This window comes from Catharus ustulatus, chromosome 5 (assembly GCF_009819885.2).
Source record: "Catharus ustulatus isolate bCatUst1 chromosome 5, bCatUst1.pri.v2, whole genome shotgun sequence".
Taxonomy (NCBI): Eukaryota; Metazoa; Chordata; class Aves; order Passeriformes; family Turdidae; genus Catharus; species Catharus ustulatus.
This window is the reverse complement of record NC_046225.1, coordinates 66,565,563-66,709,741: the sequence shown is the minus strand read 5'-3', so window position 1 is coordinate 66,709,741 and position 144,179 is coordinate 66,565,563. Positions and strand designations below refer to the sequence as shown.

Sequence of the window (144,179 nt, the reverse complement as noted above, 5' to 3'; positions counted from 1 at the left end):
GACACAGCAAGTAAGAGATTCAGGTGGCTGAATTCAAGAGTGGCTTTTGTCCCTTACTTAAAAGCTTTTTTGGTTTCATCAGCTGTCTCTAATATTTAATGCCTTGTTGTGTTTCTGGAGAGCATCCCTCTCCCTCTGAGATGCTCAGCTTTCTGTTTGCTGGTAAACTCAGAACAAATCCTCACTTTCATGCAGTCCTTCAAAGTGTCTCTATGCACATAAAGAGTCTCACAGGAGTCACACACAAAATATTTTATGAAGATACTGGCTGTGAATTCACAGCTAGCAGCTAAATAACCTCCATACAATTTAAAAACTCTGAATTAGTTTGTTTTATTTCTGTGCTGTTAGTGTTGTTTTACATCCTCTGTTATCTTAGATCACCTCTCACCATTCAGAAACTGAGTATTATTGAATTTCTGAGTCACAAGCTCAGTGGCATCACCAGTGCTTCGTCACATTATTGACATGATGGTAAAAGAGATCTGATAAATTTGTGTTTAAATGGCATGAAAATTATGCGAGTTTGCACCTTCATTTTGGAGTATATTACATGAGAATTACTTTATTGGGGGGATAAATTTTATTCAAAGGTTAAAAGTATTCTCAGACTATAAATGAAATTATATGATCATTAAAAAGTGGTGGTTTTTTGTTCGAAAATCAGCCCTTTTTGTACAAATCAAGGTATGAATACAAAGATTTGGAGAATATTTTGGTTTTTGTTTGAGTTTCTTAGAAGACAGATAGAATCCATTGACATCTTATGACAAAGAGATTAAAATGTGTTTCAAATGGCTTTTACCTTTTAATGGGGGTATTTATTAGTCTTGTTCAGTGGGATGAAGCAAGCAGGGCTAACACAATAGTTTTCATTGAAAGATACTTTGATGGGTTTTTTCATTCGGCATTTTCCGAAATACTTTAACATCTCTCCAAACACAGAATAAAAAGACACTTTATTCCCTCAACAATTCAATATTCAAATAATTCCAAAATTCTCAGCAGAACCTGAAACCCCTGTAGCCTTTCAACCTGCTGACTGGAAGGTTGGGTGTTTCAGCAGCAATGCAGCTCTGGTCCCGTGTGTGATGCCACAGGAGCCACTTCAGCTCATCAGTAAGGTCATTAATGCAAAACAGCAATATTGCCTTTGGAAGCAGTGTTACAGAAACCTCACAGAAGTGCACAATCCATAAGAGCACAGCTCAGCTGTCTGCAGCAGCTGCTGTGTCTCACCTGAACCTTTTCCTCAAACGTGTCCATCCCCTGAAGGCACTCAGTGGCCTAATGACTCAGCTGGTGGCCCTGTGGTTTGCAGAAAGAGGTCTGAAAGCTTTCCTAGTCATATTGACAGAAATACTTAATAGGTAATGTGAGCAGATTTTAGGAAGAGGGGAAACACAGTTATTCCTCTACCAAAGTAAAAATCAGGGTTTTCAGCTTCCAGGGAGTGCCTGCCACCCCTGGGCTCAGGTCAGGGGCTCTCTTGTCCCAGGCTGGCACTCAGGCACGTGTGGGCTGTGGCTCCAAGGAGGTGGCTGCTTTAGGGGCAGACACAACACCTGCCTGCAGCTGCTGATCACCTGGGAGAAGCACACCATGAGCAATGTGAGATAAAGATGCTGATGGCTGCAGGTCTTCTGCCTTCTGCTGCTGGACGTCATCTCAAGGCTGGCTGCAGCTCCCTTGTGCATGGTGAGAGCCACACAAGGCATTTCCCAAAGGCTGTGTGCTGCTTGCAGCCTCAATGCCAGAGTCTTGCTGAGCTGGATTCACACCTTTGGCTTAATTTATCTCGAGCCCCTCCAGATACTGAAAAGTTTTACCATGAGAATGGGGTTTCTTCATCAGTGCATGCACCAGGCTGCTCTCCTCATGGGCCATCCATCCTCGTGGACACCCAGCAGAGCCCTGCTCTCCCTGTAGCAGCCTGTCCTCTTTGGGAGACAAACACAATGTATTTTTCATTTACTATCCTTATTGATTAAAAAAACAGAAGAAAATTTAGAAAATACAGCTACTTCCCCCAACACGGCAGGCTTTTATTTGTGAGTGTGAAATATTGGCAATTGTGCATTTGTCCTGGACCAACTGAGCATTTGTCTGAAATCTAGGTAAAGCTGAGGATCATCTCACCTACTTTATGATGTTTCCCCAAGTACCACCTAGCAATGAGCCCCTCTTTGTGCTGGCTGGTGGCACTGCTATCCCCAAGAGATCAATGATGAAGGTTTGGAGTTGGGGTTATATCAGCCTGCCCACATCAGCTGTGAGCTCTGCCCAGGCCTAAGGGAGATGCTGCTTTGGGAGTCACCACGATCCAGCCCAGATGGGAAAACACATTTTTTAGGAAACAAGTAACCTTTAAATGCTGCATCCTTATATGTGCAATAAATGTGTGCGTGATTCACTTAGAGGGAAAAAAAAAGACCATTTTGGCAAGTTTACATACTGCATAATTAAGAACAAAAATACAGTGTTAGCAACAACAGATCAAAGAGCTAGTGCCAGTGCAAATGGTAAAGAATGTCCACTCTGAGATTTTCCAAGAATTAATACAAGAATAATACATTCAGCATTATTTCTTAAGTTCATTGACAGTACAGTATAATAAATGTAACATAGTCACTGACCTGGTAATACATGTAAGAAAAAGGGTGGGATTGTTTAACCCATCAGAGAAAGAAAAATGCCTACTTTGGTAAGCTCGTCTGTGGGCAATCCACTGAGCACTCAAGGTGCTTCTTCCTTCACTTCACATGCAGCGAAGTAATGCTCTGTTAGAGGGGCACTACTGTACAAGGATGTGAACTCAGTAATTTGGGGGGGTATTTTTTGCAGATATTTATAATTTTAACTCACTGAGTTCAGAGTTTTTGGATCATCGTGTCATTTCATGATTACTAAGCTCCTAAGAGGAGCATTGAGATAATACTCACATCTTTCTTACAGAAAGCCACCAGCACCAGGGCTGGGTAAACATGGATCCAGCCAGGGTCAGGTGAGACAAAGCGTGCAGAAATGCTGCTATACCATCCCATGCCTGGATGCCTATGAGAATTTAGCAGATAGTTTGTTTTCTACTAGCAACCTTTCTGTTGAAGAAAGATACCAAGGCAGGAAGAAAATTCTAGCCCTGGATTCAGGGATTTTTTTTTATTCCAGTGGATGCTGTTGACAGCATTCTTGGTTTTGTGTTGTGTCACCAATCTCTGTAACTTTTCTCATGAGATTTCTTGATGGCATGGTATTAAGCAAGATTCAAATAATACTTCTTAGATTTCTGTGCATAATATTTTACTTCAGTCAAAAAGGGATTTGGGGTTTTTTTTTATTTTTTCCCAACCTTGCCTCAATTTGCTGTCCAAAATGTATAGGAAAATTCAAGGGCCAGATTTGTGTCCACATTTTTCTCAAGCAGGTGGGCTCTGTGCTCCACACTAGGGAGAGCTGGGGCTTGATCAGGGACACCAGTGCAGGTGATTGCCCTGAAAGAAAACCCTCCTGTTTATCAACTGACTTATGTCAAGGAAGTGTTAAAAGGAATTTTCCAGCTGTTGCTCATGAACGCCAAAACTCACTGAGCTGAATTTATTCCTCTACCTGACTATATGTGAGAGCAAAACCGATCTGTCATGTCTGATCTCGCCTTTGCATATGATCCACACATCAGGACCATGGGTCAGGGAAAGAAAAGCCAAATGAGCAACATTTTTCTGAACCAGTTTCCCTGCTGAGAAAGTTGTGGAAGAATGATGCCTTAGGCAGGCTACCTACTTCTCTGGGTGAGCAGCTGAAAATTGCGTTTGGGGTCCCTCACCTTTGTTCTGCATTTGTTCCTTCACTGCCTCGTGCTGAGCAGGAGACCCAGGGCCTGGTGCCCTCTTTAAAATGCAGCTGATTTCTGACAAGCCCATAATGGAGCTGTCAGCTTCCTCCTGTGACCAAACTAAGTGGTTTCTCATCAGAGAAGCTTATATACTCCTGTAGTCTTCAGCTCGTGACGAATCGATGATAGGTGTTTGGGAAGTGTTTAGGAAAAATTCAAAATAAATTGAAAGCCAGCTTCAGTACTGACATAAAGCTGAAACTCAGTCTTCTTAAACTGTGCATCAAGAAAAAAACTCAAAGAGTGTTTACAAAGAAAGTACAAGGGATTGCTAAGATCAGTAGCAATATGTTTGACTATGTTATTTATCCAACAAGGCGTTCTTCCTGCAAGACAATGCAGTACTCACCTCTGGGTGAAGTGTTCAGAATCCAAAGACCAAATTCTCTCTTAAATTGGCAGCAAAATGCTTTGGCTTTAATGGGAGCAGGTGAGACTTGCTGTATTTTCCTTTTAAAGAACCCCAAATGCTACAATGGTTACTTTATGGCAACAATAAAATGAGTCACTTGTCTCAGTCTATCAATCAAGTTCCTAATGGACACGTGTCCACATATAAAAAAAAAAAATCCCAATTAGCGTTAATTGGCATCCTTGCCTGCAGTTTTTGTGGAGAATTCAGTAATAGGCATGGGAGCAGAACTCCCTCCATTTCACCCCAAGAAAGGTCTCCCCAGCAGACCAAAAGGCTCTTGGTGTTGGCACTAGGCAGCTTCGTTACCACTACAGGGGCCATGTACAGGACCTTGGCTCTTTGGGCTGGCACTGGGGTCCCATGAGAATGAAAAACCCCTTGTGCTGCTGGCTGTTCACAGGCTGGTCTTTCTAGTTGGCCCTGGAGAGCTGGGGACGTTTGGGGACAGTGCTGGAGGTAGCTGTCTGGGGCACGGCATGCCGCCCTAAAACAACCTATGGCAGGAGAAAGTGTTTCTTCCCTGAAATAGGGAGGTGAACTGCAGAACAAGAATTAGCTGGTCTGGAGATCACCTCTATCTGCCAGCCCTTCACCAGGTATTGTCCCATAGGAGTCAAAAAGACTGTATTATTGCTAAAATCACACAGTGCTTTTTTAATGTGTTTGATTGGCTGTTTGCTTCCTTTCAAAGGTGCCTGTCCTCTTGACAGGACGAGTTTAAGACCATGGTTTGCACACCAAGCAGTGCAACAGACACTGACCCAGCAGGAGAGCAGGCTCAAAGCATCTTCCTCTGGGAAAAAGGCTGTGGAGCAACAATCAGCCCATGTCCACTGCTGAAAAACCATTTTCTTGATTGTCACAGTGATTGGAGGATGCCCTTGGGTAACCTCTGAAAGTCAAGAGAAATGGTGCTCTTCCATCATTTGGATGGCTTTAGATTTTCAAAAGCTTTATAAAGTAGTAGAGCAGAGAAAACTGCTGTGGATAATTTTCCATGGAGTCAAACACCATTGCTTTTAGATACTTTCCAGGCCTGATTTAAGGCCAGGTTGGGTGGGATTCTGAGCAACCTGTTCTAGTAGCAGGTGCCCCTGTCAACAGCAGGGGCTGGGAACAAGATGATCTTTAAGGTCCCTTCCAGCCCAAACCATCCTATGATTCCTTAACCACTTTAAGCACATGATAAAGTGAAACAATGGGTGAGACCTAGAAGCAGACCCTCACACCACACCTGCTGTTCCCCCTTTGCTTTCTGGCTGCCACTTTACTCTGATCCCCCCACACTCAGAAGTCAGCAATGACACAGAAAGGGAAGTTGAAAGAAGTGATTTCCCTTCTTGGCTTTGGCTGCTTCCTGATAACAGCCATGATCTTTGCTTTTCTCTGGTCTTTTTTTTTTTTGTTGGTGGTTTTTCAGTTTGTTGGTTTTTGTTGGATTTTTTTTACTTCCAGGTGTTATATATTTTGGGTTTTTCGTTTGGTTTTTGCCTGGGTTTTTTTATATGTTGTTACCTTTCAGTCTTGTTCTCTCAGCTGTCACTGGTTCGTGTCTGCCAGTGGCACTGCTGGTGCAGTCCAGCCACACAAGATAAACTGGCACACATGTGGCAGGACTGGACTGTCCAGTCAGGTTATTGGGTTGGACTCATTTCTCCACCAGTGACTGATGAGGAAAAGATGCACTGAGAGGCAGAAACTGAAATTTTATTCAGTTTCCTCCATCTTGGTACTTGCATTTGCTTGTCTTGCAAGAAACAGAAATCTGGTTTCAGTAGCAACATAAGGTCTCAGGCAGTTTTCTTCTTCCTGCCCCTAAATTGGAGTTAATCTTGATTTAACAGGACAGCAGCAATCTGTGAAACTGGACCAAAGAGGGTGAGATTAACATAAATGTCACTTAAATTTTAAGTAATTTTTTTCCTGTTTTTTATTTGTATTTCCTGAAAAAGACCATCTTACACTGCCTTATTTGCCACAGTGAAATTTATACAGTTTTATCTGTCCTCCTGCTCTAAGAAAACAATAGTTTTGAAGTGCCAGTTAAACAGAGTTGTTGCAATGTGTTTGTAAGTACCTTGTTGTACATTGATACATTTATAGCTATATCAGAACTACTACCCAGATACACAAATTAACACATATAAAGCAATAAAACTGGAAGATATTTATAATTAATTCAGTAAAATAGAAAATGGAGTTAATTTCCCCTCACATATTCTGCCGAATAATTTACATCAGCGACTATAAAAACAAATTACTACGTTAAAATAATTTAGAAATAACCATAATTCACCTTAGTTTTCTGAACTTCTGTGACTGTGAGTCAAAGTGGGAATTCCAGCAGGCTTGTGGCTTTCCTGTCCTCTGGTTTGCAGCTGGGATGTGCTGGTGTTTCTGACAGTTTTTCCCAAAGCAATGGTTGGTAAGAGCATCACCATATCTCGACATTCTCTACTGATTTTCTTCTTGTTTGCAGGAAGCCTCTGCCCCACGGCTCTGCAAAAGAAGCAGGAAAATCCATTTGGTCCTTGGGACTATTGTGTCACATTGCCAGACTGAGGTTCAACGAGGCATTCCTCTATCTGTGGAATATGATCTTCGTAACAAAACACACATTAATGCTTTTTGTCTGAGGCCAAGAGTAGTGTCTCTGATAATCAGTGTTGTCTATGAATGTCCTGATTCATTAATTCTTATCTCTTATCTCTTATTAATTCTTTATCTCTTATCAGTGGTAAAAGTAAGATTAAATTTGGGCTCAGAAAATATTCCATTGATGCAGCTGCAATCAATGTCATAGCAATGGCAATAATAAGAAACATACAAAACACATATTTATATTAAAAATACTGAACAAGTGTTTATTTAAAATAGAATTCCAGAGGAAGAAATATGAATTTAAAAGCACAAATCTCGTCTAACTGGATCTAGTTGAAAAAGTGTTGGTAGTATTCCTTCTTATGAGGATTTTAAAGTCTCTGAAAAATTAGTTTGACCTAAATTAGAATATGTATTACATATATATTAGAATATATAATATTATATATGCAGATAATATATTAGAATATATTTTTTAACAGAAATCTTCCCAGACGAGTCTAGGTCAAAGAAAATATTTTTGAGTAGTTTAGAACGATATAATTATTAACCTTTACTATGTAAAATAAAAATTTAATATTAACTGGAATAGGAAAATAAAAATTAATACATAAGAAAACCCAAACTTTTTCAATCCTATGGAGAGAAAAATGGAGATTCTCCTGCATAATAATAATAATAAAAATTAAAAAAAGTTGAATTCATGTTTTTGACTGGTTAAGTTTTTCATTAGGTGACTTGGACAGCTTTTGGCTGAGCATTAATCCGATTAAGACATGCTAAAAATTAAAATTCTTGATTTATGGGATAGAGACTAAGTAACATGTGCTCAGATGCACTTTGAATTACTGGATTAATTCTTTGTGTGTAGATAGGCTTACAGTAACGGCCCTTCTGTCTTTAAAATTTATTGACCACATCACCTCATGTAAAATCACTTTGTACTTTCTATGCTGAATTGCAATAGATAGAAGGCTCCAGCTCCAAATCAAACACTTGAATAAATAACTGAAAGTGCTCAGAAGGTTTTATTTGTTCACAGAGGGAGCACTGAGCAATCAGGATTTCTAAGAAACTTTGGAAAATTGATAAAAGAAGCTAAATGCATTGGAACAAATGTGATAGTGCAGATTTCCCGTGGCTTACCCACAAGGGTGGAGCACCCAGGGGTAGCTCGGTGTCCTGGAACACGGTGGGTGCACTGATGTGCTGGGCTTACACCCATCAAAGTCCACTTGTCTGAAGTAAATTTTCACTATATTCCTGCAGCATCACTCTACTCTTTTTCCTTGGTTTCCTCTCAGGCTTTATCTCCACTATTATTTCCCAGATCTTCTCATTTTTTGATTGTTTCGAGGCTCGTGTCCTTCTCTTTTGTTTTCTAGTTGAGGCACACACCAGCATTTACTGAGATTTTAAGTGTTGCAGTCCCTGTATCTGGGAAAAAGAGAGAAGAAATACATAATGTTCAGCAACAAAAGAGGAGACAGCATTTATCTCCCTCAGTTTTCTCACCAGTGCACAACATCTAGATTTTTCAAGGTTATGTCGGTTTTGGGGCATATATTAATACTGCCCACATGAATTATTTTTCCCACATTCTGGAGTTTAAACAGATCTAAACAGTTTTACATTCACCTCAGCTGATTCAAGAGCCACAAATAGTCTCTTCCACAAAAGCAGATCCTCTTTTTCCATTTTCCTTCCTGAAATTCTCTTCCCCTGTGTGTCCTTCCTCTCGGCATTTTGTGATTTCTTTTCCTTATCTTTTCTGACTTTGAAATTCCAATCCCCACTGACAAACTTGCCTTTTGCTAGTGAGGAACACCACGATCCACAAATGCTCCTCCTTGTGTGTGATTAGCAGTCCTCTGCTGCTCCTGGTCACAGACATATGCAGTATGGGTCTGCCAGCATCTGCTGGGTCTCAGTTATGCAGGAGTGTTATGAGTACTCGTAATAAAGCAGATCCAGAAATTCTCTGAATTCATAAATCAGACATTGATTACTTAAATTTTAGAGTCATCTTTTTTTCCTTGGGAAGCAGTACATAGAAGTTTGTCTTGGATTCTAATCATGAGAAAAAGGAAAAAAAAAAAAGGAATTTACGAGTTTAAAAGTTCTAATGTTGTACCAGATGGTCCTGGAGGTCCCTTTTAATCTGGTGTTCTATAACTTCTTTTTCTTCAACTAATTGCCATTGTATCAAAATTCCTCAAAGCAAATTCTTCCCTTTTTCCTTCCTGAAGCATGGGGAAGTCTTCTCTAGGACTTGAAATATCCAGTGTCAGACTTGATAAACTACCATAATGATAGGGGAGGTTATATATAATATTTCTTCCTCTGCTGGCGTCCCCTTATAGTCCTTACAAAACAGGGTAGAATCTCACTCTCTCCAGCGTGTCTCTTGAGGTTTTTCTTTCATTTACAGCCTAAAAAACATGAAAGTGTTTTCTAACTGGAAATCAGGAAAAGGAGTGGGACATATTGTCAGGAAATTTTGTCTCATAAAGTGTTGTAGAATTGCAGAGTGTTCCTGACCCCACATAGTGCCAGGCATAGAAATAAAATTTGCACTGACTTCGCCTGCTGTTAACTAGACCAAAACTTCTCCAGTGGAAACATGCACATAATTCATGAAAATATTGTTTGTCTTTGCTCTGTTGTATAGCCATGCTCATGTTCTTTTCTTTTTCAGGGATATCAGAGATGACAGATGCAAACAAACTGACAGTGCTCTGCAATTCTCTGCTGGCTTCACGGTCTCCAATTCGGGCACATTCAACACAGAAGTAGAGGTAACAAACGTATGGGCAACCACTGTATGGGTCACAGTGCAGTAAAAAATATAAGATTGTGTTTTCTGCTACTGTCATTTCAGTCTGAGAGATGAACTACAGGTTGGTGAGAAACTAGTCACATTTTCTAAAAAGCAGTGGTGGCTATGTTACAATCTAAATCCTACTCAAACTCATGAGAGAGGTATTATCCCCTCTCACCAACGAGCAGGGAATAAAAATCAATGTGTGTTTTGTATCTGAACATAGGGTGCTGAAATTTGTGTTCAGAATTGGATTTTACACTATAAAGGTTTTTGAAAAGGAGGCAGTAGGAAACAGAGGAATTGAAAAAGAATGTGAAAAGAATAATTTACAGGCGGGGATGGGGTGGGGGGGGGAAGGCAACAGAGAATTAAGCCAGACAAACCCAAATTGCAAAGAAAACAGGTTTTAACCACCATGGTTACTCAGCAGGGGAATGTCCTACCAAAGTCAGCCGTGTGAGGTCCATCGTTTTTGTCCTGATGGAAGCCAGCCTGCTTTTCGACAGGAAGCAATTCTGCCCCACAGAAATGGTGCCTCAGCCCAGCTCCAGCCGGTCAGTTCAGCAGCACAGAAAGCAAACAAGTGCATTTGCAGAGGTATGCCAGACCAAGCAGAGCCCCTGACCCAAACCTCCTCATATTTCTGCTTTTAAAAGCTAATAGAAACCACCACCCACCTCCAACTGGAAAAAAAATAAATCACAGTTATCCTTGGCTGTTGGTCACTGTTGGCAAATGGGGCAGATTTCCCTGTACAGAAATTCCAGTCTCTGCTGGTTTCATCCAAGAGTTTTCCTGTTCTGGCAGAATAACGTGTCTTACTTTGAATGAGTTTTTGCCACTTAGATCAACAGAGAATAGTCTTTGGATCTTAAGGCAAGGAAGGAAAAAAAAAAAAAAAAGAAAAATAAACAGTTCTTTTTATTCATGGAAACCAAGGAGCAAAGTTGCCCTTGTAAAACGGAGGACCAGAGACTGCAATAACTGTGTATTTTTCAAGAGCATTTGGCAGGTTAGCTGGTGCTGAATAGTGATGACAAAATGTTCAACAAACCAAAAATATTCCATCTGTTCACTAAAAGATGGGATTCTGTGAAGCAAGACAAATAACAGGAAATCCAGAATTCTCTCCCTCCTCAAGACATTTCGACACTAGCATCCCAACCCATTCACTTAACTAGCATTAAAAAGCATTAAACCCGGCCTTTGAGAGCAATCACACGTAGCCCCATCTCGGCAGAGAGGGGAGGGGAGCCCGGAGCCCCAGGCCGGGTTTTGGAGGAGCAGCGCGGTGCGAAGGGCGGGCGGGTCCCGGAGGATGCGGGGCTGGTCCCAGCGCTGCCGCGGGGCATCTGCGCTCCCGGGAGCCCAGGGAGCTGCTCCTGGGGACAAACCCAAGCTGTTGGAGCTCCGAGCTGGCTGTGTGGGCTCTGCCGAGCTTTTCCTCCCCGCGCTGGCTCAGCCGGAGCTGTGCGGAGGGACAGTGTGCGACAGCGCAGGAAATGGGCTGTTTACTCAACAATGCCATTTCAGGGCTGCTTTTGACAGCAACACTTGCAAAAGCTGTGAAAAATTCTCTCCAGGGAATCAATCTGGGACTCCCTTGGAGAAAAGTTGGGTAAAGCAGACCTTTCTGAGATGCCTGTCACCTCCAGCCCTGTGAGCTCCCGACATGTCAAAACTGGGGACAAGTGTTAGCTGTCTTTCTGGCAGAAATGCCCAGACTTTGAGCTGTTTGTGCTGCTAGATTATTTTACCAGGCAAATGTTTCACAAGCCTAGTTTGGGTAAATTAAGTGACTGTCTTTGGAGTACATTTCCTTTGGAGCACAATGTGTGCCTCTGAGGAAAAGGGCCACGGACTCCAGTTAATGTTTCTGTCCCACCACTCTTTTTTTTTTTTTCTTTCTTTTTTTTTAACCCCCTCAGGTAGGCCTTACTTTGGCTGTTTTCTCATCTTCAAGCCCTTCAGCTGCTCCTGGAGCAGACACACAAACACCTTTCTGCTTTATCCTTACTCTGCCTCTCCCTGTATGGGTATTTGGACAAGACTTTAGGCTATTTCAAAGTAAAGCTGATGAGGATTATCTTCTCTAAGCAGTGCAAGAGAGCACTGCTTCATATCACTACATCTGCATATTCATTACAAATACATATAAAATTTGCACTGTTTGATAAGAATTCCTGTAAGTCTAATTTGAAAATTGTTTTATAGAAATAGAACATCAGGAAACAGTCTTCCCTGCTTTGATTTCACATCTCTGCTTGTGTTTCTGCTCCTCTGGTAGTAAAGCATGCACATCCAAATGCACATCTTCCAAAACCTCCCTTGCCTCTAGCCCTGATCCCGTCTCATACTGCTTCTCAGCAAAGACAGTTCCAATTTATACCCGTTTCCAACCATTTCAAACTGACACTTTTAATTCATCTCACTCTAGTTACCATGGGCTTAGCACAGAGCAAAGAAAAAAGGAAGTAAAGGAGATACTGCAGTCTCCAAATTATCTGTATCTCATGACTGCTTTGAGCTGTGTAACCCCACCGTGGCACTGTTTGTATTTCTAGGTAAAACGATTTCCTTTCTCCCAAAAAGTCTGAAGATTCATTTTCTGCAGTACTTGAGGATTTATTCGATTGTAGTAACCAGCTTGCAGCCCATTTTCAGTGGCAGCAGAGGGGACCCAACCAAGGAAGCAGAGCCACAGCAGTTCCTGGTGTCCAGGTTTTCTGATGGTGGGATCAGCTGTCTCCTGACACTGAATACTACACAGCTGCACACAGCAAAGCTGGCAGCTCACTGAAAAAAAAACAAGTTCAGACATTAAGGCTTTGAAAGATGTACAGAGATGTTAAAATTGAGTGGCTTTACGGTAATGATTTTAAGGATAAAATTTTAATTGTAACAATTGACCCTATCCCTCTGGTAGGTAGTTTTTCCTTGGGGTGGGACACCAAATGTCTCCTGAGCCATTTCCACCCAGCTTCAGGACCCCGAAAACTTGTGCCTAAGTAGGACATCATCTCCCAGGTGCTGCATCAGCCCTCAGCAGGATGTGATGATGTCAGATTTATACCCTGTTAGCCAGAGCTCTCCAGGTAGCAAGAGCTGGTTCGAAATCACAACAGGGCTCCTTTCTCTTTATCATTTTTTTTTTCTGTTTCCTTTTAGATTCAGAAAGGAGTGCCAGAAAAGGAAATTGTGGGGGAAACTCAGCCTCTCTCTGAATGGAAATTAAACTGAAGTTTATGAGAAATCATTAGAAGATAATTCTATGATGTTTCCAATTATTTGTTCACATTGTGAATCACTCAGAAAAATACACTGAGATGCTGCATGCAAACAAAACCGGAATTCTAGCAAGAATAAATGCATTTTTCTCAATGAAACCATGCTATTTTTTTTCTTGACAAAGCATAATGTATTTTTAAGGAGAGGTTATTGTTTAAGCAGAGTACTTTCCCCTAACATCTGCAGAGAGGTGTCTTTTTTGGGATAAGATCTTGTTTATAAATGGGGCAGGCATTCTTAGCAGTCAGGAACAAAGAAAAGCGTTTTTATTAGCAGCAGGAACCACATGAACAGCTTTGACCTCAATTTAGGATTTAGCTTATCATTTCACACAGAGGCTTGCATCAAGAATTTGACACTGGTGCCCTTTTCTAATTTGTAAAGCAAACTAAAGGGAAAATAATGGAGTACGGATAAGTGCTGTTCATGAACCACTGAGCAGGCTCTATTCCATTCTGTCCGAATTACTCCACAATCAGTCAGAAATCTCACGACAGACTAGGTTGTCTTTTTGTTGTTTTTATTCCTCTAGGAAAAAAAAAAAAAAAAAAAAAAAAAAAAGAAAAGGCAAATTAAAGCGCCAGGGCTGTCTGTCCCTATCCTGCTGGCGATGAGGAGTATTGTGGATTCGGCATTCCTTGCACTCATTGCTGCATTCGCGGAGGGAAGCGCTGCCGGGGCGCGGGGACAATGTCCTGCCAACACTGGAGCCGTGGTCGTGTGATCGCAGAGCAGCCCAGGGTTAGGTCTTAAGCGTGGTAAAGCCCTGACAGCTTTGCTCCAATTGGCTCCATGACATTCCCTGCTCGCCCGTGATCCTAATGGCTTGAGACTGCCTGAATTCTTCTAACCCCAGCAATTAGTTTTCATATTCTAGAACTCGGCTCACTTGAAGTGTTATTCTTTGCATGCAGAGGGCGTGTTGGAGCTGGGGCTTAACCAGCCTGTTGTGTGAATTGTCTCTCAGCAAAGCCACAGTGCCCGACGCCCCCCGTGCTGACTCAGCCGGGTTTTTGTCCCTGACGGCAACACAAAAAGGCTTCACAAATTTCATTAGGTTTTCCTGATCAAAAGAGCTGTGTAATAACAAAATCGTACGAATTATCTTAGCAGATATGTCATGTGTTGGCATTTCAGCCAGAGAGAATTTCAGTCTTTCTCTTCTCTTCATCTGAAACACAGCACAAGGCAAGCTCTGTGTTATCTGATTCCCCCACCCAGAGATTATACCAGCAAGATCCCATTCCTATGTGCCAGAGCACCATCACAAAAAAAAATTTCTTTCCAGTTACATTTACATGGGCAGCCCTTCCCCAGTCCTGTACTCTTCTGGCACTGGAAGCTGAAATGAGGATGATTTTTCTAAACACAGACATACATCTGCATTGCTCAAAATAATATATAGATACATAAAATATGGGAACTGCTGAGTGGCTTTTCCTCACACTACTGAGAAGCACGTATTTCCTCCATATATTTCATAACACCAGGCATATGGCCCCAATCCAGTGAGTTATAGAAGGTTTTGCTATGTGTGATTTTATGGAGAACAGCAGGAATAAAGACTCCTCAGGAGCTTTGCTTTCAGTCTGTGTTTCCCTGGTAGGAGGGAAGAGCAAAGGGTGCACAACGCATCTCTTTGAATCAATTTGTGTATGTATGAAAAACACATGAAAACACACAAACCACCATCTGTTGACATTGTTTTGTATCATCCCTGAGAAGAGGAAGCATAAGGACAGAGGTTTAGGCTGAGACTCTTATTAGGGAAAGCTGGATATAGGACAGAAGGAGAAAGTCAAGATGAAGAAAAAAGCCAAAGCAGAGTAGGGCACAGACCTAGAAGAGAGAGAAATATAATTGAGCTAATAAAGAGAAAAATTAATGTATCACTGTTTCTTGGCTGTCTCTGCCTCTCTGTTTCCTGTCAAGCTCTGTTGGGCTACTTGGTGCTCAACACCCTTGTAGATCTTAAACTTCCCTGTCCCACTGTCTTGGAAAGGATCTGGAAACATGAGTGCAACAGACCCTTCATGCTCCGCCTCATCACTCGCCTGCCTCCAAGCAGGATATGCAGGGTATGTTGCCTGTGATAACTGATCATAAACACTGCTTTTGAAAGGTGCTTTGGAGCACAAGGAGAATAAGGTTCTGACCAAGCTGAAATGAAGCTACTGGCAACAGCTTAAAGCACCTTTTGAAGGTAAAGCAATACATTCTAAATTAAGTTACATAGTGTTAAAACTAGCCCTTGTCCTTGGCTGAACATTAGCATTAGGAAGGTTTGCTCTGGGAATTCTTCACAAGCTAGAGATCACTGATTCAGGAGAATAAGGAATCATTTGCAGGGAATCCTTAGCTCACAGACAGCAGCCACGAGTGCAGAAACAGAAGCTATGATTGGACAGTGACCAAAACTTGACAATTTCAAAAAGCTCTCTTCCTAATTTAGTAGGTAAACAGCACACAGGCAAATAGATAAAATAAACATGGTTTTCACAGGTACAGCATCCATGTCCTGAGTGTGGCTGAGGAATGCTGTGTAATGGGAATCCGGGACGATGGGAAAAGCTGAGTCCTTGGCCAGCCAGGCAGGTCTCAGAGCAGTGAGTATTTGCATGGTGTGGTGCTGCAGGGCTGTGATAAGAAGTTGTGGCTGCAGTGAAACGTGACCCGTGTGGTTCCAACCTCAGCAGTAGCTGAAACACCATTTGTGTTTCCAGGCCCTTTCACAGCCCTTCTCCAAGGTTAGCTTAAACACACTCAGCAAAGATAACTCATCCTGCAGTTAGAGAGGGGAAGGATCAGAAAATGCTCCCAGCCATTTTGGTGTGTCCGTGAAATGACCCTCTTGATCTGATTGCTCTTGACTCATCGCTTTCCTGCTATCGTCTCTGTCGACAAAATCCAGGAGACAGGACTGAGTCTCACTGCAGAAAAACAGGCAAAAAACCATGGCTCAGCAAGTTTGGTCTGGAACGGTAAAATCAAGTTATAATTTAATTCACTGCAAGCAGTGCAAGTCTGTGCTTAGCAAATTGCCCCTTTCTGAAGCCAGAAAACTCCTGGTGCCTCTGCTTTCTTCTCCACCAGTACTGTGGATGGAGAGGTGATTCTCCTGTGGTGATAGATCTTTCCCAATGACTCCCCAGATTTAACCTCCTTTCTGCAGCAGGTAAAAGTTAATTTTACAATTGGGCAAGACAGTAAAAACAATAGAGGTTATTTTTTTAATATCCTTATTGGGAATGGAGGAGTGGGGAATCAGATGTGTTTGCAGCCTGTGGCCAGGACAGGGAAATTTGGAGAGTAGAGAGCCATATGCTCACAGCTCACCTGGGGCATGATGTCAAGGGGATACATCTTGTAGGCTGTAGAATCAGGCATTTCCAGAGGATAACTGGAGTACCACTGCCTGTAGGGTCTTAAATCTTGCTGTCTACCCATGGGGAGAATTACTTCCAACACAGAAACCTAAATACAAAACCCAGACATAGCATGAATACCCCTCTTTATCACCCTTGGATTTGAGTGGTTTTAAATGGAAAACAAACCAAAACAATCTCATTTTTATTTTTGTAAATACACAGTGTTTTATTTGTATTGCTCTGAGGTGAGATAGCTACCCAAATGTTCCCAAAAGAACATCTGTTGGGAAAAATGCAGCAATATCCTGGCAAAATGGAGGGTATAAGCAGTTATCTTTTTAAAATAGGTAAATATCTTTCTTACTTTTTTCCTGTGCAATCCCACTGTTGAATTGCTGGTGCAGTTGAAAATAACAGTGGTTCTCTAAATCCTTATTCCTGTCACATCAAAAGAAATTATAAAAAAAATTTTGCTGAGACAATTCAGGACTGTGTGAGACTAGGAGTGATTCTTCATAGAGGGCACCTCTCATTCCACTCTGACCTTGATAGGCTACAGAAACACCTGAGTAGCATCTTTTCTGGCTCAGCACATTTTTAAAAAAACATCAGCTGTGCTTTCTTTTAAAAATCTGCATTAGCTTTAAAAACCTTACTGGATGGCCTAGTTTCCTGTCGAATTATAAAAAAACCAAAATTGCGCCTTGGGCAGAATGACCTCATTCTTTGCATTCTTATTCCCTGCAGCTCTTCCTTATGCTTTTTACTGCTGGGATGTGTTGGATTGTGCTGTGCATCCGTCAGTGGATAAAGTAAGGCACTGAGTGTGAAAGCAGTAGCCATGTGAGACTGTAAAGCTTCCTAAGACACAAGCCCCCATCAGTGGGCACATGGTCTGTGCCACCCATCACACTTGGTCTGTTTGGCTTTCTCAGCTTGAGCAGAAGCAGGAGTTTGTGCCCTGGCAGCTGCAGTCTGCTGGGACGTGCAGGTTCTGTCTGACTCTTCTCCTCCCCAGGTGACTGCTTTAAATTGTTAGGCAAATACATCAAAGGTGGCCTTCAACACCATCACCTGTTAAATAAAATCTGTAGGGGGGTGCGTGTTATGGATGGGAAAGGTGAGAAGACAGAACTCACCCCCCACCATCTCAGACTCTGCTAGAGGACAGCATCCAGTCAGCACTGTGCCCTCTCCCACACACTGAGGACTTTTGTCCTTGAGAGTCAAACTCTGGTGGAAAAAAGAAGGACCATGGAGCTACAGAGTTTTTGTGCTTGTATTTCTCTCCCACCCATTGGAGCTGCTTCACTTTGAATAGGCAATTAAATATTCATTGGGCCAGGGAGAGAAGAGCAAGAGATTGAGTCTATTGCCCAGTTGTTCTGGTGCTCACCTGGGATGAGAGAGATGCAGGGTCAAGTCCTTCTCCAAAGATGATTTAATTATTCATACAAAGTGGAACAGCTCCAGCAAGAAGGACGTACATGCCAGCAAGACTGACAGCCCTCTCCTGCGCTGCATAAAACATCTTCCCTTTTAACTCTGGGGTGGTTTCATGCATGTTTTCTTCTTGCCAAGAAAATGTTTCCTGTTTTCATTGTAATTTGATAATTTATTGACCCTGCTCCCCAAAGCAGGGCTGGCTTGGGCACCGTGCTCCATGGCAGGATTCACAATTGAGGCACAGCCCCTTGCCCACCAGTGACTCATTTGTCATTGGGGTCAAGAATCAACCTTTTGCTGTGCCTTACTCCCTGGAACCTCACCTATCTTCCACATCTGTGCTGAGAAGGAGACCCCAGCAGCTGCAGTGAGGGCCAAGCTCTGAGAGGGAGCAGGAAACGTGAATTTCTGCAGGGTTTTCCAGGGCTCACAGGAGCTGCTGTGAGCAGGGGGCAGTGAAAATAAGGAGCTCCTCTACAAGAAGGAAACCTGTAACCTCTCATCCTGTTTGTTTCTCCTGAAATGTTTCAATGTGTATATTTTACACCTCCTAGGTCAGTGCCACTACAGTTTTTTTTTTCTCCCATTTTCTAAAATTCACTGAGACGGAAAACTAATGTTTGCTCCTACAAGGGCAAATGGATATGGTCTGTGTTGTGTTATCCTCAACACACAAGCAGTCTTAATTTCAGTAGCATCTCACAAACTTTAAAAGTATCAGGATTAAGGCAGAAATTAAATATCTTAGTGTGCTTTACAGGAAGGATCTTTATTTAATCACTTGGCCACTAATAGCTAGATTTCATTGGACCTCTAAACTGAGCATGCCATCCTCAGCACACTGAGTTGTATCTGTTGCAGTGAATGTCATTAGGCAAAAACACAAAATACCAGTGTGGTGTTCAAATTTACACACACAGTTGTAACAGAAATGTGAAGTTATCCAGTTCCTCATTTCATACATTTAGTTTGTTCTGTTATTTGTTCAGTATTCACAAAAGAAAAGTTACAGAGCACAATAAAACACAATTCTGTACAACTATTATTTCTTTTAAAATCGAAGCCAAACAAAACAAGACTTAAAAAATAGCTGTTATAAAATATTTTGTGCTTATACTTGCTATCAAAATCTGGTTCTGTTGATTTTGACTAATGGCTTACACACTCAACAGAGATGGCATTGTTTACTTTCTTACCCAAGTTTACATTTATTATTACTGCTAAGTTTTGTGTTAGCACATGCTGTTTTAAATTAAATGAATATCCAAATTCTGTTTTGAAGTTGCTAATGGCACCATATGTACTGCATTTTCTTGCATGCTATTTAAAGAAAAACTCCTAATTGTACTACCATCGCCTGAGGATGTTTTTGTGGTAAGCAATTAAGATTCATTTTCCTGTTCATGAAGAAAATCACTTCATGAAAACACTGGAATATAATAACTTTTGTCCAATTTATGCATTCTTGCTTTGATAATTTGTATTAAGGGAAAAGAGAACTATTGTTTAAAATCGGAGAATCTCAATAAGCTTTTAACTCTTATTTCCAACTGAACAGTTCCTTCCCTATCCATAAAACAAGCATTGTAACAAAATTAAAATATTTACTTCTCAACTTAACCAGAGAGTCAATTTGTCCTCTGGTTTCACTGCAGAGAGGTCCCCAAAAAGTGTAAAACAAGCAATAGAAACCCAAAAGTTGCTCAAAGGATTTAACATCAGGAAAAAGATGAACAATCCCCTAAGTTCATCCAATATTCAGAAAAAGCTGGAGGCAAGAAGCCGTGCTGTTAGCAGGGAGGTGAGAAGCAGGCTGGCCTGGCAGTGTCACATCTGTGTCCCCAGCACAGACACCCTCCTCTGCTGGGGTCAGCACTGGCAGCTGCTGCTCACAGGGCTGCGGGAGGCAGAGCAGGGTCCTGGCTGCTCACAGGGCTGCAGGAGGCAGAGCAGGGTCCTGGCTGCTCACAGGGGGGCTGCAGGAGGCAGAGCAGGGTCCTGGCTGCTCACAGGGCTGCAGGAGGCAGAGCAGGGTCCTGGCTGCTCACAGGGGGGCTGCAGGAGGCAGAGCAGGTTCCTGGCTGCTCACAGGGCTGCGGGAGGCAGAGCAGGGTCCTGGCTGCTCACAGGGCGGCTGCGGGAGGCAGAGCAGGTTCCTGGCTGCTCACAGGGCTGCGGGAGGCAGAGCAGGGTCCTGGCTGCTCACAGGGGGCTGCAGGAGGCAGAGCAGGGTCCTGGCTGCTCACAGGGGGGCTGCAGGAGGCAGAGCAGGGTCCTGGCTGCTCACAGGGGGGCTGCAGGAGGCAGAGCAGGGTCCTGGCTGCTCACAGGGCTGCAGGAGGCAGAGCAGGGTCCTGGCTGCTCACAGGGGGGCTGCGGGAGGCAGAGCAGGGTCCTGGCTGCTCACAGGGGAGCTGCAGGAGGCAGAGCAGGGTCCTGGCTGCTCACAGAGGGGCTGCAGGAGGCAGAGCAGGGTCCTGGCTGCTCACAGGGCTGTGGGAAGCAGAGCAGGGTCCTGGCTGCTCACAGGGCTGCGCTCAGCCCCAGCTCTGCAGAGGAAGAGCTGCGAGCAACTCCGTCAGTCCCACACTTCAACTTTGTTTCGGAGTGATTTGTTCTTCATGACAGGGTCAAGCTGCTGTGAAAAGGTTAAACAAACGGGCTTTGTAAGCTCCTTTTAGGGGAAAGCTGGTCAGAAGGCCCCTTTAATCAGCGATCCCCTTTAGCCCTGGGAAAAGGCACCAGCCAGACTCACTCGCACGGCTGGGGGAGCCGGGGCGGGCATGGGCTGAGGCTCCTTCCCTCCTGCAGCTGCAGAAACAGGGATCCTGCCAGGGAAGGTGATGGACTGGAAGGGCTGCCGTGCCTCCCCCTGCGCTGAGATGCTGCCGCAGAGGAGGAGGAGGAGAAGGAGGTGGAGGAGGAGGAGGAGGACATTCCTCTGGGGCCAGTGTCTAGCCCAGCATCCCTAATGCTGTCTGCACCCATCCTGTCAGGAGGGTAATGAGGGGAAGTTCCCAGACTGAAATTAAAAGCACCTCGGTCTGTAATAGCAGCCTGCAGCTCCCCTCTGCTGTGTCTGCTGGGAGAGGATCCCTCGTGGGTTAATCCCTGCAGATGGGCAGGTTTCAGTTCAGTTTTTCCTGACCCATTTTGAAGTGGGTACCCAGTGCAGTACACATGCGAACTGCAACTTCTTGGAGATGCCCAAGGGCAGGGATGGTTCCTCCTGACGCTTTATTCAAAGGGCAGATTAATAATAGTCCTGGCTCTGCCACCCTCCCAGGGAGAGCAGCAGCCGAGGGTGGCTCTGTTTCTGCTGTTGTGAGTGGTGGAGGCAGGAGGAGGTGGCACCGAGGCTCCTCGGCCCCATGTGTGACATGGAAAGGGTGGGACGATGCGTGGCAAGGGCTGAGCGGGGCAGGAAGGGTCCTGTGGCACTGCTCTCTCTGTCCTCAGGCTCCCCTGCCCTTCACAGCTGAGCCATTTGTTAACCTGGGCCCTTGTCTCCTTCTGCTTATCCCCATTAAGCGTGCTCCTTGCCCACCCTCCATCCCCAAGGCTCAGCTCTGAAGTGCCCAAAATCCACACACAGACCTGGGCTGTGACTCCTGGAGCAACATTTGCAGGGAAGCCCAGGGGCTGCTATGAGCAAACCCTGCCAATTCCTGGGCTAGTTCCAGCCTTGCCCCTGCCAGTCCATGTCTCTGCCTGCTTCCTCTCTTGCTTAGATCCTTCATCCCTCACCTTGTTGTTTTCAGCTACTTTCTACTTACCACAAGATAATACAGTACCAATTTTCTACAATGACTCCAAGCTTGTTTGATTCCTGCACTTCATCCTGCCATTGTTTTGTCCTTCTCTCCTTATTACAATCTACCATCCTAATTTTCTTTTCCTCTCTCTGTCTCACTATCCGCCCCTTCCACCATCTTCTGCAGAAAAAGTTCCCACCTCCCTCCTGTTTATTGGCATGCCCCATCAGAGGTGCCGTAATTGCCTGCATGAGCACCCCTAATCCATTGCAAAACATAATAAAACAAATAAATACAGTCAAATAGTGAAGCTGATCCCCTCACTCTATTTCTACGAAAAGGATCTCTGTGACCAGAATTTAGAAAAACAGTACTGGGCTTCCGACTTTGAGTTCTTTTCCCAGTAATTATGTTGATTGAAAAGAACCCTAAGGACTCCTTCTTATTTGTTGGTTCATTTTACATCCTTTTTTCGCCACTGAGACCATTTCTTGGGCAGTAATTTCAATATCCAAAACCTGGGTAACAATTACTCAAATGAAACAACAAAGGGGAGAATAAAAAGCGTAATACTTTTATTTATTAACCTAGTGAACTTAATATCCTAATCACTTTCTGTGCCACTCTGCTCTCTGACTACCATACAGCTCATACTGAAATAGCCATAATAGAGGTGGAATGGATTTGGTAAGAGGCCAATCTTGTGATACTTCTTCAAAACACAGCAAAATGGACAAGTTGGTGCCTGCCAGATAAGAGCTTGGTACTGAGCTACTGAAGCCAGCAGTGGTTTGGGTGTGAATTAAGAGCCTGAATTCCACATGAATCAACATATTTCTACCACCGTAGTCAATCTTGAGCTGAGTTTAATCTCCATCCTGCATCAGCTGTCAGCCAGCTGAAGAGTTGCCTTGCCTCCGGGGGTGAGAGAGCTTTGTAGCAATGAAGCACTGAAAGAGAAGCCAAGAAGTCACCCAGTCACCCGGGCCACTCTCCCACCATTCCACCCTCCACATCAAAGTTAAACAAATCACTTTAGATATTCTCTTGTAGCCTTTTTTTCTGATTTGTGTTTCTGTAGCAAAAGTCCTGGGATTTCTATCAAACGCTTTCCTTGGATACCCTCTTAAAAAACATACTCTGTTTCAAATATTTATCCTAGTTTCCTTTGCTTCAAATTTAATTGATTTCTCATTCTTTTTCAGTTGCTCATAAGTGATTAGTTTGTAGCCACATTTTATATACAGGACACTGCTGTCCCCTGTCTTCCTACTTTTCTTTTCTTTTCTTTTCTTTTCTTTTCTTTTCTTTTCTTTTCTTTTCTTTTCTTTTCTTTTCTTTTCTTTTCTTTTCTTTTCTTTTCTTTTCTTTTCTTTTCTTTTCTTTTCTTTTTTCTTTTCTTTTCTTTTTTCTTTTCTTTTTTCTTTTCTTTGTTTAAACAAAGGCACATCTTTCACCCCTCATGTTTTCCAGATTTCCTTTATCCTGTAGACTCTTTCCTGTTGATCATTGTGAGGGCAGCCAAGCTTCCCAACTCTGCAAGCAGCATGTCCAAATGCCATCAGGCTGGGGGCTGTGAGGCACGTACCTTGGAAAGATGAGCAGGGAGGGAAATGAGATGCAGCACTAAAGGATGTGGCTCCTGTGAACAACGCTCATGAAGAAAAAATGGAATCTCTACAAAAATCTGAAAATCTGGGGCAGCTATTCCCCAGAGTGACTCAGTGAGTGTGATCACACCACAGCTCAAGACACCTTGTTTTCTTTGTATTGGAAATTTGGATTATTCAGCAGCCCCCGGGCAAGTAAAGACTGATGTGATATGGCCACGGGAGGAGAGAGGCACTTGGACCCTGCTGAGCATCTGCATGCCAAATCTCTTAAAAGAGGGAGAAAGTCTCTTAAAAGACAGAGAAATTACTTCATTACCAGAAATTATGTTGCCACACACATCATGCATATACTTTCAAACAGATGAGTGATACAAATGTTTTTGCATTATATTTAATTTTCTTTTCCTCCTCAAAAAGATTCAGACACCACAAACATACAGCTCTACTAGTGGGGCATGGAATTGGTCCTGTAAATTATCCATAACTGCGTGTAGGATCAGATCTGAATTAACTCAGCTTGATGTTCAGACCTAGACCCCAAAGACATGTGGTTTGTGTTTTGGAGAACCAAAGTCTGGGCAATGACTTTCAGTATTCTCTAATTTTTTCATGTGTTCTTAATACTAATTGCTTGTAGGTCTGACTTTCCCAAAACATGATCATAGAGAACAAATTTGCAAAGTTAGTTCCAGCATTTTCTCATGCTGAAGAACGAAGGTAAAATTTCACAGTGATATTAATGAGTTTCCAAGCAACCAAAATTGATTTCAGAGACTTGAATATCTTACAGAACTGGAAAAGCTCTGAAAAGGAAAACCTCCAAGATGTTCAGTGTATGAACAGATTTGCATCTCCCCAGTATTAAGGTCCATTAACAACCAACCACACTGCCAGGAAACAACCAGAGGTTACAGGCTACCTGAAAAGTGACCCTTGGTATGTATCTCACAAAGTTGCACAGGTACTAACAATGTCTTTGACAATAATGATATTCTAGATTTGGCACAGAAGAAACAGATTAGCATCTCTGTTGCTGCAGAAATTATAGTTAGGTGCTTGTTTTTTATGAAGCAGGAAATTCTATCAGCAATATACTGATATTCTGTCTGATCAAAGTCAACTCATAATTACATCTTACCGACTTCAGAAAACTCCAAAAGGGGCAAAAGACACCCTACCTTCAAGAATGGAAGGATCTGATGTGTATTTTATTCTGGTTATCCTTTATCTATTTTATTTGAACCTGTCTCTTTTAAAAAATATTGTTTCTGTTGGCAATACTATGTGAAAGAGCAGAGCTCAGGCACAGACACCATCACTGCTGGGTATGAAGAAAACAAAAATTCAGAGTGATTTGAAGGGCAGTAATAGCAAAGTAAGTAAGGTAAGTCCAAAATATGGATAGTAACAAATATGCTTAGCTGGAGAAGTGCTCCCCAGAGTCCCATTGATGAGGAAAAGAGAAGGAATGTGTAAGTGCAGAAGTGAGAGGAGAAAACCTCCTGCAAACGGTGTCAGCTGTGACTGGCATTTATGGAGAGTTCAGTGCCCAGGCTCAGGTGCTGTCTCATGGCTCACAGGGAGCTCCTCTGTGGGGTTTTTCTCAGAGAAATATACTTGTTCTGCTATTGATTTTTGGCACAACAATAACAAAAGCAGATAGAAGTTTCTTTGATCTGAGCAAGGCTCTAGAACATAGAAATGACAGAGGATATACATGTTAGAGAAGGATCAAAATTTACTTTAAAATACCTTCACCTGTGTAAAGACAAACCTGGAAAAGAGTAGGGAACACATGGATGCAAGGCCTTCCTACGTGACACCTCTGCAACTAGGAATTTATCTTTCATCTTGGATAGCCACCTATTTTTTATGACTTAATTTAAAACCATTCCATGTTTGGTCCTGTCCCAGGGAATGTTAGAAAAAAAAAAAAAATTGAACAAAATTATTTGAATACTGTGGAATTTTTCTGAACAGCCACTGAAGACAGAGACACCTCTAAAAATAACTTCAAAGAAAAAATAGGTGAGCAAACAAACAAATAAACAAACAAAACCCCTCTCCTGTGGGATAAAGCTAAAGGAGGGAAGAAGAAAAAATTTTCCTGAAGAAAAATTATTCCTTCCTTCAGGAGGGCTCTGTGAGGATGCCCTCACCCCGCATCTGTGTTCTCCTGTAGGAATGATCATTTTCCTGGGCCGAGGGGAAGCGATGGAATGCAGAGCCCCGAGCTCCGGCTCCGCACCCGCGGGCTCTGGGACCGCCGGGCCGAGGGCGCTGGGACTGATCCAATTCACCCCCCAGCTGGGAAGGGAAGCTGCTTTTGGGTGGAGGAAAATTCAGCCCCAGGTTTTCCATCCCTCCTGCCCCTCCGCTGAGCTCCCGGCTGCGCTGGCCCCGTTTGGTGAAGCAGGCGAGCCGGGCTCTGCTCGCGAAGTGTCGGGAGAGGAGCGAACACTCACTGCGCTCACTGCTGCTTCCCAAGGCAGGCCTGGAGCCTCGGATCCCGGCCGAGACCGTCCGGCAAAACGAAATGAACTCGGAAAACGAGTTTATCTCAAAAAGTAAAATATTCAGAGTAAAAAAGAGACAAAACCAGACGAAAAAATGAGCTAAAATAAAGAAGGGAAAAGAAAGGAAAGAAAATGAGAAAGAGAAAGAAAAAAAAGGAAAAAGAGAAAAAGGGAAAAAATAAAATGGGAGAGAGGAGAGGAGAGGAGAGGAGAGGAGAGGAGAGGAGAGGAGAGGAGAGGAGAGGAGAGGAGAGGAGAGGAGAGGAGAGGAGAGGAGAGGAGAGGAGAGGAGAGGAGAGGAGAGGAGAGGAGAGGAGAGGAGAGGAGAGGAGAGGAGAGGAGAGGAGAGGAGAGGAGAGGAGAGGAGAGGAGAGGAGAGGAGAGGAGAGGAGAGGAGAGGAGAGGAGAGGAGAGGAGAGGAGAGGAGAGGAGAGGAGAGGAGAGGAGAGGAGAGGAGAGGAGAGGAGAGGAGAGGAGAGGAGAAAAAAAAAGATAAAAAGAAAAAAAAGGGAAAAGAAAGGAAAGGAAAGGAAAGGAAAGGAAAGGAAAGGAAAGGAAAGGAAAGGAAAGGAAAGGAAAGGAAAGGAAAGGAAAGGAAAGGAAAGGAAAGGAAAGGAAAGGAAAGGAAAGGAAAGGAAAGGAAAGGAAAGGAAAGGAAAGGAAAGGAAAGGAAAGGAAAGGAAAGGAAAGGAAAGGAAAGGAAAGGAAAGGAAAGGAAAGGAAAGGAAAGGAAAGGAAAGGAAAGGAAAGGAAAGGAAAGGAAAGGAAAGGAAAGGAAAGGAAAGGAAAGGAAAGGAAAGGAAAGGAAAGGAAAGGAAAGGAAAGGAAAGGAAAGGAAAGGAAAGGGAAAAAGGAAAGGAAATCCTGTGTCCATGTTTATTCTCAGGGGTGGAAAGGGCCGCCGGGAGAAGCCCCCCAAGCCCCGGTGCCATTGGAGGAGCGAGGAGGAGTCACAGGCACTCTGGGACCTGTTAGAGGACCCCACTGCCAGGGGGACCTTGGGGACCTGCCCTGCCCTCCCGGGCCCAGGGAAGGGCTCCCCCCGTGGGGGAAAGACCCGACACGTCGGGTTGCAGCCCTGGGGATCCCTGCTCTCCCCCGGAGTGAGCCCAGGCCTGCGGACGGGACTGCAGGAGCAGCCGAACGGGCCGGACACACAGCCCCGCCTGTGGCCTCTGGGCACGGCTGAGCATCAGCCCGGGGCCGTGCGGGTCCCTGCTTGTCCCCCTGCCCTCGGCCGGCCCCTCCAGCGTGGCCTTGGTCCTTTCCCACCCTTCCCCTTCCTCACGGCCAGTACCACCATCTCCTTAAATTAACCCACAGAGGCGATCTGTCGCCCAGAAGTGGGACACAAGAATTTTGTTGTAAGACATCGCAAAGTATCTTTATTATGGACAGCCGAGTTCCTATCCAGGGTGGGGCCAAGTTTCATCCCTCCGCTCAGCCCTTTGCCCAGGCTCGCCCCGGGGCCGAGGGACTGAGACTCGGCGGTACCCTGCCTTCCAGGGATGGCTCAGCCAGCTCTGAGGGACAGACTCGGCGGTACCCTGCCTTCCTGGGATGGCTCAGCCAGCCCCGAGGGACAGGCTCGGCGGTACCCTGCCTTCCTGGGATGGCTCAGCCAACCCTGAGGGACAGACTCGGCGGTACCCTGCCTTCCTGGGATGGCTCAGCCAACCCTGAGGGACAGACTCGGCGGTACCCTGCCTTCCTGGGATGGCTCAGCCAGCCCCGAGGGGCCGAGACCCTTCCCCTTCTCCCTCCCGCTTCCCCGGGGAGAGCAGCGCCCGCCCGAGCCCCGTGTGCCCGTCCCGGCTCTGGGCTCGGGAGCGGCTCTGCGGGCAGGGGAGGCCGAGCAGGGGTGAGGAACAGCCCCTGTTTCTCCAGAGAAATGCAGTGTCTGGAGAGCTGCACACCCAATCCAATCCAATCCAATCCAATCCAATCCAATCCAATCCAATCCAATCCAATCCAATCCAATCCAATCCAATCCAATCCAATCCATGCAATGTCCGGATCACACACCCGCCGCTTACGGACCCCGGGACAGCCCCGACACATCTGCTCTCTCCTTTCACTGAACCTGGCGATGCTGCCGCTGCAGCATTTCCTGTTCACCGTAATTACCGCGTGAAAACTTCGACAAAATTATCTCTCGCAGTGAAACTGAAAATCGGCAAATCCAGCAGTTTTAATACTGAGGAATTTTCTTTCCCAAGTAAAGACTAACGAAAACCTCGTGTCACAGCGTTGTTGGTCTCTATCTAATAAAGCAAAGGCAGGAGAACCTGTGCTTTCTCTATCAGCGCTGCAAGACAATACCCGCATTGGAGAGATCCCAGGGAAGCTCAGGGGAGGCAGTGCTGGATGAGAACACCCTCCTTGAAGTTAAACACGATCCTCGTCTTCGCAAGGAGAGGGCAGGAAGGAGGGACAGCATCTCCCCATGGTTTGCTAGCTGTCAAGGAAAGGGCAGGAGCAGTTACTGCTTAGTTACTGCTTTTCTTAGAGGCCAAACATTGCCATGAAGAACTACATCAGTCTCTGCGATCCGCCTTGCACTGAGACCGTGGGTGGGCACAGGGATGGAGGGGATGAGGCTCTGTCTCTGCTTCATCTTCCAACAGCTCCAGAAAACTGCACAGTACTGAACACAGACCTACTGTGTCGATTTTTTTTTCTGTTTGTTTGCCTTTGGACTATTAAAAAAAATCGAGGAATAAACAAACCATGAAAATGACATTTTGTTGGGGGAAATAACAGTAGGTGGTTACCATGGCATTATAGCTGTACTGAGTATTTCTCGTTGCATGTTCCTGTGGTTTTAATACTCACCAAACTGAGATTTGCTTTGTTTATATATGAAATAAACGTAATTGCCAGAGACTAATAACTCATGGATTTTTTTTTTACTTAACTAGATTTTACTTGTGTTAAAAATATATGTTCAAGATAAGTAGATAACAAAACAGAGCTAATCTGGAAATCTCTTTGTCTCTTTCAAGGGTGCAAACAGAAAGTGGAAATATGTTGTTTGAACATACCAATGAAAATAGATTTGTTCTTTCCAAGGAGGAGATTGGGGGGGGGGGAATCACAGTAAATGATAGAAATAAACAGCATGAAACAGGCATGATGGTGAAATTCTTTAAAGAAAATTTAAGTGTCCATCTGAGAAAAGTTTCCATCATACAGACAAAATGGGTGCAACTGGAAGGGGGCTGGCAGCTGCATCTTGGGGTGATAGAATAATTTTGACAAGTGTCAAGACTTAAAGATGGGGCCCAGGGAAAAGCCAGGAGGAGGAAATGTGCAATTTCAGCACCAGAAAAAGAGCATTCCCAGTACGAGGAACAGCTAGGTCAGTGCTGGGTAATGGATAGGTTTTAAATGTGCCTGAAGATGGTGCTGTTTAGATGGCAGAAGGAAGGACTCGGACAGTTGCAGAAAAGAAACACACTGTGAAACTAATTAAATAATAAATGGTTCACCTAAATTTCTGTAACTCTCCAGATTATCCCAGCAATAATTCCAAAATCTAAGTTGGAGAGATTAATTGAGAAAAGACTTAACAGCCAACATAGATCTTGAATAATTTCACTGTGATAAAACAGTTTCTGGTGAGTGAAATTTCAGTCCCTGATGCCTATAAGCAGATGCCACTCTCTCACTCCAACACAGCCAAGGTTCTTCTGCTCCCCTTCCAACACCCCACCCTGAGTACAGCCTTTAAAAACTTGTGTCTGTGCACTGATCATTCTAAGGAAAGGAGAAATGGAAGGGAAATGGTCATGGCTGACTTGTCAGCAACAGATGGTGAAGGAATTTAAAGTGGAATTTCCCACCACGTAAAAGCTTTAATGTTATTAAACTTGATTTTAATGTGACTGCAAAGTGATCTGCTACAGTTTATGACAGTCAATTCTACTGTCTTTGCCAGACTGGAAACCAGATTTTTTTCTGATGGTTTTTATAAGGTGATTTTTTAAAATGCACCAGGATCTGGACTAGCAGATTCAAAAAGAAACTCACTGACACATGTAAGACACTTCCCTGCAATTAGCAATAAATAATCAGAAGGGAAGGCAAGTTTTCTGGCAAAATGCAGCTCTAGCAAAATTTATGCTTTCCCTCCAATTGCACAACTTTTTTTAACACCATATGCCAATCTGGGAATCTCAAGCCCAGTAATTAGCTCCGAGTTTTTGGAACACTTTGTAAAGCCTGGATTAATCCCAACTGTATTATCTGGTGTCAGTTACTCTGAGTTGGAGGCACAGCATAGGAGTCACCAGCCAGTGAATTGTGCAATAATGAGCAGATGCCATATGCTATTCCTGTATGATATTTTACCTATAACCCTATAGTAACCCAACCTATCACTGGTGTTAGATCCAGTTAAGGTGCAGGGCAGAGTAAGCTGCATTTTTGCATAAAACTGTTTCCCATTTGTCAAGGTTTAAGTCAATCCCATGCTGAGCCATTATACTGAAATACATGTTGCTTTAAAAAAATTTAAATTTACTTCTTTCCAACAAAAATATTCTAGAACTATCTAATGACCTTAACAGCTTGCAAGATCAAAGTCTTGAGTGGAAGCACAACCTTGGCATGGATTAAGGCATAGGAAGCTCTTCCTTGTGCTCTCTCTACAGCAGCTTCACCTTTGTCCCTCCCATCAGAGTGTCTGGTCTGTGCTGCCTTGCATGAGGAGATCCCCAGAGCTGGGTCAGCAGTCTGCATTACTCTTGCAGCGAAATCTCCATTTCAGAGGTGTCAAGAGCACCCCAGTGTCTTCTGCTAATGTCATTATCTTTTTCACTTGTGCCCCAAAAGCAAGTTGAAGGCAGCCTAAGCATCACTGGAGGAACAGTGAATGCAGCTGAGTTGCTCTATGATAGTTGTCTTTTCCTTGCTCCATAGCTGGAGAATTAGCTCTCCTCCAAGGGATCTTCTGACCACAGGGCTTACATCCAGCAGGCCAAATCAAATCCAGTGGGAACAATTGCCCATGGTTTGGCAAGTCACTTTGCTTTTTTAGTGTGTCCTCTGGGGAAAAAACCAAAACAACACAAGAAACCCACAGACCTAGACACTAAGAATGCCATTTGTGTCACGGTCTTTGCAGGTGGGAATCAGTTGCCAGAGAGATGTCTGGTATCACTCAACCCATGTTGCATTAAATGTTCCTGCTCCAGCACCTTGTCTCCCAAAAGTCCTGGGTCATAACTGAAGTCCTGTGTAAATATCTTGGATGACTTTGGGAATATCAAAACACACTGAGCAGATACCTTTAAACAACCTGACAATGTCCTGGACATGCCATGAAGTGTCCTCACAGTTATTAGAATCTATTAGGGCACAGTGCTTCTGGTAAATGTGTCCTGTGGATGAGACAGTGTGCTATATTCATAAGTTTCTGCGCACATTAGGGTGTCTGGGTTAGCTGTAAGTTACTAAATTATAGATTATTTCCACCAGAAATAACCCAGGTTCTCTTTTTCTGTTTTATGCAACAATGAAAGTGGAAGTGATGCTGGTGGACCCAGAACATCTGTGTGTCTCATTTTCCAAAAGCTTCACAGATTGTGGTTGGGAAGAAGAAAATAGCTTTTCCAAAAAAGTCATGAGAAAGCTTCCTAGGAATGAGATGGTATTTCTAAGGCATAAAATTGGGGGGGGGGAAGAAAAAAAAAACAGAAAAAAACCCACCACCAAACCTTAAGGAACAACACAAATTCTTTCAAAAAAAGAACCTTGACAAGCCTGTGTTTATAGACCAGCTTGTTCTGTATTGTGTGGGGTTCTATTTCAGTCCCAAGGCTAAATACCCGGCAAGACCATATCAGAAAGATGGGGACCTAAATTAAGACAGTAGTAAAAGAGGAAAACATATGAGGCTCGGTTTTCAGGCAGTGAAGGAACAAGGCAAGCCAAATATTTATTAGTGCCAGGTCAGAGGTTGTCTTAAGTAGGATCAGAATTGATCACAGGATTGCCCTGTGCTGTTCTGATTTTACAAATTACTTGTCTCATCTTTGTAGAGACACACGGACTTGGCAATTTACTGTGTGGTGTATTTTTTCAGCTAGATGTGAAATTTGAGGCAAGCTTTAAGGGTAATTCTGTAAGGTTTTGCTTGTTTGTTTGGGATTCTTTTTGTTAGGGTTCTTTTTACTTTTTTTCCTCTACTTTTTCTTCTCTTTTCTTTTTTTTCTTTTTTTTTTAATAAGTAGACAAAAGGTCTATGTGACTCATGAAAAAAATTCAACACTTGGAAACTGCTCTTTGAGCTTAGTTATTGACTGCTAAATGATTTTCAAAGAAGGTCTGCTTCCTATTTTTTCCATTTCCAAATATAAATGTGTCACTATTTTGTCTCGTGTGTTAAGACGTTAGATCAATATCTGAATAATTAAATGCAGCAGGACAATGAACAGTTTAATTAGCCTTGAGGTTTTCAGAGTATTAGCTATTAAAACTAAGTAGGAAAATTGGCTTGCTCTGAAGCCTTTTATTTATAAATTGCAACTTGGCAGAAGTACAGATCTGAGTTTGGTATACATTTGGATTGTGCAATACAGAACTGCTAGAAGAAAATCTTAATCCACCTGGACCTCAGCAGTGGTTTTGGTCTCAGATGTGTTACCTGCACTGTGCTCTACAACACCTGTGGGCATCCCAAGGGTCCTGCAGCACCAGAACTGTTCTGGAGTTGTTTTACACCATGGATATCACCTGGGCTTCACTTTGAATAAACCTCTGGTGAGAAATGAGAAGAGCACACCTGCCAGGCTGTGTTGAGAGCACTTTGCACAGGTCTGTGCTTGGTCAGGGGAGGGATGTAACCTCCAGGTGCACTGTGAAAAATTCCATTTTGTCTCCAGTTACAGCAAAACCTGCCCTGGTGTTTAAGCAATTAAAAGGCAACTACACATCATGTCTCCAGCCAAGGATTAACAAAGATGTTCCTCTGTGTTATCTTATTTTCATCTATGTTTTGCTTACATTAATTGAAGCTTCAAGTAAATACAGGCACAAGTTTTGAAAAAAGATTAGAAGAGGAAGCTAAAGCAGTGGGGAGAGAAATATTTTAAATGCTTTTTAAAATTAGTGCAGAATGACCAGACACTTTTCTTACTGACTTAATTTACACAAGGAAAAGATGCAAAATGCTGGTTCCCACTAGCAAATAATCTTTCCCATGCCTTGCCTCACAAGTGTAGTGTTTCATACCAAGGAAGGCTGGCTAAATGTGCACATGGAAAATACATCAGATAAGACTGCAGAATAGAAATTAGTCCAAAACAAAGAACATGTGGCCTATGGTCAAAATCACTGCCCTGAAATAGGTCAGATCCAGAAGATTCCAGCTGAAGGAAAGGCACAGTTTTATAATTTCTTTCCTCAGATTTCATTCAGATCCAAACTATTCTTGTTAAATGGAAGCCATGAAAACTTACATACCAGCTAAAAATGTCCCCATGATATGTTGTGAAAGACAACCTCGAGATTTTTATTATTCTTTTCTTAAACGTGCTGCTTGTGGTAGAATTTTAAATAATCTGCATCTACACATCCTGATTAATATCTGATTAGGTACAAATAAATTGGTAGTAGCAAATTAATCTGGACTATTAATCTGAATTTTAATTTAAACTAAAAAATCTGGAAGTCCTTTTTAAGTGTCAGGAGGGTTCCCAAAGCTCTCTAAATACTGAATGTTAGTTAGAATCAGAAAGATGCAAGTACTGCTAAAATTCTCATTAATCCTTCCCATCCATCACTAGATTTGGTCCTTACGGAAAGAAGAAGTTCAGATTCCTCAGACTCATATTTCTAAAGGATAAACTGCACTTTAATTTATACTTTATAAGGCTAAGGTATCTCTTCTTTGAGTCAGATCTCAGTAGATTTGGGGTTTTTGTTTTGTTTTGTTTTTAAACTGGCATTAGTAGATATATGAAAAGGGAAAACCTGTTTGTAGGAACACTTGGAATTTCAGCACAGGATATAAAGCAACAATCCAGCATCAGGCAAAAAGGTTTGCTCTTTTTGACTCTGAATCATGGTCTCTTTTTAATTCTCTGTTGATCTCAGAGGTGGGTGCCCACAAGACTTCTTGGATCAACACAAAAAAAGTCCAAGGAAATATTTCATTGTCACACCATTTTTTTCTGAATTGAACACATAACCAAATAGAGTTAAGTCAGAATAGTATAGTTGTTGCACTTAATAAAACAATTTAAATTATGGTGGGAATGAAGAGTTCCAGATGAATCAATTGGTTTTATCCCTGTGGACTAAAAGAACAGCAAATCTAAGCAAATTTAGTCTAAACTGTGTTTTATATCTAACTCTGTTTTTTATCCTCAGCTGAACTTCACTTTGACTTCACTGTACCATGTAATAATTTGGTCAAAATCACACAAAACTTGCCTTTTATGCAAGGGAATGGCTGCCATGCAGCTTTGTGGCATAGTTTTGAGGCTATGTGCATACATTTTTAAGTATGAGTTAAAGGTGGTGTGATGAGTCAGGTCCTTGGTCTGCTTCTGCTGTTCTTCACACTAAAAGGCACAAATGGAAGAAGGGGAAAGGGCTATTCTGGCCAAACAAGACAAAAAAAAACCCCAGAAAATTAAGAAATAAAGGTGGGCTTCTTTTCAAGCTGATCAAACAGCTAGAATTTAGGTGTTTGGTTTAAGTCAATGTCCTGTACAGCGATTTTGGCAGCACTTGCAAGAGCCATCAGCCCTGCCAAGCAGGGATGCACAGAGAGGGGAAATAGATGGCCCTCTACAGGTCTCCCTCTTGCCTTTCTGCACAGTAAAACCAAGATAGTCCATCATACCTGACATCTGATTTCTGTCTGGCTCCTGCCCCAAGGCACTGCAGTGATGTGCTTGCTGCTGTGGAGAGCCACCTCCTTCAACACACACATCCTCCATCCCAGGAACCCTGTGGAAACCTGGAGTGGAGACCTGGAGGTGTTCAGGCTTTGGACTGACAAGATCTCTCTAAGTCTGACTGTCATGACTGTCACTGTTCCACTGTGGAACCAAAATCTGTGCTCAGTGTCTTAGCAATTGCAAGCAGCTGGTGGGTTTTTTTCCCTCTTGCTAAATGTAAGAGGACAGCTCCTCAGGCCTGACCAAACCTGGGTGACCCATTTTGGCTGCCAAGGGGATTGAATCTGCCTCAGCCTAAGCAAGAGCAAGGCAGGGTCAGGGGAGCTCTGCCAAAGGTGGAGACAGAGTACATGGGGTTTCAGCAGCTCTGAGAAACACAGAGTGTTTTACCTGCTGACAGCTCCACAGAAGATGGATGCAGAAAGACCCCAAGCTCCTGCTGCCAAAAGCCCCAAGTGCTGGCATCGCTCCAGCTGCTTCCCCTCTGCTCCTTTCCCTGCTGATCTGTGCAGGCAGTGAGAAGGTGCATGGGAATGAGGGGGAGACTCCTCAGCTCATCTGCTTCCCCCTATGACAAGGCAGAGGTATTCCACACATTTTCTGCATGGGGTCATTCAGATCTGTGAGGAAGAACCGTTTGAGATCACCTGGTACAAGCTTCTGGAAAGTTCCTCTTGTGTCCCTCAAAAGCACAGTTGCTGTGAACCTGAAAAGTGGATATTTTTAAAAAGTGGCCCTGGGATAGAGGGGATGTAAATGTCAACCCTTCAACCCCAACTTGTCAAATGTTGTTCTCCTTTACTGCATGGAAGCCCCACTTAAGTACAAGCTTGTTTGCTTATTTATTAAGTACATATGTTTTATGGAGTCTATGATCTGCAGAAAACATTCCAGCTTTTGGACCCAAGGGCAAAATCCTTCTTTCCAATCTGTACAGACGATCTTTATGCTGATATTTTGCTCTTCCTAAGGGATTTCCTTGTATTGAGGGAAAGAGAAATATCAGAGCTCAAATCCACCAGGTGTGTCTGAAAGGAAAAACCTGCTTTGTTGTCCTCCTCATTGCTTCCCTCGGCAAAAGGGGAAATGCAAAATGGAAAATGCAGTGGAAAATATGATGATTGATAGTGCTAATATTTAATAAACTGGCTGTTCTTTACGGAATCTGGTGGCTTTTTGCAACAAAATTATAGTTCTATTAGCATTAACAGGACTTCATAGCTCAACAAAGGAATGGAGATACTTCTCAAACACTTATCTTAGGCATTTTCTGTGAGAAAGCAACATTTGAAAAGGTTTCATTTCCACTCTTTAGATGTGTGTGATCTTGGATCACCCCTCTAGTTTCTCTTCCTTTTTTTTTCACCAAGTGTAGTCATTTCCAATAAGGTTCATGAAGGGTTTCTGCTTTTGAAGGTCCCAAATGGCTTAAATCACTCCTAGCACAAATGCACTCTCTATTGTGGAAACTGAAACCTGCCACACCAGAAGGTGATCTGTATATTAGAACCAGATATCCCTCCACATCTGTATTTCCAAGCAGCAAAGCAGTATGTTTTGAGTTAACCTACTTTTAGAGTGGCTCATCAGATAGAGATATAGCTATAAATACTGCTAAAGGGCTGGTGTTTGCCAGACTTTTGCAAGGATGCTGGCAGGGGAGAGGATAAAGTGTAGGCAAGGAGTACTCTCCTTTGCAAAGTACTTATCCTCTACAAACCACCACACCTGCACACCCTGATAAAAGGAACCTCTTCTTCCCTCTAAGGAAACTGTGGTCCCTTGCCTGATGCACAGCAGGGGTTTGGGGGCTGCAGGTTGGAGCCCTGCTGGCTCCATCCTCTGTGGTGGGACATGGCTTGGCTCTTGCCCACCAAAACGGGTTGGTCTAATCCACCAGGAGCAGTCTATGGAGTTCATTATCCTCTAAATGCCCTGACATGGACTGAAAGGGGACTGATAAACCTGCAGGGAGTAAGTTTACAGTGAAGGCTGTGAACAAACATATACCCAAACTTGTGCCATGATCCTTTTTAACCTGCCCATGCACACTCAGACAAGAAAGCCAAGCCATATGGAGCATTGGGGCAGAACGAGGCAAGACCAAGACACATGTGCCCAGGAGTGGAGAGGCCACACCATCACAGTGTGCTGGCTACAGAGAGCAGTCCCACCTCCAGCTGAGTCCTGTCAGGAAATTCAGCTGACTGCATCTTCTCTGCAGAGCTGCCCTTCGTGCCTCTGCACCGTGGTATCTGTCATGGAGCACCAAGAAATCTTCCCCCAGAGAGACTGCTGGAAGGGACCAGGCAAAGAGATTCACCTGACTTTTCCTGTGTGATGATCTCCCCTAAACATGTGGAAAATGTTGGGTAGATATGCTTTGTATTTAAGAAGAACACAGGATAAAAAGGTTAAACACAGAAATCTCCGCTTAGTTTGATTAGCCCCCTCCAGCAGATGTGGGGGGACAATTTTGCATGGGAGGAGGACATAAAAAAGACATTGGCACCTCTTCCCACTTAGTATGGCAGACAACTAAGCAGCACCTTCAGCTCTCCTCACTCACTTCTCCAGTACTGTCTTCATTGAAATAGAGCTTTAGCTTCCTCTGGGCAAGACATGCATTTACAAAGCCTAATATGGAAATTTTCCTGCAGCAAGGCCACTTATTGCTCCAATTACAGTTAACTGCAGTGTAGATTTTATTATTCATAGCCAGAGGCTTGTGCAAATTTCTGGGTTGACTTCTCATGTCCTGGCAAGGGCAGAATGTGAGCTGAGGTGCTCAGGTTTCATCAGGAATTACTGTGGGAACTGGCTCGCACCATCCCAACACAACTCAAGGAGTTTGGGAAGTCAAAGGGGAATCTCATGAGAAGGAGCTGATATGGTTGGGTTTCCTGGCGAGCCCCACTGAGATCCTGGGGAAGATAGCACAAACAGAGCTTTACCACCGAGTTCACTCTGTGCTTGACCCAGCCTTCCTACTGCTTCAGGGTTTTCCAGGACTAATCAGAATTGATAACAAAATAATTCAGAACAAGAAAGTGAATGCATTTGGGGTTTCCATGGATTTACATTAGGATCTGACTTCATTACAATATTAATTTTGACTAGGTTCAATCCTTTCTGAAAGCATTTCAACACTATTTTCATGCTGTATGAAAATGTAATTTTTGTATACCATAATAAATACATTCATATGTATGTAACTGAATATATCTCCAGATATGTATCTCCACACATGCTGGAGCATTGCAAAACCATTTATAATCTATTACAGAACCATTTGAAAATTACATTCATCCCCAGATTTTAATAACTCACATAAACTCTAACTACTCATGGATTTCAATCAAGATTATTTCTGGACTTACTCAAAAACTTATGGCTTTACATTTGCATATATATCATTGGTGAAAGAGTTTTTGTTTGGAGGGGCAATATGTGTGCTTTACTAAGATATGATTTAGAGAAGTATAATTTTCACATGACAAGGGAAAACGCTTTCCTTGATCTAATGACAGCTTTAAAGGTTGAATAGTTGTCCTTCCATCTGATGAATGACTCAAGAGTCAGTGGAAAGGAGATGCTTTCTGTTTTCTATCCATGCAAAGCACACTTGCATCTCATTTATATAAATCATAAATATATGTGATTTTTAAATATCATAAAGTTTAATGTAATTTTCACAAGTTTTCTTGAACATTAGAATATCCCCATAGTATATACACGGTTTGAAATATTTTACTCTCAAAGTGGAAAAGCTAGTAGGATTTTTACTCCAATATTAATAATATTTGGGGGCTAACTTTGATCCATGCTTCAGTTTTCCTTTTACACAACTGTAAAAGTACAAAGGGTGTTTTGTACTGTAAGTTCTTAATACTTTCTTTGATTGAAATTGGCTCTGTCCTGGAATTAATCTAAAACTCCTGAGTCAATCAGATTTAAGAAGGTATGAGTTTTTACAAAATTCACTAAGCTCCAATGGTTTTTGAAGTTTGATCTAAGAATCCAATCTATCAACACATGTGGACGTTCATTACAGTCCTTGACAAAGTTTAGTGCTCTGCTTAAATAATTCAAGACTGGATAAAGGAAGAGGAACAGCATTTTCATTTTTATTTTAGAATCCTCAGCTTCAAGTTTTGGCAGAAAATCTTCAGATTCAAACAGTGGATACATACAAACTAAAGCCTACCTTGTTATTCAAAAAATAATTTGATTTCTTCTTTGGCATTATACAAAAATCGAATGTTAAACATTATTTCAAATTGAGAGTTATATTCTCTTGTGATGGTGCAAGATTTATTTTTTAGTTCCCTAGCTCTTTTGATTTAGGTAAAATAATGAGTTGTGTGCTTCATTTCAGCAAACCTTAATTTTCTAGAGGAAAATAATTCCAAAAATCTTACTTGATAATAGGTTGATGTTCTGAAAAGCTTTGAAAAGTCAGGGCTTTTTTTTTTTTTTTTTTTTTTACAGTGTCTCTGTATTTTCCAACGTGATTGTTAACAGAACAAAATATCCATGGTTAGGTCTGGTAAGGATCTCTTTCCATAATGCTCTTTTGTCTGTATAACAATAATAAAAGCTTTATTGGCACCTATTTCACATGACCTCCATAATTCTCCTGCGGCTGACCCTAACCAGTACCAATAAAACCATGCATTTTCTCACTGTACATTAACGAAAAAAAAAAAATTAAAAAACGAAAGAAAAAGAAAAAAAAAAGTTAAAATTGTATAAGGAACTCCATGCCAAAGACCTTTCTAGAAAAACCACTTTAAAACTGGATTGTATTATAATTGTTATCTCATTTTCTGCTGGGACTACTTTTTTATTTTAAGATCTTGTATAATTTGCTGGTGGTTTGTTTTCTCCCTCTCTCCAGTTAAACAATTAAATATTTCTAAAAGGAACCCGGAATTTTAACACAAGGGAATAGATAGACCCTAAAATCATTCTCAAACTCTTTTCTTAGTTTATATATTCAGGTACCCAAGGACATTCTCCAGTTTGATAATTTATCATGGGTTAAAATAGCCCTCACTTAGCAAGAAGCCAGCTCTTAAGCGATGCTATTCATGCTGCGAGTTGTATGGCATCTCTAACGAGCAATAAATAGGCATCGCGGACAGTCAGGACATGCCACAGGCTGGAAGTTTCCATCCAAAGCACTTAGTGACTATCTGTGAATAATGAACACATTCATGGACGCAGCATGGGTTGTGCAGCGCCCTTGAAAGGGGAAAAGTTCTCTTCCAGTATCACTGATGGTGAAGAATTCAGCTGGGCTGGGTTTATAAAGATAATACACTGGAAAGAAAAATCTGTTTTTTCTCTGTTTCCCTATCTTCAGGGACCCGTTAAAATTTACTGCAAATTCAAGAAGGAATCCTCAGAGTGATGCTGTACTCAATTACTATTTAACTCGCATTTAAGGGGCTTTAGGGTTTTCTACCTGCAAGAAAAAGTTTCCCAGTGCCATGTCCTTGGTTCTTTTCGTGTTCCCTGTCGCAGAGGCCACCCAAAAAAGGTTATCCCCATGAGATGCACATGGAACCTCCATCCGAGTCTAGGGGCTGGTAGGGACACCCCCCTGAAAAGTCCCCTCTGCTTGTCCCTGCGAGCCTCAGCGGGGCATAACCCACCAGCCCTGGGTCCTGCTGCACACCTGCCGCTTTTTGAGGACAGAGCCGGAGCAGGGACCCGGCAAACTCTAGAGGGACGAGAGATGCCCGGGCGGGGAAGTTTGGGTGACTCCCCGTGAAGGTGAGCGGGTCCCCCTCTCCAAAAGAGGAGCAGGAGAGGAAGGTGTTACACAGGGGTTTACAGGGGGTGCAGTCATCTTCTGGTTGATCATTGTTTTATGGGCGTTGTTTGTTTGTTATTGTTTTCTTGTTTTCTTATTGCTTCTAAGTAGGTATCTCAACCATCCCACCACCTCTGCTCCTCTGAAGGAGTTTTGGACACGAAAAAGCAACACTGCTTTCTAGGAACTGTATTTGCGTTTTGGTGGCTCTGAAGATGCTAATACAGCCTTTATTTGTTTTATTTTTATTCCTAAACACCTGAACAGAAGGGGGCTGAAACACTCTTTTTAAGCACACGTACACACACACACACACATATATATATATACACATATACGCCGGTTTATGTGTATAGTTATAAATTATAAATATGTCTAATATATCTGTATATAAACATCAACCAGAAGCAGATATTGGCCAAGAATTCCCTTACCCCCAACGACGCCGTCTGATCTCTTAGGAAGGTGTAAAGAACTGAGCGATCTGTTCAGCCCCGCTTTTTGTGACGCGGAGAAGGGAGCGCGATGCCCCTGCCCAAAGCCCCTCTGCCCGCAGCGCCGGGGGTCAGCAATCCCCCGCAAAGATCCGGGCTCCAAACACCGCGGCCCTTTAAAGCAAAGAGGAGCAGAGGTTAGGGGTGCGAGCGATAAAGCCTGCCTTTCATTTCGCTTCTACTTTACGACACATCGAGGCAGTGAAGGGAGAGCGAGGGGAGACATCAAACACCGGGGGATAATTGCATTCACATTGCAGGAAGCCGCTCCGCTCCGTGCGGGAGCACCGTGACTCTGTGCACACTTGTCACACTCACACACGGGTTTTCGGCCCCAAATAAAGCTCCCTGTCTGCTGATTCCCCACGGAGCCCGGCCCCAAATCCCCACTTCTCTCAGCGCGGCGGCCGCTGTCGAGCAAACCCTGAGAGAGGCTCAGGAGCCGTCGGAGATGGTGACGGGGGAATATCCCACGGGCATCCCACGGGCATCCCAGGCCAGAGGTGGGACGAACTGGAAGCCAGGACTGTTCAGCCGAAGAGACCCCGCAGCCCGCGGCCGTCCCGCACCTCGCGGAGCTGCACTGGACCTGGACACCCCGGAGAAAAACGTACCTGGGAAAGAAACAGAGCCAAGGATGGAAAACAATCAGAGCCCCCATCACCTCTAGTCTAAACCCGCACAAACATGTGGTTTTTTTCTCCCTCCTGACCCACGGGAGGCATCAGGACCTGCCCAGGGAAAGTCTCTCCATTCTCCCGCCTGCAAAAAAATAAAGATTTACCGTGCCGCAATGAGATGGCCGTGGAAGAGAAGGCAGTGGGGGAAGGAGAGGCTTCGCTTCACCGCGGTCACACTGAACCCCGGACAGGCGGCCCGGGAGCTGCGGCACGGCCCCGCCTGGTGCGGGAGCCCGGGGCGATGGCAAAGCCCTCGGCTCACGGGGACCCTCCGGCCAGGTGGCTGCGAAGGGCGTAAGGGCAGCACCAAGGATGCCTTTCTGACGTTAAATTAAGAATATCCCGTCATTGGGTGCTTTTCCTGCTTCCCACCCTGATGGATGCTGCAGGAGACTCACGCCTTTTTTTATTCCCGTTATCATATTAAGCACTAAGTATAGGAAGCCTGAAATGTTAATAATGTCACAATAGCAATGCAAAAAGTGTGTAAACATAACTACGAGCTTTAAAAAAACCCAATAACCACGGACATGCATGTACAAGTATTTGCAGGTATAGAATTATGCTCATCCTGATTTTGTGTTTCAGGAATACATCTGACTATACATGATTTTCTCAAGCATATTTCAGCATTATTGCGCACCAAACAGTTATACTAAAGAAATATTGGGGGGTGTGGGGGGGAGGTGGAGAAAGCAGGAGAAAATTTAACCGTGGTGATTTTGTTAAACTATTTATAAGTGGAAAGCAGAAAATATTCCATAAATTGCATGATCACACTGTAGGGACACTTTATAAAATACGGGTATGGGACACAAGCATGTCTTTTATAGATATGCAGATTGTATATGTGATGGATAGAAGCAATCACGGGCCTTTTTTTCCTCTTTATTCCGGAAAACACACATACATTTTCTGAGTCTGGCAGTGAAATAGAGCTGACCGTTTATGAATGCATAAGAACTATCAGCCAAACTCATATTTCCTATGCAAGAACAAGCCAAATGTGCAGAGCATAAAAGTCATATTTGTTAACGTCACTTCTGTGCAACAAGTGACAAACGCTCTGTCGCCCAGTTTACAATTCACTAGACTGCCCACAGTCTCTGCCCAAGTTAAGAGAGAAATCTGAATGTGCCACCGCATATTCCCACTTTTCCAGAGCCCATTTCAGAGCTGCGGCTCTCTGCATCTTTCTGGAGCCGTTGGAAGTAGAATTACTCCCTTAATTTTTTTTTCTTTTTTTTTTCTTTTTTTTTTTTTTTTTTTTGTGTTCTTTCGAAAATAGGCCCTGACCTCAAACGTCCCCACTGCCACTCCGGGAAAGGGAGCGAGGCCACTCGGTGGGGGCAGGCCGGCTCGTTCGCGGCTGTCCCCGGACACTCCCGCGGGGCAGCACCCGGTGTCCCCGTCCCACAGCGGGAGGGGAGGCGGGGCCTGGGGAAGGGATACTCGTCCAGGAGTACCGCAAAGGGGAACGGGGAGGGATCCTCCGGCAGTGGAGGAGGAGAGGCTTGACCAGCATATGAGCATCGCAGGGACATCTCTGTACTCACCCAAACCTCCACGGGTCTCCGACGTGCACACCGGACCGAGCTGCCCCGCTACAAACCTGGCTGGCCTGGTCCCAAGGGAAAAGGCAGAGGGTAACCCTGCTCCTCCGGTGCCCCCCAGCGAGGGGGACTTTCGTGGAGTTCCCGGGGTCCATGTCCCAAGGCTGGCTCCAGAGGCTCGGAAAAAGGGGGCACGACTCGGAAAAAGGGAGGACGACTTTAGAGCTTCCCACGAAATGGTATTACAGTAGGATAATGATAAAAAGGAAGAGCTGAAGAGGGATAACGCCAGGGTCGGGCCGGGTCCTGGAAGGGGCAGCTCATCCCCTCTGCCTCCCCGCCTGGGGCGGCGGGAGAGAGTCCCGATGAGCGGGGCTGTGTGTCCTTCCAAATAAACTACACAGACACCGCATGTGCATCTATACAGTATGTCTGTATAGGTATATACACATGTATAAGGTAAACAAAACGGACCTCTGGAGATCCCTTAGAGGACAGTCCTCTCCCCTTCCCCAGCAGGCACCCTCCCCTCCCCCGGCAGGACAGCCACTGCCTGCTCACGGGAGCAGCCGCCCCTCCGCCACTCTCCCAAAACCGATTCCAGCGCCCCAACCAGGGGGCTCCGGGCTGAGGAGAACCTCACCGCTCCGCCGACAGCCCGCGGCGCCGGAGCCGGCTCTCCGGGCGGCGGAGGGCGCATCTCCTCCGTCCATCGCCGCCGCCGCCACATGAAAGCGCTCGGCGGGGGGTGAGCGGGGGCTGATTATTATTAATGATATTAATGATATTAATATAAGCGCGATGTCCGCGGCGCCGATTGGCTGCCGGGGCTGCCCGCTGAGCCCGCTGCAGCCAATGGAAGGCCCGGGACGTGGAGCGGCCAAGCCCCCCCGGCTGCGGCCCGTGTGCCGGGGCCGCCGCCGCCGCCCCCCCGCACCGGGATTTGCTCCCTAATTGACCTAAATAAGGAGCTCGTGAACGGCGGCCCCGGGGCGGCGCGCACACACACACGGACACACAGACACACACACGGACACACAGACACACACATACACACACACACAGAGCCGGCAGCGCCCGGCGCCCGCCGCTCTCCCCGCGCAGATCCCATTGGCGCGGCGCTCCGCCCACCGCAGGATCCCCCGCTCCTGCCCGCCGTTTAACTCGCATGACATTTTTATTTCGTTATTAGCGTTTTCGCGCAGAATCTGGCGCCTCCGATGGGTTGTCGGGCTGGCTTTTTTTTTTTTTCCTTCCCCGTTCCCTTCTTCTCCTCCTCCTCCCCCCTCCCCTCCTAGCTTGCAGGAAATGATGGCAAACCGCGATCTGAAATGATTACTCCGGAAAAAAACGCTTTTATACCAGGAGAGCATCCACGGGGCTAGGCAGAGGCGAGAGGCGGCCGCGGGGCAGCGGGGAGCCGAGGAGCCAGCCGCCGGCGGAGCCGGGACCCCCTCCCGCAGTTCTCTCCGACGATGCCGGACGAAGCCACGGAAAACGCCGGCTCCACCTCCGCCCGCGTCTCGTCCTTCTTCATCGAGGACCTGCTGGGCACCGAGGGCACGGCGGGCGGCGGGGCGCGGCGGGCGGCGGCGGCGGGCGGCGGGCGCGGAGTTCCGCGCTGCGGGCCGCGCTCCCCGCTGCGCATCGGCGCTCCGGGCTGCCCGCTCCGCGACGCCGCCGTCGGCTGGTACCGCCGGGCGCACGCCGCCTTCCTGGGCTGCCCCAGCCCCGACAGTAAGTGGCCTTTCCCTCCGCACCCTTCACCGCCGGGCCCGGCCGGGGCTGGGGGTGCTCCTGCTCCTGCTCCCCCCGGGGTGGGGGGGTCCGGGTCCCGCCGCGGCGCCCCGGAGCAGGCCGGAGGGGGATGCACGAAGTGCCCCCGCAGCCCCCGCCCTGCCACCCCGTTTTCGGCCGCTCGGGGCAAATCTCCGGAAATGCTCCCTATGTGTCAGGCACCTGGAGCCTCCGCCCCGCCGCCCAAAGTGTAAACAGGGATTCTTGGCTTGCTTGAGGATTTTTTTTTTCTTTCCTTTCTACCCCCTCCCCCATCTCTTTTTTTTCCTCTATTTTTTCTCTCCTTTTATTTTTAATTTTTCTTTAAGAGGCAGGTCCAGTTTTATTTTTTCATTTTTCATTTTTCTTTTTTTTTTTTTTTTTTTATTTTGACTCCCCATCAAGCCTGAAAGCTGGGACAAACGGTCCCTAGCAGAGCAGTAGAGAGTTTGGGAAGCCGGGGAAGCAGCTGGGCTCGGTCCCAGCTGCCCCGGCCGCCGCTTCCTGCAGAGCCAGCCCCGCTGCCCTCTGCCCGCAGCGCGGCCTCTCGCTGCAGGGACCCCATGGAGAGGGTGCTGGAGCAGAAGCCGGGGTTCGGGGCAGAAATTAGCATATGATAGAGTGAATGTGCTGCCATCAGTGGTTATTTTCCATCTACTGATAGAAAAAAACATCGTGCCTCGGCGCACCTCTGTGACCCTATACGAGCCTGCAGAGATCTCACGACTGCTTAACAAGGAAAAGAGGCATGATTTGTAATCCAAATAGTTTCTTTTTGCAGTAACAGGTTTATTCATATTTTTAATTTCTCTCAAAAGTATATATAGAAACAGCAAAGTACTGCAGAAACAACTGAGTTCTTTTTCCTTTATTTTTCTTTTTTCATTTTTTTCTTTTTATTTTCTGGTTTTCTTCTATTCTATAAAGAGTAGGAAATATTTTTTTCCCTTTAAAATTGTAATTGAAATGCACGGTGTTGGAGACTCCATGGAGATATGTCCCGATACCAGAATAATTGTCCCCATCCATTAGCTTTTTGAAGTCCAGAATAATGTGGATTATTTTTTTTTTTGCCTCTCTTTATATACACACGGGTGCACTATTATGCTTATTCCTATGACACAATATACTTACTCACAAATGTACTTTTATGTATGTATGAGTGTGTAAATACAGACATGTATATAAATAAGCGGTCACACGTATTCCTGTGTGTACATACACATATAAAAAGTACATGCATACTTCTGTGTGTACAGTGGTACATTTTATGATTTGAAAACAGCCCGTGTGTGCGTTATATGTGTGCGCACACACGCAGATCCACGAGCATGGCCAGAGATCGGTGTATTTATATACATAAAATGCAGGGCTTGTGTTTCCATGTCAGCGTGTGTGCATGTGTGTGTATACGCTGAGAATTCGGGAGTTTAGCGGAGCAGGCAGAGAACAGGCAGGAGCTTTGCTCGGGCCCCTCGCTCCCCGGCCTTGCTTCTCCCCGCGCTGCTTTCCCCTCGCGGCGGGCGGGCGCTGTCCCCGTTCCCTGGATCCCTGCAGCAGCCTCTGCCTCTCTTTGCAGCCAGCGACCGCGACTCGCCCGAGCTGCCCGAGGAGCCGGCGGAGCGGGCTGGCGGCGGGCGGGCGGCGGCCAGAGGCCCGGCGGGAGGGCGGCCGGGGCCGGGCGGCCGCGACGAGGAGGAGGAGCGCGGCGAGGAGCCGGGCGAGCCGGAGCAGCGCGCCGCCGGCCGCAAGAAGAAGACGCGCACGGTGTTCAGCCGCAGCCAGGTGTTCCAGCTGGAGTCCACCTTCGATGTGAAGCGCTACCTGAGCAGCTCCGAGCGGGCCGGGCTGGCCGCCTCGCTGCACCTCACCGAGACCCAGGTGAAGATCTGGTTCCAGAACCGCCGCAACAAGTGGAAGCGGCAGCTGGCCGCAGACCTGGAAGCGGCCAACCTCTCCCACGCCGCCCAAAGGATAGTGCGGGTCCCTATTTTGTACCACGAGAACTCGCCGGCGAGCGCCTTGGGCTTCACCCTGCCGCACATGTCACCCCCCTTGGTGGGCTTCTCCAGCGGCGTCAGCTACCCCCTGGGCACCTTCCCCGCCGCCTCCCTCCCTTTCCTACGGTCGCAGATGACAGGACTCGTCTGAGCGCCCACCTCGGCCGGGACCGTGGCCCCTTCGCCCCCTCCCTCGGCTTGCAGCTCCACCCCCCTTCCTCCACGGACTTTTTATTTTCAACTTACACGTTTCTTGATTTTCTGCTTTTTTGACTTTTTAATTTTTTTTTTTTAAAACGTGCAATAAACTAACTCTTGGGGTTAACTCGGAGCGACGTGCGGCAGCCGGGGGGAGCCGAAAGGACTTGAAAGACCCCAGCCATGCACCGGGATCAGGGTGGCGGGGCTCCCACTGCCGCGCATCCAAAGAAAATCCAGCCCCGTGGCAGCGGCAAACCCCTCACGGCAGCTCCGGCCCCAGGGTGACACAGACCGGCGTTTTCCGGGGGGAACAGACTCCCCCGACCCCTCCTCCTGCAGCCCGCGGAGCTGCCGAGCGAGACACGAATGTACGGACCTGCCGGCGCTTCCCGGCCGCGCCGCCCCCGCCCCACGGGCGGCCGAGCCTCGGGGCCACCGAGAGACCTTCCCCGGCACCTCCGGTGCTCCGGGCCAGCGCTCCTACCGGGGAAACCTTCGCGTGTCCCCGCTGCCCCAGCAGCTTTCCGTGCAGAGCGGGGGACCCTGCTGATCCCGGCCTCCAGCAGCTTATCCAGGGCCCTTTGTTTTAGCCACTTAATCCGTACATATCCCCCTCCCATCGTTACTCTCATTTCCATACTACCGATATCCAAGCATGTGCTGGTGCCCCCTGGTCCTTCTCGATGCAGAAGTTTTGATTTGAAACAACTTGAAGGCAAATTGTTGGAAAGAATTCGCCCTGCTGAAATCCGAGCTGTGAGGGTTTGGTTTCTTTGTTTTCGTTTTGTTTCCCTGGCAAATTATCGGCTAAAATACACGGGTTTATATATACACATATATATGTAATTCTACATACTGTATTTTGCAAGTGGATTTGCCACTTTTTTTTCGGTCTCCTGAATATGTTGAGGAAAGCTCACCTCGACTTGTCCGTCTCTTACGGGATTGGTTTGTGTAATCGATTAATAATTCACTGGCAATTAAAAAGGAAGGAAAGAAAAATAATCAGATGGGAACAGAGTGGGGAGCTGTATGGCTGGTTATGCAAGCGAACCTGTAACGTGATATTATATGAAGTATTATGCATGCCAAGTTATTGTTTTTCTTTAATAACTGTTTTGTTTTCCCCCTCCTGCCCACTCCTAAAATGAATTTCTGGACTATCATTATTTCTAAAAGTTTGAATTTCTTTTTCCTAATATTAAGGGGGAAATGACCATATAAAACTCGGCCTTGGTGGAAAGTCCAGCTTTGATCGTACATTCTAGGGCATAATCAACTGAACCAACCAGCTCGGAGCACTCGGTGTCCCTGCAGGGAAGGCCAGGTCCTGGATCTGTTGGGGAATGTGCATGCGGACCTGGCTCCTGCGAAGGAAGGGCGATCTAATTCTTACTCTTTCCTACGCTTTGCATTATAATTGGAGCAATCATACTTTTTCTGGTTATGAAATCGATCAGCGAGATGTGGTGGAGCTTCAGCTTTGATACAAAACCCGGAGGTCAGGGCTGGATTATAACCTCGACACAATTTTGGGCTTTCCTCTCCTATATTTTTTTCTTTTTTTTCCTCTCCTTTTTTTTTTTTTTTTTTAACTTATTTTTTTCCTCTGCTTTGGCCTGAAATATGGCTCTGAGCACCAGCCTGCGCAGTTGAAGTCAGGACGTTGCAAGCCTCAAAAACACTCGAAAATTGAGTTTATATGTATACATATATATCAATATATATTTATAGGTTCCTGAGAAAAGTGCTAAATTGCCGGGATACTGTTTTTTCTGGAAGCTATTGTTTGTTGAAGTTTCTTTTTCTTTTTATTTTTCTTTTTTATTTTCTTTTTTTAAATTTTTTTTTTTAGTTTTTTTTTTTTTTTCTCCAACTGCTGCTGATCTCCCCCGAAATCTCCAGACATATTCGCCGGCCGTTTTCTTGGCATATCCGTCAAACACCCGAACTTGAGATAAAACCTTTCAGAGCCTGGTCCCCGAGCGGTGTAAGAAGGACCAGGAAGAGGCGAAGCTGGGGCTGTGGGTGCCCCGGACGGGACTCGCCGGCCTCGGGAAAGCGGCTGGGCTGGGCTTCAGCCTTTTCGTGCCAGAGGAGGTGACTTGGGGCGATGTTTCTTCCTCAGGGCGCAAGCACTTGATTTTGATGCCGTTCAAAGCCTGGCTGTCCCTGGAAGAGAGCGGCTAGACCGTTTTTCTCGTCATATCCAGCTCCCCAGATCTGCCAGTGTTACCTACTGGAGTAAAATCCTGACTCACTGCAGTCATATCAGAGTAGATTGTAATCGAACGAGAAATTTAACACGCCTGCCACTCTCCACATGCCTTTTCTTTGGAGTAACATATGAGATTATTATACTTCTGATTCTACTAAGTATTCTTTCCTTGAAGTTAAGGAACTGGCAGGGCTAAATGATCAATCGGATTTTTAAAATGTGTTTTGACATTAGTATGTTTGTTTTTTAAAGATGTGCTGATTATATCAATAAACAGATTTTTTTCATACACTGTATTTGTAACTTATGATCATGGTAAAATATTAAAAGGTGCAAGACGTGAAATCATCTAAGAAAAAGTGCTTACTTATGCCTTATTCTGTACTTGCAGAAAATGATTTATAGTGGCTTATTAAAAGTATGAAAGTAGGAACATATACACCTTAGGTTTCTTTACCTCGAACTTTTGAAACGATACTTTTCCCTATATCTGATGGCAAGAAATTTTTGCAGAATGCAGAGAAACATCTAGCACCAGATGACAGTCCCTGAGGTATGTGCATTGACTATTTCAAAATAGATAAAATCCCCCAGACCGGAACACCCAAGCCCATCCCTCAAATCAGGACAGCAAATTCCTCACAGTTTTCTTCCTTGTGTGTATATTTTATTAAACAAATAAAAAAGTTAAGATTCACACACTTTGTGCTGCTCCTGCAAACAGAAATCTTTAAGAGAAATGTTGATGGACTGTAAAGCTCAAAGTACTTTTGCCAAGGCTGTTTATGACATATAGAGACATACGTTGCTGCTTTATAGATCAAAGCAACCTCAGAATAGCTTTAAAATAAATCCAGTTATACTACAGCTGTAATATTATTATGCAGCATAAATCCTTGTCTGTTGACATTTATTTAATGAATGTTGCTACAACAGCTTAGCTAGATGGCACTCCAGAGGCGAGGCAAAGGAGAACCTTGCCAGATTACTCACAAAGACAACTTGTGTTTATTGGACGCTAATAAAATAATCAGTGAAAAGATTTTTTTTTTTCAGCAGAGCAAGCGACAATCAAAATAGAGTCTGAACTGCCCTTTTTGAAATAAATTCGTAGTGTAGCTGCAGTAAGACATTATTAATTACACTTTAAATGAAAATGATCGATATGCTGGAAAGCACCTTGTTAAATGGCTGCTTTGCAAATGGTACATTGCTCACCAGTTTAGGATGGCCCATAACTTTTCTCGGAGGCACGAGTCTAAAATATTCATGCAAATCAATACTTGATAAATCTCATAGGTGCGTGCTGGCTCCACTGTCCAACAATATATTTAGATCGATTCTTTTTTTTTTTTCCTTTTCCACTGCATTATCTTGGAATAGTCTGTCTGTGCCCCCTGCCAATGCGTCCTGCGCCCACCATCGATCGGAGAGAGGCTCGCTCCAGACTCCAGCCGACTCGCAGGGCTCAGTGCTGTCAACCTCAAATTAGATCCAGGCAATATTCTTGTATTTCCCTTCCCATTCCAGATGAATGTAACTTTAAGGTGGATGTCTTAATGCTTCCTTTAACTATCCTGAGTTTCTCGACTCTGCTTACGATGTAATTTCTGTGTAGTGAGATACATGAAGGTCAATTCAAAAAGATATAAACGAGAATTTAGATGTACACCTAAAATTTAAAGCCTTTCCTTTCCTTTCCTTTCCTTTCCTTTCCTTTCCTTTCCTTTCCTTTCCTTTCCTTTCCTTTCCTTTCCTTTCCTTTCCTTTCCTTTCCTTTCCTTTCCTTTCCTTTCCTTTCCTTTCCTTTCCTTTCCTTTCCTTTCCTTTCCTTTCCTTTCCTTTCCCTTTCCCTTTCCCTTTCCCTTTCCCTTTCCCTTTCCCTTTCCCTTTCCCTTTCCCTTTCCTTTCCCTTTCCCTTTCCCTTTCCCTTTCCCAGTTGGATATTATGGGCTTTATTCGGAATTCCCCTCCAGATTTTTCCACAAGTATCAGGCACAGTGTCTGGAGGAAGGAGATTTAGCAGAGGACTCTGAATTGACCTAAGAGAGAAGCAGAATTTCGGAAAGGGATGCTCTGTCCCGGGGCACAGCTCGGCCCGACCTGCCCGTGTCCCGGCACCTCTGGGGCCGGAGCATTCCTCTGAGCGTGCCCGGCTCCCCAGGAAAGCCTGTGGCTGTGTGACGCCTTTCTGGGCACCTCCGGGGAGAGGTGCTTTCCCTCTAGTGATAGATACGGTTTTCTCTGCCCTACCTGCCCCGCCCGCTCCCCGGGAGGGGGGAGGATGTCCCCGCTGCCCCGAACCTCTGCCTGCTCCAGGGGGAGGCAGCGGGGCCGTGCCGGGGTGATGGAAAATCTCAACAGCAACCGGTAATTCATGTCCAGCCACGGCTGAGCAGCTAAAGCCAGTTTTATTCAGGGACCAGCAGCACCAAAGTCCCGAACCCGCCTAGCGATTTTAATGAGCTTTTTCGGGCAGCGCTTCTGTTCAAGATCCCCGCGCCGGGCTGTGTCCCGGGAGAGCATCGGAGATGGTTTAAAGCGTTCTGCGAGGTGCTGCTGTGTCCGCAATCACCAGGGACTTACTTGCAAGGGGATGTGAAATCCAGGGAGGGACTTTTACCCTCGAGTACCTCGGGGGATAAATCAAGCTCGATTCCGTAAAACAAGCAAAACCAGACTCTTTGGCGTTTCTGTACCATCTAATCAGATTTCATTTCCATCAGGTTTAGAGCAAGAGACTTCTTGTGCTCTGAGCTAAAATGGAAATACAGATATGTATGACGAGCGATTTCTGGTAAAAAGCTTTCCCAGGTGAAAGGTTTCCACTCTGCACGATGTTAGCTTCTCCTACAGGGTAATATCATTAAAATGAAAAGGTTGGCTCTTCCTGCCCTGCCGCTGTGCGGTACCTGCCTCGGTGTCCTCACACGTCCCAGACAACGAGGTTCTTCACAAATAAAATGCAAATGAAGCGTGGGCTGAAAGAGTACCAGCGTCAGAAAATCGCTGCCTATTGCAGGAAAAGCTGTCGCTCGTAACCCACAGCCCTCCGGAGCCCGGGAGGGACCCGCGGTGCTGAGGAGCGGTGCTGAGGTGGGACAGCCGTGAGGGATCCCCTCTCTGGTCTCTCTGACCCCAGAACCTCTTGGCTGCCTCTGGTTCTCTCGAAATTCGCCGCTGCCCACGGCGGCTGCCACAGGAATCTCTTCCCCGGGCTGCTCCACGTGTCTCGGGAACCTTTCACTGCAAAACGCTTCTGAATTTTGGGAAGGACACTCGTCCCTCCGCCCGGTCGGACACTGTTCCCCTAACTGTGTCAAGTGCGGGGCAGGGCTCGGACTGTGTTGCTGGGGGTCTGCAGGGGACCCGGGGGTTCTGCTGCCTTCCCCCGCCGCAGCCCCGCTCCCTCTCCAGGAGAACTCTTCGCTGCTGGTTGTTCGGTCTGTGCAGGACACGCTCTACCTGTTGGTCTTTATTTTCCTGAAGGTAAGAGTGACCTAGCAGAGGGCATGAGGAGCCCGGTGTGGACCTGCCTTGTAGAACTCGCTGAAGGGGGATCCCGGACCCCCCGGGCCCCTCACATCCTCTTGTGGCCAGTGAATCGTTTCCAACTTGTCCCAGGGGCTGAAGAGACCCAGCTCTGTAGACTGCTCCCTCTGCACCAAGTTTGTCGGGGAAAAGAAACCAATACCAAAACCAAACCAAACCAAACCAAACCAAACCAAACCAAACCAAACCAAACCAAATCAACAAAAACAAAAAAACAAACAAACAAACAAAAAAACCCCACAAAAAACCCCAAAAAACCACCCAAACCAACAAACAAAGCCCCCCTCACTTCCAAAAAAAAACCCCCAAAAAACCAAACCCAAAAAACAAACAAAAAACCCCCCACCCGGTTTTGAAAATTGTCCAAATGGGGCTGGGAAAGGATGACAGATCTTTCCCAGAATGGTTTTACCGGACCTCATCTCCCCGGGCAGGGCTTGGACTGCTCCGGGGGATGGAAAGGGCTGCGCTGAAAAAAAGATTGGTTGGTAAAACTTATGTCTCCTTCTTCACTTAACTTCTTTTTTCTCTTTTTCAACTTATCCCTTTTCTTTCAAGAAAATGTCTTCTAGGAAAATACACTGCTTCAAGGCGTTCACCATGTAGGATTTTTTTTTTCCCTTTTTGGAGCTAGAAGGGAAATGGTTTGCAGCAAGAACAGATGTGAGCACCTGGGACGTGCCTCACCCACAGACAGCGTGAAGGGAGGCCGAGACAGGAGTGCAAAGAGCGACCCGACCTGGCATTCAAGTCTCCCATGCTCCTAATTTTACCATCTCAGACCAAATTTCTCAAATTATGCTTTCAGCTGCTTCTTCGCATATTGTAACTCTTACCCGGGTCCTTGCCTTGGCCCTTCCTTAGCTTTCTCTTAAATGGATATTTTGCTCTGATAAAACTCACAGTTCGTATAAGAGACTGCAAGACAAATGCAACAAGTTTGAGTATTTGACTAATAATCGTGTTGATGGAAATGGGTATATTTATTTTTTTCCGGCTGGTGGAAAATGTGCAGCTCTCCAGCAGAAGCCTTGAGTTAAAATTTGAGCGTGTTCAAAAAGTGAAAAAAAAATCATGAAAAAGAGCTGAAACCCGCTCTTTCAGGTACCACTACGTTAAAGACTAACGCAGTCCAAAGCCTTAAGAAGCCCCTGATTTTAGCTCCTGGAATCTCTAGCATAACAATATTTTAAAGCCTGTTGGGACGTCTATTATCAACTCTTTTTCAAGGACTTATCGCTTTCCCTCTACAGTTTTCGTGGTGGAAACCTCGAGACTCGCACTAAAAGCCTTCCTAAAAGCCGGTTGGAAATCGCAGAGAGGGAGAGGTTTCTCTGTGATGCACAACGGGTGACGGCTCTAAAATCGCTGGACGTCCTGCCTCGAGTAGTGCAAACGGGTTTTAAAACGCTGCAGTGCTGGGAGGTGTGGGAAGCAAAAGTTCTCAAGATAGTAGAGAAGCACATCGATCCTTCTCCAAGTTCCACAGCTCAGGTGAACGTTTCCCCATCTCCCAAAGGCACTCCCAGCGCAGCGGGTCAGCGCTTTCTCATTTGAAAGCTACAGAAGAGCTCTGCCGACCCGCGGGGACCAGCAGGGGATGTAGAGGGGGTGGTGAAGTGTGGGGGGAATGTGTGGCAGTTATGTGTGGATTTTGGGGTGGCCTGACACCATGGGGCTCCTTGGGAGGAATAAAGGGTCCCCTTTGTCCCATGAGTATTCAGTCTCAGTCTGCAGGTGAAAGGACCACAGAGAAGAGACTCTGTATGAATTACTCTTCTGAACAGCAGCGTGGACAATCTGCAGCGAATGCCCTCCGCAGACTGCCTGGGGTCGTGCCAGGTGCTGTACAAACACAGGGAAGGGGTCCCAGCTTCCCCCTTCCTTCCTTCCTTCCTTCCCTCTCTGCCATCCCTGCTTTTCCTCGCCGGACTCCGCCTCATTCCCCCGATTTTATTTCCAGTCTTATCTGACCATTCTTCTCCTTCAATCCAGAGATCTCCGTTCTGCCATCCCACCTCCTCTTCGCCTTTGTCGTGGGCTCGGGCTCTGCCTTCCCTCCGCCCACTTACAGAGAAGGGCCCAGGCAGGAGGGCAGCCAGCCCTGCCCTGCCGCTGTGCCCAGGGCACCTTTCGGGACACCTCGGCGGGCTCCCCGCCCCTCCTTTCCTCCCCGCTTCCCTCCAGTCCCCGCTCCTTTTCCTTCTCCCTCTCCTCTCTGCAGCCTTCCCTCCCCTGCCCTGCTCCCCCCGTCCTCAGTCCTTTGGCTCCCTCTAGCTCCATCCCCTCCCTCCGTCACCCCGACCCCTCCTCCTACGCGGACCCATCCTTCCCTCCGCCCCGGCTGCCGCCGCCGCCCTCCCGCCGCCTCCGCCAGTCCCGCGGCTCGGCTCGGCCCCGCACGGTTCGGCCCGGACACGCTCGGCTCGCCGCGCCATGGTTCAGCTCGGGGGCGGCCGCCGAGCCCCTCCGGCCCCGGCCGCGCCGCCGGCCTTCAGCATCGACAGCATCCTGCAGCCCGGCCCCCGCCGGCCGGCCACGGAGCCGGGCACAGCCCGCTGCGCGCTGCCGGAGGAAGAGGAGGAGGAGGAAGAGGAGGGAGAGGAGCCCGAGGAGCAAGAACCCAGTAAAGGCTCCAGCGACTCGGGTACGGAGCCAGCAGCAGCCTCGGGCTGTCCCGCACGTCGGGTCGCGGTCCGGCCCCCACCCAGGCGGTACCTGGGCATCCCCAGCGCCGCCGGGCCGGGCCGGGCCCGCGGACACACAGACACAGACAGACACACAGGCACAGACACAGACAGACACAGACACAGACAGACACACAGACACAGACACAGACAGACACACAGACACAGACACAGACAGACACACAGACAGACACACAGACACAGACACAGACAGACACAGACACAGACATAGACACAGACACAGACACAGAAACACACACAGACACACAGGCACAGACACACACAGACACACGCACACACAAATACCGACACATGCGAACGCAGTCACAGACACACAGATACGGAGACACGCTCACACAGACACAGACAGACAGACAGGAGGATCAGACACGCACATACAGACACAGACAGACAGGAGGATCAGACACGCACACACAGACACAGACAGACAGACAGGAGGGCACAGACACGCACACACAGACACAGTCAGACAGGAGGATCAGACGCACACTCGCGGACACAGACGCGCACACGCAGGAGGAGGGGAGGCTCCGCGGGAGGACGCGGGGGGATGCCGCACACGCACCAACCTGCTTCCAGGGTGTTGTGCCCGTCTCCCGTCCTCCTGGGGCTGTCTGTCCCGTGCCCAGGAGCCCCTCGCTTTCCTGCCGTACAGCTGGCAGAGGGATTACCTTGGATCCTTACGGAAGCGCCTCACCCTTCTCCCCTCTGGAGGCTGTGGGACCGCGGCCAGCCCTCGGCAGCCCCCTCCCCATCCTGTCCCCCACCCTCTCCCTGCGCTCCGCCGGGCCGTGCGTGCATGCGGGGCGGGGGCGCGGGCTGCGGCGGGGACTGATGCTGTGCTCTGCCCTTGCAGGCAGCGAGCCCCGCCGGCTCGGGGCAGGAGGGACGAGCCGCGGCCTCCGCTCCGAGGGCGGCGATGCGGGGTCCCCGCTCCCCGCGGAGGGGCTGCGCGGTCCCCGGCAGCCGCCGCGAGAGGCCGGGGGCTCGGAGAACGGCAGATCATCGGCGGCGGGCGGCAGGAAGAAGACGCGGACCATCTTCTCCAAGAGCCAGGTGTTCCAGCTGGAGTCCACCTTCGATGTGAAGCGCTACCTGAGCAGCTCCGAGCGGGCTGGGCTGGCCGCCGCGCTGCACCTCACCGAGACCCAGGTGAAGATCTGGTTCCAGAACCGCCGCAACAAGCTCAAGAGACAAATGTCATCCGAGCCCGAGGGCCAGGGCCCGGGGCCGGCCGAGCCCCCCGGGGAGCCGCAGCCCCTTGCTGCCTCCTCGGCTCTCTCCTTCCCGTCCCTCTACAAGGACAGCCCCGTGCTCAGCCGCTGCCTGCTGCCGCTGCCTTTCCCCCTGCTCTGCCCGGGCAGCGCCATCCCCTACCTCTGCTTCCCCGGGCCGGGCAAACACTTCAGCCTGCTGGACGGGGACGTATAGCTCTCCCCTGGCCCCCGACCTTCCCTTGCCGGGGGCCGTCCCGGTTTTATTTATGACCCCGCTGTGCCGGTGGAGTGTCCTTCTTTGCCACAGCCGCCACCCGGCCCGCGGAGGGGCCGCCCGGGCTCCCCCCATGGTGCCCGTGGGCTGCCCGCACGTCGCTAAAGCTCGGCAGGGCGCTGCCAGCCCGCTCTCCCTCTGGCAGCGCTCTTTCTGCGCTCAGGACGGAGGAATTAACACGGAGTCACCAAAGAAACGGGGACGTGCTCTGCCTGCCTCCCTTCCAAATTTCCCCGTCCCGGTGTCACAGGAGCGCCGATGCTGTGCTCCATGGGGACCGTGTCCCCGCGTCTGTCCCGAGTGCCGTGGTGGCCGCTTTACCGTGAACCGAGTCACGTTTCGTACAGATCGGTAATGGCCAAGGCCGCTCTGTGCTTCTCTAGCTCAAACTCTCCAGCTCTAATATCCCTCAGAGCAGCTTCTCCCCATCTTTTACATTATCAAAATTTAGATACCTTTCCTCAGATCTGGTTTTTAAACTGTGACTTTTCTACTTTTTTCCCCCTTCACGGGAAACACCCCAAGATCTCTCTTACATGTTTTGTGCTAACTGATTCTCAGACTAGGGCTCATGTGTTGTTTTTACAGAACAAGACAAGCTGTCTCTTGTGCTAATCCCGCCCCCGAAATCTCGTGGGACGTTTTACCTGCTGTCCTAGGGCAAAGAACTGGGGTTTAATTTTTTTTATATTTATCTACATATAAATTTGCAAACACTTTTGTCGTCCTTTGGTTTCTAAGTTCACATGCTTTATATCCCGAGGTTGGAAATAAACTTTTTCAGAAAGTTGAAACTACTGCCTTTTCAATAGTCACTACTAGGTAGTATCAAAGGAAAGATATTTCCTAGAGTGCATCGATGGTTTTTATTTTACAAATAAAGACTACAACTTTAAAATAAAAACACAGTCGTGGCATTAAAAAATTCACCCTTTCATGTGCGAACGGCAACTCATCGATTTTTCCCCGTGGGGAAAAAAGCGCGATAGTTGTTCCGGCTAGATAAGAAGGGGTTTTCTTTCCTTTTCCCACTCCTCCGTTTGATTTCCGTGGGATGGGCAAGGATCCCCCAGCCCAGCGAGGGGACCCCGGTGAATCCCCGCGGCTCAGGGCGCTGCTGGCATCGCTCCCGGCCGGGGCTCAGCCGCTCCAGCCCAACTCGGGGAAACGCTTTCCCCGGCTCTCTCAAGTTTTCTCTCCGCTGCGGTGATCCAGGAGTGTTGTTTGACCTCTCCTCTCGCTTTTTAATCCGTTTCGAATCAGTGTCAAGTAGCAAGAGGTGTCTCACAGGGTCCCCTTGCTGTGAAAAGAAAACCCAAAAAAACCTCGCGGCTGTGGTGAGGGTGGTGTAAGCAAGTGGACAGGCTCGAGGGGTCCTGCCGGGTGCACTTCAGAGCTCAGGTTCCCCCAGACTGCAGGACTCACGCTTTTTTTCTCTTCTGAATTTATAATGACAGTTAAAGAAATTAAAATCCTCTGAGTCTGCGAGTTGCTCTGCGGCTAAAAAACATATTTCCCAGAGTGATGGTCTATGGTTCCTGTTTGTCTCTATTTAATAACTGATGATCTGCATCGGAACCTACCTTTGGTTGGTTGTTCTAACATTTTCCATATCCATACCCCCTTACTTGAGTACTGTCACCGGGCTAATTAACACCAGTAGGAGCAAACCCACTTTTTTCTAAATCCCTACCAATGGAAGTTTAATCAGATGCAACAGCAATACGCTAGGGTCCCTTCCTTTAGCTCTTTAATATGGAACTAAACTTTATTTAAACACACCGTCCTTCCACACAACTGCAGCCTCGGATGTCTCCGTGTTGAAAAATAACCATATAAGAAATCGTTATTCTGCAATTAATCTACTTTTCACTACATTTATCAAACGATTTTCAGTCTTGTCCCCGTTCTATCATTTTTCCTTTCAAATTGTTGCTGGAGTTATAGAAGCAACTGAAGGAAAATACGAACCCACGAAAACGGGGGGAGGTTTTTTTTCAATAAAAACAACGGGAACAGTAGTTCTGCAAGGCAAGAGTAGTTAGCACGAGGTCAGGTTTCACAGCTTGCTGCCGGCGGACCCCAAAGCTGCGATCACTAGGAGTCAATGAACAACGAACGCACGGAGCGCCCGTGTGGCTCGGCGAAGTAAACAACTACCCCAAAATATTCGTTTCCCATCAAGGTAAAATTAGGGGTTCTGAGAGTATTAGCCATAAGTATCATCCAAACTGTTGCTACACAGGGAACACGGCCAGTGGCAGGGGGATTTCTCTGAACAAAACCAAGTTCAGGATGCATCGGGATTCCCAGCGGAGCAGCCAGTGCTGATCACACTGAATATTACTGACTCTTCTTTTACAGCCCAAAACAATTGTGTTTGCAACTGTGAATTGCTCCTTGCTACAACAGCAGGTTGCTACAAGCCGCTCTACAGCTAACCTGTTGATGGGAGACTTCAAGGAATGAAACAGAGCACAATGGACTAAACAGGAAAACAGGCAAACAAACCCCAAACAACCCCTCCTCCCTCCAAACCAACCAATCAACCAAAAAACTCCAAACCTCAACAAAAAAAAAAAAAAAAACAACTCAAAACCAAAAAACCAAATTAAAACAACAAAAAAACCCCCAACCCTCCAAACCTCCAAATCCCAAAAATCTCTGACAGAGTTAGCAAGCAGTTTGAGAGGAAAAAGAAAAAAAATCCAACAACCAACCAGCCAAACCAAGCCAAATAACCAATCCCAACTCCAAGCAGTGTTAGAGCTGATTAGCTGCTGAAACTGAGATTTAAAAACATGCTGTAAAGGTTTCATGCAATGAAAAAAGGTACTTGAGAACTGTGTGGAAGAGAGTGTTCATCCATATTGTCTATCCAAAGCTCATATAAAGTGATTTTTTAAAAAAATTATTTTCAGAATAACTAGAAACCCTGCCTGTGCTGGGACACCCCCTGTGTTAGGCATAGCACACATGTACCAACAGGCTCCCTTGGAATTCTCTATAAACTGAATAGGAAAGAGGATATGGGTAAGACCTGGTGCTTGGATCTTCCAAAAAAAGATGATAATTAAATATGACATTTATCAACAGGAAAATATATTTTAAAAGCTCTTGGATACATACACAAATACTTTGCATACAAACATAAATACATTGCTCATTGAAAGAGTACAATAAAAGGGCTTTAAAAATCCATTCAATCTCTCTCTCCTCCACCTCTTCATAAAAGCCCCACAAGGCTCATTCAAAGTGCACCACTCCAGAAAATTTGATTTTCATATCACCTCCTATGCTGTAAAATTTCTGGAGTTTATGACAAACAATCACATCACTTTTCTTGTACGAAATTGTGCTGAGAATTAAGAAATTCAAATTTTTCTGCTGGAGAGTAAGCCTTCTCACTTCTCTGCTCTGTTGAAAGGTTTTGGAAAACTCCCCTAGGACTGGTTTCCACTGAAGTCTCCCAGTCAGGAGGCTGGACCAGGTGCTTGTTATAATTTATTCTGTTTTGTTTTGTTTTATTGTTCTCTAATCATCACATACATATACACCTTGATGGAGCAGCACCAGTACACTGTGCCAGCCTTGTCAATCCTCCTGCTGTTTGGATTTCTGCTCCTGGCCAGGCTGGGGCTCGCCTGCACGAGGTGAGTCAGGGTGTGCTACAAACTAGAGAGAGAAAAGTTACTCAGCCTAGCTCTACGGCCTGACTAGGTGTTGATCTGCAATATGAAAACTCTTCTGTTTTTTCTTCCCTTTTCATGGATTCATGTTTTTTTCTTTCTTTTTCTTTTTTTTTTGGTTGGGTTTTTTTTTTTGTTTGTTTAGGGGTTTTTTTGTTTGTTTGTTTTTTGTTTTTTTGCTAACTTGAAATGATAACTTGTCTTTTCTTCTTTTTTTAAAGTAGAGGATTGAACTTACTACACATTCTATATGTCCCTAAAGAAGGGTTTCTTCTGCCAAGAGGAAGGCTTGCAGTGTTACCCCAAAAAGTAGAAATGTTTCATGTTCTGCAAGAATGCCACCAATGACTGACACTAGAGGAATTAGACAAAGAAATAGGAGTCATAGCTTTATCTCCCAGGGAAGACTCATTTGAATCTAGGCAAGATTAATAAAACTTAAAGATAAGAATTCATTGCAGAATCTCAGAAGAAGAACAGCATGGGTGATCCAAAATCATTATGAACAAGAAGAAATAATTTTGGAGACATGCACAGTAAAAATGATCTTAGTGGAGGTCTAACTGCACAATTTTTTGGGAAGCCAGTAGTTTATTTCCTTTTTCTTTTCGTGTGAACGTATGCAGTGGGCTCCTTTTGCAGGTTAAACTTGGGCTTGGCCTGATTTAGCTTTTCCTTACAAACACATGGTGAGAAGGCAAGGATGAGACCTCTAGGATATGTCAGACTCAGAGCAGATTTTTTCAGATTGAGTCCTTAAGATCTTTTTCTTTTTGAAGAATCTGAAGTTATAATATCCTCATAGCTGCAATGTGAAATAGCAACCATATTGAAAAAAATCAGTTATGGATTTACTGGAGAGGCTTGGAAATGCCTCAAACGAAATGTGCATTTACATTTGTCTCAACAATGATGTTGAACATGTTCTTGCATCCTGAGATGTGATTGTCAACCATATCTGTCACTTTCAAGTAGAGATTATATAAATAGCTCAAAACAAAAACCTGTAAAATGTTTATTACCAACAATAGGGTCCATTAAAGAGCATAATTTCAGGAATATTTATTTTTTGTCCCATTCTTTGTTGCATTACCTGGGAAGTGTTCTGTTCCTAAAAGGAGAAAGCCTTTTATTCCAGAGGAGAGTTTAACTCTAGAGAAAAGCACTGAGTTCTGGAATGGGAAATGGTGATTGCAATGTAATCAGTGCACAGAGGGGACAATCATATCTGCCTCTTCTCTGCTCTCCCCACATTAATTACATTGGTCCTGGTCTTTATATAAAATCCAGAGGTGATCCGAAAACACTACCAGACATTCTAGTAAAAAAAAAAAAGAACAAAAAATCCCCCCAAAAATAAAGGAATGTCCAGTGTGAACACAGCATAGCATTCCCAGCTGTATCATCAAAATCCAGTTATTTAGCACAATAAACAATTGAGACTGTACAAGCAGAGAACATCTGCAAGATCAGAAAATCTGCAGTTAATTAAAAGGAGCAGGAGAGGAAGACATGGACATGCCTGAAGGTGGCTCCAAGCAGGGCAGAAGCCCAGCAGCAGGTAAGAGATTCTCATGCAGAATTTTGTTGTGCTCAGCTGTGAGACTTTTAGGTCCTAGTGGGCAATGGAGGCTGCTATTATGAGCAACTCTGTGATCAGAGTATCCAGAGCTGTATCTGGAGTCAGGAACCCAATAAGGCAGTTGAAAATCATGAGTCTATCAGGACAATTGGGTATTGTGCCAGACCAGAAATGATGGGGGACTTTGAGGACAAATGTGGTGCAGAACACTCTGTAAAACCTCCTTTGAATTTTGGTTCCTCAGTCTGCTGCAGTCATGTGTGTCCTTTGGGACAGGGATTTCTGAGGTGTTCTGGTTGGAGCAGAGGCCACCCTGGTCTGCTCAAAGGTTTTTCATCAGTTTGTGAATTGTTATACAGAAAGAAGTGGCACTTTGGTAAACAACAGATCCTCTCCCACAGTTTTGATTTTTTCATTACTTTTACACTTAGATATAGAGAACAGAAGTATAACCTTTATAGAGGATGCATCATATGAGAAACCAGCTGGGGAAGATACTTTTCATGCCTGTCTCCTATTTAGAATTAAATTATTGAACCAGAGTTGCTCTTATCAAGTGGGGATATCATTTAATAATTGATGAAGATTAGCACTTGATTGAATCTGGATTAGCTTTCATCCTGGCTGTTCTCCCCAAATCTGCCAGATCCAGCTCCTCATTTCTTTTAACAACTGTCTACAGGGCAGCTCCAAGAACCTCTGTTCTGCCTTTAGATTTTATCTGGGAACACTCAAAGTTTATTTTGTGACCACTAATGAGAAAAGCAGAGTTACACACAGTGCCAACAAGACGGTGAGATTGGTGTAAACTCTGAGTTCTTTCTAAAAGTCATGAAGAAAAATATTTTACTAAAAATAATCACTATATGCAGTTATTATATCTTTCTAAATTCTCAAATCAGAAAGGAGATTTGTCTGCCAGTTAATCAGAATGTTGTCTGCATTCCAGTCCTCTGGGAGATGTAGATCAGCCTACACATGTATAGACTATACTCACTGTGAGATTTATGCACTTCCTTAAACTACTCCTGACAACGTAAATATTCCCTTTTCCTCATTTTTGTAAATAAATGACAGGTTTAGATCTATTTTGCAAATAAATAACTGGGACCCATGGATAAATATCTTTCACTCTTTCCTTGTAATGGTTGCAATGTCTACTGAATCTGTCACTGTCTTACTGAGTTTTAGTGAATCCTTTGTGTGAACTGATAAAGAGCTGAACATCCCCACATTCTTTCATGCAAACAGATTTATATCTTTACCCTGATCCCAGTTATCAGCTGGGTAAATACCTGGTGCTCCTGTATTTTCAGGTATGTTTGTATGTGGTTTAGCATATAATAAAACACTGAAAAACTCTGCATGTAAAGTTTTGTTTTAAGCAGTCTCCCATGTTTTGTACGTGTAGGATTGTTTGATGACTTCTGTGTCCCATACAGTGGCAGAGCTCTGCCTCTTTGTGCAGCACAAGGGAAGCAGTCTGGAGCTGTTATGGTATATTACTGTGTAATTTCAATGTTTGCTTAGAGAGACATTAATGTGAAATTATAAATGCAAAGAACCCTAATTACTCTGTAGGAAATGTTATGTGGTAGGATGTACATGTGTTTTTAAAACACTCTGCAATTTGTGGATTTGTAACTAAATATCTGCATTCAATTTCCATTATTAAATAATCGCTTCACATATGTGTTTGCTTCCCTAGACTACCAAACCTGACATTTAAGTGGGTAAGGAAAATGCAATAGTTTGTATATCCTTGTGTTAACAAGCTTTTAATAACCATGTGGTAAAACTGTAAAATTAGGATGAAGGCAAAAATAAATGAAAAGATAACAGCTAAATTAAAAAAGAAGTATGCTTAGCCTTTTAGACTTACAGATTGCAACATAAAACCTGTGAAAACTTATCAGGAAAATTCAATTATATTTTCATATTAAGAACTAAAAATATATCAAGCAACAGGTTGTTTTCCTGGTGTTATTTTGTGTTGTAGAATATTGCAATAAAATAACAGCTTTTTTGAAAAGAAATCTGATTTAGAAATGCAAAATATTCTGAAAATAGGTATTAAAACCAGCAACTCATTAAGACAAATGTCACCTTTAATGGACCTCAATCTCTCAGTCATTTGCCTGTCTCAAGGGAGACAGGGTGTCTATAAGCATTGCTATCAGAAATAGCAGATGACTGATACAGTTAAGGCATCAGTCCCCTTTGTCATGTCACTGGACTCTGATCTAAATCAATGGGGAAATGTCCCCTAATATGCCTACTTGTCCCTTTATTGAAAAATCTTTTGCCTTGGGTCAGATGCCAGGATCAATGAATCCTGATGTTTCTGTTGAATTCTCTGAGTTCACGTGTGGAAGGGGTTACTCAGGATGGTGACAGCAGTGGCAGGGGACAGCCCTTGAACTGAAAGCACCTTCCACAGGAAACAAACCCAGAAACATTTTGAGTGAAAGCAATTTGGGGAGCGACTCTGGCAACTTCTGAAAGGCATGCATACATGTGGCTCTTCACTCCACAGCTGTGTTTTGAAGAAGTGCTATTGTCAGGCTAGACTTGATTACTCTGACCCTCACAGATCTGCTTGGGGGCTGAGTAACACATCTTGCAAACTCATTAGGGTATTGATACCAAAGTAAGACAAGTGGCTTCAAATGACTGGTTTATTTTTATTTTTATTTTTTTCCCCTGAAAATAATATGAGTCCTTCTCTCAATAAAAATGCTGAGAAACCCATGGCTTAATTTCCTGTGCACAGGACCTGAGATGTTTGGTACACCATGCTCTTAGAAATGGGTGAAGAAAAAGAGAAGCTCTTGCATCTTGTGAAAAGCTGTGTGATAATTTTCCAGTGCTGTTTCTGCTTTCTGCTACAAGGATCTGAGGAATACATGGTTTATCTTTTCAGACTGTTTTATATACTCAGATTACTCCAAACCATCTTTCATAAATATAAAAAACTACAACGAAATGTCAGATTCACAAATCAAACATAACACACTTTCTACATGAATGAAATGAGATGAAGGAGCAGAGACATCTTCAACAGACTTTGCAGGTCAAATTTTTCTCAGTGTCACACAGCACCAGCTTTGCAAAAATTAAAATTAACATAATAATGTATGCATCTGTGAAACAGGGTTGAATTTCATTCCTAAATAGATTATATATGGCTTTTGGCTATGTTTGAGAGCATGTACATTCCAGTTTAGTTTTTAATAAAATTAATGCTTGCACCTGGCACCACTCTTTTCTAGTGGCGGTGGAACAGATCTATAATTGCAATTATTCTCCTCCTGGGTGATTTAGTTCAAGTCCCTGTGCCATGCAGGATATCCCCCTACAATATTTCTACTACTTATCTAATCTATTATTGAATAGTTCTGGTGATGGTGCCTCAATTACCTCCATTACCTCTCTCCCAGCGCTTAACGCTCTGTCTGATATGATTCCCTCCTGCCCCACAATGAGCAGCTGGGATTGTGTGACATAGTTTTAGGCTATATTTGTTGGTTTGATCCCTTTCACATTCCTAGAATCCCCCAATTTGAGAAGGTTTACAGTGTCATCAGGACTTGTGTAGTTCCTTCCATCCTCAGGCTTATGAGCTGGGATCCTGTCCAATCCTTCTACCATTGATGTGGCTTTTCTTTACCTGAAGCATTTCCTGTGTGTGTTCTGCCTTGTTGTCTTCCCAAATGCACAGACAGAAATGCTCATACTGCAGTGAAGTAGTACCTAAGCTGGTGATGCACAAAGTTTAATAAAAGTTTTCTATATCCCCTTTTCTTCATATTCCAGTGACACAATGCACTGCAAAATGTTGATAACACCATTATTTTTGTTCAAATCTGTGTTTTGCCATGTTGCTTTGATTTATTTACAGAGCAGAATAGAATAGAATAGATCTTTTTATCAACCCACCTACTCCCCTATCTCTACACCTATCCACCTCTTGTCTCCCTCAATATATCTCTCACTCTCACTCCTGCTGTGCAGTCTCTGCACAGCAGATTGATATCTCCATGGATTTTGCTCACAGAAGCAGATCTATGGCTCCAACCCTTAATTTCAAGTAAGCAGCACTTCTCTCAAGAGCATCTCCCAGTGATGCCACTGTCCTAAATATTATGTCCAAGGGAAAATGCTGAAGAAGAATTATGGTTTATTATGTATTTAGCAAAGCAAAATGGGACCCATTTTGTGACAAACACAAATGTATCACACATCAGTGGTGGTGCTGATGGTGTGGTTAGGGATCTTCTGCTGGGAAAGCATGAAGTAACTTGAAGACTATTCCAGTTTTCTCACCGTGTGTGCTGGAGAGCAAAGCCCAGTTAGGAGGTCCTGGATGTCACCACACACAGATGTGCAAACCAAAACCTTCTTCTATCCATGAAGATTCCCAAGATTTCCATGGTTACATAGGTAATCTCTATCACATCTGCATGCAAAACACATTTTGCTGTGCTTCTTGATTACCTGGGAGCAGATGAGAATGAAAGGAAGAGCAGCATAATTCCTTGGGGCAGAAGGTTGAAGATAGATGTGAGGGAAGCACTCACACCATTAGGGCTGGTTGATCTCTAGGAGGGGTGAAGTGTGGACTCAGATTTGTGTCACTGCTGTGGGAGAAAAGGGGTGTCAAATCTAAGGTGCATAACCTGCTCACCACTCAGGGCTGGTGCCCTCCCACTGCTTCTGCCCAGCAGATCTAACTCTGCCAGGGTGTCAGGGCACTTGAGGGGTTAATATCATATAGCATTTATAATATGAATCATATAATATATACTGCCTTGCCATGCATTTAGTTGGCAGTATTTAACCAGGGTTGAAAAAACAGAGAGGGGAGAATTAAAGAAGAGAAATAACTTGCCAAGCTGCTCAGGGTTATGTGGGAAATCTATGACAGAGTGAAGATGAGATCCCAGACCTACAGAAATTTGATATCCTGAAAGGTGGAAGACAATGTCTGGAATATCAAATTTCATGTTTTCTTTTTATTATTTCTCCTCAGGAAAGGAATACTGGCTATGGATCTGGTGAGAATTCTTTCAGCAAAATATTTCTTTAAATGTAAATGTTGATTAGTCTGAAATCTATCATGGGAAAGGAAGTATTTGGCTGAAATTATTGGCTCTTGGTCATTCTGGAAACACTGCAAAATCATCAGTGTTTTTAGATGCAAGATTTTCAAAATGACAGGTGTTAATTTTGGGATTTGAAACAAGGCTCTTTTTTTTTTTTTTTTTTTTTTTTTTTTCTGAAACAGGAAAGATAATTACTGAATGAAACTTTAAATTTCTGAAGTAGAAACAAAATGTTGACAGATTTGAGAAACTAGTTTTCAAATATTTGTGATTATTTTTCCATTTTTGACAGATGTATTTGGAAGGCAAATATTCTAAAGATCGCTATTTTTGTGCACATGTAAAATGTCTTCATTAACAGATTAAATAAATCAGTAAGGATTAAAGAGGAGCAAAATTCAGATCCTTCTGAGCATTCTTCTCTAATTTCACCATTCAAAACTGTGTTTGTCCTTGGATTTAAGGCTGTATTGTCTTGTTAGGGGCTAACCCAACCCAAAGTCATGCTTTGGGCTCTCAAGTTATCTAGTTACCCACAAAACCCAGACCCCAGAGCCACATTTTACTGCACAAGTAAATGCATGAAGACTGTTCCAGCAGTATTTCCAGTGGTAGCGTGGTGAAATCAATGTTGATTTTAATTATGCTTTGGAAGTACTCCATGGATTAGCTCACAAGAAAAAAATTGAGGAGGAGTTCAACATTATGTGTACAAGTGTAAGAAATGGAGTCTGACACAACCAGCAAGAAATAGCTCTGCACAGCCCAGCTTTGTGCACTTTGAAAGAACTCCATGACCACCCTCTGGAGCATGAAATAAAGGTCTTAAGTGTGACTGCAGCTCTGCTAAGAGTGTTCATGTTTCACCATACTTTGGTTATTGTTCCCTGAAGAGAGTGAGAAATCATGCCCCTTCTCCATGGCTTAAGCAACCCTGCTGAAGAAGCAGCACACACTCACATTTTTAATGAAAGTTGAAATAATGTAAACCCAAGAGAGCTCTGAATGCAGAACCTGAACAGAGCAGTTTTCATGCTCCTGGGGAGGAGACTGAAACCTGTTTTGAAATATTTTAAAATCTATAAATATCAGATTTAGTGTCATCAAAATTCAAATCGTAGATCCCGAGAGGACAGCAAGTTGTCATAGGAAACTATATTCCTTTAATAGTTAAGGGCTCAGTTCTGCAAGCCCTCCAGATGGAAAAAACTCCTGTTGGAGTAATTCTGAGAAAAATCTTACAGAATTGGGACTCTACTTGCCTGTAAAGCAAAATGAGTACCAATGGCATGAAAATTAACAACTAATAGTGAAGTATTATGCCAGGAACCAAATAAATGAGTTCTGAAAGAAAAAGTCAGTAATTCACAGTTTTAATTGGCTCTGTATGAATGGAAAGAGAACTCAAAAGGAGGGAAGGGAACAGCACATTCTTACAACATTTGGAGAAAGGTTCAGTGAAAGTTACCAGTCTGCATAACTACCAGTGACACTTCTTTCCTGATAGATTAAAATGTGTTTTATTTACATTATAACTTATATATTGGATATTATGAAGATATTCTGGTTTTAAATTAATGTGGTCAAAATGAGTTCAATAAACCACCCTCAAAATAGATGTTTGTATAGAAAATACAGAGAAGTCACACTGGCTGAAAATGTGTGATGTGGATTGGAGCTGATCTCAGAGTAGTGGATGGCCACTCATGACCAGGTGCAAGGATTTAAAGCTGTGGTAACTTTAGTTAAGCAATGTGTCTGTTCCTGAGTTATGACAGAGGATTCACACCACAGTCTGGAGCTGCAGAGGATTCAAACTTCATTTCTTCAGGCTCCATGAACAAATGACAGAGTTATGAACTAGATCCTATGTAAATAATTAAGCTTAAGTGATTAGAACATTTGTGACATTAGTTATAGATAATTTAGCGTCTATAATCTAATCTGATTTACTAATGAACTCTTGATTTAACATCTCTTGTTATCTGACACGCCTGGCTGAGTATTTTTAAGATTTCTGCTGAAGGAGGGACCAATAAAATTCATACAGTTGTTCATACTCGTGCTTGTTTCACAGACTAATGATTGATATAATCAGCCACTATACTCAGATCTTTTTTTTTCCTGTGGAGAAGAGACCTGAAAGATAATTTCACTGTCTGTCTGAAGACTTTCTGGTGAAAGATGTAGTGTGACTTTGCCCTTCAACATGCTCCACCTGTTTGAAGTCTGAACTCAATAGTAAATCTTGAGGCTTCTTTAAGTAACAGCACTGCAGAACTGGTCCTTGGTCACATCTTGACTTAGTGAGGACACAAGATTGACTAACAAAGGTTCTGTACAGGACATGTCCAAAAATCTAGTTCTGTGAAAATATATCTAGTAAGATTTCTAGCTGAACATAGCATTTGCCCAAATTATTCATAAATCAACCAAGGAATCCACATATTCTTCCAATCCATCCTTATAAAAGTGTTCAGTAAGTACTTACAGGGAAGAAAACCCTGCTGAGCTGGTTAATCATTATTTTGAGAGCAAAGAAAAAGGAGAGCTAAACTATAATTATAACCTTGGTGATAATGTATGTAGGAATCTTTCTTAATCCAGGCTAATCTTGTTCCATGTTCTTGCCTACTATAAAAATCTGAACGATTTTTGACAAGATCCAAAGTTTTGTCAGTTGTTAAGAATTAATTGAAAAAATTACTAGAGCACAGCAGCCATTTCAAAGGGACTGACCCAGAACCAATTAGAATTTTGTAACAATTGACCATTCACCACAAAACAGTTATCATGAGCTTTGGCCTCTGAAGTGTGGTGTTGGGGGTGGGGGAGAATCAGATTAAAGAAACTTTAATTTTTCCCCCTCTAACTAAAATATCGTTAGCAGCAGCTTTCTCAACACAACTATCAATCAACTTATCTGGGTTTTAAAGGCTGTGCTCAGCTTGCAGGAACAGCAGTACAGAGTATAATGGATGCTTATCCCCTGGCTTTAGATGATACACAATATAGGTTACTATCTTGAAAAAACAGGTCAGACATAGGAACATTCTTTATCAAATTGCTGTTGACAGCCCAAACAAGAGATTGAAGAACACCACAAAAAGGTTCTTTCATCTAAAGACAACAGAGTTTATAATTGGTCATTCTTTCGTCCTTCATCCTCTCCTCAGCAGGAAAAAGAAAATTCCTAGTGCAGTTTCTTGAACATGGTCAGCACGAGGGTAGGCTGGTGTACACTGAGAAATAGGTTCAGTGTTCAGTCTTTTCTCTTCATGTTCCAGCTACTGACTGGGCAGGAAAAGCCAACAGTGGTCTTAAATTTTAAAAAGGAATGAGAACAAGCTACAACTTTGCACAGGATAATCAATATTTTGGGACAACAAATTTGTGGTTGCTTTGGAAAAAGAAATAAAAGCAAAGGCATAAGTATTTGCCAGATTATTCTATAGTATGTGTAATATTCTGTTTCCTGCCTTCAGTCCAAAAGAAATATATGTAGTAGGCATACAACATAGAAATACCTTGTATACATGGACAGAAATTAAATACATGGAAATATGTGTGTGATCACATAATGCATTTTACTATATACATCATATCTGTACATATATGAGTAAAACATAAAAATATTAGATTCAAAAGGATGTGAGAGTCAAATGTTCAGTGTTGAAATTTTTTCCAGAGGATTCCACTACACTTACGATGAGAAAGAAACCTTTATTCTGATTTTCTGCCTGTTTCAGTCTGTTAAATTTTACCCAGTTAACTCTCATTAAAGTTACCTTGAACTGATGATACATATTTCCAGGAGATGTTTGCAAACTTCAGTTGAAAATACCAGAGACTGAAACTTCTCTGTCCCCTTTGGTGTTTCCCTCTAGCAGTCAATCCTTTATGAAGAACAGCTATAAAAACATGAGATCAGAGCAATTAAATCACTGTCCTACAAACACTTACACTTTTGCTTACCCTGACACATGTGAGTAGCTCCACTGAACTCAATATAAAGAGAAATCAATAGAACTGGTCACGTGTAACAAGTTAAATATATGAATAAGTGGGTTTAGATTTAAAGCCTGAAATCAGCATGGAAAAGTCTACAATAATATTTTTACGTATTTTATAAGTGAAATTCATCCTTAAGGATATTCATCCAAGAGACTCATAGAGTGCATGAATAGATCCAACCATTACCCTATGAAAAATCCCAGCTCTGACCATGTTTCTTTAGCTCTGGATCAGTGTTCTGACTGGCAATAACAAAAAAAGCCCAAACTGCACAAGATAAAACCCATAGGGATGTGTAAACACACTTCCCAAAAGGAGCAGTAACCATAATGGCTGAATGGCAGCTAGAAAAGCAAAGCCCCTCCACTTGGTTGCACACCTACATAAAATACCTGTCCAGGAACTGAGTTTCATTTGCAGCAGCCATAGAATAAAAACACTTATTAAGAGATTTAGAGAGAGAGGAAAAGGCTGTTGTGTGCTTTTTAAGAATATATAAAGACCTTTGCTGACAGGGGGACCTCTGTAGGGAAACTTCCTGGGTTGGAAGCCCAGGACTGCACAGCCTCTTCTGGTAAGCAAACCAAGTCCTGGATGATGGGAAGTTTGCTGATGGAGAGTCCTTTTAAAGACGACTTATATTATATTATGAGGTCTTCCCATCTTTCAGCTGGAGGATGATATTGATAGTTGCTACATGGGAATAGCTAAAGAGAGAAAGTTTGTGACAAACCAAGGAGTCTAAAGGTGCTTTACTTGTTTGGGTTTCTTGCATACAACTTGGAAAATTTGCATAATCTCTTCAATACTGCTTTACTGTACATGGCTTTGAGTAAAACCATTGTAAGACAGTAATGAATCCTGTAATCTCCTTCCTATGAAATTCAGGGTGTTTAAAGGCAGGAGAGGGGATGAAATTTCATTGGAAGTAAAGCTTTGACTGTTCTTACTGGAACAGCACTGCCCAAACACCCTGATGGAGCAGGGGAAAAGGAGATCTGCAGAACAAGGACCTCTTGGCTTCCTGGCTTATGCAAAGAAACAATGTGGGAGTCTCAGTCGAGCTTGCTTTCTAGATGAGCACAATTCCAGACACTTCAGTGGATTTCTTTCCAATCCATTTAACGTCATTGTGAAAAGAAACAGACACAAAGTTTGCTTTGGCTCTGCACATTGTGTTGCGTCACTGTCTAGCAAGCTTCCCATTGCACGTTTTTTCAGAAGGATGCATCTGCCAGCCCAATACAAACAAAAATAACTTGCATGTGTCTTATGTTAAAGCTGAATGAGAAACATGATGCCACATCAGTGTTGTCCATTCAGGACTTAAAGCCCTGTTGCCTCATAAAAGATATCAGAGACACTGTATGAATATTATTCCCTTTCCATATTAAACCATAAAGTTTGGGATCAAGTCCTAAAAATCTTTCATTCAGATAATTTTTATTTTTGCCTGGCATCGAGATCCTTTTGTGCCATTTTGCCATACTCCTCTGCATAGCATAATCAATCATTTCTGACCTTATTTTAATGGTCATAACTTGTTGGTAGTTTATTAGACAAATCCTGGAAATCTGGGTTTGCATGCAGCCTGGAAAATCTGTGATGCTGCAAAGGTTGTGCAGACTCCCTATAGATCTTCTATGACTTAAATGTATATTTCTTTTTCTTTCTATTTGATCTGCTTAACACATCTATCCACTAAGTCTTTGGGTTTGCATTGCTCTACTCATTCTTAAGTCTTAAAGCCTTTGGATGCTTTCAATCAAGCTTTCTAGAAAAAGTTCTATTTTATGCCTGTGCTGGGAGCAGAGTGCAGTTTGCAGGATTCCCTGATTTTGCTCTCAGACTGTTCAGTGCTGCTGTGTTAGTCCTGCCTTGAGCTCACCCTCCCTCTGTGTGAACTGGACTGTGAGCTCTGAGACAGGCCAGTAGCTGCTTCCATGCAAGTGTTTCAACTGGAAAATTGATTCAAAACTCAACCTGCCACAACAAAGTGTGTTTTGTTTGGCTAATTTGTCATCTGTGACGATATCAATGAAGTGATAGCTTGGTGGCATTCTAAAACAGATTTTGCTGTTCATCACCAAACTGTTGATCTGAATAAGCGAGACAAATAGTGTGTTTTCCTTCATGTGTGAAGAGATGGAGAACAAACCAAATTTCTATCAAAACTAAGAGCTGAAACAAGCTCAGTAAATAAGTTCAGTCTTAATTCCCAGCCCACTCTCACCCTTACAACTCTCACTTGTAGGTAACTTGTTGCTTTTCATGACTGCAGGAATAGACTCCTAATTTTGATTCCCATCTGGCCTTATGTCCCTTTTTCTGTGATTTATTATTCATCAGAAAGCTGAGACGCTGTGAGGATTCATGACAAGTTGCTGCTGTTGTGACTTCATGTCAGAGTCCAGATAAGAACATGAGGAAACATGGAACAAACAAACAAACAAACAAACAAACAAACACCACCAAAGAAACCCCCCCAAAACAAAAACACCTCCCCAAACCATGAAACAATTTATTCACTACTCAAAAGTTACAGTCTATATTTTATACTATGATTTCCTTATCCTCCTAGCAGCTTTTCTTAGTGCTAGTTTTTTCTCATGTTTGCTAGCCAAAATTGATGTTTTACAGCTTTCATCAGCTTCTTTCAATGACCTCCTGTCTGTAATTCTGACTGTAATGGCCATAGTAGCAGTGAGTGAAACATATATTCCTTATTCTGTTATTCTAAGGAAGGGATAAAATAGACAGGCTGTGAGGGTTGATGCAAGTTGTAGCTGCCATTGTTGTATTTCCTCTTTTCCTTTTATTGTGTTTAATACCAAGTTTATATTATTTAGCACTGCGTGATAGAATTTTTTTCCCATCTGACTGTTTCTGCAGGTTTGAATTATGGGATGGAGTTGTAATGTACATTTACCACAATGTCTTCTTTATGTACCTCCAGTTGTAGCAGAGAGCAACTCACAAATAGCTCATAAGAGTTTGCCATCTCTTTTCTATAAGAGCAAAGTCTAGGAAGAGACCATGATTGTCCCAATATTCATTGAGAGAAATCAGGTATTCCCATGTAAATAAACAGCGTTTGGAAGTTTTCAGTTCATGCATCGTGTTCAGCCCACATGCACACAGAACTCTCCACACAAGAACTCTCCACACAAGAATTCTCCATGGGAGTTGCTGATCAGTGGAAATTGCTCAGGTAAATAATGTATTATTGAGTTCCTGGCTGTGTATGCCAGTGAAGATTTATGAATGCAAACAGGGAATGTGGCTCTTGTGAGCACTCATGGTGAGTCTCAGCATTTGTTTTTTTCCGGAGTGTCTCTGCTTATGAAACATGAGTACATAGTTAAATCCTGAAATACCTGGATATAAACACATATGAATTTCCTGCAGCACAAGTAAATCAGTGCAGTGACTGGAGCAATGTAGCTTCACCTTGGATGGTCAGCTGCAGGGTAAACATTGCTGCTGGAGAGATGATAACTAGATGAAAATCTTGTGGTCATACTCTGGACTTAAGGCTTGCTCAGAACCAAAGGAAACAGCAGTAGAAAGCAGAAAGGAAGCTAACATCAACACACTCTTACCCAGAATATAAAACATTCTGCAAATAACTGTAAAGCTGTGGTGTGAAGAATGAATGCTGCTAAGAATAATTAGAAATATCTAAAGGTGGAAATTAAAAATGAGATTTTTAAAATTTTGCAGCATGCTAAGACCCCTGCCAAGGTGCTGAGCACTCTTAGCTCTTAACTTGACTTACTCAAGTTGTCCTAGGGGTATTTGCAGCTTCACTGCCTCAGATTCCCACAATGCCCATACTCAGCTCATTGTCAGGCCTGCAGTAGAGGTGTAGACAGCAGAACAAACAGCAAGTTTGGATGTAAGGGGCTTTCCTTCCAGTTGACTTTTTTATCCATGCTAAATACAAACACAGAATACTCTGAAGATTTTCTCTGCCACTGGGAAGAAAGGTGTGACTTGGCAGATGTCAGAGAGCTCTGCAGGTAGGAGGCTGGAGAAAGATCTGTTTTTGCTGCTGACTCTGCCTGCTATGGGGAAAGAGGATGAGCTGCTCAGGTCCTCACCTGGCTGTCCACAGCTGAGCAGGCTCCCCATGGCAGCTCTCTGAAGCACCTCTCTGACACTGAGGACAAGCTTTCCAAAGAACTTGGACCTCTGCCCATCCTACCTTCCTGACTTCAGAATGAATGCCTGGTGTAAAATACCCCTCACATGCATTATGGCTGGACTACAATTGCACAGATGTGTCAAAAAAGTAAATGTTTGCCTCAAACTGCCTTTAATCCAAATTTAAATTGGGGGCCATGATGGCAAACAGATTAGAGAGATGAACCAAAAGGCAGCTTTGAACAGTTAAGATAGAGCAAATATCACATATTTTGGTTGCTTGGAGCAAAAACAGCAGCAGACTGTTTGTCCCTGAGTGCAGGATGAGGTAACATTCACCCCAGAGCTCAGCTGTGTCTCCATGGCCACCCACACAAACACATTCAGCACGTGGGGTGCAGTTACGGAGCTGCGTGGGACAAGAAAAGGCAGGAGCACATGTGGGCAACCTGGAGGTTAGAAAGTGAGGTCACAGTGTTGAATGGAGAAGATAGAAATAGATTCCCTTCAATGACACAGTGCTTTCCAGGTGAAAATAGCAGACAGTTTGAAACTGTTGTTCCTTGTATTTTCCCCACAAAAAAGGTGAAATTTCTATCAGAAGCGAATTATTTATCAGAAGATAGATCTGTTACTCCTTTTTAATTTTGATCCAAATAAAGTGAGGAAGTTTGGGTTGAATATGAACAAGAAAAGTATTTTTCCATTCAGTCTGGATATCTGCAGAAAGCAAATTTAAATAAAATAGCACTTTGTTTTCCCCTGAAAATGTTTCAGTCAAAATAATTGAGATAAAAAATTTGGTGCATCACTGACATAAGCCAAGAAATGTTTGTCTTAGAAACCCAGAAGATGACTCAGCTGTATTTTCCTCATCCAAATTAAAATCTGTTGCACTGGGTTTCTTCCTTTACTTGGCACAAAAGGCATAGTTGTAAGCACTTTGACAATATAAATGAAATGAATTATGGATTTGTCATGTCAGAGTGAGGAAATCTACTTATAGGTACACTTGGGTCACCTGGCATCAAGTCTGGGCTGAAGGGTTTGATGAGAATTAGGAGGCTCTTTAAAAGGTTCAGTCACCTTGCATGATGCATCAGTTAAAGCAAGTAAAACTCTTTGTCAATACGTAAGGAAAAAAAATAAAGAAGTTGATCCTTCAGCAATTATTTTTTTGCATAAAGGAGTAAAGAATACTTGTGTAGCTGCAGTTCAGCCTGTCCTTGGGCAGCTCCCTGGTGGGATGTGGTGGTGGGAACACCTTTCACACCCCTTGTTTCAAGAAGAGCAGGTGAAACAAACTTGCTGGGTGTCTGCCTTGCACTCAAATGATGGACAATTATAAATATCTTTGATGTGCTTCTATGAGTCCTTTGGATCTTGTGTCATTCTGGAAGCTCACACGACCCTGTCCCTGGAGCTGCACCAGCACTGAAAGGGCCAGGACTCTGCTCCAGAGGAGTGCCCATTGCTGCTCTGCGTCTTTCAACAGCTCTAGAAACCTGCCATTGGGGTGCTCTGGGATTAAAGAAGTCTTTTTCACTGTACTGCAGCTAGTTTCTCTGGTTTCTCCTTCAACAGGAATATGTTAAAAGGCATTCATGGAGAACAACTTGGAAAAAGCCCTTGAAGAAACACAACTGCCTGTTAGGAACATTTTTACAGAACGTGAACTTGTACATTTTTGAGTAGTCTGGTCAGCACATGGATGGCAAAAAATGCAGACTTGCTCCCATATTTTCTCACTGTGTCTTGACCAGGCAACATAATTTACTCAAATGAAGTTTCCCATCCTTTCCCAGCTCTGATTTATCTGCTGGTGTTTCCTTTTACACATTTTTTTTCTGTTTAGCTGGTATATGGTCAAGCTGGATGTGCTCAAACACAGGAGAAGGCAATGCAAAGCACCCAGTTATATGGTTGCATGATATTACCAGTTTCTAGATTTCTTGAATGTGTAAGAGCTGTGAAGGGTTTGAACCCTAAAACTGCCCTGCCAGTGGGTACCAGATGAGAGGGCTTCAATAAAAAATGCCCCCCTTCTATACTGTGGTTTGAACTAACATCCCTATACACTGGATTATAATTGTTTTCTAAATAAAACAGTTAAAATCCAAGAAATTTTAATGTAAACTTTAAAAAATTAAAAATTCAGATACATTTTTCATGTGGATGAAATATTTGGGTTCTTCATGTTAGGAAAATAGCAGATTAAGTTTACTTCCCCTTTTACCTTAATTAGCACAAAAAGTCATCTGATACTTGAATCTGCCAACTTTGGCTGTTATTTACTTTTCTGGTGGAATTAGTGAGCACCTCAGAGATCTGAGAAAGGATTCAGTGAAATCAGCAGAATTAAATATCCTCTGGTATTTTAATCTAGCTCTGGTGACCACTCTGTGGATTTCAAACTCCATATTCTGCTTCTTGGAGGCGACTGAGTTAAGTACCTCTTGTCTGAACCAGGGGGAGAATGAGGTCCTGGTGCACTCTCACCTTTCAAAGAGAATCCTTCCCATCAGCTTCACTCCTGCTCAAAGCTTGCAAAGCAGGTGAGTATTCATGACCTATTTCTTATCTTCCTGCTGTTCCCAAAGGAAAGAGGAAAAGAGCTCTGGATGTGCTTTATTTTCTTATCTTCTTGCTTTCTGAAGCCCTGAACCATCAGGCTTCCCTGTATTTTCCAGGGAAACACTCTCCATAAAGCTGCACAGGCTGTGAGCCCAGAGCAACGCTCGGAGGTGAAGGGAGACAAAAATGGTGCCTTTCCTAATGAGCTTCCATTAATGGATAATTTATAGTGTGGATAATGAAAATATTAATTTGGGCTCTTTAACTTTGAAATATTACGTTTAGCTTGAGGCAATAGTGAAGTTAGCTTGTTTGCTATAGTGAGGATAATGACACTGTGGAAGCAGCAATGCTTTCTGTCATCTATGGGTTTCCACACAAAATAGGTAAAAAGTATTTTCAAAAGTCATGAAGTTCTGAAGGGCAAGGGATTGATTTTTATAGGAGAGAAATGATGATATTTCTAGCAAAATCCCTTACTCAATGACATTTAAGAATAGGAATGGTGTGTCAAAGGCAGGGCAGCCCCAAGCATCAAGGCCATAGGTGGTGGTACAGATATCCTCTGGTGGAGGCTGGCCTCTCATTTGGAAGAATCATTTCCATTTGTAGAGATCCTGATTTGGAAATGAGTGTTAGGAACTGAGGAATCTCCAGAGTCTCAGCCTTGTGCCTACAAGCTGACAGATGGCTTTGCCAGGCACTTCACTGTCTGACTGTACAAAAATGGGGTGTGCCATAAGCTCAAATGCAGGCTGTTGTCCTTGGAAAAGTGGATCCTTCTGCTTCTGTTTGCCAAAGAGCTGAGATTGTGTCTCTCATTTATCTCAAAAGGCTGCTGGGGAAGAGCATCCAGTGGTGTTTGTAAAATGATATTACTGAAGCAGCTACAGTTTGCATTGAAGAGAAATGCTTCTATGAATCTTACTGATATTTTCAGAAGAGGAATCTAAGTTCTCAGTATTCTCTCTACATGGCATATAACTTACTGATCAGTCTTTTCCTGCATTCAACAGCTTGTAATGGCCTGTGAAGTGCTGCAGCATTTGACACTGCTATGGTCCCACACTGGTGCAGAGTGCTGAAGCAGACTGTACACTGATAGAAAAAGTGGTGGCTATTAAATGGGAATGGCTAGGTCTATTCCCATCATTCAGTCTCCTAAAGTTTTGACAGCTTGATCAAACTAATGAACACAAAAGTGACAGACTTATTGGTTCACTAATATTAGGTTACCAATCTTTGCCTTAAACCCCCATTAATGCTTCTTCCCTTGCCTGCTAATGCGAGGATAACAGATAGCAGCCAGACTTTCTGGCTCTACCCATGTGCAAAACTTCCAAACATTGGGCCATTTTTGTCTCCCACTGCACTTTGCTATAAAACCACAAGGTTAACACGACCTTCTGGCCCGTTCCACTTTGTGTCTTGTTTCGAGTCGAGCTTTGTTAGGGACAAAAATCTATGTTATATTCCATCTGATCAAAGTGCTTCATGCCATCTGTGTTCATTTAGCAATATCTAAGACCAGAGAGCATTACAGTGGTATTTTGTACATAGTATTGATTGCCTTCATTTGTAGCTCTTACAGACACCAGACACTATTCAGTTTTAAAGTTGAGCGTCAGATTTCCCATCTGCAATCTCCAGGTGCTTTCTTTCCCACCCTCCTTCTTACACAGAAGCTTTCAAAGACTCCGTTTGAACTATCTCCCTTTAAAATGATTGCATATTGTACATTGCAGTTACCTTTTCATAATTTCATCTGTTGTTGGTTAGTTTCCTAATGTCCACAGTGAAGAAATGTGTTTAAATCTATGATTTTGTTCATGTCTCCAGATGTACCTCTTTGTGCCTGGTTGCTATTTTTAGCAGTAGCTGTACATTTTGCACCACTGGAGAGTGTTATGAAGGAGATCTCTATCAGTTTAGCTCTGTGTTTTTGTTCTGCTTGTGTTCAGCTCATGCTTCAGAGCTGGCAGCATGGTCACAGACCTGTCTAGTTGTATCTTGGTATGAGTAGGTGCTCAAAGCCAGCCTAACTGACAAGTAATTAGATGAGTTCTGGCCATGGAAATACATGTCAGTGGTAAAGGAAAAGATTACTGAAGCATGGAGTATTTTCAGCAAACATGGATTTTGCACTTCAGGGTATCAGGTGAAAATGGAAAGTGTTTTCCTGGTTAAGCCTACGAAGATGAAACCAACTGGTTTTGTTAGCAATAGTTCAAAAGGAAAAAAATGTAATATCATTGAAAAGATATCAATTAGCGTTATTGCTTCTGCCTGGTACTGTTTAGCAGAAACTTCTGCAAGAGTTAATCAGATTGTGGCTCAGCAAAGCATTTAAGCACAAAATCAGGTTTAGACCTGCAGATAGATACATTTATCTTCTGAAAAGCAGACCATCACTCACACCAAGAGAAAACATGTTTGATCCATTAATATCAGTCTAAAGTTACAAAATATCCTGATAAATCCATCATGAAAGATTGGAATGGCAGCATCCACAGACACATTGACAGGAGTTCTATCACTGACGCTGGGGGTGATTTTCTGAGCCAGCAAAGACTTGGAAAGTGCTACTGTGAGAGCTACTCTACAAAACCAGGGGAAAACAAACAATTCCCAATAGGAATAGGAGCAAGTGGATGTCCTCAAAGTGCTTCAGATTATTAACAGCTCTGTTCTTCCAAACCTATGAAAGGAAAACACTTTGGGGTAACGGCTTTTTATTCATAAAATTGTATCATAGAACCATAGAAAGACCTGGGTTAGAAGGAACACTAAGGATTGTGAAGTCCTAATGCCCTGCCATGGACAGGATACCATCCTCTAGAACAGTTTGCTCAAGGCTCCATCCTACCTGGCCTTGAACACTTCCAGGGATGGAGAACCCACAACTTTTCTGGGAAATGTGTTTGAGAGCCTCACCATGCTCTGAATAAAGAATTTCTTTCTGACATCTAATACAAACCTCTCCTCTTTTAATTGTAAACCATAGTCTCTTGTAGTGCTGGTGTACCTGCATGCACCTTGCAAGCTGCTCTATCTCTGGGGTGAGAGCAGAAATGGAAGGTGCCTGTTGTTGTCTCCATGTGTTTGGCAGATGTGAGAGGGTAACCATGTCTGTAAATCTGCTGCCTCTAATGTGACTCTGGGGAGTCTCCTCTGGAGCATCTGCAGAAGACCCCATCCAAAAATGAACCGTGGATGTTGTGCAGAGTCTGCTCCTATCCCTGGCTCCTCACTGCCATTCATGGCTGATTAAAAACCTGCTGGAGTAAGAAGCAGAAATGGCTAGATCTCTATTTTTAATGTCTTGAATGAACTTCAGACTTAAACAGCATAATTTTCAGAAAAAGATGAAAAATCAACTGAAAGATTTAGTGAAGATTTGATTTATTAATTATCAGACACCTGGCCTGTAAAATGAAATGTAATGCAGGCAGCACTCAGCTGGATGAGCTGTTTGGGTAAAAGCTATATCTGGATAATAGCAGATTTGTTTTCTTTGCTGCTCTTTAAAATATTTTGGATGGTAGAAGAGCAACTTTGCATCAATAAGTCATTGCTACCAGTATTATGTGTTTTAATAACCTTTAATATAATAATGACAAATGCAAGGAATAGATCTTCGAATGCCAGTGAAAGATTGATTATTTCCATAGGGGTGTTGGATCATTCTGTAAAGGCTAAAAATGCATAGGAAAGATTTGGAAGAGACTATTCCCTGCAAACAGACAAAATTTATCAAGGAATGTCTAATGATAATCAAGCAACTATTTTGATATAATTGATTCCAATAAAATGTAAGTCATTGCAGAAATGTAAATGCCTTCCCTTTTATTCCCTGTTTCTTCCTGAATAAATGAGTGCACATTTCCCTAATAAAATCCTTCACAACCACAGTTTCCATATGTAGGGCAGTACTGAAATAGTGATATGATTGCTCATCACTTGGATTGCTCACACTTCCCCTCTGCTGAACACCAGGAATAGACTACTCTAAAAAGCATTAAAAACAAATGGCTGCCCCAATTCTAGGGCAGGTTCATTCAGTGAAAGAGAGGCATTGAACATGTTTAGAAAGTTATCTTTAAAGAAAAAATTCTCTAAACCATCTCACAAGTGTTGCTGCTTTGCTGAACATAAGTCTTTGGCTTAGAATCATCATCCCTGGAAGTGTTCAAGAAATGACTGGATGTGGCAATTAGTGCTATGGTCTAGTTGACAAGGGGGATGATCAGCCAAAAGATGGACTGATCACCCCTAATGATTCTGTGACATTGCAGCAGAATTGCTCAGTTTTATCTTAAGAAGGGTGCACTGGTTGGCTCATCCATGAGAAGCAAAATCTGGGCAGGGTCATGGGGCAAGAGAATGAAAGGAAACCTCAGTGCTGCAAGTGAGACAGCAAAACAAAGTGTCTATGCTCATCTGCCAACTTCCACAATACCAGGTTGTCTGTTAAAGGACTTTGTGACTGCTGGAAAACATGAAAGATAACATTACAAAACTTTTTTGTTTTGTTTTGGTTTTTTAACATGGAAGTATTAAGGTGAAAATTACGAAGCAGCTTGTGAACAACTTGCAAAATGTTCAAAATACAGACATTACATGGAAAAGCTTCCTGTGGAACAATTTGTATGCAATTCTAGGTAGTTAGGACCCTGGGATAGAACAAAGTGCAGTTTGTGGTCAGGAGTGAAGAAATGTGTCTCCGTGCCAGGGAATTTTGGAGGACGAACACATGCCTTGGTCTGCAGCTTTAAGCAGCAGATTTGCTCAGTACTTTTGCATTCCTCAAACCTCATATTGAAAGGGATAACTGAGATCAAGAATTTCTCATCAAGGAACTTTCCAGAGGTCTTCTAGTGTAGTGTCACAGTAGTTTAAATGTCCAGAAGAGATGTTTGAAATGTGGAGCCAAGTTCAAGACATCTCCAGACATGGGATGAGCATTTGCAAGGCTTCAAGCACAGGGAACTGGCCATGGCAATACTTTCCACAGTGTAATAAAATGTCAAAAAAATAATGGCTGAAGTAGATATATTGTCTATGTTGTGACTATAAAATACGTGATCTAAAAAAAAAGCACCTGAAAGAATTAGGATTAGAGGAAAAGTGCCATAAATTGTGTAGCTATATTAAAATCTAGAGCTATTCTATACAATTCCATAATTCTGCCACTATCAGCTGAGGGTCTTGGCCTTGGAGTCAGGGCCAAGTCTCCTGGTCCTTGATAGCAAAACCTAATAGCCCAGTTTACACTGAATTTTTCATTGGTCTTAACAGGGACAGAATTGTGCCACCAGTGCCTCATTTATCATGGTAGTTATATTGTTATGGTGAGATGGGGTTTTTTGTTTTTCTGCAGTGTGAGGTGTGTGTGAGCAGATATCAAAAGTGCCAGAAAAATGGCAAAGCTCTGCTTCCTGTATGCTTGTGTAAAACATTTGTGGACAGTGTGAGGGACAATGCAGCACAGACCCTGAACTTTTAGGAGTTTATCACCTCTCAGAACAGAAAAAACAATGGGGAAGGGCAGTTTTTGTCTTACATTCCTTGATTCTGAGTCTTATATTCATCTTTGTCTAGTTCCCACAGCACAACTTCAGTGCTATGATTAAAATCACTCCACATTGACATTAATGTCAAATTAGGGAGGAATTCTTTGTGGTGTGCCCAGAACTGAACATCATGATTGCATGCTTGATCATCCAGACTATGGGAGGGAGTGGCACATTTAAAAATACAGACAGAAAAAATGGTTGGAAGTGGCAGTAACTCTGGCAAGGAAATGGGGGTGCAGGTTAAAGGTACCCTCTGAATTAAACAAGTTGGTTCCATGCTGTTGACCTACATGTAAGTGTAATTGTTCCAAGCATAAGAGAAACAAAAGAAACCACCAAAGAAAATAGCATTCATCTGCCATCTAATACTTTTTAGGACATGGAAAGAGGTCATCTGCTTTCACTTCACTATTATTTGTTTGTAATCATTGAGGGATTTTTAAGGATCTGGCTGAGAGCCAGTTTTCCAACAAAATGAGAAATGAGGGCAATTAAAAAATGGAAGCAGATGATTGCCTGTGTATTAAAAATCAAAGGAAATTGAGAACCTTGTCTTTGAACAACAAGAAATATTTTGGCCCAGAGTGTGGTATTTAGCTTGGTGGAGACAAAAAGCCACTTCATCAATATTAGCTCAGTGCAGTGCTTTTGGCAAAGACCTAATGAGTTATCAGCTGTTATCCTCTGTGGAGCTGGGGGGAAGGAGACATTTCTCTCAGGATACAAATTCATTCCTACATTGCCATAATACAAGTCCTCTGTTTCTGATCTGTTTTCCATCGTTTCTCCTATTGACTGGTTAGAAATTGAGATGTGTGTAATAGGATAAAACATGGCATTGAACTTCAGGCCTTTTCACCAGTTGCTTCAACTATTTGGATTCTAAGACTGGTTCTTAGAGGCACATTTTTGTGCTGACACATGTATATAAATGACCCTTAGCACTGGAGGGAAGGGGGTTGCAAACAGCGCTCTTTAAAAATCTGGCCAGACACTCATTATATTCACTGCACTTGGCATCATGTCACTTGTGATCTAGTGGGCTCCATTCAACTTTCATCCTAAGGCCTCTGCATAAAGAGTCACTGTGATTGTTTTTAATGCTGTGGCAGGAACAGATGGCAAACATATTTTAAAGTGCTAAAAATATGGAAGGGCAGTAGAAATCTACATGGCAGACATCTATTAAGCACCCACAGCTGTGACCAATCTAAAAAAAAAAATAATAATAGATAAAATATATGCTAGCCCAGACCCTAAAAGGAAAATCTCCCTTGAAATCAATTGGCATTTTGGATTTGCCTGGGTTACAGCAAAGGACAGGATAAACTTCCACTTGTAGTTTCCAGTTTGTCTCAGTCATGCTAATGAAAAGGAACAAGTGAGTGTGGAGAGGGACAGCTGAACCCCGAGCCACTGTGGCAGAGCAGCATGCAGAGGGCAGCCCCTATAGATCACTGTCTCACAGGCACTGCGTTTCATCACTCTCCTATCACAGGATTTTTATAGCCCTTGCAGATGGCTCCAGCTTCTGTCTGTCTATCGCACTCTGGGAGGATGATTTCTCTGGGAAGATGCCCTGTGGCTCAAGCAGCAATCTGTACACGTAGCTGTCAGGCTGAAAAGGCTAACGCCCATCCTCTCTGTCACAGGCTGTCATCTTACAAGTGCCAAGACAGAAACACACAGAAAAAATGAAGGATGCTTCTTAATGAGTTGCTCGTCATGGCCTAATGACAAAGCTGAAGGAGGAGCCTCAAGGCCAGAGATTGGTTCTTAAATTTTGCTGAGGAGCTATTTTCTAGGAGCCTAAGGAGGGACATCAAGAAAGTGGAGCACTGTGCCAGTGAGAGAAAGGTTATTCTCAGCAAAGAGAGTGTAGGGGGTGCCACTCCTGTTCTCCCCAGTGCTGCAGCTGGTGGCTGGTGACTCATTTCTGAGTGGCATCATCACCCAGGCCAGCCCATCTACTCTCTTGGTGTGTTCTGCCCTGGAAGTGACAGCCTTTCTGCCCAGGGCAGTGGTGCTGGTGCCAAAGCAGAGCAGCCTGGGACAGGGGGCAGGTCAGCCAGCCCACAGGGCTGTGGGATAGGCAGGCTGCTTCCCACAGGGTGTAGGAGGCAGGCATTGTCTCTTAAAAATCTTAATCCTGGTGAGATGTGAGCTCTCACTGCTCCATAGCACACACAGTGCTCTGCTCGGCTGGCTCAGCCCTTCAAAGTCCTCCCAGAGCAATATTCCCACAGCAATGCCTACTCCTGGTTGTGTGGCAGGCAACATCAAGAGGAGATCTGGCCAAGGATTTCTACTGGCAGCTCATAGTACTCAGGTTATTTGGGGGTTTGAGGAATGGCTGCATCCAAATTCTGTCCTCCCAAAGCAGGAAAGAGGGTTTTGTACCCAAATTCTGTCCTCCCAGTGCAGCTCCCTGGGAAATTCCAGTGAAGGAGGAGTAACACCTCTGTAAGTTTACAGGGTCTATTGCATGAAGGGTTTGATGCAGTTCTAATATGGTCCAATGCATCTCTGTCCTCAGAGAGGCCTGTGCTGGAAAAGGTTTGGGAAATGATCCTGTGGACACCTTTGATTTGATGTGTGCTGTCACCCAGGTCAGCCCCACACTGCCTGAAGGCAGTGACTGCCCCACAAGAGTTGATGCTTAAAACCCCACTGAGCTGAAGGCATCACCTGGGGAAGGGGTGGAAGATGTGGATCCCACCTGTGCTCCCCCAGGGGTACTCAGGACTCTGCTGCAGGCTGCATCACCTGCCCCAGATGTGCCATGGCTGCCTGAGAGTTTGGACCCTTCTAAAGTAAACCCCTTTGTTTTTTATGGGGCAATACTGGATGTGTTTGTGTTAGTACTCTTAAAAAGAGAGGCATAAAAAACTTTTGAAATTCTGGCCTTTTTGGTCTTTAATGTCACATTCAGAGTTTCCCCCACATTTTAACTAATTTTCCCTGTAGGAAATCGTCAGCAATACTTATTTTTGATTTTTTTTTTTTTTTCTGTGCAAGAAGTAAAGAGGACAGGACAAAAAGAGGAGGAGACATTTCAAGGGCAAAATGATCTGAGCTTGGTGTGCCAGACTGGAGCTTTCAGCTGCAGCTGCCTGTTGCTCACACACACACACATACACTCACATATGGCTCAGGTTTGATTTAGTTTGGCTCAGCCAGTAGATCCCATCATGTACTTGAGGAACCCTCCCCAAACAAAAACATGCTCTTATCAAAGCAGAAAGCAGAACGCCTGGCCCTGGAAAACTGTACAGCTATTAACAAGTTATTTATAAGCAGCCTGAGCTAACAGCTAACATGTGGCTGGCTTTGGCCCAGGGATGCTTGCTGGTCTTGGGCAAGGAATAGCATGAGCTAGACCTCATCATCCTCTGTGTCTGGAGGCTCAGTGTGCCTGGTGGCACAGTGGGTGATGTGGGCAGGACAGGCTGACTGCTGGAGTTCCGGGTGGGATGGCTGCAAGGTCGATGGAAGCTGCAGGGCTGTGACTCCCAGCAGGGCCAGCATCAGCCATGCTCAGGAGCACAGAGCAGTGAAGTGATATCATTGATAGGTATGCTACCCTAAATCTCCAAGCATAATTATTATGGGTGCTAGTCTAAGTTTTCAGTGGTATAATGTTAAAATGAAAAAGTAATGATAATAGAGATGCACTAATCTAGCCAAAGGCAAAATATAAACAATTTATGCTACAGCTATTTCCAGTACAAGATTTTCTTCTACCTTTAGGCTCTGTTCTGCAAACACTTGACATAAGTATTTAATTTTGCATAGATGTATAGTTCCACTGAATTTGGGGAGGTGTTTAAAATGAGCAAGTAAGACACTGACTACACTAAGAATGCCTTGCTGTACAGGAAAATAAAATCTTGGGCAGGCAATGCTCTTTTTCTGCTGATACAATTGTGGTGGAATAAACCATTTAGCATCAAAATACCAATAGAGTAAATATACTCCCAAAAGCCAGACAAGCTCAGTCACAAAGGCAACTATTGCTGGCAGAAGTTTATCCAAGCTACAGAGAAAGTCCTAGATATTCTGGTACCCATTGTCTTGTCCTTTTGCTTCAAAATTTAAAGGCAGAAAGATGGGGATATTATCCACTTCTTCTCTTGCCCCCTTGCTATGGCCCTTGCTAAGATATTTCATTGCTGCTCCTCACAGCTCTGACCATACAGCAAAGCAGTCTGGAGTCTGAAATCTTGGCTTTGTAGACATACAGAAGATCCCTTCATCTCACTACACAAAGAAAATAAAAGAATGTGCAGACAATTTTATCTGTATAGCCTTTACTGAAATCTGAGATAGTCACTCTCTGAGTTCAGTTTATCTTTATCACAGATTTTTAGGATGGAAACTTTTGCATCTGATTCTGATCTGTGTAATTCACAGTGTGATGAGCGTTGTAGTTTTCTGCTATGCAGTCACACCAAGACTTTTTACATTTAGAGAGCTATGAAACCCTCATGTAGCATCTTAACATGAGCTTGGTTCCAGTGCCGATGGATTGCGTGCCACTTATCGCTTCAACAATGAAATGGTTTCTGCATCTTAGAAATTTCATAACTGAACTCAGACATATTCTTCAGATTGTGATACTGCCTCTTCTTCAGCTGCAATATTCAGCATTTACATAGTGTTGTTTTTTTTCCTGCCAGTGAACCCATTGGGAACAGCATGTGGGTAGCGTAGCCAAGACAGCGCTCAGAGACTTTAAACAGCATGGCTGAGGTCCAGGCCTGCTGAAGAAATGGCAGCACTCCCACTGACTTCAGCAGAATCAGGATTTCACGGCTATTGTGTGAAAAAGTTTTCCCAACACCCAGTATCTACAGATTTAATTTATGGTACAGTTTGAAAAAAGGCATAAAAATACTGGGATCCTGTGAGTCTTGGCTCAGACAAGGTGCTTAAAAATAAACTTAATTGAAGACAAGATGAATCTCGCTTGTCTCTTCATTCAGGGTCAAAAGGCATGAATTTCATTCACTAAATTATCAACACTTAAAACTTTTTCTGCATGATTAGACTATTACTAAGAGTCAGGACAGCAGAGATCCTCCCACTGCATTGACCTGTGAACTTTGTTAAATCTTTTGACAGGGGTCATTGTCTATACCATGATAGTGAATGACTTTCCAAAATGGAGCCATTCTTTCAGTTGTAACATGAAGCTGGTGCTCTTTTCTTATGGTTTGAAAATGTTAATTTACATTGATGACATTTCTTGTCAATTTATGTGCCATCTGAATTTGCTGATTAGTCACAAATGATGATGTGCTGCTTGCAGACTGTTGTTATTGCACCTTCACAAAAAACTTCAGATGCTTCAAATACTTTCAGAATTAGAAATAACTCATTTTCTTCTGCAAAATCTGTCTGAGATTTTAATCAGAAACTAAAGAATGTGTTTACCAAAAGAATTCTCTGCAGGGTCTGAGTAAGCCAGAAGTAAGTGGTAAGTAAGTTCTAGGAAGAACCTGTTTATACCTTTCCTCAGCAGAGGTTCTCCACATTTATAAATGTCTTGCTACAGCTTACATCTGTTGCATACTTCCTTAATGGACACTTAGTTCTTCAGAATTCCCATGTTATAGTCTCCAAGCCCTCTAATCTGAGCTGACAATTTTAAAGACATGTCCTCATCCTCAAAGTCTTTCCCCACTCGCAGTTTCCTTTCTCCTGTGGTATATGTTTCTAATTTCCTGAAAGCGTCTTGCAACTCTGAGGGCAGTCAAACTTGGAATTGAACTTCTTTGGGATTCAAGAGTCCTTCAGGAAATTTGCCCAGTTACTCTCCTCCACATCAAACTTCCCTTTTGAAGATTTTTCCAGTGGTGCATAGGAGAGAAAAACTGGCATTGATTGGGTGACTGATATGCTGTGGGCCATTTCTTCCCATGATTTTTCATGGTGGTCTCAGTGGTCTCTTTTGTCACTTGTGCCTTGAAGATACTCGTGTTCTTCAAGCATAAGTATAAAACCAATGTGCTTTTAGCACTCATCTTACCTCTCTGATGATTTAAAAGTGTTGCTCTTAAAAGCTGAAAGTTTAAGGCAATCTTAGAAAGCCAAATTCTGCCTTTATATATATAAATATATAAAAAAATATATAAAAATATATATAAATATATATATAAAAATATATACAGTAGTTTCACGAATACAAGCCGCACGGATTATAAGCCGCACCCCCGGTGCCTCGACAATGTTGCTGTCTTTGTCAATAGATAAGCCGCACCCCGAATATTAGCCGCACTTTCGTTCGCAGCGAGAATCCGTGCACAGCTTTCACAAATTGGCCAATTAGTAACAGGATCGCGGCATAGCGGGCTTTACTGGCTCGGGGCAGAGCCAGGCAGGCTCGGCCCGCTCATGGTTGCCGACGGGGCCGGGTGGCCCAGCTCAGCGCCACGGCTCGGCGGGGCTGGCCGGGTGGTGCTGCCGCCGCCGCCGGGCTCGCTGGTCCCCCTCTCCCGTCAGCACCGCCCCGCGCCGCGTTCGCTCGCCCCGCGCCGCGTTCGCCCCGCGCCGCGTTCGCCCCGCGCCGCGTTCGCTCGCGCCGCTTTCGCTCGCGCCGCTTTCGCTCGCGCCACACCTCGCTCGCCCTGCGCCGCGTTCGCTCGCGCCGCTTTCGCTCGCGCCGCTTTCGCTCGCGCCACACCTCGCTCGCCCTGCGCCGCGTTCGCTCGCGCCGCTTTCGCTCGCGCCGCGTTCGCTCACGCCACGTTCGCTCGTGCCGCTTTCGCTCGCGCCGCTTTCGCTCGCCCCGCCGGCAGGGCTGACGCCGCCGCCACCAGGCTCGCCGGCCGCCCCCTCCCGTCTGCACCGCCGCCGCGTTTCCTCGCCCTGGCCGGCACTGCAGGCCCCCGCACCGCCGGGCTCCCCCACGCTGCTGGCCCCGATTCTGCTGGGCTTCCCCCGCTGCCAGGCAGCCCCACCCGCCGGGCTTCCTGCTTCTGCCATGCTCCCCTGCACTGCTAGCCCCAGTTCTCCCGGGCTCCCCCGCCCTGCTGGCCCGGGCTCTGCCGCCCTCCCTGCCCCGCCCTGCTGGCTCAGGCTCTGCCGCCCGCCCCCCACACTGCTGGCCCCGCCTCTGCCAGGCTTTCCCACCTCTGCCGGGGCCGGCCGGGCTCCAGCTTGGCTTGGGGCTGCCGCGGGTTCTCACTTCCGTGTTGGCAGCTTTTAGAATTTTGTTAATGTATTAGCCGCCCCGGAATATTGGCCGCACTTCCGGGTTTCCACCAAAATTTTGGTCAAATTGGTGCGGCTTGTATTCGTGAAATTACTGTATATGTGTGTGTGTGTGTGTGTGTGTGTGTGTGTGTGTGTGTGTGTGTGTGTGTGTGTGTGTGTATATGTATGGCTGAAATGTGAGAAACTTTACAGCTTTCCAAGGTGTGAAGGCTGTTCTAGAGTACTAGCAACTCTCCCCTCAAACAAAAGGATGGGTTACAGCCAACCATGCTTTTTGGATAATTTAGTGAATGTTCATGCTGGTCACTTATCCAGAGACTCCTGGCAGATTTGTAATGAATTACTATGGTCTCTTTCTTTGACAGTTATACAGGACTTACCAGTACTATTTTGTAGATAGCCTAATTTAAATTATGAATGATTGTTATGTATTATTGAAGACTTCTCTGTCTTATGTTGCTATTGCTGACACAAGTAATAACTGAGAATTTTTCTGATTAATGACATCAGGGAAAAGAGGTTGTGGCTGGACTGCACATGGCCTGCTAACAGTTTGCAACAACTTATTTGCCAGAATATATAAAGTGACCCAAACTAAATCAGCCTGGGAGCCTGAGGGTTTGCTCCTGCTCTCCAAGTCTTCACACCTTTGTGGAAATAAGGACTGGGGAGGTAGAAATTTCTTCCTCCTGGTGCACACAGAGACCCAGCATGACCAGAGGGTACTGCTAACACAGCATTGCTGGATAACTCATATCCCTGATAAGGCTGCCAGGCAACACAGCAGTGCCTCAGCCCAGCTACACCCTGTGGTGACAATCGGTCTGCCCTGGATCTCTAACCTATGGGGTGTGTGTTTTATGAAAATATGAACAGTTTTGTGATAGGGTCAAGAAGTTTTTTCCTTGGGGAATAAGAACCTGTGGAGATAAAGTGTGTTAATAAAGCCAAACAAGGGGAAAATCTTCCCTCAGATACCCTGTAAAAGAGGTTCATGCTTGTGAAGCATTATGGAGTTTTAACATTAGTAATCCTATGGATTATAAAATAATGGTCCTGTGCCTTAGCTGTATTTAGCCAAAGCTAGTAAATTTAGGCATGCCCTGGGATGGGCATCTGGGCTCCAAAATGCACATTTTGGTTAGTGAGTAGTTAAAATGGTCCATTCCACTCCTTGGGGGCATACTCTCAGTGCCAGTGTACACATAAGTGTACATTTTTAATTAGGATGATTCCTCAGCTTTCAGCCCTGGGTACAGGACACTGAGGTGTAGGAGAGAGCCTCAAATTTCTCATCAACATTTCCTATATCCTTTTGGGAGTGCTGGGTTACCCTGCACATCCAGCTCCAAGTCCTTTAGCTGTGACTCTGAGTAGTGGATAGGGATTTTTCCCTTCCTGTAGGCACCTGTTCTTCCCAGCTCTGCTTAAATTGGTATCTTGTCATAGAATGACGTGATACCTCAAAACTAAGGGTAATTTATTTGTCCCTGGTGAGGCCAGCAGTGAGCTTGTAGGGCACAAGAGCAGGCACCTGTATGACTCACAAAGTGAAGGGAACAGTCAGTTCACAATTACCTGAGAACCAATGGGACTGTGGCTGAAGCATTTGGGTTCAAGGCCAGAAGTGGGCAAGCAGAAAACAAGAGGATCTTGGCTGAAAGTGATGGAAATTACACCTCCTAGGGAACACATCCTCCACCAATCTGTACTGAACAATCTTTCAAATCTTGATGGTTTTGGATGTGGTTAATAAACTTAGTGCCAAAATCAAAACTGATGAAATCCAGACAAATCTGATGTTAGTTCCCCTTTCTTTTCAATTTTCTCTGTTGTTTCTTAAGTTCCTTTTCAGACTTTTGGACTCAAATAAAACTCCCAAATATGTTTCTTAGTTAAAATTCTCTAGTTTCTGTAGGAGGCTTCTGGGAATGAAAAATTTAAACATGGCTTTAATGTACAATAATTAGTCAGATTAACTTCATTCAGAGTTGAACTGATCATTGTCCAAATTTTCATATGGATATCAGTAACATTTCTGGCAAAGTTGTCCTGAAAATTAGACAAATATTATTTCTCAGAATTTAACAAAGATAATGCTAGGCAGGAGTGACAAGTTGATGCATAACTAGGAATGGAGGAATAGATGTGGAGATTATTGTATTTCACCTATGAAAACAATCTCAGTAAATACACATCAGTAAAAACAATTTCCATTTCAGAATATAGAGGGGACTGGAATATTAAATAACAGATCCAGTAATAGGGATACTAAATTAATCTATCAAGGGGATAACAGGAATACACAAAAAAGTTTAAAAAAGTCAATTTTTGTGTGATTTTGGGAGGTATTTTGAAGACCTGCAGAAGAAGAGGGAAGCCAAATGGAAGGTCATTGAGATGTAACATGAGTTTTCAAATTAGTTGGGTAAATTGACAGGTAACTTAATTTTTAGACAAGATTATATCCATCTACTTAAAATAATGCAATGATTATACATGAAATGATGCAAATTGGAGGCAAACTGACCCTAAAAATAGAAAGAGAAAAACTCCCAAATTTTTTGAAACAGCTGTTTAGAGATAGTCCTATTTAGGTCATAGTTTTCCTTAAACAGTGGTCTTCAAGCAGTCCTTTAATTTAGTTTATTTACTTAAACTAATTAAATTAACTACATGAAAAATTGTTTGCAATTATAGTTTTGGAGTTCTTACCAAAACCAAAGGAGACCAGAATGAATGGAACAAGAATTGTAGCAATAAAAATGAGATTCAATATAATAGCACAAATTATGTAGTCTTAAGCATTTATGAAATTGATTTCTCTATCAGACAGGCACGTACCAGCTGAAAATAGAAGACATGGAGGAAGATTTTTCTCCATTAGCTGATTAGAGAGTGACCTACCAGCTAGGGAGAGGACAAATGTGATCTCAGGGAAGGTGTTTCTAGCAGAAACAAGGGCATTTTACAACATTATTGCAAAGTTTTGTTTGAATACTCCATCTGTCCTGGTGTGCAGTTACCTCTTCCTTCTTTTCCTTCTCATCACATTCACAGAGGGATCCCCAAGGTGCTCGTGGGAGGGACCCCAGGTTTTTCCTCTCGTGGAGCAAAGGCTGACAGAGGATGTGCTTGTTCTGAGCAGAGACAGACAAAGAGGGGCAGAGGAAAAACTGCAGAACAGCCTTGGCACCAGAAGAAATGGGTATAAAATGACTGTGAGTGAGTTCTAGTTGGAAATAGGAGAGGGTTTCGAAGGCCTGGAGGGGTGTGCTGCAGGGCTGCTCTCCAGGAGAAGAGCTGCAGCCAAGACTGATTCATTTCAGTGCAGAACTTCTTGCATCTATTATCTGTACTGTGTAATTTCCTTTAGCAGCAGGGATGAAATTAATGGTGCAGGGTGCTTTTTTTTAGTACAGTAATTTCATGATTATAAGCTGCACCATTTTGACTAAAATTTTGGTCCAAACCCAAAGTGTGGCTTACAAGCAGGTGCGGCTTATATATGGACAAAGAACAAAAAGTTGCTGTTTTAGTTTGGAGGACAGGTGTCTGCTGAGAAAGGCAGGAGCTTCTCTTTGAAATGGAGAATGTAAACCCCCTCCCTCCAAATTATTATAATTTTGAAATCAAGGGGCTCTCAGGCAAAGATATGGGAATTAGAAATAACAGTTCTTTTCTAGGGAAATTAAAATAGAAATACAGTACTACAAAGAAACAAACTACAAAGAAGCAAACTCCAAACCCTGACAAAGTCAGAGTACAACCTGGCACCCTGTCAGGCAGGGTGTTGGTAGCAGTCCCATTCCATGGTGGCTGCATCCTCCTGCAGTGACAGATGTGGCTCAGTTGGAGCAGTGCTCCTGCAGAAGGTGCAGTTTCCCTCCGGAGGTCCAGTGGTGATGTGGAGAAATCCGGTTTTCCTCTGGAGTCCAGTGGAGAAAGGGGCTCCCTTAGTGTCCCAAAACCCTCTGTTTTTTATCTTGGTAAGAAATGTTGGGCCCTTCCCCCTGGCTGGAGCAACTTCCAATGGGATGCAGTAATTTTATCAGTCCCACAGTGGGACTCAATGGCCATTAGCAGAAAATGACTCGCTGGAGGAAGGATGGGTTGTGAAAAGATAAAGAGCAATGCCCTGCCTGGTTTCAATGGATGGCCCATTAGCAGAATATCTGCCGTTGAGATAAGGATCACTGCCCCCACCCTCAACAGATGGTGATAGAATAGATACCTTTTATCACACTCTGTATTCTAACCCAAGACAGTTGCCAACACCTGGACATGAAGCTTATAAACAGGTGCGGCTTATAATTGTGAAATTACTGTATTCTTTCTACACTAAGAGTATACGAGATGTCTCTATTAGAGTATTATTTTAGTCTAAAATTTACTTAAATTCTAATTATTTAAAATACTGTCATTTGACAAAAGGATCAAATTCTGATATTTGGAAAAAGATAATTTTAGCACATATACATTTAGCTCCCAATTCTAATTATCATGTTCCAAAAGAGGTGTTAGATCTCTTCAAAGACGAGGTCATTCAAATATTTTGAAGTAGGACAAATGCTCATTTTGCTGATACCTCTTTTCCCTTAGTCTTCTTACAGACATCCTTACAGATATCTGCTTTGGTTACTTTTTTTTTCCTCAAAATTTTCAGGTTTCTTATGACATCTGACATGGGAAATATTTGCTTTAGGCATTGAAACCTGCTCAAGACATAAAGAAATAAAACCAAACTTGGAATAGGTGATATTAATCATATATGTTATTTCCAAATCCTTCTTCTAATGCACTTACCTATGGCTATGGATATAACTGATGATATTTTTAGAGATATTCTTTATATAAAAATACCAAGAATCCTTGACCAGTGTTCACATAAAGAGAAACACATTAACTACAGGAATGTTGCTTCAGAATTGGAAAGTTATAAAACCACTTTATACCCTAAAACTACTAAGAAGACTTTATAAAGGAATGAGAGTTCACTGGATGATAGATTTTCTTTAGAAATAGCTATATTTAAATAATAGAACATATCCAGGATTTACTTTTAAAAGACCAAAAACTCCAAAAAAACCACCCCAAAAACTCAAAAAAAACCAACAAAAAAAAAGAGTCTTTTTGTCTTGCTCAGATTTTTTTTTTCCAGATCAATATATTCATTGGTTATGTCTGTACTGCGTCCAGGAATTTACAAAAATGTTGGCAAAACATGGTGTTGTACAAACTTCAAAGCTCATGTGAGACCTCATAAGCAAGCAGAGCATGTGAGAAAACTACTATCGATTTCCCAGTGACTAAACTCAAAGTGAACTGGGGAAAATTAAATATAGAGACCATTCTTTCTCTGAAGTGTACAAATAACACAACATTAATTTGAAAACATGAAGTTCTTCGTGCTCTATTTTTCATTATCTTCCTATCCTAGAATTTATTTATGAAGCAGCAACAATAGCATGTGTCTCCTGGATAATCCTAGCTATGGATGTTGGAACATATGGGGCAGGTTAGCTGTCCAAAGGATGAAAAATAGGGCAAATGGAGGAGACCTTTCCTTCTAAATGCATAATCTTTAAAGTTCAGATTTTGCATGGAAACCCTTTAGTAAAGGTCTAGAAGATGTCCTACTTTAGACAATGCTTTAACACTTGCGAAGAGCTGCACTGTCTGATCAGCTCTGTTGTTAAAACGAACAGTTTGACTTTTGAAACCTCAGAAATATTGTTTTAACTTCAGCTTAGATGTGGATACTCATTTGTGTGAAGTGGTTGTTTCCCTGGTGCTGTGTTACCTCACTGGAGGACCTAGAATATTGTTTTTCATCTCATAAAGTTGTTACCACAGATAATATGGCATTATTTTAAATGTATTTTAAAGAGAATGGCATTAGGCAAGTTTTACTTTCAATGTTTGCTTTTTGCCTTGTAGGTAAGGAATAGATTTTTGAGCACAGCCTCTCACAGAGACACGTACCCAGATTCTTAAGTGACCTCATTACTAATAACTTCTAAAGTGGTATATGAAGCCCATTTTGATGCTAAGCAGTAAGCAAAATGTTTACCTTACTCTTGCTCAATATAGAAAAAGAAATTGATAAATTTATTTTATTCTTGTACACCTTTAAACAATAGTAACTGTAAAAGGTCTCTGTAATGTATTTAGTCCTTTGGTGTCATGTATTTTTATTAAATTATTATTAGAATTATTAGAATTATATTGAAATACATTAACTACTGTACAACATAGAGGAAAATGTTTCATATTATGTGAGTAAGTCCAACAAAGCATCAGGTTGCTTAGTTGGCATGTGGGACATTCTGCCTAGATTTCAGAGATACCAAAGCATTTAAACAAAAGTTGTCCCCAAATTCCTTTATCATTTTCTGTGTATATGTGCTCTTAACTAGTGAAGCCAGATGAAGAATGAAAATATTTAATTAGATAAATAAATTCAAAACCAACTCATTATACTTAATTTAATTAGCATAAAAATACTTTTCTTGTCTTGACTGTAATTAGGATTTTATTTAATTGCCACTTGTAAGTTGTCTAGGAAATTATCCGAGGTCTTGCTTTTGCTGTGACTCTGGTTCAAATGTCTTAATGGTTGCATCTTCTGTACAGGTGGAATAGATGCTTTACCAATATAGCTGATGTGACAGTGGTGGAGTGATTTTGTGGGATGAGGTGACTGGCAGCTGGGGAGGATTGGTTCAAGTCCTGATTGACAGCTTTCCTGTGTGACTGAATAAATCATTTACTATGGTCCCCCCACTTGTGCTATTAGTCAGTAATAGCTCTCATCACACTCTGTATGTCCATCAGACCTACTGAGAACACGTATTCCTATTTAGGAAAGGAATAAAAGGCATCCTCATTTCTGGGGCCTCCAAATGAAATCCCAAAGCATGAGATTAAAGGAATCATTAAGGTATGCATAAGAACAATCTCATAAATTCAGGTGAGAAATCATTACACAGACAAAAAATCTGCTGAAAATAATGGGCATGTATAGATTAATTTAATTTTATAGCTCAGTTTTCTATAGTTAAGCTGCTCAGGTGAGTAAGGATTTTTCACATAGATAACCATCTGCCTCCCAGTCCCTCAGTTATACCCCCAGCACAATAATGATATAAAGACAACCCTTCCAGGATGTGTGAATGCCTCCTGTCAAATGAATCTTAAACACCATAATGATGCCCCTTATCTGGAAATGAAAACTAATAATAAATAGCAGAGAGTATTTCAAGAATGCACATTCCACATTACAACTTTGTTTCAATGAAACTTTAGGAGAAAGTTTTACCAACAGTAAAACATGGAAAAGCACACAGACTAGATTTACCCTTACCTGTGCCAAAAATAACAATTTAAAAGTTAATTAGGAAAAGCATTGAACCTTATTCATTAGAAATAACACAATTCTTAAACATGATTAGGAGATCAGTTGATAACTTTTAGTAGAAATAACTCAAAGCAGCTATTTTATGAAAAGTTAATCAATTCCAAACGTTCATATGTGGTCTATGAAAATATGACCATGGCCATCTTTATTCCAAAATGAAGTTTCTATGTCTCATTATTGTATCTGACAAGTTTTGGAAACACATCTTGTGCATTCTCTCACATTTAATGTAAAACAATCACTGCCCTATTTTTCTGTCAGATTCCTTTTTTCATTCCTAATAGCTCATGCACTTATGGGCTCTTCTGACAGCTATTTTTTTCAGTAGAGCTGCTCTCTCCTCTGACCACTGACATTAATTAATCAATTGATCAATAAGTCATTTGAACCCCTCTTGGGAATGCTGAAGTAGCCGTTGTCCCTCTCAGATTGCTGAACTAAATGATTGTGTTGTTGTTGTGTTGTAGTGGGGAGTGTTATGGAGCTCTCCTTACAATCAGAGTAGGAAATCCAAAGCACACTGGAGGGCTATCAGTCGCTTTCCTACTGATGCAGAGCAGGTGATTTGTTCTTGAGAAACTGCTCCTTCTTGCAAATGCATCTGTATGAGCTTAACTTTAGCAAACCAACTGCTCAAGAAACCTCAGACGGTGTGGCACTCACCTGTGGAGGTGTAGGCGCATGAAAATTGCTTTTAAGACTGGCCCCAGAATGAAGCTATGAATTGATTCTATTTCTCCTGGTCCAACTTTTATGATGTAAAAATCCACAAAAGGGCTGCTCAAGAAAAAACAATTTGGGCTGTTTTTTAGTTTGAAGTTTTGGTATGGGCGGCTATTGTGTATAAATTGATTTAACTTCACTGCGGTTCTTGCTTGTCCTGCAATGAATAATTTTGCCCTCATACTTTCTGAAATACAATGTATATTCATTTTCCATTTAAGCAAAAATTCTTCTTCCTATACAGAGAAAACATAATTGCTATTTTCCTGTAAGAAGTGGTGGATGAGAGATAAATTCATATTGTAAAGACCAAAACATAGCCAAGGATATATTTGTGGTAGAAGCTCCAACAGGGACACAGAAACTTTGGAGATTCCAGATGAGAAATTAAATTCAAGCATTATTTGGAATGGTGCTGAGCTACTCTTATGCTTTGAAATATGGTGAGATTAATTTTTTTACTTTTTCCTCCTAAGAACAAACTGTTAGATCTCCAAGCAGGCACAGAACAGGAGAACAGCTCTATCTGGTTTTCTTTGGAAATCTGGTGTAGATTATGAATAGAGAAAAGGCACATTTGAGAGTCTCTGTTTTGTTCCTGGGGAACTTCAGAAATTCATGATATTGTGGCATTGTGCCACCAAGTGCCACCACTGACTTTGGCAGTACCATAAAGAGCAGAACACTGAATACAGAGGGTCTGGAATATCAACAGATTCAGAGAAGACTGATCTTGCACTCAATGACAGCTTCCTGCTGCTTTTAAAGGGAATAGGGATGGAACTGCAGGAAATTTAAAGAAACATTTTCCCATCGACCTACAGATGAAACTGGGCCATGGATAGAAGTGCTCAGGTGGATTAGAGAACCCACTTGTCCTTGGGTAGCTGGTCCCCAGTTAAGTCCCTCCCATCTGTAAATAACAAGTGATTAAGCAACAGCAACTCTAGAAGGAGGGAAAATGAGCATTACAAAAAAAGTAGGAGGAAGAAACCAGCAGTAGGCAGTCCTTAAGGAGATCTGGAGTCTTCCAAGTAGCAAATCTGACCCAGGTAACACCACAAAAAATGTGACACTATTTACTCCCTCTGAATGGCAGAGGTCTCTTGAAGTTGAGATACTAAATATTGGGAGAAATTCCTTCTCTGCCCACTAGAAAGATCTTAGACAGAAAGGTTGTATATCAGGAACAATAAACAATAACATATTGTACCAAAAGGGTAAAAAAATGAGCAAAAGGAGGTGAAGGTTTTTTCACTTTCAGAGAACTTGGTTTTGAATCCTCCCTCCAGGGAACAGTGCAACTACAGCATTGGTGTTTCAGTCACAGGTAAAATCCACCTCTACTGCCTGGTTTCCATCTGACTGAAAAGAAAGAAAAAGAAAAAAGAGTGGGCAGGGTTTATCTTAGTCATGCAAAAGCTCCAATTTTTGTTGTTTTGTCTGTTTGCTTTAAACATAAAGTATGTGCAGGTCTGTGAGGGCTGAAACTCAGACTCTTGCTTTGCTTTCACTGATTTCTGTGTGCCAATTAAGAGTGTTCTGTGTTCCCACAAAGCACAGGAAGCTGAGATGTATGGCAATGACCTCAGGAGAAGCTCAGCCTGAAGAAAAATATTCCTGGACTTGCGGTGCCTCTATTTAGACACATTTTGTAAACAAAACCCCAAAAATGACCCCTTAAAAATTGAGACTTCAAGGACATCTAGTGATCCTTCAGTTTTGATAAGTACTACTTCCACTTGCACAAAATTATCTTTGCCAGGATAGATAATAAATATCATCAGGAACCAATGTCTGGACCTCTTGTAGACATCACATTTGTGTCCTCTGCTGACCTTTGCAAATACATGTGCGCAAATTGACTGTATGTATTCTTTAAAATCAATAGTACTAACTGATAATACAGAAATGTGAGACTAATGGATGAAGAATTAAAATGCCAAACCAAAGGGTTAAAATTCATATTAATATGGACAGCTAAGGCCAAGTCATACTGCAGAACTGGGGGCAGCAGGTCACTTTGACAGCTTGTCCATACTTAATGGAAGTTTATTGACCCAACTGTGTGAAACCACAGTGAATATTGCATACCACTTTGTCACGTGCAAAAGCCGCATTTATGGATTTCTGTGTCATCAGCAGGAGTGAAAAATGTTTTTTCCATCCCTTCTTTTTCATTTTTTCAGATGAACATGGTCCCTTCATAAATTTCTACTGCAAGCATATCAGTTTATTTTCTAGTCTTAGATATCTGGAGTTTTTATCATTTTAAAGAGGCCCAGATCATGAGATCCTCTCTGCAGGACCTTGCAGAAATAAAATCAGCAAGGGGTTGAGTCAGTGCAATACAAGATGTTGCTCCAAGCACTGTCCAGGTAAACTTTCCATTGTCCTATTTCACACCACCAATATATTATTTGGCTGCATTTACTGCTTATACACATAGTAATTTATAATTTTTTTGTGCATTAGCACCCCTGTGCTTGGTGATGCACTAAACACTAATGGTGGTTCATCTCTGCTGGTGAATTTTTATTGTAAATTGAGAACAGGAGCAGATGACATACAGTGGTTTTATATAAATATCACAATCAGCTTCTATAGTTAGTACATGGTGTCCATAGTTTCATATGTTGCATGAATGCAGCATAGGAAAAATTCTTTGGTATCAATAATTATGAAAAAACAGACAGGATTACTTTGACTTTCTGTACAATTTGGATCAAGATTAGTCTATTTTGCACTTTATTACAGAATCAGTCTGAAGTATGGGAACTTATATTTTAACTCTACCAACTTACCTCCTGATTCACGGAAAACTGTTGAAAATCTGGAATTACTGATGTGATCTTCTTTGAACATTTTCAGCTATTAGACCAGCCAAACTAAAAAAAATTCAACAGCTGTAAGGTCTTTTTAAATCTCAAGAGAATGAGTGAAGATTCTTAAATGTTGCATTTAAGTTTTACAGCCCACAAGTTTAGTTTAAATTATTTTGAAATATCTATTTAGAGTAACTTATTAATTTTTGATATATTATAATTCTGAAAGAAAATGAAATGCTTCCACTTTTCTCTGTTTAAAATTGGATTGCATTCCTGAAAATAAAGTCAAAGCAAAGCACTTATTTTTGGTAAAGAACTCTCCCACAGAACATTTTTGCCTCTCTTTATTTGCAAGTTTTATAAAATGCTCTGAATTCCCAGGTTTGGTCGGCAAAGGCTGCACATGTGTGGGGGTGCATGGAACAGAAGCAGTTTTTAATTTGGGGGAATTAGCCTCAGTAGGACAAGGCTCTGCTCACTTTGACAGCTGCAAATACTGGCACACACTGAGGTAAACATGTTTAAATTACATAATTTCCAGACCACTGATTTTTTTGCAACTAACTCCAGGGCAGTTCCCTTGAAAGAAAAAAACTCAAGGACAGATTTGTGATGCAACATTATTGTATCCATTAAAAAATTCCAGAAACATTCTGCTCTGGCTCTGTGTTAAACATATTGTCCTAATATGTGATTCATGCAAGTCTTCTGCTCCCTCCAACTGGACCGAACGGCAGCAGGCACTAATAGCCTGCACTAACAATAGATGCATTTTCTTTGAATTTCACATGTTTGTTTGTGCCTTTTTTTGTCTACCAGAAATTATCTGATCTTTTCTGGGTGGTTTATTTCTCTTTCATTTTCTGGCCTGACACGGAATAAAACCATGAGTCAGTGCAGAAGCCATTAATCTGCTGTATTAACAAGCTCACAAAGTGGCAAAGAAGTTAAAGATTTTTATCAACTTAAAAATAGAGTCAAATCCTGACATTTCCTTGTCTTAAAAGCTGTGCTGATCTACACACGTGCTCTGCTTGCTTCCTTCCCAGCTGTCTCCTCAAAATGGGTGAAGCAGCTGATGAACAAAGGAGGATTATCTCAGGGCCAGCTCCCAGCAGTCTCAGTTTTCTTGGAAGGCTCTTCCTTTTGGGTAGTCCTACAGAAACAAGTCATGTTGATTGAAGAGGAAGCAATATCCTAATTGAGTGAAGGTGTTGGGCTGGTGAGGTATTTGCAAGGAATGCTTCTCAGCTAATTGTTTAGAGTAGCCAATGTAGAAGAAATGTTGGTGGTCAGTGAGGTGGAAAACAGGATAGGAAAGGACAAAAGGATTTTTAAATTCAAAATTTAGGCAGTACAGAAAGACACATTCTCAGGTTGATAGCTGACATTATTATTTCCATTGTACCATACGTTTCTTAAAAAAACAAAGCAGAAATCTAGCACAGAAGCCTCTTCCAACACCACTGTGACCCCTGCCCCAGAAGGTGTTCATAGATAAAATGGGAATTGTGGATATGTTTGTGTTTGATTACCTGTGATATCTTGAAGTTTAAGTGATAGCTCTGCATGTAAAAGACATATATTGATGTGCCAATAAAATGTCAGATCAAAGGGAGGAGAAACACATTAGATTTCCTTAGGTGGTTAAATCTACTTCCAAGTTCAAGTATGGAAACCCAAACAATTTTGGAGTTCATTTCACCTGGAGCATTTTCAGAACATGGCATAGTTGCTTTATTCTCCTTCCAAAGTATTCCACTTTGCCATGGAATGCCATGCACTCATCTTTTAAAAGCATGGATCAGTTGCAGCCTCCTGATTGAAAGAGGAGTAACAGAGGCTGGTGTTGGTGCTAGGCTTGGCAGTGAACATCCAGAAATGAGAGGGACCCCTCCCTCCTGTGCTAGGCCACTGAACAATCTCCTCATGAAAGACATTTTAGGAGGCAGTGAGGCAGGAGTATTTTTGGGGCAGGAACAAGAATCCAGGGCTCTGTTTGTCCTCCATAACTTGTTGAGTTGTGAATGGAGTCAGCATTAGCTCAAGCTGATACAAGGTTAAGAGGTTTGATAGAGCAGTTAATTCTCTAATATGTAGAGAAGGCATTCTTTTGTGACTCACCAGTGCTTTAGTGCAGCAGAAACATCCATGAGATAACAAAAAAGAATTGAAGGAATTGCACCTCTTGCCCTCTAAGAAATTATTCTCATCTGCCAGGAGATCATATTTGCTTCAGAAAGTGAGTACCATAATGAACTTACACTGAGTGACACATTATGGGACTCCTTAAAAAACAGCTTCTCCTTTAAATAACTTCTAATCTCACACTTCTGGTGTTTTACCAATGATTATCTTATTTAAAGACAGATTTAGCAAAAAACTCAGGTGGCATGCTCAGGGCCAAAGAAGAAACGGGGAATAATGGAAAATTTTTTGAGTCCTAAATAAAATGAAACACTAATTCCAGTACTTTTTTCCCCCCTATCATCTCTGTTACTGCTGAAGAGGAAAACACCAATGGCAATAGTTAGACAAAAGCTGCCCTTGTGGAGGCTTATGTTGTCTAATGTTTCTTGCCAAGAGGACATTTCCAGGCCCATTTTCAGTTTGTAGAGCCTGTCAAAACAGTCTGAATAATTCCCCAAAGTCTCATCATTTCCCTGTAAGTGTCATGACAGCTTTGATAGATGCCTTCATTTCCATATAATAGTCAAAAAGGCAAGAACACTTTTTATTTCTTCTCAATAAGATTTTCAAAAGTCTTTGGTGTTCTGAAACTGTTCCAATTAAATTCAATATGTTTTCTGACTAGCTTAAAAGGGAAGAAGAAGTTAGGGCCATGTAGAGTACTTCAGAAAATCCTACACTTCTTTTTCATGTATTATTCAATCCCTTTATGTGCTTATGCAAGCTCAAAGGGTGCAATACAAAATGCTCATATCCGCACCCTTGTCAAAGAGTACTTAACAGCTAACAACCCTCTGCCAAAAAAATCTGAACTATGCCTTAATTTAAGAAGCATTCAATTTTGTCATATTTCCTTATGGTAATTTTTAACAAAAGTGAATCACTACTGACAAACACCCCTTTAACAATGGTATATTAATCGAATTAAGATGGAGAATAAAGGAGGCATTACAGGCAGTTAAGTGTGAGAAAGCATGTTCTACACTGAATAATTAATTTTCATTCCAAGATAAAAATGTTGCCCATTGATTTACAACCCCTTCTGGCTATAAAGCCTTTTGGTGGAAACCTGATTCTTAATTATTGTCACAGGAATGCTAAGCTTGTCAAAAAGCTATTTCCATCATGATGATCAGCCTTAACTGCTTGGAGCAATTTTTGTGCCATACTTAACAGCTGCTTCATCATTTGTTATCTTTTCAATTAAGCACTCTACTCCTGCACAGCTCATAATCTCCACAGAAGAAAGAAACACACATGCAAACACACACGTGCTTACATACAAATACATGCCCTCCTAAGCACAAACCCTCAACAACAGCCTGTCTCTGCTTTTCTTCATTAAGCAAAGAGTTCAAACATTTCTATGAGATGCTAGTGGGATATTTGGACTGTGCACAGATACTCTCAAAATAACACAGAAATCTTCAAAGCATCACATCAGCATTTTCAGTTTACATAGTTCTATTTTCCACTCTATTTTTTGTCTGCTAAATTTACTCCTTTCAGTGACAGAACATGAAAATAGACTGATTACTCCGCTTAAAAAGCAAGCAGAAACATGCCTTTCTTTAAAAACACCATAGTCATGTATTTATTATACTGAAACTAGATGTTAATAAATTAATGTCCCTTCCTTGATACAGATTTTATATTCCTTAAGTAGTTATTTTATGTGGAGATTTTGTAAGATTTAAAGCTTTTAACCTGGATGAGTTTAGCTGAAAGTAAAGAGGGAGGGATGTCAGGTGCTTCTTCCTCCTACAAAATGGGAAGGGAAAACAAATGAGGAAATTGGTCTTCCTCATGCAGTGACCCTAATTGCCAGTATGACAGTATCTCCTGTAAGTATTTTAGTTCTGCACACGGAAACGCACACAAGAAAATTTGCTGGTTCATTGGTTTACGATGTAAATCAATTCAAACTTAATTTGAGATACTTCATTTAGGCTCCTTGTTTGAACCAGTGGTCTGTGGCAAATCTTGTTTGTGCAAAAGCAGAAACACAAGTTAATAGATATAGAGTGCCAAATTATGTTGCCAGACCAACCACTTGAACGAAGTTTTTACCTGCAGGTAAACAAGAATATTTGTAGAAAGTTATCTTGACGTGGTATGTAAATATTATTTGCTGTCAAGTGAAAACATGAATATGTCTTTGTAAATTTGCTTAAGTATGAGTTGGTGCATTTGTGAAATAACTGCTATCCAAGTGCAATTTGGAAGCTTTTCAGGGGATATTTATTTATTACCAGTAGAAAATGGCATTTTATGATAAGATAACATAAACAACTGTTTTTCATTAGAAACCTGATCTATCAATGAAACACATGCTTGGCTCTATTGCTGGAATTATTCAGTTATGTGTTGGTTTGGAATTTAAATAGCTTTTTAGGGAGGATTTTATATTGTACACATACCTTTTAAGGTTAAAATGCAGTCATCAGATTTATTTGGGTAGGGCAAGAGGGAACGGAACAGGAAAATTCAAGTGCTTTTGCATATATTATATATCTGAAGCTCCTTCTTTAGTGTTATAATGATGATAGACTAACCACAAAAGCATTGGTATTGTATTTTTACGTTTTTAGAGCTACAAATGGAAAAATGAGCCTTTTGAGATAGGCAGTTTAAAAACACAGAGCTTCACCAAAATCTGAACTCTACGTCTAACCATGTAGGCACCCTTGTTAATTTTTACTTTGACATCATCAGCCTGTACACAGAAAGAAACATATTTTCTCCAGCCCTTCTGATGATTTACTGTACAGGGATACCAGCTGTGCCTAAAAGCTCTGAGTTTCTCCACTACAAATTCAAACCAGACATATCTAAAGAATTTTCCTTCAGCTTACTTAACCTAAATAATTTATCAGGGAGCACTCTGACTCTGGGACAAGCTAACCAGGTTCCTCTCCCAAATTTTATCTGGGCATATTCTCAGTTCTGCCCTGCCAGCTTGCTGCTCTTCAGACATGCTCTTCTGCTTGCTATACAGAAGAACTTTCCTCATTCTTTAGGATTACTGACAAGAGGTATCTCAAACTGTGGTCTTGCTACTCTGGTCAGAAGAAAATTTTTCCACTGTGACTCCTTTTTTGATGATTTTATATTGATCTCCAGGTCTGAAACTGATTGCTATGATCACCTGTAGTCCTGACCTCAACTTTCAATCTGTTTTTGATTCTTTAAGTACTGGTTTCTTCTTTAAAGAGTTTAGTGTTACTATCCTGCAAAAGATAGCAAGTTGCATGCAAATTACAGTAATTTCACGATTATAAGCCGCACTGAGTATAAGCCGCACTTCCGGGTGTCGGCAACTTTTCATTCTTTGTCCATACATAAGCCCCACCTGATTATAAACCACACGTTACAATACAGAGTGTCATAAAAGGTATCTATTCTATCACCATCTGTTGAGGGTGGGGACACTGATCCTTATCTCAATGGCAGATATTCTGCTAATGGGCCGTCCATTGAAACCAGGCAGGGCATTGTTCTTTATCTTTTCACAACCCATCCTTCCTCCAGCGAGTCATTTTCTGCTAATGGCCCATTGAGTCCCACTGTGGGACTGATAAAATTACTGCATCCCATTGGGAGTTGCTCCAGCCAGGGGGAAGAGCCCAACATTTCTTACCAAGATAAAAACAGAGGTTTTGGGACACTAAGGGAGCCCCTTTCTCCACTGGACTCCAGAGGAAAACCGGATTTCTCCACATCACCACTGGAGCTCCAGAGGGAAACTGCACCTTCTACAGGAGCACTGCTCCAACTGAATCACATCTGTCACTGCAGGAGGATGCAGCCACCATTTAATGGGACTGCTGCCAACACCCTGCCTGATGGGGTGTCAGGTTGTACTCTGACTGTGTCAGGGTTTGGAGTTTGTTTCTTTGTAATACTGTATTTCTATTTTAATTTCCCTAGTAAAGAACTGTTATTTCTAATTCCCATATCTTTGCCTGAGAGCCCCTTGATTTCAAAATTATAATAATTTGGAGGGAGGGGGTTTACATTCTCCATTTCAAAGAGAAGCTCCTGCCTTTCTCAGCAGACACGTGTCCTCCAAACTAAAACAGCAACTTTTTGTTCTTTGTCCATATATAAGCCGCACCTGATTATAAGCCGCACTTTGGGTTCGGACCAAAATTTTAGTCAAAATGGTGCGGCTTATAATTGTGAAATTACTGAATGGGACATAGGGATAAAAAACATTCTTACTGATTTTTTTCAAAGATTAATCTATTCATATTTGGGCCACAGAGGACTCAATCATATAAAGTATTTGTACGTGTGACATGGGCTGCTGTAAGCAATTAAAAAAAAAAAGAAAAGAAAAGATTTTGTTTAGAGGGCTCATCTGACTTAAAGTGTTTCTGTCATCCTTTAAAATGCTGAACCTGAGGCTCATGTGCTGAGTCCAGCTGAGGGTCTGACCCATCATTTGGCATCTGTGGGAGGGAACAGGAAAAGCAGTGAGTGAGAGTCTCCAGCTCTGGAGTGCCCCTGGTCAGACACTGCTGTCAGCTGTTCCACATGTAGCATACTGAAATACATGGATTTACTTGCTAGCCCCAGAGAAGGATAGAGGCATTCAAGTGTCACTGCAGACAGGCAAAATGCACAGCCCACACTCTTAGATACGTGTGTAACCACAGGAATGTGCTCTCTGCTTTTCTCCACAATGCACAGGAAAGTATTTTTCACTTGATATGAAAGTAAAATATAAAATAAAATTTTAGAATATAAATAATTTCTACCCAATGCCATATGAAAAAAAGCTCAAAACAGATTCTTTCTTGAGCAATGTTTCCCTCCTTATTATTTCACAATATCTGAAAAATGAGATTAAGAGCACAAAAAAATTTTAAAAACCATCAAGGAAATCAAACATGAAGTTCTGCAGTGTCAGAACAACAGATGTGCTAAAATAATCTATATCTGTGGAATGATCATGTAAAGGAATTTACCTTGTCTTAAGATATTTGGCATAAAAAGTATTGGATAAAACATATTACCTGGTAGATTACTTTCTGTCAACATAAATGCACATATGTACATGGGGCCAGTGGTAGAGGCAGAGCTAGAGGGTAAGTAGGTGTGACCTCTCTTTATTAGGATTCCTAACAAGATACCAAACAAAAAGTTCAGGAGGATGGGGCTCTTTAAATATCTCTCAGATTCATCCCAAATAGGAAGAAGGTAGAAAGAAAGGTTTTAAACTGTCTAGATGTCTGTCAGGAGAATAATGGAATAATGTGTCAGGATGAATTGAACATCTGCCAGGTTCTTGGAAATCATTTTGCCAATATTTTGATAAGGCAACCAGAGATATGTGAGGAAGAGAGACAAGGCTAATGAGAAGGGAGAAACTTTAAAATGACAAAGATAGCAAGCTGTAGTAAAGGAATATAGCATCAAAAAAATAGAAAAAATAGTGTTAAAGGTGGGAAATGTCAGTGTCACAGAGAATTGGAAGGCTGGCAAAAAGGAAAATAATAATCAAAATATGGAAAACATTTTTGAGAAGACGAATGCAAATCATCTCCTAGCAGAGGAAAAGCAATGAATTTAGTGAGAGGAAGAATGCATTAACATGCTGCCTATGAGATAAAAGTTTAGGCTTTATTGAGGGATATCCCTAAGGAAAACATCTCAGCTCTGTAGGGAGTAAGAAAACTGAAACAATTTCTGAGACTTTTAAAGGTAGAATGCAGTGCTCCTTGTCTAGTCTCTAATCCTGGAAAATAAATAATTGAAGTAAAATCTTAGATTATATAATAGGAAAACTTTTGGCTGAAGGTTATGGCTTTTCCTCGTAGAGCTGCTTGTCTTGACTGACCCAAGCTGACGTTGCCCTTGACATCAAAGACTATTACTTACTGCATCACTTTCAGATCTGTCCCCAGAACACCTTCTTTATCTGATTTCCTCTAATACAAATACAGAACCCCTTAGTTCTGCCCTGGAATGTGTTAGAAGCAGAGAAGTCCCATCTGGAAAGGCATTTTATGTCTATCTAAGGCTGGAGATGCCTGTGAGCAGCCATCCTGCTGTGTCACCTCCACGAAGGCAGCCTGGGCTGGAAAGGGCTGGCTTTACCATGGAGGAACACAAGACTGAGACCTGCAGCAGAATTTTGTCACTGCACCTGGTCATTCCTTTCTTTCTGCTGGAAATATGAGGCAGCAATTTTCTAAAGTTTACCAAACTGAACATTAAAGTGTGCATGTTTTCTCCTTGAGCACAGAATGATGAGGTAGCTGAAGCACTCATAAAAATATTGGTTCACTATCTAATATGCTCCTGGAAGGTGCTTGTATACTGCAGCAAAGAAGAAAGCAGAATTTCTGTTTCTTAGGACTGTATCACATCCTTACTTATTAATTCTTATTTTGGCCTTTTATCAAAGCTTAGTTTGTCTCCCCTTTTTTCCCCCCTCAGAATCTGTTGTCTCTCATTTTCTGTTCTAATTGTTAAGATCTTCATGCAGCTGAGCTATTTCTTTAGAGAGCCTTTGATGTAATGCAACCTGAGAGCTCAGCCACCATGTTCAGGAGTAAGGAATTTTATGCAGCAAAGGTGCCAAGCCATTGCTTCTTTTGGATTTCTCCCTTTCTTTTCTTTATTTAATTGCAGGGTGAAGGACCATACTTGCAGAAATGTAAATAAAAGACTCCCCATTGTACATGGCTTGATTATGTGTCTTTCTCTGCTCTAGAGAGTGTGTCATCTGCTAATACAAAGGGTGATTTTGCCTCAGTAAAAGGAATGTAATTTCTGGGATCTGAACTCAGTTTACTGCTGTCTTTTGGCTCCCATCCAGGGAAGCATTAAGGGATATGCTTAATTGTAATCATGTGAACAAATGAGAAGTCCTATTGATTTGCTTATGGTTTGAGTTGTGCCTAAGAGCTGTGTTTGGACAGTGCTTCAATTCCACTCTTAAAAGGGACAGCTTCTCCTTTCTGCCAGGTAGTAGACACAACTGAGAAAATCCTCAGGACAAAACAAACATTTTTTTTGCCAGGACAGCCATGGAGAGAGTTGATGGGTGCTGAACTGGTCTGGCAGGAAGAACTACAGAGATGGAATGGAGAAAATGATGGAAAAATACAGTGAAGAGCAACAGGGAGTTAGGGAGGTGAGGGAGATGGAGTGATGAACATTCACCTGCTGCCTTACTCTGCACAAACACTCCATCAGCTCTCATTGCAGGGGAATTAAAGAGCAGTGATCACGTATGGCCTGCAAGCCCCTGTGAGCAAGAGCAATAGAAAAGCATTGGCATCCTTTGGAAATGATTTTTTAATGTTTTTAATGTTCACCTTTTCTGCCACAAGGCTGCCTTAAGTACCAGATGGTGGAAGAATTACTTGTGTTCATTATTACATTAAAAACCCTGATAATTTGAGGAGGTTGGGATAAAAGGCCTACAACAAGTATGATTTCACAACATATTTGAACATATTTGAACATATTTTGGGGTCTTAAAGGGGGTTTCCTATACCAGAAGGAGGGAAAGAAGCCTCTGAACAGGCAGTGATGAGCCATCCATACCATGCAGTCCCTGCAGCTCTGCCCAGCTCTGTTCCTCAAAGGGATTGGAGACATTTTGAGAAGATAAATCCAGAGCATCCAAACCAACAGTGAATGCTCATAACTACTGTGTTCTAACTTGGATTGTTCCTCACAAAGCTGATTTAGCTAAGGTTTGGGTGCACAATGTTATTATGGACTACACAGAATAAGCTATTTTGTATGATTGCATTGTGCCTTTAGATAAGTGAAACAGTGTGTAAAGTTGATAGGCATGTTAAAATGGAATAAATAGAGAATTAGAACCAAACCAAGTAATTTTCATATACAAACTTCACAGGAAATTTCCTCTCCATGTCTCACTTCCATTTCATTCTACAAGTCAAACTCAGTTACTCCAACTTTTCAAAGAGTAATGAAATCTTGCAATATTCCAAGGCTTTTCCCCTGCCCCAAAACAAATTATCTTGATCACTGCTGGGTATTTAGTAGCATTTAGTAGCATTCAACATTAGTCTCAGGGAAAACAGTGAAAATGCTGATATGAAATATGATCAATTAATGAATAAGGGAAAGAAGCATTCTGACTTCTGTGGAAATAGGTCCTGAGAGATGTACCATTTTGTCACATTTATATATGTGGGATCAACATCTGTTAAAATGTGTATAATTTTTAAACGTATTTGCTTGTCTGATTCAAGACCAATACTCTACAGAAATTATGAAGTATGACCTAAATGTTCTGTGAAATAACAGGTAACAAAAAAAAAAAAAAAAAAAGTCAATTGAAAACAAGAAACAAGAAGACCAAGTCTCTAAAGCTGGAAGAAAATTTGACTTGGTCTGACATTTCTTCAGGGTAAATATAGATATACAATGATGTTTGAAAATTTTTGTGGGTCATGAAAGGCTTGAAAAAATGGAAGACAAATTAATTAGGGCAGAGAAATATTGCCTGGTAATTTGCCCTGCACTATTTGGCAAAATGTTTCATACAAAAAACCTTCAAATAAAGTGAACAGAACTGGAATGGAAAAGACAGAACAAGAGACTATATCCTAGAAAGGCAGCACTATTTAAATTAGGGGGAAAAGTTAGTCTGAATCAAGAGGTAAGATCCAAAAGTATTGAGCTGTGTGATTCCAGTATGACTACTTCTAGTGAAATACCACATCTTACTCCATGATCTTCACTTTAAAGAAGACACTGAAAAATTTGGGTATAATTATTCTTTAAAAAATTAATATAAAAATTATTCTAGAGCTGAGAAGATTGTTACAATGAAAAGCTTACAAAGTATTGTCAAAATTAAAATTTGGCAGTGATCTCTCTGCAATTTCCAAGAAGTGACATGAATTGATATTGCTTGTTAAGAGATTTTCTTATTTGGTAGCAAGATCAGAAGTAGAGAAAAGTAAGGAATTATTTTTAATACTAAAGGAAAACAATTTTGTAAACTGATAATGGAAAGCAATGACTGTAGCAAAAAGATGGAATGCACAGCTCTGAGTATTCAGGTGGAGATCTGTCTGAAAATGCTCTGTTCTTTAATCAGATGCAAATAATTGGGTACAAATCAAAAATTAGGTAACTAAATGCAAAAAATTGCAGTGAATCGAGCGGTTTATTGGTCACACATGGTCCAAAAGATGTCCTTTTATTGGCTTTGACCTCTGCACTCAGTCCTAGTGCAATGGTGCTGTTTTACTGGAATGTGACCATAGATGTCACTTAAATTCAAAAAGGTAGTAGATTTAGAAGGGAATTTAGAAAAATACTATTTTCCATTTTCAGTGAAATTGAAGCCACTTTGGAACATTTGTGAAATATCCTATTTCAGTATTTATTCTTAACATCAACTTTTCAACCCTTCTATTAGCTGACATTGATAATGTCATTGATATTTATGCTATTTCATTTATGGTTGGGCACTTTAGGCTTTGCATCCAGATTCTTTTGGGTAATATTGCTTTAAGAAGAAATACTTTATTGCTTTAAGAACTACTTTCTCTAGCAGTGACTTCCTTTCAACAGAGCAATCTCTTAAGCAGAGAGACAGACCCCTTTTAAATTGGAGCATCTGCTTTGCAGGGTGAAGTTCCTGTTGTCTGTAGAAGATATGGCAAGTAATCAGTACCTCTATAACTGGCCTGGAGATAGAGCTAATACAATCATTTGCCTTTCTTTGGGCTTTTAAATGATACCTTAATGCTAGCACAGGCACCACAAACACATCCTCTGGGCTTGTGAATACTAGAGGAGTTTTAAAAACCAGATATTTTTCATTCTGAAGAGCTATCAAAGTCTGTTTGCCCAGCTGAAGATTTTGCTTCTTTTATCAGAAGGATAAATCTTGTGTCAGTGTAATGGACTGTGTCAAATATGGTCTGGCACACACTAAGTAAGGAATAATACTCTCCAGGGTTTGCCTCCAGCACCTGAGAAATAGGATATATTGTAGGAAGCATACCCTGAAGTATAGTATTTTAATCACAGACAAAAAATAAATTTTTTGGATGAAAATAAAGGTGAATGAAATGGTTCAGTGTTTTTTAAAATCCTTCCTTGGGATAAATGAAACACCTTTTATCCTTTTCATGAGAGAGGTATATTCGGTTAAGACTCAGTTTAACTTCCCTTAAATCAGTAAGACTACTGGTTTTCACCAATGATATCCTTGATTGCCTTTTTCTTTCATTAAATTTGGTTTCACTTAGGAACGAAGACAAACTGGTTACAGAAACTGGGTTAAGAGGTTCATGAGACATTGGAACAGGTTATCCAGAGAAGAGGCTGTGGATAATCCAAGCCTGGAGGTCATTTTGAGCAAGGCTTTGAGCAATCTGATCTAATGGAAGGTGTCCCTGCCCATGGCATGGGGACTAGATTATCTTTAAGGTCCCTTCCAACCCAAAATATTCTAGGATTCTATGAAAAGAGTACATATCAAAACACACTCACTTAGCATTTTTCATTTGTATGTTGTTTACCATTTTAAATCAAAATTTAAAAGTGCAATTTAACAGCTAGGGGCTGAGAATATATCTTTAGGGTAGAAAGCTTTAACTGTACTTTAAGACTTAGATGGGCACTGAGGGCTCATGAGATCTGGCCACTTATCCATGCTTAACTACAAGTCTTCATCGTAGAAAAAAAGTGTTAAATAATTTTATGCTTAGTTAGGAAATGGCAAGCTGGTTGGAATCACAACTCACCTCACCTGCAGAATACAGGTGAAGGAATAACAGTTTAAAGTTTCAATATCACATATTGCTAAAGAACCTTTTCTCTGATACCCTCAACTACTAATTTTGATTGTAACCTTCCCCATAAAATATAAACATGCTTTTTTCTTTTCTAGGCATAATAGGAAATAAATGTTTTTCTTCCTATATAACTTCCTGCTTCATAGCTAATAGCCATTCAAATTAAATCAGCCAATGACTATTGTACTTTGGTGTTAATTTACATGGGGGTATATCTGGTTACAGCTATTAGCACAAATGAGCATCATGCTGCGTGTGCTTTCCTTGGAGATGCCTTTGATGACGCTGGGAATTGCAGGTTTGGGTGTGAAGTCAGATTTTCTCTGAGAGATATTGATTTGTTTGCTGTAAAACCTTTTAAAATACTAAGTGCCCATAGACACTGAGCCACAAGTAACCTTAACTTCTTATCTGTTGATATGGTCATAGTTGCTCCTATGAACTTGAAGTTCTCCACAGCTGGTGGTCATTGCCCTCACTGAGAAGGGGTAGGTATGGTGTCACTTGGAGAGAAGTTGTTGGTGGTCATTGCCCTCACTGAGAAGGGGTAGGTGTGGTGTCACTTGGAGAGAAGTTGCTCCCTTGCACAGCAGAAAAGATGTGGCCACCCAGAGGGAGTAGCACAAACCATTCAGGATTCCAGTTCCCAGGGCAGGGAGTGCCAGAGCCTGGCACTGCTCTCAGATGGCATCAGGGACAACAACTCTGTAGGATCAGGCCAATGATCTGCTCAGCCTGGTGGGAGATGGAGAAAGGCTGGGAAGTATTAGGGACTCCCACCAGCAGGCAGAAAATGTGGGAGGGGAGGGGAAAGGGATTCTGTTTGGGTGGCAGGAGAATCTACTCCCAACCTATCCCACCTCCCCAGGTGCCCTTATACAGCAGGCATGAGGCCCTGGAATCCAAGGCCCAAGGAAAGGAGGATGAGGGAAATGAGAATGTGGATGGAGGTTCTTTTGGGATGGAGGTGTTGTCTAGGCCGGGGCAGCCTATCCACTGCATCATGACTTCCTCAGCTAAATAAAACATCCATATTAGGTGCACAGCCAGTACAGGAAGAGCCAGTTTGGGAGATAATAAGGCCCTTTCCATCTAGGTTTTTCCTCAGATGGTGTTATAAACTTTCCACACGAATTTAAAAAATGCTCCCACAAATGATATCATAAAGAATTCAAAATGAGCTGTATGTATCATATGCATTCAGGAAAATCTTTAGTGAAAATTGCCTACAGCTTTCTCTCTCTTTGAGCAGCACACTGACATGATCCAAAAGGAGTGTCTTAATTATGGTAATTACAGGATTTAAAATTCATTAAATAAAATATTGAGGCTATTCAAACTCAGATTTTTGAAGGATTATAGTGTTTGACAACACTATGAAAGGTTTAAGTGCGTAGTTTAACTGCCAGAATTGGTTTGTGTTTAGCCCTTATTACTCAGCACGAAAAACATGTTTTAAGTGGAATCTGCAGCCCACTTTCAACTGTCAGTCTAAATATGTCTATTCACAAGCTGAGAAATTAGCACAGTGCATGATGCTCTGGTGACACCCATCAAGCAAGAATAACTCATCGTTTCACTCCATCTCACATCCAAGTCATGAATTTCTACACTTTGTTTAAAAAAAAAAAAAAATGAAAAAAGGGTTGACAGAGGCTTAAAATGGCTAAAGTCTGAAGTAAAAGATAATTCACGTCTTTCAGAGTCTGCCTTCGTGGACATTTTGTTACAGTGGAGTGGGGCTGGTAGGAGGCAGGTATGACTTTTCTTCTCCTATACCCTCATAGCCTCTAGCCAGTACAATGGCATTGTATTTGCACAGCTCCCTGTGCTAGGCAAAACTGAGGGAAAGACAGAAAAGCAAAAATGCTTCTGTGGTGAAGTAATTTCCCAGAACTGTCTCTGTTCATGGAGGGCAAATCCCTCAGAGGTGGGTCCTATGCTGCCAGAGGGCCAGCCCAATACTGAGGATTGATTTATCCTCAATGCCACAGGTGTCCATTCAGTGCTCTGCTCTCCTGACTCCCCTGCACAGCAAAGCAGCTCTGTTCATGCCTTGTACCAACTAACTACATGCTTCTGTCTTTAATGTTTCAGCATCTTCCCTCCAATCAGTGCTGCTCTTTCTTGCCTTGGCTCTGACTTGCTGTAAAATGACCATGGTCACCTTGCGAAGGGAAAGTGTGACCCTGCTGGCACTGGTATTCAATGCCTAAGGAACTTTTCAATTATTCCTGCTACTCTGTGCCATGTTGTGTGTCCACCTACAGGGACAAGTCCATTATGTAAATGAAACCACACTGGTATAAAAGACAGCTCCAATTCAGAAGAGTGTCTTAAAATGTCTTGTGCCCACCCATCAAAATGTCTTCATTTAAGACTTAGCCTCAGTCCTGGCCCTCCAGGAGCCCTAGGTCTGAGCTCAGGACTGGAGGATTTTGCGTGCTACATGGCTATAAAAAGTATCAGGTTTGAAATCTGCAGCAAAACCTCTTCTGATGACAGCATCCCCATGAAAGCCACCCCTGGGAACCAAACAGATGTAAACAGTGAATGGCAGTGGTTGCATGGGTGTGGCACAACTGTGCACACACAAACTGAGCATGCATGGAAAATGCAAGTTCTCACAAGAACAAGTGTGGCATGTTGACAGAGTCGAAGCAGGGCATTGGCTAGAAAACAAGGAAGAGAAGGCATTCTTGAATGTTTTTACAGATTTTTAGCTAAGTATACTATCAAACTTATTGAACAATAAATGATTTCTTCTAGAAAATCCAAGAGAACAATGAATTTGAATAGGGATGTGCAGAAACAGTTCTTCAAAGTGAAAGTTGCTTTACCATTTTGGTAGGTTGATGAGCTTTCCTTGAATCATCTGTCAGGTATATAGTGCTGTGCTCATTTCTGTGGAAAGAAGTTTCTTATTGGGCTCTTATCTCAGCAATTTTCCAAAGGTGAGTCCACACAGGGAAGAAAACAGAGGTTCTGTCCATTGTGGTCTGTGCCTGTAGTGCTCCCACAGGTGGTGTGAGAGCATGAGCTCACATGTGGAGCTCTGTGTGGCTCGGTCCCTCTTTGTCCATCCACTCTGTTGGTGGCATTTGGGTTCCCTTCCCTGCTGCTGAGTGTGGTTGTGAGGCAGATTTACTCCCACCCTGATCCAGGGGCTAGCCAGCATGAAGGTGAAGTGAGGGTTCAGGGAGTGGGACAGTGGTGTGAGCTCAGCCTCGGAGATGCCACAAGAACCAGGAGACATGGAAGAACTGGGAAATAATTTTCTCCAACCAGGAGAGGGCAGAAACTTCATTGTACAGTAGTATGAAACCACTTCCACAGGCAAAAGTCATCCCTGATTTCCTGAAACACTTAATATTTACTGCATGTGTAAGAAATGGAGGACCCTTTTTCTGGTAATCCTCATGGCCAATGGAACACTTTCCTGAAAGACTGCAACCAGAGATTCATTCTCTGCTCTTCATTTTCACATCTATTCCGTGCCAGGTACCTTTTATAATCCATCTGCTTCTCACCAGATCAGTAATTTTGTTTTCTTTTCTGGCAGACAGGTCCTCAGAAGCCTTGCCAAAAATATCCTAAGTCCAAAGTTATTTTTAAAAGGTGCGAAAGTCAAGAAAAATCCAAGTGAATCCAAGGTAAGTAGTTTGTATTCCTTTCTACTTTCAAATTCTGTAAGAGCTAATAGTAGGGTAAAAATATGGAAACCTAATGAGATTTCAGAGCAGACATTTTCCATTTGAAAAGAAATAGAAGAAAGAAACTTTGAAATTGTCTCACTTCAGGAAAGATCTGAAGACCAAGCTTCATTCCAAAATATCAAGGACAGTCCTTCACTGTAATGGCATCTTGAAAATAGAGTGTATGAGCTTTTGTAACTGGTTTTGAAACACTTGTTTTGGTTTAAAGTTGCCATGCTGAACTCAAACCCAGCTGAATTGCTGCTAATGGGTGAACTGACAGTCTCTTCAGTTTGCAGTAGACAGATGTCAACACTGCAGCTGGAACTAATCATGAGTTGTCATCATGACTGGAAGTAACTGAAACTTTTCTTGAATGTAGATAGCTAGGACTGAACAGACATGAACACTAATTCATCCTCTCACACATAATATCTCATTGCTTCAAGCAAAGGACAGAGGGGGCAGAAGTTCCATTTCACAGGACATTGGGCAATTTTGACATTTGTCTTCATGTGGATTACAAACAGATCTTGAAAATGTCAACATTTTTGGTGTAAACAAAATAATTCTTTTACTCTCAATTGAAATGCTTTATTTTGACAAAAACTAAACATTCAGATTATTCACTCCTTCTCAGTTATGCAGGACAGGCATTGGGATGCAGTATCATTCATATGTTTCATCCCAATGATGAAAGCCAGAACTGTTTCCTTCTAAGGGTACGGAAAAATGAAATTTCTTTCCCTTGCTGCCCCTTCAAATAAATCTCTGCTGGGGTTAATGCAGCTTCAGGGGGTGTTTGGACTTAACCAAGTAGAATTCTCTTGTTAGAGAGAATGCCTCCCTCAATATTTTCCAGACTGGAGCTCACCTCTGAGGGACTTTAGCAGTGCTCCATGGGCAGGTATGTAAGGATGTAATTTATAGGACCATTTAGATGACTTTGAGACGTGTGGGTAGATCACCACTTTGGTTCCCAGACCTCATCAATGAAAGGACAACTCAAACACATGAAAGAATCCTTCTGAAAAATCATAGTTTTGGACCCACCCAAAAATCCAATGTGGTGATTTATTTTGAATTTTGTTTACCTTTAACATGCCTGGAGTACTTTGGGCAGATGGTGCACCCTTCATGCTCTACCTGCTCACCTTATTCAGGCATGGACTGTGCTCCTGCCTTTCAGGTTTTTTTACTGTTAAAGCTTCCCCCTGGAAAAAATGAAAGCTTTAGAAAACAATTAAAGCTTTTTGCTCACACTGGAAAAGAAAGCAAATTTTATGAGTATTGAAAACATTGGACATGCAAATAATAAAACTCTGAATCAAATTACACTCGAGCTGTCTTTAAGACCTGGTCAAGCAGCATCAAGTAGACAGAGTGATTCTTATCCAATTATCTATTTAGTGGTCACAAAATCAAACATGATCACATGATTTTGGTGGTGTATCTATTAGGGGTCATATCATAAGGACACGTTTTAGCCATGGTGCCCCAAAGATATTAATAAGAAAAATTACTTAGGAAAAATCAGATTTTCATTACTCTATTTGCTGTTGTGGGGAAAAGGCTTTTTGGAACTGAAGGAGGGAGCAGCTACTCAGATGAAAATGAGAGCACATTTTGATTTAAGGAATTATTTTTGATGGTGATCATTATGAACCTTATATCACCCTTGGCACCAATGAATATGACCTCCTTTTTTGAAAGCACACTTCAGAATAAAAAGTTCGTGAGGAATTTTTTTTTTGTCTTCTGTGTGTCTCTTGTTCTGTGCTGTAGCTTGGGGATCTCTGCAGAAAAATCACAAATGAAAGTTTGATTTTATCAGAGAATGGGAGATTTGTGACATACCTCCCTGAGGATAACATGCCATCTTATTTAAAAAGTAATGAAATATTTTTTTCTGTGAAATAAATATTTTTTTTCTTGGAACTTTTAAAAACTACTTTTACCTACTCAAGTTTCATTTCAGACAACATTAATATAAGTCTAAATGTTGTCTAGAGTCTTCAAATTTAAGTTCTTCAATGTGTCCTCGCTCAATGGAATGCCTTTCAATATATGGCATTTCTACCCCCTTGCCAAGCTGACCAATGTGGAGAGGGTCTACAGACACATATAAATATTGTGAACTTGCCAGGTAGCTTGATTTTGTTATTTTTAGGGACACAGTACATCCCTATTTAAATGCCTGGGAGTAGCTAGTGTGGAAAAATGCAATTCATTTTGGTAATGATGTCAGGATTTGGCCTGGAATCTGCTCAGGGACTACACACACAGTGCTTTCACTGGTGTGGGCTTTTTCTTTCAGTCTCACACCAATTCTTTGTATCTCTTTCAATGACAAGGAAAAAGGCAGAAATGTCAGAGAGCTCTCTATGAGTGGTTTTCTGTGATTTCCACAGCCTCAGTCTCTTCTCCCTCCATATGAAAAAAGTTAAATATGGAATTTAAAAGCAAAAAAGGAGCACTTACAAATGCTCTGTTGAGGTTCAGTCTAGTTTTTCTCCTCTCTCTCATCTGCCTTTCCCAGAATGATTCCTGAGGGGGAAAAAGCACTTAAAATACACTCTTGATCCTGACCCAAGTCCCACTGCTTCCTTATTCCTCTGATGATAAGTCAAAAACCACTTAAATGGGCTCTTTGGGACAATTCACACATCTCCTTTCTCTCATCTACCTTTATGCTCCAGGAGGTAAAGGTGCTTGAAAATAAAGGTTTTGTTGATATTCAGCTCAGTTTCCCTCTCTCTGCCCTGCTTGTGTTTTCAGCTCATTGGGTTTCTCAAGTCTCCTCCTCCCTGACAAAGTAAATCTCACAGCATATGATATCATGGTAAAGATCTTGAACTGAATGTTACCGTATGGCTCCCATTGCATTAACGATTGCTGCATGGGGGAGATATGGATTTTGCAATGACCCAGTAAAATAGCTGGCATGTCGTTTTCTGTTTCCTCTTTAGAGCAAAGATATATCAAGATATTAAAAATATTTACATTTGTTTTTTGCTATGTGCTGAACCATTGGCCAGGAGCAAATTAAGATTTCTGGAACCATATTAAAGTCACAATTTTATAAGCTCAGCTGTAGTGATGGTGAAAGGTGAGGCAAACAGCACAATGCAGAGGCTGATCACAGGGCTCTGGGGCTTCCTTCAGTTGCTGAAGCAAAGGCATCTGCTACTGATGAAGTGCCTTCAGGTATTTTTCATCCCCTCCAGCTGCCAGTCCAACAGAGTCCAGGGCCCTGCAGGTCTGCATCCCATCTGCTGGCACATTGCGTGTCCCAGATACTCTTGGGGCATTTAGGGGCGTAAGATGTTTGGGCAGCCTCACTGAGCTCTCCTGTTTCCATCTCTTTTTGCAAAGGAGAGCTCAAACAATTATGGCTAAAAAGGAAGAAGAAATCTCACATTCTCCTGCTTAGAGTTCCATATGACAAAGAGGAGAAGAAATTAGGGAATATCACCATAATGATATATTTTTTTTTGTTAAATTGGATTGTCAGCCATTGAGGGCAGAATGAGGACTAAAAGAAAATATGTTATCAGTTTTGTCCTTTTCAGCACATTATTTTAAGCAAAACTCTTTTTATACTTAAAAATCAGTTGCAGACAATTTCCAAACTTATAAAAATTAGAATCAATGTAATGAAATCTAATTAATAAATACATGTTCCACATCACATTCAAGGCCTGAAAACTCTATTTTATCAGAGTTTTCACTGAAAACAATGCTGCAGAACCAACTGAACCAAAGACAGCATGTCCATGACAGCAACATGACTCACTGGAAGGAGCCAGAGCTGAAGGAAACTGTGAAAGGAACATCTCCATGGAAGGGAGAGAGTAGGCAGCACAGAACAATGCTGTGGAGTGAGACTTCAAGAGTTGTGAGTCCTTTCCTTGATGTGTTCAGTGTGCCACTGTCATCAGCACAGGGCCAGGGTTCCACATTTACCTGTCCTCCCTTACGGCTTCAGTTAAGGCACTAACAACTGTTTCTGGGTGAAGGGTAGGAATTTATTCTCAGTGTAGAGAAGCTCCAATAGAAGAACACAGGACAGCCTGCTAGAGCCCCACAGTGATGTGCTCTTGTTTTTTATTGGTCCCCAGAGTAACCTTTGGGACATATGTGCAGGTAAAAGTATGTTCACAGCACAGTTACTGCATCCCAGTTTTCTCTTGCTGTGACAGGCAGAACAAAACAGCTCCCACTGGTTTTAACAGAGCCATTTGGGATCCTAATGAGTGCAGCTAACACAGCAGCTCTGGCTCTCTACCAGCAACGTGAATGTTAAAAATTATGCATATGTGAAGGAGGATAGTTTGTCATATATTTCTGGAAAGTAGTTTAAAAACTTGGCTTTAATAATGGGCATGTTGACAGCAACTGGGCTTTGATGGCCAAGTCCCTCGGATATCAACCACTCTAGCATCAGAACTATTTTGACGTCAAAACAAAACAGGCTATTTACTTTTTGAAGTTAAATTAAATCCAGAGAGTATGATGCTGTTACAGAGCTGGAGTCCTAGGCCATTTCATCCAAATGAGCTGAGCAAGGTATAACTTATGAACAACTCCATAAAACACAGGGGCCAGGTTTCATTCCAGCAATATCAGTTAAAAACGTGTATCAGGCCAGGCTGGAGAGGAGCAGCACTAGTGAATTTCCAATGCATAATCCATTTCAAACTTACTCTCTTCTCACTGCCTATCATTGCTAATGGGATGGTTGGCAAATTATTGATTCTTCTGATATTGGTGAATAATAAAAGATGATCTTTACAGTGAATTAGATCAGTTAAATAAAGTTTATCCGAGTTTAGGTGGGGAGACTTTCCTGTCCTATAGTGGGCTCAGAAGTTTCTTTGGGGATCCCAAAGTAATCCTGTGAATAGAAAATGCCCTGGAGAAGAAGAGCCATGGCTGATACCTTACTGCTTCTGTTTCCCTTCCCAGAACCATTTCCTCTTTGCCACCTTTGGTACCTGTCCCTACACTGTTTGCCTGTTCTCCATGCAGTTGTTCTCTCCACTTGCTCTGGGGAAGATTGTTGCTTGTATCCTTAAGTGCTGCCACATCCCCTGGTTCATGGATGTTTGCTGGACTGCCAGACAGGGCCCTAGGCTTCCCTGAGGTCTGTTCTTACTGGAAAAACACCCATGACCTCCACAGGGTCATTGTTGGGCAGGCTGATCCTCCTACTTGTCATAGGCAGGTGGTGTGCAGTGGCTGATCACATCAACTGACCACATCTACTCCAGGGGCCCATGGGGCTGGAGCCAGAGTTCTGGACCCCAGCTGGCTCCAGGAGTGTGTCTTTTGTTCCATTGCTACTCCACATAGACAGAGGCAATCCCCTCAAACAGCTCCTGGGATCAGCTTCTCATCCTTCCTATGGGCAGAAATTTCTCAGCTGAACCTGCTCCCTCTTGAGATGGGAAAAACTTCCTCAGAGGGCTCTGAGAGCCCATCTTATATCAGCTGCCCTGGGAAACAGAGCTCTTTTTCCTTGGTGGAGATGGAGGAAGAGCATCAGCCTGCCAGTGAGGAAGGAGCGCCCTGGTGTCCCCACAACACTGGGCAGACACAGTCAGTGGGGGTTTATTGTCCTGGCTTTGACTGCCCAGAATGTGTCTGCAAAGCTGATTCTAACACAGATCATTTGGGAATTAATATATGCTGAATAGCTATCAACTTAGACAATAGAAAAGGCTGGTTATGGCCTCAAAGAACTAAATTTAGGATAAATTATAATCTTTATGCCCTTCAGAAAGATGAAATAAGCAATTTTGCAATTGCTATAAATGAATATTGGTGTCTTTTCTTTTAGCTCTACAGAGCCACTACAATTCCCAGTGTTAGATTCCTTTACATAGAGCATGCTTGTGTCAGCTGATTACAAAAACTACAGGGGGAAAGTGGTGAAATTAGCAGGTGGAGCAAACCCAGACAGCATGCTCTGTGCCACCAAAGATTCACATTGCAACAGCTGTTGGAAAAACCTTCTTACATCTCCAGATTTCCTGAGGCCCTTGTGGTCCCTCCAACAAGGTACAGACCTGAACCTGAAGTAATTTTTGCTTTTTTGATCGCAAGCTTGGCTACTGTAGCACAAGCAAGATTTTGGGAGAAGCACTGCTCAGACAGACTGAGAAATTCTCATGTGGAGTTGTCCTAACTCAGAAGGATTCATGACTTCAAGACTCCCTCCAGATCAAAATATTGTCTCCATAGTAGTATGCATAGGCAGTTTGGGACATTTTTACTTATAGAGGAGTTTCTTTCTTTTCTGCTAAAGTAATGGAATTCAATCAGCCGAGAAACCAAAAATAATTGTATATTCAGCCAAAGATAGTTTAAAGGAGTCTCCTCAGAACTGAAAACACAAGAATAAATCTTCCTAAATAGGTGCTTTTGGAAAGAGACAAAAAGAGCATGTGAGGGAAAGTAAAGAAGTTGCCCTGACTTCACAGAAGTGCTTATGCACCATCCAGCCCCAAGCAGTGTGAGCACTGGCTTTATGTATTTCATGTAGTGTTTGCATCACTGTGGTGGCCACAGGGGAGCTGCTGCACAGTGAGAGGTAAATGACATGCAGTATGTCTGGAATCTGTGACAAATGCCAGCAGGGTGAGGATGCAGGACAGAACTGCAGTGTCTCCACTTTGGGGTGGCTACCATGGCCTCTTGCAGGGCTACTGCTACCCCATCTGCTCTGTGCAGAATGAGGATTCTCAGACTTGCTTCATGTTTCTGCCCTGAAATTGCCAGTCTTACCTGGTATACTAGTAATACATGGACATTTACAGTAATAAAGTCCTGATTTCTTTAAGACATGGGCATGGCTGCCTGCAAGCACAGATCTGGTGGAACCAGTTGTGGATATAAAAGCTCTTGGCTGGTAACTGAAGCAAGCGTAGGTCCTGTGGATTTTTCATTAGTCCTCTCATCTACTCTGTTCCAGTGACCTTTATGTGTTGTATTTTTCAAACTTTCAGAGGGTTTCAACTTAAGGAATCCCAGACTCTTATTCTTGTGATAAATAAATGCTCATTCTCTCTGTAAACACAAGAGAAAACTGCACATGCCAGTATTTTTTAAACATGCCATGAAAAGCTCTTTGTAGCTTAGAACAGAGAAGTTAAATTTCACAATATTCAGTTCCAATTCCAGAATAACAAAAGATGATAGTTGAACAAAAATGCTATTGTATCACTGGGAAGCAATTAGGCTGGTGATGGCAGGTCTCGAGTGAGAATACAGCTCCTCAGTGAGCTATGAGTACCTGCTATTTGCCAAAACTGCCATTATTATAAGAACATTGTCATGATTGAAAACCCTAATTACCTGGGATTTGGAGGTTTGTGGAAACTGTTGTGCTTTTAAAGGGCTAACTGCACTATTAATACAGGTTTTAAATTGGAACTAGGCTGAAACATCCCACAAGTTTTATACAATGTTGTACTACCATTGCTTAAGATGTGAAGTGTTGTGGTTTTTTTTATCAAGTCTTGATCATAATGGAATAATTTTTCTGGCTGAATTGGACACACATTTCACTGTTTTCTTTCTCTTCTCTTCCAAGGGCCGTATGCTTTCACACTGAGAACAAATTTCTCCCTTTATATGGGACTGATCATAAATAAAAATGAAGTGTTGGAGAAAGAAAAAGAAATGTGGCTATGATTATACCATGTTTATGTCCACAGTGGACAGATGAAAGCAATAACACAAAGCTGTTATTTTAGTAATTATAAAACCAGAATTTATAATGATTTAAAGGCTAACTTAATAAGAAATATAAGGGCAACGTGCTCTGGAAAAGGTTTCAATGAAAGGATTGAAAACTGAGATTGACATTCAGTTTCTTGGAATTTTTTGCAAGGAGGCTTTTATTTTGTGACATTCTGAAACCTAGAACTGTGGTTAATGTGAATAGTTGTCACACTCACAGCTCTGGCACTTGAATACTCAGCTTGTAAGTATTGAATTCAACTCCCTGTGAAGCCTTGGTGAAGGAAATTGTTGTGTTATTTACACGCTTAGGGATGGAGGATGATTCATAGGATTCAAGGGTGCTAAACGGTCCTAAATATAAAATAAATAATGTATCCATAACTGGTTATAGTGTTATGTTAAAACTGCCTAACAGGCAGTTAGGCAGGCACAGTAAAAAAATAGGTCTGAAGAGGTGAATGGTATGTTTCAAAAAGTATCAAAAACTTTTAGCAGCTCTTTACCAGTTTTAGTACAAAGAAAAGAGGTAATTTATGTAAGCAAAGAAACATCTTTCTTCTTAAGTGGCTTATAAAAATACATTTTTTCTTTATTTGAGAATCCTTATAAGGGGTGAAAATGTAGTTTTTTAGAATAAGTTCCTTGTTTCTTAACTTACCAACCATGACAGAAAATTAGTGTACAAATCCTTGTTGTGAAAGTTGTCCTTGGGATCTCTACAGGTTGCTTGAAATTTAAGCAAGGTTGAGTAGAGAGGAGATACAGGAAGTGGAATGTGTGGGAATTGAGGGAAATGAGAAGAAAGTCAGCTAAAGAAACGATGGCAATATTGTGGATGGATTTGCGAGAGATTATGCAGTGAGAAGCAGAGGAGGAGGAGGAGCAGGAGGAGGAGGAGGAGGAGGCTGAAACCACTTGAATGGACTCAGACTCTTCTCTGTTGTCCTAGGATCTCAATGCATTTGTACTCCTGAAATTCAATTGGAGACAAAACTAGACTCTTTGAAGTGGGGGTTTGATAATCACTGGCACAGTTTTATCAGGTTCATGGTGAAATCCTCACTAGCAGATATTTCTTAAATAAAACTTAATGCCTTTTTAAAAATGAGCCTTTGGTTTGTTGAGGTGTTCCTGGGTTCTGTGCATGGTTCAGCAGATGGGATGCCATTGTCTGTGTTTTGGAAAAGACTGGACTGGATTATCACAGACTTTCCTTCTGGCTTTACATTTCCAGTGCTGAATGTGAGAAATATGCCAGCTCCTGTGTCTGAAGTTCTCTATTTGTATGTTCACAGAATTTGCAATCAATAAAAATACAAACTGAAGAGCTGAAAAAGTAAATACAGTAATTTCACGACTATAAGGTGCACCAGATTATGAGGCGCACCTCTGGGTGTCGGCATATTTCCGAACTTTGTCCATATATAAGGCACACTGGACTATAAGGCGCACTTTTTTTTGCGGCGAGGATCCATGCACAACAAAGTAACGAATTAGTAACGGAATCGTGCGATTGCGGGGTTTACTGGCAGGTGCTCAATTTGCAAACATTTTTCACAGATTGGTGTAGCCTTTAAATGCAGTCCCAAGCACCCTCCTCATGCCACAGGCCCCAGCACTCCCCCCCGCCCCCAGTGCTGGCTGGCATGGCTTGTGGCTTGGCTCGTGGCTCGCACTTCCGGCTTGGCAAATTTCCAAACTTTGTCCATATGTAAGGTGCACCGGACTATAAGGCGCACTTCCCGGTTTCCATCAAAATTTTAGTCAAAAGGGTGCGCCTTATAGTCATGAAATGACTGAAATAAGAATTCAAAATGAAATTATTCTAGGATTTTGACTTTTGTATCCCTTCACAGTGGTACTCAGGAAATATATATCTTCTGATAAAATTAATTAACAATCATCTCCACCACCAGACAGCACTCTGAAAATCTCTAACATTAGTTACCAGAAAGTACATAATCAAACAATCACTACAAGAAAGTATATAATCAGTTTTCTCCTGCAGATTTATGTCTGTGTAGCTTGAAAATGCAGTTTGGTCCATATTCGTTTCTAAACCTATAGGTGGAAGATCAAAACTCTTTTAATAATTTACACTAAACCACTTCCTCAGCCATCAGCTTTACCTCCTAATTTTAGTAATTAATTGTTCATTAATAACACATTATAATCATATTAACTTTTTATTGTGTTGCTTAGTAGTTGAATAATTAAAGATTGATATCCTTATTCAAGATTTTATTTATTAAATTTTAATTAGTATTTAAAAAATATTTTTGAGTGCAGGTAGGAATAAGGTTTCCTTGGGCTGAACGCTCTAAAGGTCTCTTGAACTTCTCCTGGGCTCCAGTAACCAAAAGAATCACCTTTTCTGCCTTGGGAAGAAATGTCTTTTCTGTGGCAGTTAGATTAGATTAGATTAGATTAGATTAGATTAGATTAGATTAGATTAGATTAGACTAGACTGGGGAAATTTTTGGGGGGAATGACTGGACACGTGGTTAGGTATATACGTGTACAAAATTGGGTCTTTTGTGAGCAGCACAGAGGAGAACACTGAGTTTTAGATCTGTCAGTTGAAACCTTCACAGGTGAAGATTGTAAAAATTGAAAATTTGACTATTTTTATGCTAGTCAGCAGAAGGCACGAAAGGAAAACAGAACTACTGAGCAGAGGACTCATATTTTCTTCCTACAAAATAAAGTCTTGCTTCCTAGGAAGGATCATTATTTTTTAAGATGGTGTGGCCCTGAAAAGAAAATTTAATGATAGACTAGTGTACAAAGAACAGTATATGTCAATAATTTTAAACTTAGAAAAGAGAACATTTATTTTCATATCAGAAAGCAGAAAGAAATGGCCATTATTTCGTAAAGGACAGTGTATTTTTCTCCTGCATGTTCCCTTTTGCACTCCACTTTGAACTTCTGCCACCTTGGCACTGTGAACCCACTGAGCTCTGTGGGGAGCACGGGTGTCAGAAGCACAGCTCTGAAGCATCTTTTTGTGGTACCAAAAAGTGCCCCCAGAACCCAAGCAGATAGCTCTCAGGGAAATTTTTTCTGTGCTGTCTTGACTCACTGGATACCTTTGCTGTGTTGCCTGCTGTGCTGGTGGTCACTATCAAGACAGAACACCAAAATGTGTTTTAGTGGGTTCAGAAGGGTTCAGCAGAGATGTGCCCCACTGCTGCCAAGATAAAGCAAATTTCTCTTCTTCTCTAGCCATCAGTAAAACTGATTCCTGACAGAATGCCTGGCAGAATGGTGGAGAAAGTATCAAAATTCCTGGTCAGAACTGGCTCAGAGCATAACAGCGTATGGCAGTTCAAACATGGGCTTCAAATGCAGAAAAAGGATCTGTATTGGGAGCATCTGGCCCACCTTAGGCAGGTCTCCAAAGGGTATTTTCACACCTGGGAGAGTTGGAAATGTTTGCAGTGATAAAAACGTGATTGTCCAGAGGTCACTGGTCCCAAAATCCCACCTAGCAGCCAGTCCCTTTGGCTTCTGCTGAGCTGGGCTAAGGAATTTTTCACAAAGGCACATACTCTGAATTGTAAGGAAGTCATGGAAGTAGCCATGATCAGGGAAAAAAGATTTCATTTTAGACAATAGTGTTATTTCAATAAGACCATGAATGTGCTCTCTTTTTTTTGTAATTTTACTTTTCTCTTAGCTAACAACTTCCATATAACAAACACTGCCATAGAAATGAAATTAAATGGAGTCATGACGAAAAAGAATGAGGGATTTCCTGAACCAAGCAGAAACAGGCTAAAATGATGCCAAATGTGTTTTCTTAGGAATTTTTCACTGTGTGATGCTGAGAACTGTCTACAAGTAATGTCAAGTGAGCTGTTTTCCTGGCAAGTAATATGCTGGACTGGAACCATGGGTTTGATAATTGCTTGCACCTCTTGATGATGAAATATCTTGGCTTTCTTTGGGAAGAAATGTGTCTTTCTGCTGTGTGGAGACAAAAGAGGTTCCTGAACTTCAGTGTCTGGGCAGAAACCTTGGAATATTAAGAACTTGTCTGAGAGCCTCAGTCACTCCTGATTGTCTCCCATTTGTGCCCAGAGGAGAGTGGCAGCTGGGAGAGACCAGGGAACAAACTGCTGGAAAATATCTTACAAGTGCCAGGGATGGAGAAAAGAAAGATGAGGAAATGACTGATCACTGTGGTCAAAAGGAGCCAAGCAGAGTTCTACAAGGTGGTGTAACTGAGGCATTACACAACTGACACTCTGGCAGTCCCAGAAGGACTCTACCCTTTGGCTTGTGGTTGGCACTTTGATGTTTGATGTGGTGAAGTCTTGGAAGGTGGTACTTGGACAATACTAAAGAAAAAAAATATAACAACAAATATTCTTATTAGCTTAAAAAATAAGAGTAAATCCCATTTTCATTCATTTTAGGATAAAGTGGTTGTAACTAGTCAAATTTGACCAAATTGATAAAAGTGCTAATAACACTTGGAATGTTAACCAGCCTTTGAAGGAGCAGCACAATTTTCACAGTAAGTCTCTGTTCAGTGACTGTGTTCACTACATGTGGCCCAGCAACATGGTGAGGGTCTATTAACCAGTGCTTAACTAATGCTAAATAACAATGACATTCACAGGACTACATCATGAATTTATAATGATATGGGCTATTACAGAGAATACAAAATGAAACAGTAATGAAGGGACATATAACCCTTTATTCTAATTTTTTTACATGCATAAATATTTTTTCTGGAGATCAGCTTCTGCATGGCAGAACAATGTGTTGGCTGGCTGAATCTCTGTTAAAAGAACCCTTGAAAAACAGATGACAAGCAATTGTCCCCTGAGCAGTGCACACATTTATGTTTGAGTTTCAGAAACAAGCTGAGGGATTTTCTTAGTTTCTGCTTATAAATGACAGATGCATGCAGAACGGTCCAGGCAGCATGATGAGTTTATATAATGTCCTGGAAATGCAAGATCTCTATGATTGCATCACACAGGGAATTTGGTGGTTTCTATTTTAAAAGCTAAAAAAACACCAGCGTGATGTAGGGTGAGATCTGCATCTCACAAGAGTCATGTGCTCCCTTTCTATCCACACAAGGAACTTCAGACTAGACCAGTTATACAGATGTGAAAAGTGAGATCCAAAGGGGCAGCTTTGGGATTGCAATACTTGGCAGTAGGTGTCCAGCTCTAGTTAGATTATTATGCACATGGGTCCCTCACAGAGCAGAGCCTGGCCTGGGACCTTCTGACAAGCTGGGCTGACACAGCAGGAGCCAGCTCAGTGTGAGCAGAACAGATGTGCTTTCTGTTGTGGCTTCCCCTGGCACCACACAGGAGAGTCATGGATGAGAAGGAGAAAAGAAGAAGCTTAAGTGAAATAATGGGAAATTTCACACCCTTGCTTCATTCAGAGCCCAGTGACGTAGAAGAAAAGAAATAGGGAGAAATTTCAGGATCTGGATGCATGCAGATGTGCTCCACTCCATTCTGAGGAGATGCAGAGGTGGTATGGGACTATCTGAAATTTCTTGTGCATTCAGTATTTTTAATTAAAGACAAAACAGTCTCCAAGTTTGTTCAACTTCTCAGTTGCTTAAAAAAAGAAATGAAATCCCAAACCAAAACACAAAGAGTAGAGTTACAGTAAGTAGAGTTAACTGTCCTTTATTCCATTTGTCTTGTCAGCTAATTGAAAAGACAAAGGTAGCAGAAATAGATAAGCTTAAAGGCATAATACTTTGCCCAAATTGCAGCTGTATGACAACTGACAGAGAAAAGTGAAAGCCTCTGAGAGCAAGAGGAGCAAAATTCTCCTCAGGCTAGAGTAAATGGGAGATGAGAAAAGTATCAGTGCAACAAAACTTCAGATCTGCTGAAGGTGATACTTAGAAAGACAAAGGAAATCATTAAAATAAGAAACATATTTGATAACTAAAGAACAGATGTGGTCATCATCTTCAAAGACCATAAAATTCTAGGAAAAAAAAAGAAGAAGGAAGAATTTGAATTCGGAATTAATGTATAAAAGACGACAGGCATGTTATGTGGGATGGATGAAGGAAGGTTAGCAATGAATGGAGAGATGGAAATAAAAACAATATGAATATCTATAAATATTTCTTTCCCAGTTCATCCATCACGGCTGTCAGTGATCACCCTGCCTTGACAGGCAACAGATTTGGCTCTGCTACAGGAGGAGGAGAAGAAAATCCTTTAGTTAAATGCTCTTCTTGCCGCTACTATTGCTACAGACCCATTTATGCTAACTCAGAAAATGTTATGTCTTCTAGACAAGAATGAAAATACACTCCTGTGATCCAATTACTGGGAACTTCAGGGTGATCAGCCCCCCAAGAATATACGCTGGAGCAGACCATTAAAATGTCAGGTGATCCTTGAGTTAGGTACCATGAAACAAATACACAATACGCCTCATTTGGTCTTTGAAATTTGCTCTCCAAGTACAGTCCTAGGAGGAAAACTCACTAAATGCACACTTCAAGCAACAGGGACACACAGCCACCAAGCAGATTTCCAGAGCCAAACACAGCAACTTCTTGTGTCCAAGTAGCAGCGGAAAAAGGGCTCCTTGAGCCCTTGCTCACTGGACACCAGGTGCTGCTGCATTTCTTACAAAAGCCTCACATTGGAAATATGTGCAACAAATGGGAGAGGAAGGACCAGATGCAGGTGCCTAGGGATTTACAGGTGCCCAGAACTGCTGAGTTAAGCCTCTGGTAAATGCCAGTCATTTACCTGACCAGCACAGATAGGACAGTATGCATTCATATCCTACTTGGTAATGTGTGGATTGTCCTATTGAATAGACCTGATAGGGTAAGAACACTGCAGTAAGCTTTTTTTTCATTAATACACAGCACAAACACAAAACCTATTTTTTTTCTCACATCCCCTTGAAACAAAAGACAGGAATTGGTGGCTGCTTAGGTGAATAATAAAATGGCAGGAATAGAAGGCTTGCAAAGTGCTATGACATTTCCTGACCGCTTTATTAATTCCAAGTTAAGCACACGCTTAAGTGCTTCACAGAAGTGGGGTCAATGGCACTGACAATTTGCAACACTGAACCCTGTGGCAGTGATGCAGAAAGGTTGAGGCACAAGAATTTTTTCCCCCTTAAGCTGCATGCTGGCAGTGCTTTCCTCCTGGCAGTCCTTCCTCCCTCAGTGTTTCTGCTTAGTGGTAAGGATCAATGTTCTGTAGGATGTGTTGTTTTTTGGATTACTTGCAAAACAGAGGTCATGACCATGTCTGGTCATTAAGAATCCCCAGGCACTCTTTCCTAGCAGAGCGACAACTTTAGTACCCTGGCCGAAGACCAAGAAAGGATATAAATTCTACCTAGTCTACCTTAAATCCCTCTAGTATTTCTGTGAGACACTCTACTCCTCGCTTCTCAGCTCAGAACGAGATTTAGAATTGCTGTTACAAAATGGCTACACCAGAAATGTCTCCTCTGTGGCTCCAGGCTTTGCAGAGCCTTCTGGGGTAACTGCATTGCACAGCCAGCAGGCACTGCTGAATTAATTGATTATTTGGCTTATTGCTGCATGCTCATTTTCTTCACTCTTCACACTTTCTGGTGGATGTTGAGTAATTTCCCTTGTTTGTTTCTGAGGGTTTTGTTAAAATACACTGAAAAATATGCCACCAAGGAGAGAGGGAGGGAAGAGATCCTCCCCAGCTATAAGCTATTCTGACTGGTACCAATGTAGCATATAATTGAATGTTATTTCCGTACAGTCCAGCCAAATGTAACCATCTACAAGAAATAAGAGCGTCTCTTAAGACTTAAGATTTTTCTTGAATGTAAAAGAATTTATTTCTCATAGATAGTTTTCAAACTGGGAGCAATATTATTTCTAAATTATATTTTAATAGCTAGTTTGTTGTTTCTGTTTCTGAAGCCATCATAAAGCATCCATAAAGTGGTATTTCTCTTGCATTTTACATGACTCCAGGGCTTGCTGTTCTCGCCTGTCAGGTCTTTTCAAATCACTTAACGTTTACTGGAACAATTCTACACTGCAAGATTTGCTGCTCATCCAGCGTGGTGTTTGTATCACAGCTGCTACACCATTGCCATCTCAATAAGAGGAAGCATTTCTCACCACTTCGCTAGTATATAGCAGCATGAAAATAATAATTTCCTTTGAAAAAAAACCCAAAAACCTTTCATCTGGAAAAAATCAAGCAAAGAGTAATGTTGGTTTTATTTAGAAATGTTTGTGGTTGTTAAGGTAAACTTACAACCCACAGTTAATTTAATAAAAATGTGACATAATTGTCCTGGGCTCTGATATTGTACTTTTTTTTTTTCTTCAAGAGCAGATTAGAATATTCAGACATACTGAATAATGAAAGAGTTGAGTATTAAGGACATAAAATGGAAAATTTTCAGTGTCATGCCTGGCAGGGCATTAACCAACTCTTTATAAATAGTGGAAAAAATATTTATAGAAAGTTCTCTACTATCATTCAATCATAAAAGTAAATCTGGTTTATTGACATATCATTTATTTTGCTTTTAATAGTTCATTTGCAGACACCAGAATATGCAGAAATGAGACCAAAGGACAATGTTTTACTTGTGTCTTACAAGAAAACAGTTTAAGGGCAGTCTCATTTTCTGACTTTGTAGTTGAAGGTGGTATTTTATTCATTAGCTTCTTCATTGGAGGGTAATTGTCCTTACAATCCTCACAAGTCCACCATCTTTGCTCATGGAGAGCAGCATTTCACTCACAGACACACCTCTTAATTCAGTGAAGAAAGTTCAGATTATTTTTTCTTCATGTTGAACTGCTAATAAATATCTTCCTTTAGTACTATGATTAGAGAGAACATATAGTGACCATGTCTTAAATATTACAGCAATGAATTCTTCCAGTTGTATTTTACTGGATTTGCAGAATTCCCTTTACTTGCCTGGAGATCTACACAGGGAAAACATTGAAAGCCATATTCCTCCCTGATACTTTTCACTGCAACTCCCAGGATGTAACATAATAAGGAAGGTGTTCAATAAAATGTGTGTTAATGTCACAGCTCAGAAGAGATAAAATGAATGTGGGGAAACCTTGCCCAAGTTTCCCTTCTCATTCCAGTTATATTCACTTCACTGTATATTTAATTTGAAGTGCAGATCTAATTAAAAGTTAATGCATCATTAAAATGATTTGTAATAAGTATATTCAACTCCATGTGAGCATGATATGCTCATTATCAGGTCCAGAGTATAACTGGGATCCTTCACAATGCAGAAAATCATTATTCATAACAAATATCTTTCTGGTGACGTTCATTCCATATATAAATGTGATATAAATGTTGTATCTTTGAAATAAGTTTAACATGTATGAAGACCTGCTGCTGAATAATTTTTTCCTTGGATGGTATCTGTTGTTAAGAGGAGTATTCCTTTAAATGGGTTCGACTGTGTTTTTTCAAGAGAAGAAAATAAGCCTTCTACAGAATTAATGAAGCTGGCTTTTTAGCCTAGGGTAAAAAGCTGGCTAATGAAGTAATTCATAGTGACAGCCCATGATCTGAATTATATGAATTATTGCTTATTAATGGGATTAATTGCTTCTCATGCTATAATACAAAATTTATGCACTTGTCCAAAATCTAGGTCTATAATCTGAAACAGAAAGAGGGAAGAAAGGCTGTATTAATTATATGTCATCTCCACATCTCTGACTGTCCATACTGCAACAGAGACTGAATGTAAGTAATTTTATAAAGAAATGACATGAAGTGAAAACTATGAAATAGGGATAAGAAAGATAATGGTAAGCTCTGTTCAGCTGAGGCACTATATCAGATTGCATTGCTTTGCTAAGGACTTCCATTATCTGTATGCTCTCTTTCAATGTATAATAAAATAAAATTTATCTTTTTCATATAGCATAATTCTGTACTGAGTATTGAAGTACCTGAGGAATAGAAAAAAACTCTTTTAGGATCAGAGAAAAACAAGCTCAAAATAAAATAATGTTCTACATAGAGAGGTTCATTTATTAAATATAGAGTTCTCTTTGTATTATTATTATTTGCATTGCACATGTGGACTGAGCATTTCATCTGGAACTAGAAGCCTGACTGCACTGTGCCTTCACCAGACATAACAGGATGCCCAGATTTCTTGTTATGGAGAGGAGGAGTGAGGAAAAGATAAGTTTTCATCATTAATAAATGTTGTATCATCTGAATCTGTTTTGCCTGATTCTGTTGTCTATCAAGGATATTTATATTCATGGGGTCTTGCTTGCCATGGCATCTGTGAGTTCTGTTTAAAGGTATTTGAAGATCTGATTCTATATCAGGTCAAATCCAGGTCTCTCAGTTATCAGGAAATCAACAATCAGCTAAAACATCCAAGCCTTTAGGCAGAATATTGGGAAATCTATTCAGGCTGAAGAAGCAACTAAATGTAGCCATCTCTCACACATCCTGGCTCAGTGCTCTCACCATTGTTTTACACAGAAGTTCCCTACAAATCAAAGCACTGCTGCAAAATAGGATATTGCTTCTTTTGCTAAAGGGAATTGTTTGGGTTGGAAAGGATCTCAAAAATCCTCTCGTTTCAACCCCCTGCCGTGATCAGGGACACCTTCCACTAGACCTGGATGCTCAAGACCCAGCCTGGCCTTGATCACACCCAGTGTTGGCTTGGATGCTGACTGCCCACATCTAGAACATTGAGATCTTGCTATCACTTCTGCAGAGATGCTGGAACCAGCAATTCCAGGGGAATTACTCTAGTTCCACTCTTGCAGGCCATTGTTTGGAGAACACACCAGTAGTGCCAATTGTAGGGATTTTTTTTAGATATGATTCTGATGCCTTAATGAAAATTACATTTGTGCTTGCATTAAAATCCAGCTTCAAAACAAACACTCTGGAGACCATCAGTTACTAATTTTAATTTTTTTTCCCCTTCCCTGACTTTGAAGGCAGTGGGTAGTCCTGGCCACAGAGATCCCAGAGACAGAGGTGATGATGGCCTTACAGCTTCCCAGGTACACATCTTAATTCAGAATACATCAGTTCTGTCATTATTAGGCTTCTCATTTCCTCCCCTCACACCTTTTTTTGTTGTTGCTGGTTTTTGTTTGTTTGTTTCTTTCTTTGTTTGGGGTTTTTCTGTCTTGGTGTGGGTTTTTTTTTTTTTTTTTTCTTTTTTAATTACCTGTGTTGAAGATTCACACATTCACTTGGCTAGGCATTACAAATAAAATTAATAAACCATTTTAATTTCCAAAGTATTTTATACATAAGTGCAACAGACATACAGAATCCAAGCATGAACAGTAACATACAGGAGCAGTGGTCTCCATGCATCTCAACAATTTCAAAAAGGTATTTCCCTTTTTGTAAATCAGTAGGTATCTTCATAACTCGGGTTTGGTAAGCATATTTATAATGGCCTCTATGTTTTTACTTTACTTTTTTGGTAATTGGAGTTTGGGATAAAATGCTGTGCTTGTGATAAAAGGGGAAAGTTTTTTATACTGCATTTTATGTTCACTATTTACATTGCAGGTCCCATAGAAAGGTGACAAATGGGAACTATACATATTCGGATTTTAATGTGTTAGTAGAGTTTTGAAAGAAGTATTTTTCAATTTAAAATTTTAGAAATATTTTTTAAGGAGTAAAGAAGTTGCTTTTTGGTGTCAAAGTTATGGAAGAACTTTGATTTTATTTTCTGAGACATCAAAGTTCCAACTTTTTCTACCTTTCTTATTCTTGAAATATTCAGGCAACTGAAATAAGTTACTACAGCACAGAGCTATATATATGTGAATTGTTAGATGCATCTGCTCTTTATTTTGTATATATAGCTATATTATGTATGTATTAAAAATATATTGCTATTATACATATATGTGCATGTATGTGTATATGATTTCTAGATTTTCTGCTCAGGTTCTTATGACTGTTCCAAACACCCTTTGGCCTGTGTAGCTAGCTGCACAAACCCTGTAAAGGACACTCTTTAACACCCCTCCCTTAATTCCATCTCTGTGAATTCCTCTTTTTCAGCCCCTTGCAGCTGTTCCTGTTCCTATGGCACAGACCTCACCAGCACCACGGCCCTGCAAGGCTCAGGGCTTGGCTCTGCAGCTCTGCAGCTTTGCTCTATTGCTTACAGGTGAATAAATATTTCTGGGAAGTACCTTTTGAGCACAGTAAAGTAGTCAGAGAGTAGGGAGGGGTAAAAAAGTGTCATAGTCATTGATTGTAATTAATAATATAATTGACTCTGCACTGAAGAGATTTAGTTCATATTTCATGTTCTATTTTCAATTTTCACTTTTCCTGCCTCCCTTGTTGCCTGGTATTAAGCACAAGAAAAAAAATATGCTCTTGGGATTAGGTACACTTTATATATATACCTGCCTTTAAAAATCATAACATTTGACATAATAAAAAGCTTCATACAGATAATATGTACATTTCAAAATAGGAACACTTGTCATTTTTATTAGTCAAAAAGAATTAGTTTCAAAGTTTAGACCACTGTGAAAATCCTCTGTTGATCACACTACCACTATTTCCATGAAGCAGTTTCATAGCTAACACAGAGTTCTCATTGTCTGGGCAGAGGTGACTGGAAAACACCACTGTGACACAGCCCAGTGCTGTGGACAGTTTGGACATGAACAAAGCAAATACAGCCAACAGCCTTCTTCCCATAAACTGGCTTAGATTCCTATCAAAACTAGTTTTTAGAGACTAGAGCAATTTTGATCAACCTTCTTGGCCCTATAAACTGCACACCAAAAATCTTCATCTGACAGTCAGCTGGGCAAATGCAACATTTGCAAACTGCACTGAGAGGAAAGGTTGGGAACGTCGCACTGGCAAGAGAAGATTTGTGCTTGTAATTAATGTCCAGTCTCCACTGGAAAACAGAATGGAACTGGCCCCAAAACTTCCAGGACAAACCACTGTTGTTGCCAACAGCCTCGTGCACCCCTGCAGGTCTTGCTTTAGCATCATCTCAGGCCAAAGCAGCTCCACTTCCACAGGGAATATCTGCATCCATGCAACGTTTTCCACCCACTTTGGGCTTGAGTTTAGAAATTAAGGACATTTTCCTTGAAGTGCAGTTGCAAAGAAAAAGAAATATTCACACATTCTCATTGTTCTGGACTGTGTTCCTAAGAGACCTTTCAAAACACTTGCAATTATCCTTCATTTAACTGGTCAACTCTATCAGCAAGAGTGACACAAACTCCCAGCATTACATATTTATTATTGCTGTGCTCATTCCCAGCAGCTGAAGACCCAAATACCTTCATGTGAGCATCAGGTAGGTGCCAGACACCCAACTTGCATCTGACCCTTTTGCAAATACTAGGGGTTCTACTTGAAAAATATTCTTTTTCTTTTTTTGTGGAAAGTTTTCAGAAAGTTGTGCTGGAAACTTGATTCACCTTAAAGAGGAGCTAGAAAACATAACTCTAACTCAGCTTCCTTTAAGAAAAATGACATCAGGCTGAGTTACTTAGTTTGGTAGAACAATCTGTAACAATGCCATTATTAAAGTTTCATAAAAATGTGTTCCTTTAAACACAGGCTTATATCTGACTTCTACAGAGCAATTATAGTAACTATAATGTGACTCTTGTGGTCAAAAGTGACATGCACAATGCAGTGAGGCTTTTGAATTTTTAAATTAGTAAGAGCAACCACTGAGAATATACTTCAAATTCCACCATCAAGGCAAAAGGAGGCTGAAAACAACTTAGAGTCTAGTTCATGTTTCACTTGGAGGTTTGAATTTTGCATTGGTTCCTGGGCCTTAGCCCACTGCTGCAAAGAAGCTGCCTCAGGCTTAAAACATGGCAATTGTTCCCAGGCTGTGTCATTTTCCTCAGCTTTCTTTAAGTCACTGTGGAAAAAGTTAGCCCTGGTAAAATTTAATCCTTCATTAAACAGTAATCTAATTTAATTTGCTTTTTAAGAAGTTGGTTAAATAGCAAGAAGAAACAGTATGTAAACAAAGTTCTAAATGAATTTGCCACATACATTTTCTGTGTTTTGCTGAAGTGAAAGCTAAACTCATATGACAACAGGACTAAAATTCTTAAAGGATGAAGATGGAAAACAGAAAAAAAAATCACTTCTGTTATATCATACAGAAAAGAGTGAAATATTTGTTCAGTCTATCAGGAAACATAAAAAATTACTCTTGCCAACAATTCAACAACACAGATGAAATTTCAGGTATGAAGTAAATGTAAAATTGAAATGAAAAGCTGTGTGAACTAAGTCCCAAGACCAATGGAAAAAAATTCTTATGTTCAACAAGATTAACCAAAGAGTAAAATATGCAGCATTTTTCATGTACTTTCATTAGCATAAATTATTCACTCAGCAGTATTTTTTCAAAGAATTTTGAAAACAAATAGAGCAGCTTCAAAAAGGTATTTCCCTTGTTTGTAGACCAGTGGATATCTTCATAATTTGGGCTTGGCAAGCATATTTATAATGGCCTCTGTGTTTTTAATTTGCTTTTTTGGGGATTGGGGTTTGGGATACATCTGTTGTATCCCAGAAATCTATTGTATTCATGGAGAAAATGCAGTTACAAAGATATTATGCCAAAACCTGCAATTTAGGAAAAGTAAGGTATTCATGCCTTAGGAGATCTGGGTTCAATTTCTGGTCATGTGGCAATTAGCAGGATTGGACTGGCCAAAGCACTTAGGGGCATTTTTGACTAATGATGTCAGAGATGGGTTTTTCCAATCTCACTGGCAGCCAGCACTTGGACACATGAGTTACAGTTCCTGTTAGGTTTATGTGAGCTGGGTAAGTCAATGTTTAAGTCTCAAGACTAAGCAGTAGGTGGGAGTCAAATGAAGTGGTTGGGTTCTGGACATGATGTCTGGCTTTGCCTTCAGAGCATTCCTGGGCAGCAGCCCAGGGCTCAGCACCAGCATTTTGGGAGTTTGGGGTACCTAAAAGCACACATGGTATGGGGCATCACAGTGCTCTGTTGCAAATGGAAACATTCTGAGTGGATGGGTCAATTCCTCTCAGTCTTTTGATGGAAAATAGGCTATTCATGATGGGAATCTGCCTGAGATCCTACTCTTTTACTTGGCACCCCAGCCTGCCAAGGCCATCTGGGAACAAAAAATTCCAGGTCAGGAGCTTGAATTCTCTGGAGAAGCAAAGATTTTTTTTTGTAGCTGCTGAGTTTTTAATGTTCCTTTCTTTGGTCAGTTACTCCTTTCCCTCAGACACCAGGAATATGTAATCTGACTGGCTGGTCTCAAAGATCTCAGGAAATGGCAGCACCTCTTCTATCTCATACCAATGCTTGAGAAACTCACTGACTAGCCAGCTGTGCAGCTTTCAGCCTTTCTGAGCTCACCCACCCACCCAGGAAAACTCTTTACAATATAATTTAGAGTAGGAAACTTCAAAACAAAAATACTTTATTCACAAGAAACGCTGCCCTCTAATAATCACTGAGCGTAATGAGGCCTTTTAAAAGAACTCTGTTTCTTATGGTGCAAAACAATTGAATTTTATTAGAAAAATTCCATCTTCCATAAATTAAAAATTATAAATAATGAGCTTTTGAAAATTTTATTCTTTTTTCTTTCTCATAATTCTATCCATAAGTACTGTACTTCCTTACTTTTCTAGTGGGGCAAATTCTCTCTCTCTTTTATTCCTGAATGCATAGAAAAAATAATTAAATGGCAGAGTTTTTGAGACAGAAAAAAAATTGTTTTCTATGCCTCAGTGGGAACTGTGCTTGTTCTACTTCTTTATTTTAAAATAGCTGCATTATTTCTGGCAAAATTATGCTTAACCAGCACCTCGAGGTAAAAAGAAAAAAAAAATAGCAGCTCTGAAGAGCAATCCAGCAGGATTTCAGCTTCCAGTGAACAGGTATCAGCACAACATATTCCTTGTGTTTTATCCATGCCTACACACTTGTACACACAGAAGACACACAGCCATGGTGTAAAACAGAACCTCCTGCTTCAGACAACATTATGACAATTTCTTTTCTCTTCCTGATGCTCACTCAGGAATTTTGGGGTATTGACAGTGTCAAAGTGGCCAAGTTTCTTATCTGCCATCTCCTGCATTTTTTTATAGCATGACGAAATTTAACATTTCATGTGGAGGATTATACTTTGTAGGTATTTACTTTGAGTGATTTGTTTTTGTATCTACAGCGCAGAGGTTTGTAGAGATATGCACAAGAGGGTCTGAATAAACACCTTGTTACTGTCACAAATTTATATCAGAAAAATTTCCAGCTCTGTTTCTTCTGAAGTAGGCTACACATTCAGGACCATGGGTTGTTTCACTGAGAGATACAAGAGACAGAGGAAAACAGCTTCATGGGCAAAAGCAGATTTTTGCTAAATCCTGTGAATATTTCCAGCATCCTTCTCATATAAACCATGTCATAATCTGTATGCACTTGGGAGGGACTGCAACTCTTTCCATCAGCATACAACAGAACAACCCTGTTTGATTGTGTAGGGAAGGAGAAGTCACAGGAAACGTAATATTAAGGTTACACCCACAGGTTGAAGGCACAAAACCAAGCTTTCTGCTCCTCAAAATACCAGGTTAGGCATTTCAGCACAGTCTGTTGATACCTGGGGTTCACAATAATAGTACCCAAGTTTCCAAAGTGCTTGTGGCAAAGGAAATAGCTGAGAAATAGCATCCTTGCCCTGCTAGTTTCTAGTTTCAGAAAGAACTACACAGTGATAGCTGCTTAGCTGCAATACTGCTTTTTTAAGAACTTGATGTCAACTAATCTTGTTTCAGGCCACCTGGCACTCTCAGCCTGGGCTCTTTCACTCCAGCCCCACTAAGCCTTCCTTTCATCAGCTGTCTTTCGAGACTGCAAATTGGCCTGAATTAATTTAAGTAGGAAGTTAATGCTGAGGGAAGAGCTACTCTTCTTTAAGTTCTTTAGAATAAGCTGTCTCTGACCACTAATAAAGCAGAGCCCTTTAGAGCTGATAAAATGAACAATCACCACCAAAACATACTTCCTGTTCTTCCAGCTCTCAGATAGGGAATCAGTATAAATATAGTTAATAAGGTAACATTTTGTGTTTTTTCAAATAAATTAAATGAGTCTTAATGCCCGTGATCTTCCCTGAAAATCTTCATATTTGTAACTTCCATAAACCCAGGCCAAAACAAACATGATTCTTTTGATCAGAGAACATATAATTGGTGTAAATTATTCAATGCCATACTTGTGCTGGGTTGCTCTGTAGAGTCTACATAAGCATAAGTTATTTTTTGCTTCTAGGAATATCCTGGGTTTTGTCACTGCATAGCATGCTCAAAGAGTTTGATAGGTTTTTTTATCATAATCAGTACTCTCTGCTGATTTTGTAGATAGCCCTTTTTTTGAGAAGTACTGTCCTTTCCACACTTAATTTTTTACTCTTATTCAAAATGTCAAACAATTGGGATACCAAACTGACAATTATTTTTAAATCTGGAGGGGAAAGAAGTCTGTTTCTGTTCAACAGAGGACTATATGACAAATAATTTTTCTGAGGTACAATAATTTCCTGGGCTTTGTTTGTTTCTCTGATGTATTTCTGGTTTTGCCAACCACCTGTACAGATAAATCATCTCTCAAAAAATCAGCAGAGCTGTGGATAAGGAAAGAGCACAGCCAATCTTTGTCTT

At 42.2% G+C, this 144,179-nt stretch overlaps 2 protein-coding genes and 1 long non-coding RNA gene across 3 annotated transcripts; all 3 read left to right on the top strand.

Annotated features, from left to right (window-relative positions):
* The first annotated feature begins 44,588 nt into the window (after positions 1–44,588).
* LOC116997140 (homeobox protein HMX1) lies at positions 44,589–47,105 on the top strand. Its single transcript, XM_033061416.1, has 2 exons — positions 44,589–44,915; positions 46,534–47,105. The coding sequence occupies exons 1-2, from the start codon at positions 44,654–44,656 to the stop codon at positions 47,103–47,105; spliced, it is 834 nt and encodes a 277-aa protein (XP_032917307.1). The 5' UTR covers positions 44,589–44,653.
* Positions 47,106–55,361: 8,256 nt separating this feature from the next.
* Positions 55,362–57,064, top strand: LOC116996224 (homeobox protein HMX1-like). The gene is made up of 2 exons (XM_033059445.1): positions 55,362–55,639; positions 56,527–57,064. The coding sequence occupies exons 1-2, from the start codon at positions 55,362–55,364 to the stop codon at positions 57,062–57,064; spliced, it is 816 nt and encodes a 271-aa protein (XP_032915336.1).
* A 21,070-nt stretch (positions 57,065–78,134) lies between these two features.
* LOC116996297 lies at positions 78,135–137,478 on the top strand. Its single transcript, XR_004417927.1, has 3 exons — positions 78,135–78,215; positions 118,560–118,650; positions 137,429–137,478. It is a non-coding gene; the product is annotated as an uncharacterized LOC116996297 (long non-coding RNA).
* The last annotated feature ends 6,701 nt before the right edge of the window (positions 137,479–144,179 follow it).

Bases quoted from the DNA above. Each gene is read 5' to 3' on its own strand.
- LOC116997140 (XM_033061416.1), top strand. From the start codon at position 44,654: ATGCCGGACGAAGCCACGGAAAACGCCGGCTCCACCTCCGCCCGCGTC. The intron at 44,916-46,533 runs GTAAGTGGCCTT...CTCTCTTTGCAG, and splicing joins GGGCTGCCCCAGCCCCGACA to CCAGCGACCGCGACTCGCCC.
- LOC116996224 (XM_033059445.1), top strand. From the start codon at position 55,362: ATGGTTCAGCTCGGGGGCGGCCGCCGAGCCCCTCCGGCCCCGGCCGCG. The intron at 55,640-56,526 runs GTACCTGGGCAT...AGGAGGGACGAG, and splicing joins GTCCGGCCCCCACCCAGGCG to CCGCGGCCTCCGCTCCGAGG.